This window comes from Centroberyx affinis, unplaced genomic scaffold, assembly GCF_046629955.1.
Source record: "Centroberyx affinis isolate AG114_WGS23_722 - 3 ecotype Tasmania unplaced genomic scaffold, CSIRO-AGI_Caff_v1 ptg001324l_1, whole genome shotgun sequence".
Classification (NCBI taxonomy): domain Eukaryota; kingdom Metazoa; phylum Chordata; class Actinopteri; order Beryciformes; family Berycidae; genus Centroberyx; species Centroberyx affinis.
The window spans coordinates 1-128,698 of record NW_027279825.1 but is presented as its reverse complement, the minus strand read 5'-3'; the positions used below and the strand labels follow the sequence as shown (position 1 = coordinate 128,698).

Genomic DNA, 128,698 nt, shown 5'->3' with positions numbered 1-128,698 from the left:
ATTTCCACTTAATAACCTGTAAACCTACACAAAAGGCATGAAAAATCCCTTAATCCTACTAGTGTCTCTGTGAATCAACCAACCTTACTTTTTTAAAGCTATCTTTAATGGATAATTCATGTTTATGTAATGGAGAAATTAAGGACATTTAAGGGATAAAATTAAGGGGTTTGGTTTCGTCGTTCAAGTGTTTCTCAAAACCTTGTTGCAGTGTTTCCTCCTCCAAAAATCAAATCAAAAATCAGAGTAACACTGAACTTTTCGTTAAGAATGGTAAAGGAATAACCTGAATTACCATATCGTATTCGTTTGAAGAGCAGATACAACAAATAAATAATCATATTTTAAGATGTTCCCATTGTCATCTATAATGTCAACTAATGACCAAACAGTCTTTGCCATCCAGTCTTGTAGAAAAATAGATTTCCGCTAAAACTACAATAAAATAGGTTACATCTATTATTCCAAATCAAAGTGTCGAAGCATGTAGGCCTGATAGTTCTCTTAAAGTGTATTATCAGTGTATTATGTAGCCTATTTATGTAGGCTATTTATTTATTTATTAAACACATTCCCATAGCTCAGTGAAATATTGTATAGGCTATAGGCTACCTAATGGATTCCCTGGTGGGATGCAACAAGTGAGGAAAGGTGGGATGTGATTATTGTCTCATCTATCTTTGCAAGCTAATATGCAGAGTGACTGACTCTCTGTGCATTTCCAGTAGCAGCCAGTAATAAAGTGCAGGGTAACATTTGAGTGAAATTTGTGGAACACCGTTTAATCAAATTTTATTCTCATCTATACTCCTTAATCAATCTGACATTGTAGCCCAATAACTGACTACATCTGTTTATGAGAACAGCAAATACGATCACCCAGTTCAGGAGCCCCCCTAAAGAAGCAAAGTTTGGTCTCTAAAATTAAACAAAATTCTCAGTAATTAGATAAAATGATAAAGGTGAAAAAAACTAACTTTATAAACTCCACCACCCTTCTGGCATTTTTCAAACACTCTTGCTGTGGCTATTTTTAAACGTGTGGAGAAAAAAAATCCCTCCCAGCCCGCAAGATATTGCGCGTGTGATTCACCACTGGCGGAAACCGCACTGTAGCTTCTGACTTCAGTAGCCTACAATTCCGGCTTCAAGGAGCGACGCCTTCCAGAACAAAGACAGTATCTCGGTCATCACATTCGTTGTCCTTGTCAGCCACGGCGGCGGACCTACCCGCCCGCCTACGCCGCCTACGTCAGGTCCGTGCGCCCCGGCGTGAATAAGTGCATCCACAGAGGTGGGATGTAACAAAGTAAAAAAAAAAATAATAATAAATAAACAAGTGCAGCCATTGTAAAGCGCGAAAACTACTGATCAAATAGGAGTAGCCCCCCAGCTAAGGGCTCCAGTCATGGGCCATCTTGGCCGAGGGCCGATAGCCAATGGCAGGAGCCCATTGCAGGCTCCTCCAAGTTATGCCCACTTCAAGTTACGCCCCTCTCTTGCAGTCTGCAGACAAACCCTCCCCGTTTTGTCTGTGTTGGAAATTAGTCCAGGCATTTTACCCAAAAATGTGGGTCAACCTCTCACAAATAGCAACAAAAACAAACTCAGTGGATTTTGTGTACTCAATATCTTCTGAATGAGAGAAAAAAAAGTCTTAAGGAATTGTATGAAGGGAAAGTTTTGAAAATCACCTAAATGATCCTACCAAAACGCCTTTTTAGCCTTTTTATTTTTTTACAATGTAAGTCTATGGGAGGACTGTTCAAACCATGCCTATTTTGAACTCTAACTACTCTTTCATACTTTAAGCTAGAAACAACATTCAAACTTTAAACAGGTTACCACTTTTAGTACTTTATTACTCTTATTCAGCTTTTTATAGCCTACCTTTTGTACTTTTTGAGAAATCGCACTTTAAGTTTTATACTTTTTTCAACCTTTATAATGTCACCTACTGTGCTATTGCCCTTCTCTCAGATCTATGCCGTATGCTGCTGTCATTCCAGTCGCTGTGCTTACCTTCGTCCCTCCTCCACCCCATCACCACCAGTGTCCAGGCTCCAGAGGAACTCCCCAGGGGGACGTCCTAATTCCTACGTCTATCCCGGATGTACTCCTAACTTCACGAATAGGAGGAGTTCCTGCATGGAGCTTACGACAAAGTTTACATCTTGTTTCATGTCATAAATAAAGTTTTTCGTTCGAGCATTCATCCTAGTCTCTCCTGATTGAAGCAGTAGTTGTGACAGCAGCAGTGATAACTTTGATTTTTGTTTCTTTGGTCTGGTGGTCGCAACACCACGGGTCAAATGCATCAACTAGAACTGGTGATGCAGGTTCTCCTCATTTGACAGGAGATGTGGAAATGTTAGAGTTGAGCACCAATGAGAGCGAGCCTCTTGATTCTCCTGGCAGAGTCATTTATGAGATTATTCAAACCTAAACCCGGTTTAAAACTGCAGTCTGCCCAAATCATAAAGTGTGAAGAGCGTTCCATCTGTAGATTCACTCTTTTGCCTTTCTGCTGCCTTTGGAAAAGTTTACATTTTTCTGGCAATGTGAGCAGTCGCCCAGTGCCGCTTTAACTTAGACATTGTGCAATAGGGTCTCAGGTTGTACACCCAGCAGGTGAATGTAAATAAGATATCATCAGGTTATTTGGAACTTTGGTGCCTTATAACATAATTGTGCTGCACTTTTATTGATGAGATTTGATCTGTATTTACCAAGCTGTGACTTGGCAAAGTCAATCTCTGGTGGATTTTAGAGGATAACAAGGTCCTATGGGTGCATTAGTTTCAACTGGAAGTCCCGGCCTGACCTCTGACGTCACTGAGGATGGGGCAAGAGAAAAGAGAACTTCTTAGGGATCAGTACAGTGGCACAGACACATCTGTCGAATACATATGCCTTATGTGTCTTAATGTTATTCTTATTGCTATGTTCGTATTTCTATTCTGTATTTATTTGCTGTGTCCTGCTGTGTTGCTGTGTTGAATGCAACAAAGCTGCTGCTTTTGGTGGGAATGTCTGTGATGAAATGCTGTAAAACATGAAGCTTGCTTTCTGTCAGAAGGCACACAGTCAAGGTGCTACTCTAATCTGTATTTTGCAAAGACAAATGCAGCAGACAAAAGATTCCCACGCAACTCCAATGGATCAGTTTTCAGTCTGCAATCTTTCATCATAGCAATATTATGCGTTTACAGTCAGAATAAGCAATTGATTAACTGACTGACAAATCTAGATTTTTCAAAAACTTAAGATAAAGAGAGAGCAAGGGTGACATTTCAGCAAGACATATTATGGAGGGAGATTAATACAAAAAATTTCGATAAAAAAATTGACAGGGATGAGACAGGGGGTAAAGAAACAAGAGAAGACAATATACAAAAATGATATGAAAACATATTGGCAGATATATACAGCATGTAACAGAACGTATAAGAATGAAAAAGGACACAGTTTCACAATTACATGTTTCTACAATTACATGTGTTTCTAAAGTAACTCACTTTGTTAGAATACATTTTGGAATTACATTGAGGAATCAGACAGTCTGGCAGGCCAGTGCTACTTTTTAGAATGTTGAGTGTGTTCTCACGTAGTTTGTGACACAACAATAACTATTTTTTAAGAAGAAATTATTTAAATTATCTGCACTTTAACTTTAGCTGCTAGCTTAGTTAGCTAGCTAACTTCAACTCACACATGCCTTCAAAACAACTTTATTACTTCAACTTTATTTCCTTATCAACTGTATGTAAATTTGTTTTGGCCTGACCCTTAGTAAAATCTAGGCTAAAAACAAAAAATTATGAGATGGGTTCATAAATCAGCTTTGTTTTCAGTACATTAGCCCTTTAAAGCCTCATTTTATTTTATATTTTAGACTATATATCCAACTGTACAGAGTAGATTGGTCAACAGGTCATCACTCTTAAAATTTTGATGCATCATCCTCCTTGGGTTAGGGTTAGCAGATATATTGTCTAAAGTATTTGCTACATTGACGTGTACGGCTAAGGCTTCAGTAGAAAATAATAAATACATTTAGAATTAGTATACAAGAATAACAAAGAGACATTAAAATAAAAAAAAAAGAGATAACAAAGAGACATTAAAATATTTCCCCCTAAAAATATAGCACCACTTAATTTAATCCAACATTGTTATTGATATATTATTAGTATTATTTAATATTGTTAGTGTACACAAATCAGAAGACATAATAAATGTGGCAACTAATGATTGTTATTATCGGTGAGACACAAATTAGAAGACAAAATTAGACAACAGAAGCAAAATGCCCATGGAAAAGATACACAACAAAAATGTGATTCGTGCATATGATGAGATGATGAAGACTGCAGGAGGAGGGGGAGATGCATCCTGAAAGTAGTTAGTAGTAGTTAGTCTGCAGCTAGACTGCAGCAGCAGAAGCAGTGAAGATGTGAGGAGCAGCTACAGCTACAGCACCAAGACACCAGATGAAGGTAGGCAGACAAATAAAATGAGGGTTTTTCTTCTCACCCAAACCTACCCTCTCCATTGTTAAGTTACCAGTCTTTGTCTATTGAATATTGCAATAAAAAAAGGTTCAAGTTAATACAGTACATGGCTGAATACAATCACAATGTCATATCAGTCAGTCAGACGTTGAAGACTTCTAAATGTACTTACACTGTTCAACTTCTGTAGCCACCTGGACCAGCTCAGAGTCAGACAGCTCTGGAGCTGGTGGAGAGGAAGACACCCCTGCATCACACACAGAAAGAGTGTCAGACATGGTGCATGGGTAGCAGAGGCTGACTGTGGAAGAAAATGTAACATGTATGAACTGTAACCCTTGTGCCATAACTTTCTGTGACTGAGGTCTTGTTATCAGAGTGGGTCCTGCATGTCCCCGAGATGTCTGTGGAAGCCCTAACTTATCTGCTCTAATGTCAGCACACCCTGTACATCCTTGGAAGATACGGTGCATAAAAGACTGGTCTTTCTATTCCTCTTGGAAGAAGTGTATGTAGCCTCTGAGCTGTGTGCATCTCTTCCTCTCATGAGACCCCTATTAATAAATATATATTCAAATTAGACGAACCTCTGACTCAAGAACTTTTTCCTCAACAAATTGTCGTTGTCGGCAGGATCCCAACAAAGCAAACACGGTAAGTACGAATTTTTATTCGTCTTGCCCGGGCACTGCTTGACGGGATCCAAAGGAACTGGGTACTAGAGTGAACACCTATGTGGGGGCGCCCCTCGACATTCTAGGAACTCGACCAGAGCAGGGAGCTCGGTGGGCCAGAATGATAGATGTTAGCCTTGTCTAGTATCGGTCCATTGGAGGACAGCAGCTTTGACCAAAAACTCAGATTACATCTGCTGGGAGCAGTGAGATTTGATATGAATATCTGATCAAGAAAAATCGTGTTTAAGGGGAAGAGTCGATTTAGGCAGGAGGAGAAGGAAATACACATATGGGTTCACTCACAAAGTGCAATTGGAAATAAGAAAATAAGAGTCAAAGAAAAGAGGTCTCGCATTGAATATATACACCCCCCCTTTGCATGCTAATAAAGTATGAACTTAATGCATGAAAAATGACATAACTTATCCTATGTGAAAAGCACTGTTAACGTTTTCTGTTTTAAGCTCTTACACCTTTCAGATTGAAAAGAGGGAGAGGAGAGTGGGGTTATCAGTAAGTGAACAACCACAGCTGCGAATTGTAAGTCTCATCTTTTGATTGTTTTCTTTTAATTGGAATAAGAACAATAAGACCATTCTCTCACTGCCCTGGGCTGGAACGGTGCCTGGCAGGGAGTGAGAGTTTCCTTGACATTTTCTTAAAGATAAAGACAAAACTTTCTGAGAAGGCATTTCATAGTGCACAGGAGTTTGTATGTGAGAATATACTTGATACATGTGCGGTGTTCATCTTGTTGAATAATTCTGTTGAGGACTGACGAGTGAGTTTTTAATGATGTCTTGATGCAATAATGTTTTCACTTTTCCTAAAAGACGCAATGTTTTAATGCTGTATTCAATGCAATGTTTTGATGCTGGATTTGATACAATGTTTAGTGCTGTATTTACTGCTTGCTTTTGGCGCTGTGTTATGTGGCGGAGTTCCAAGCTATGATTTATTCTGGGGGTTTAGTGTGAAGTTTTCAAAACTAGATTTAAATTAAGGTAATAAGGAATCTTTAAACTGTGTTCTACTGTTGAGTTCTTGAGACCAGTCGATAAAATTCTTTTGATTGACATAGGCTGATAGTTGGTGTGTCGGTATAGTCTCAACATGGGAAAGAGACAGTCAAAGTTAAAGCAGGATTTGCAGTTGGAATTGAAAATCCGGGTAAACAGTATTTTATTATTGCGTATTTGGGCGCAGAAACAGAATAAAGCAACCCCTGAAAGCCTTTTGAGACATTTGAGAAATGGTGGAATAAATTGTGACTGGTTCTCCGAGAGGCCAACAGTAGAAGTAAGCAGTGTCAATCTATTTCCCCAGAAATGCGTAGAAACACCAGTAGTGTCTGATGATCTTATAGACATACTTGCATACACTGAAGCTGTGAGGCAGAACAATCAGCGAAGGTCAGCCCAGGCAAACAGACAGAGTCAAAGTGATAGCGGGGAAGACAGGCCAGCTGGGGACATTGCTGGGGGCGGAGCAACAGAGTCGATTAGACCAACCTAAAATCAGAGTGGCAGGGCCTAGCCGCACACAACACACACAACAAAAACATGAGGAAGCGCTTGTAATGCAAACTCCTAAATTAATGGTAGAAGACACTCCAATTCTAAAACTATGGACTCCAATGGAGTTACGCCAAATGCTAAATGATGCTCCAAATCCACTGACTAGGCCAACAGCATTTCATGGTTGGTTATACCAGACAGCCGAACTCTGTAATGCCCTGATCCCTGATGTACGTCAACTGTTGTCCTTGGCTTACAAACTAGAATGGAGAACTGTGAGGGAAATGTTGTTTTTCCTCTTGGGATAGGTAATGGGGATTGGGTGCAAGCGTCAGATGGAGATAACCTCACCAGGGAAGAATGGATAGCAGGGCCATGCCTAGTTTCTTTAAAAGACAGTGCTAGGAATGTTGGAGATTTTAGCAAAGTCACAACTTGCATACAGGGAAAACAGGAAGATACCATACAGTTTTTGCAGAGATTTGGGACAGTGTGGGAAAACAGTGCATGTATAAGCCTAACAGAAAACAGCCTATTAGCAAAAAAACACTGCTGCACTGTTTGCGTTCTGACCCACTGAGCAATTTTACGTTGATTAGACGTTTAAAACACGTCTAAATGGCCATAGCCGTCTAGGCTAAATGAAGTTTAAATGGGGTTGAAAAGTGAAAGTTTAGTAGATGTCTATACATAGACAATATTATCCTGGACTATATGAGAGCTACGCATAGACGCAATGTTGAAATTACTTCTTGTGCTCAGATAATTATCTTGTAGGCTAGTCTACAGGACTTCTCTGGTGCATATTTTTGGTATTTACAGATGTTTATTCATTGTAATAATGTATTTACTGCTTGGTCTAAAATAGGTCTATACATAGCCGTAATGATCCTGGGCTATATGAGAGCTAAAGCATAGACACGATGTTGAAATCACGTCTTTTGCTCAGTGGGGAAGTAGCGGCCGCCTATAAATTATCACATAAAACGTGGCAAAACGAAGACTTCAACACAACAATAACCTACATTGCCAACATGTGTAGGGATGGCATTTTTGACAGTGGAAGTAAACCTGGGGTATTACAGACCATGGTTCAGCAACCATGGGCTGCTGCGAATCAAAACACCAGACATAACACACCGAACAGATCGTTCCAAAAGAATAAGAGAAAAGACAAGTGCAGGGCGTGTGGTAAGTGTGGGCACTGGGTGAGGGACTGTAGGTCTAAAAATAGACAGCAGCAACAGCAGTTCACTCATTTCCGGCCTTGCCTCTTTCCCCCTCAGAATCAAATTGTCAAATTCCCCACAAGAAGATCCTACATTACCGGTACAAATATCAGGAAAAAGAGTTAGTATGCTGGTTGATAGTGGCGCTACAATTTCTACAGTAAAACAAAAAGAAAATGTGTGTACTCCAAGGGGGGAACACATGGCAACTGTAGGGGTATCTGGTGTACCTTTAGTTGAACCCATGTCACTATCCACTGTGGCTGGTGTGGGAACAGCTCATTATGTTGAACAGGAATTTTTTTATTTCATCCAATTCACCTGTAAATTTATTGGGACAAGATGCTTTGTGTGAACTCAATGCTGTCATTTATTGTAGAGTCTGAAGCTGACAGCATTTTAATAACAGACTCAGCTGAAACAGGAAGTTTAATATCACACAGATAAAACAGAAGGGGTTTGTCACACAGAGAGGGACTGTGTGGCCGCCATCTTGGCTCCACTTAGCAACTTTCTGTATTTGGAACCAACGGTTGAAGTGGCTTTTGCTGCCTTTATAATGCGATTTTGTTTATGGAAAAAAATTGTGTACAAGACAGCTGTGACTGTCAAAAATGGAACCAAACATGAGGTGTTTTAAGATAACATTAGCTAAACTATGTGAGATTATTATGATTTCAATCGGACAGATTATCTTCTGGAGGTAGCCTATTTTATGATGCATTTATTTTCAGAAACTATGACTTTTATTAATTCTGGGATTTCTTTGGTATTCTGAGTGGTTGTATTACATCAAACTCAGCTGCCTGTTCTCCCGGATCAGGACCAGAAACAGATCAGGTTTAGAGTCTGTCTGTAGAGACTCTTTGTTGAACAGACTGCCTGTCTCATGATAGTTGAGGATCAACACTGCCAAGTCTCATCCAACTAAAGTCTGACCCAGAGTCTGTTTGACTTTACACAGCCAGGTGGATTTAACAAGGATTCAGCCAAACCTGAATCCTGAGTCCAGATCCAGTCTCTTAGTATTTATAATTGAAGGAGATCAAAGGACAGGAAAAAAAAGAACTACTTCTTAGCCTTTTCTACTTAGGTACTAATAATAAACTTTATTTATACAGCATGTGTGTATGTGTGTGATTATAGCACCACCTGCTGGACATTGTGTGTAGTTGTATCCAAGTTGTTCTCTACTGTGTGTTTATTAGAGTTTACTAGAATCTGGAATAAAAACCTGACTACAGTAAACAGGAGAATCAATATGGAATACAATCTCATTTCTATTCATGCAAAAGCTTCAAAGCACAAAAGTCATGAAAACAGAAAGGATTGTGATAACTTTATTAATAAAATACAGGTTTCATGTGTTCAGGTCATTTTCCTCAGAGGTTTCCTGGTGGAAACATACTGAAAAATACATTACATCATGATAGAAATATACTGTAAAAATATATACATACATAGACTAAATATACTTTAGATTAATAGGCTTATTGTCTGTCCATAAAATAAACCACAAGACAGAAAAAGGTAATAAATGATAAAGTTTTGATTGATCCTGGAGGAGGCAGATTGATTTGATCATAACTCATGTAGTCAAGCTGTTCTGGTTGAATCACAGCAGTTAAAATCACTCCGCAGCGACAGATCACCAGTGTTTTATTTCTCATTCATTTTAACGGAGCGGTCAGTCTGAGTTCATCTCATGACGTCACGCCGCCCTCTGCTGGAGAAAACACGAAATGGATTTTCAGGCTCACTGGGCCACATGCAGCACACAATATGACATTTTAACAGCTAATAATTTACAGGTTTTACACATTTGGAGAACATTTACATTCAGAAGCTTTTCCTGATGGGCAAACAAAACTGATCAAAATGTTTAAAAGAAATGTGTCCTGCACTACACAGTGCACACACAAACACACACACACACACACACACACACAGGCTGAACATCAGAGGAATGAAACAAGAAACACGTCAACTTGATTCAATCACCACGTGAAATAATGCGGGTGAGTGAATGAGTGAGTGTATATTTTTTATTTTATTTTATTTTTTATTTCTTCACTTGTAATAATTTATTTTATTGCCATTAACAATGTTATTGCTATTGTTATTAACATTTTCTTTCTAGCCTATTTTCTCCTCTATGCTTTGGCAACACAAGCGTGTTTACATGTCAATAATTTAAATTGTGGGAGGTTGTGTGTGTGTGTGTGTGTGAAAGAGAGAGAGAGAGAGTGAGTGAGAGAGCGAGAGAGAGAGAGAGAGAGAGAGATGTCAGTTATCTTAACGTTATCTCCCGCTAAAACTACACGCTCCGCCCAACAATACAAACTTCATCTGCACCGTCCATCCATAGTTTTCAGTCAGTTTGCCGCTCCGCTCACAGCCTGTCTGTATGATCTCTGCTCCTTCTCTTTCTGTACGGACTGCAGGAGAAATCTTGTCTCTCTGGATGTTTGTCACTGGAAATACAGACAGTGTTCACCTGAAGGTAAGAGACTCTTTCCTGGTCTCACTTCCCAGCTAATCCACTACTTACTCACTCGGTAAACTCTGATAACACTTTATAAAACCATCAAAAAGAAACGGGAATGGAAGCAAAGGTGAGTAACGCAGCCATAATTAGCAGCCTTATTTCCAAGGAGGTTCTATATTAATTTATTTCCCGCTCTCTCTGCAACTCGCATTCTTCCGCTGACGTCACAACATAAACAACTGGTTGCTAGGGCAGTCTTAAAGCGATCTACCGTCATTTACATATAGGTTAAAACTTTACCTGTTCACTGTGCGTTTTGGTTTGTTTCCATTGTACGCCATGTTAACAGACACCGCTGTAAAAGAGACCTAGGTCTCAAAAATGCGCGCAGAAGCGAGCATATGTCCCGCCAGTTTAATAACACTTCCGGTCTGATTTTTTCAGAATAAAAGTTCAGGAAGTGGTATCTTTTCACGGCATGAAAAGACGCGACTTTGCATGTATTAAGAGGAGAATGAATGTAAATGTAAGGTCATTTTAAGGGATTACTGGTTCGTAGAGTCACTGTTCAGTATTTATCATAAGATATTCATATTGGATGTGGTTAATTAAAACTTGGCAGGCAGACAGACCCGAGGAGTTCTGCTCTTTTGGAGGGAACGTGTCGCCAAACTCCATTTAGAGGTCTGTACTAAGAACTAATTAAACTGACTAAAGAACTAACTCTAGCATGGATGCTAGCTACAGATGTTTCTGTGGTTACAGTCCACATTTTTCTGGGCAGAAGCTTGTAAATTAAACATGTGTTTGGTAAGTATCAGTGTAATAATCAGGATAAAGTACAGGGAGCCGGTAATTCTTCCACTCTCAGCTCTAGCAGGTGAATCAGACCCAGACTTCATATCTCACATGGCTCAGTGTCTGCTGACGGTCCACAGGACGGCTGGAGGTGTGAAGGGATCTGAGAGGCTCTACTGCCTGAGATGACTTAGGTTTCATCACATGTTCATGACTCCTCCCCCTCTGTCCTCTGCTCTCACAGGGAGAAGATGATCTGGATCCTGCTGCTGCTCTTCCTCACATCCTGTGTCTGCGGTCAGCTTCCACCTTCAATTCATTATCCAGAAATATAAAGATATTTTCAGCCTCACTAACAGATTTTCTCACTTCATTACCCTCACAGCCTCTTTGTCTTTCTCTCTGCCAATAGCAATACAGTCAGAATCGTTTTTAGCAAGTAGAAACTCCTTATTAGGATTACGAAGACATAATTAGATTATTTGATTTTATTGTATTTTATTTGTATCATGTATTACCATTTTATCCATATTTTAGTACTGTTTAAGATTTTGTTCACCAACCTACACCTCAATTCTTTGTTGCTGTAATGACACAATTTTCCCTTCATGATCAAATAAGCATTCGGGGTCAATGCTTATCGTGTCTCTCTACATCAGGACATAGACAACATGTGAAATCAGCTGCTGTAGGGTTGGAATGAAAACCTGCAGACTGTTGGTTCTTACAGACACGTAATTGCCTGTCCCAGCTCCAGACAGATATGTAGATAGATGGAGACAACATGATGACACCACAAGGTGGCACTAGAGACAGTGATACTAGACTGTAGATTGTGAACCACACTCGGTGGTGGAAAAGCCTCTGAAACAGCATTTAGACCACCATGGACACTAAAACTCTCCAACAAAACCTATATAGACAGAGTGTTTCCTTAATCAGGTTAATATCAGAGTATTGGTGAGCATGTAAACACTCAGTCTCTCTGTTCCTCACTTTCCTCTCTCTCTCCCACAGAAACATTCATTGTGAATGTGAAGGAGATCTCCTATCAGGCAGAGGAGAACGGGAACGTGACGATGGAATGGATCTTCCCACCCAAACCCGACATGTCTCTCTCCTCACTCGACATCCATTGTTCACTGGTGTCTCCTACTGAAGAAAAGACTTTATATCTTCTACGAAACGGTGTTGAAGAACCAGAATCTCAACATGAGCAGTTTGCAGGACGAGTGCGATGTCACGAACACAGACTCAGAGAAGGAACCATCAGGTTTCACCTGTCCAGACTCAGGACTAATGACTCAGGAACGTACCTGTGTGAAGTGTTCACTGATTATGGAGGGAACTTCCGTGACTGTTCCCTCACTGTCACTGGTGAGTTGACTCAGTAGAACTCAGTAGAACTTTCCTCACTAAGTTCATTTCAGCAGCTTATTTGGTTTAAAAGAAAACAGTGATGTTCTACCATGGCTACCTCTATAGCACTACTGTTACCATGGATACCATTGTAGTACTACTGTTACCATGGTTCCCACTGTAGTACTGCAGGCCAGGTGGGGTATATAGTCTGTTTTGTTGTTTTACTTGTAAGTGAAGAGAGGCTCGCTCCCTTGTCTGATCTGCTGTGGTTCTTCTGTTCTCTTGTTAGATTGTTACAGTAAAATGTTTCCTCTTCACATTAATGACTCAGTATTTGTCTGATCTCTGAACAGCAGCCAGGCTTCAGTCCGCAGCTGAGAAAACCAAGCCACTGAGCCGGGGAGTGACCGCTCTCTTCGCTGGATTGGTGTTTTTGTTGCCGCACTTTTCCTCATAATGCGCTCCACTCTGCATGAAGAGACAGCTGCTAAGATGAAATCTCCACCTTTTGGAAAAAAAAATCAGCCATGATTTCAATGGGATGCTATAGCACAGGACTTTCCCTTCAGATGGACGACTTCTCCCATTAAATATCTTGGCATTCAAATCCCCTCTAACTTAGATCACCTATTCAGGCTTAATCACCTTCTACTTCTGCAGACTATCAAGGAAGACTTGTTTCTTCAGGAGTTATTTCTTTAGTGACTGAGGCCTGGTCCAAAGTTAACATGCACCATGTCCCCTATCTGGCATAACCCATATTTCAGAATTAATGGCAAAACCTTGTTTTTCAAGCCCTGGTATGAAAAAGGAATTACTCATCTCAAATCATAATTGCTCCATTTCCATTTGACTAACTTCAACATCAGTTTTCTCTCCACTAACCAATATTTTCAATATTTAATAAAGTAGTTGGATTCCTCTGGACTCACCGCTCTCACTGTAGGTAAGGACAAGTAATTCATCCTAAACAACCACCAACACAAGCAGGCCTACATTGAATACTACATTAAATATTATAATGCTAATATTTGTGAACCTGTAGAAAACACTGAATAATGTCTGTATTTCCAATGATGAACATCCACAGAACACAACATTTTTCCTGCTGTAGTCTGTATTGACAGTGCTAGGAAAAATGTGCAGAGATTATACAGTCCTGCTGTGAGCGGAGCAACAAAAACAAACTTTACCAGGTTTCATTGCAGGCGACAAACCGTTTTAAGAATGGAGTGACGCTCTGTGATTTACCATTTCGCTCAAAAACGGCGGAGAAAACAAAGGAAACGCTGACCAATCAGAATTGAGCAAAGCAGTTTCCGTAGCCTGTTAGCAGACATGCTAACACATCTAACTGCGTTAGCACTGTGTGTAAGACCAACACTGTGGAAGAAAATTGAACATACATGTATTAACAGCTGAACTGGGGTCCCCCTCTGGGAAGGCACTGTTTCATGATGAATGGTCACCTCACGGTAACCCTTGTGCCATAACTTACTGTGCCCGAGGTCTTGTTATCAGAGTGGCTCCTGGATGTTCCCAAGATGTCTGTGGAAGCCCTAACTTATTTGTTCTAATGTCAGCACACCCTGTACATCCTTGGAAGACATGGTACATAAAAGACCTGTTCAAATCTTTCCTCTTCGAAGAAGTGTATATGTCATCCTGCTGTGTGCATCTCTTCCTCTCATGAGACTCCTTTTTAATAAATATATATTCAAATAAGACAAACCTCTGACACAAGAACTTTTTCCTGAGCAAACACTGAAACACACCTAACAGGCCAGTGTTGGTACTCCGTGTAAAGGCTTCATCTGTGTATTATGACGTCTAAACCTGACCTGACCTGATCTGCATTTTAACAACAAATTCAGCTGGACTGTTGTTCTCTATTTAATTAGCCTACTTTTGAGTATTTTGCAATTTGTATTGAACTTGTGTAGAAAATATTTTTGTATTTGTATTGTATGTAAACTTTTTAACAATACAACACTAACAAGACTTAAGTTCCAATATTTGGATTTCCATAAGTTTTGAGATGCAGTCCTGTTTTGTCTGTTCCTATGGACATGTGTCACGTAACAATAGATAAACTATGTGAGATAATCATGTTTTCCATCATAAAAATGATCTTCTGGATTATTTTATGATGCATTTATTTTAGAAACTGTGAATCCTTTTTTCAAGAAGACTTAAAATTGATTTGGTATTCTGAGCGGTTGTATAATAAATACAATGATTTTTTAATGTAGTGCTCTCTGAAATGATGTGTTGTTGTGGCAGTCGACAGACTGTATCACCAACACTGAAACACCTAACAGGCCAATGCTGATACTCAGCTTCTTATCAAGAGATTATAATATGTCACTAAAAAGTCTGCAGAGTTTCAGCTGAGACTCATAACAGAGTGGAAAGTCTCTGTAGATCTTCAGTGTCTGGGATAGAGTTAATCTGAGGTTAATGTCAGAAACAGATCAGGTTTAGTGTCTCAGTCTGTAGAGACTCTTTGTTGAACAGACTGTCTGTCTCTTGATAGTTGAGGATCAACACTGGACGATCCAAATAAAGTCTGACCCAGAGTCCAGCAGGTTTTCATCAGGATCACTGACAAAAAGACAGTAAGAGACGGATGGATGAAATGAATCTGTTTCAACAACTTGTGCATCCTGACATGAACCCAATAATGTCTCAGCTCTGCTTTTATCCAGCATGGGGCAGCAGAGGTTCAGAGGGGAATATCAGGACAGACTGCAGGTGTTTGAGGAGTTTTATTTTCCCCAGAAGGAGGAGTCCTGTAATAAACTGTTGTATTCATGTTGCTCACTGAGTTAAAGTGGATGCAGGCCAGCTGAACTTTATTTGAGACTCATTTTGCTTTATTTACTTTAGATGCTGTTATTTGGATTTTTATTTGTCTTGTTTAAAACTCTCCTTACAGTTTCTATAAGCTGAACCCGAATTTTATAATTTTGGTCAAATCTCTTGTAATTGATCATGATAAATTATTTTTTAAGTAATTGAAGCCTACTGCAGTACTGTTTTTGAAGTTGTCATCTTTTTAATAATTAGAGATAATATCGTGTACTGAGATAGTTGTACTATGTAATCTTCATATCAGCACAGTCCTGGACCAGACTGAGTGTCAGTGCGTCACAGTCTGACGTCAATAACAGATCAGATCAGATCACATTCAGTCAACAGCTGCTCAAGGTCTTCCTGTAGAGTTTTTCACTCCAGCTGTGAACTTCTTCCAATTAATTATAGATAATAAAGTAATAATTAACTCCATCTAATGATAATCGCTCTGTAGCTCTGTGCTGGAACCACACAGCAAATTAACTGAGACCTGGTTCTGATGCAGGTAGTCTGGAGGCTGTGAAGAGTCAGAGTTACTAAATCCTTCACAACAGATAAGACAGTATGTTTGCCTGTTTTATTGATCTATACTTTAGTCTAATCGGCTTATTGAGGCTGCACTCCATCACCATAAACTAATCCACAAGGTAACAGACAGAAAAAGGTAATAAATGATAAAGTATTGATTGATCCTGGAGGAGGCAGATTGATTTGATCATAACTCATGTAGTCAAGCTGTTCTGGTTGAATCACAGCAGTTAAAATCACTCTGCAGCGACAGATCACCAGTGTTTTATTTCTCATTCATTTTAACGGAGCGGTCAGTCCGAGTTCATCTCATGACATCACGCCGCCCTCTGCTGGAGAAATCACGAAATGGATGCTCAGGCTTACTGGACCATGCAGCACACAATATTACATTTTACAGTTTTTTCTGATTGCTTAGGCACTATCTTTGAAACTATAGGCTATTTTTGCAAAACTCTACACACTAACCACAAAACCTTACACCAAACCAGCAAAACATTATACATCTCTTGCAAAAGCAAACAATTCTTGTAAAACTCTTAAAACTATTTTAAAAAATTGTGTTTTTGCGTCAATACAGTACACACAAACCATCATTTGAATAAGCACCAACTACACACTGATAGTATAAAAGAAAAACACTTGTGGCTTTTGCTTTTTCTGTGTGCAGGGCATAGCAGTTTGCAATAAAGTTTTGTCATACATGTAGTACAGTAAGACTACCAGGTCTTACAAACCTGATCAGGAGACTTTAGTGAACATGGTGCTGGTAAACATGAGAGACTGAAGGAAATCCAGAATCAAATCACTGCAGATCATGCCCAGTTTCACAATACTGACAGAGTGAGCTTGTCATTGGACTGTCCTACAGGTTTGCTGAAATGCAGTATTTTGTTTCTTTTCTTCTGTTTTTCTTTTTTTGTATTTCTGTATTTGGCAACAATTCTGTGTTTGGTGACATCACTCTTGAGAAGATATGACATGGTTTTGAATGTAGTATTTCCTTTTGCAAGAGATTGTAGTTTGTATATTTTTGTTTTGTGTTTGGACTTACTGTAAGAAAATGAGGCAGTGTTTTAGAAAAGTATATTTTGGCACTGGAACAGTGCAAACATGTAATATAACAAAAATAACTTGATATTGCACTTTTCAAAACAAAGCTACAAAGTGTTACAAAGTCAATAAGAACAAAATTTGTGATGAGCCTTGTCATTTTTGACCATTCACAGCCCATTCACACTTGGAGCAGCTTGGAGACAGCTTCTTCATTATGTTGCTGGACTGGAAGGAGATCAGTGGCAGTGTTTTCCTCTTGATCTGTACATGAGACAATAACGGGTGAGGAACGAGCATGGCACACTGGCACGCACACACGCACACAAATTATATTAAGAAAATGTAAAAAATGTTAAAAATTAGGAAAAGCAAACATACCTACTTGTACTTTTTGGCAATAGCGTTGACAAAGGAGTTTTGCCAGAACTACTAGAGCAAACAGAGCTACTACAGCTACTACTGCGCCAACTCTGGTGAAAATATCTTCTGTTGACTCTGGATCTTCTGGTAGATGTTCTGCAGCTGCATGGAGACACCAGAGTTTGTACATAGTATATACTGTACGTATATCCACTCAGCAGTGGTGAATCACCACAGTAAGAACATTTACACCAATTCTAGAGAAAATGTTCACTCAATGTCACTTACCAGTGACATTGAGTGAACATTCATTATTGCCCCTGCCATAACCAGTGCCTGAGTCATCAGTCCTGAGTCTGGACAGATGAAGCCTGATATGTCCTTCTCTGAGAGCTTCTTCTTCACATCGCATTCGTCCTGCAAACTGCTCATTTTGAGGTTCTGGGTACCGAACACTGCGTCGTCGATGATATAAAGTCTTAGGAAGAGATAACCAAGAGCACAAAAGATGTTCAGGTTGGTGAGGGACGTGTTGGTTTTGGCTGGAAAGATCCATTCATTCGTCACGTTACCATTCTGCTCTGCCTGATAGAAGGTCTTTGTCACACTCACAAGTAATGTTCCTGTGTGGGAGAGAGTGAGGAGCAGAAAGACTGAACATGTACGTGCACACCAAATATTAACCTGATTAAGGCAATACTCTGCTTACCTTGCGGCTGTCATCTCCATCTATCTGTCTATCTGTCTAGAGCTGGGACAGGCAATTATGTGTCAGGGAGAGCCGACAGTCTACAGGTTTTCATTCCAACCAAACACTACAGCAGCTGATTTCACTCACTAACACACCAGAGAAGAAAAACTAAACAGTGAAATCAGTTGCTGTAAAAAATCTGCAGACTGTTGGCCCTTCATGGCACATTGTTGCCTATCTTTGATCTAGAGAGACACGATTAACAGATTAACTTAATTGATCCCTAAGGGAAAATTGGGTTGTTACAGAAACAAAGAATACAGGTGCAGGTTGGGGAACAAAGAATAAAACAGTGCTAAATTATTTGAATAAAAAGGTAATACATCACACATATAAATAATACAAATATAGCCACAAGCAGACATGAAAGGGGTTTCAAACCTTTACTGACTGGTAATAAAATAGAAAAGATTTGTTAGTAGTTCTGAGGCAAAATTGTAGAGCAAATATAGCTGGATATGTGTAGCAAGTTTTGTGTTAATTGGAAATACAGTGTAGGAGTTATGGCCTTTCAAAGTTGGACATTTTGATCATCAGTTATAGCGCCCCCATCAGGCCAATTTGGGTAATATTTACTCTGCAGCATTTGCACAAACTTTATATTATTGGGAAAAATGTCATGTCTGGATCACTTGCCACCTCCCAGGAATTTGTGAAAATTTATGCCAGGCTGTCGCACTTTTCTGGCAGTCGTGGCGGCGCCTACTGGTCAATTTTAGAATAATTTTATGGTTCAGCATGGTTCAACCAAGCAGCCAAAACCACGGGTGACGTTTGAAAGCCAGTACAGAAATGGTGGCAACGGCAGTTCTTCTAACATCCGCTAGAAATCGCCTGTCCAGTGATCGACAGGTCGACGATTACGGGCCAATAGCAGGTGGCGTTGTAACTCTGTGCCCCCGCCCCATTTTGAAATGTAACTACAGCACCCCCTACAGGCTAAATTGCATAAAATTTGGTACGCATGTTTGAAATGCCTTTCTAGACTAGGTGACAGGTTGTGAAGATTGGACATTATCTTGTCTGTCTCTTGTGTGGAATGTTATGGGTTCAAATCCTGGCTTGTTCTTTCTGAAGTCATTAGTTGTCAAGAACAAGCGGAATTAGAGTAAACGGGACACTTTCTGAAGTATTTAAACTAACAGGAGGGACAAGACAACTTTGTCACCACAGATATTTGCGATATGTATGGAGTAGGGTTTGGTGTTATTGCATTGCAAATAAAAGTTCTGGGTCAAAGCTGAGTGATAGAGACTCATGTATATATGGAATGTGGCTTATTTATTTTCTAAACCCAAGCAGAATGGTGACAGTGGGTTTGCTGAAACTATCATGAAGCCTTTTGTAAACATGATAAATAATCTGGTAGTTATTACATAGTAAACATGAAAATGGTCCAATTTGACCAAAACATCACAGAAAAGTTGAAGGCACAGCTGATATTCAGGAATCATTTTATTTAAAGAAATAAAGCTCTGAAGTGAAGAAGTATAATAAAAAATCAGAATTGTCATATCACCTTGATGTTAAGGTGGGAGTATATTCACTGAGAATGTTCACTATTACAATCTTGTGAACAATTACACAAATATACAATAATAAAATATTACAAGATTAAAACACAATGTACTGATATATCACCAGCAATCAGCAGAATCAGCAAATCAGGCTTATTCTGAATGTTGGTCAAAAAAAGTCATCTATCAAAATTCACAAAACAGCCATCCAACTGGTGATATGGTGATATGCCACAGCCAAGCACTATATGGAGGCAAATCATGGCTCCTCATCCTGTGAGGTTTCTCAGTTGGTCAGAGAGAGATGTTTGGGATATAACGATACAATACAATAATAAAACAGTCCAATGTGTGTGTGTGTCTGTCTATGTCCTCTTGCGCCTGAAGAGGCCACAGAGCCAAGAGACCCACTTTTTCTTCTTCTTCTTCTCCTTCAGCTCTGTTGTCACTGGAGCAACCTGTCGAGTAAAACAAAATGTCAGATCTTATTTGTACCTGGACGGTCTGTTGGTCTGTTCTTCTCTGAAACTATATGAAAAGCTAAAACTGATGTTTCCTTTTGCATTGTTTCTGAGCATCATGTTCATGCCATAGCAGTAGCAAATGGCCTGTGTTTCAGGAAAGTTACAGTTTACACAGTACCATGGTTAAGGAGTTTTTGCTTTGCAGTAAAACTGGACTGAATGTAGGAAATATTAGGGACATCTTCCTGATATTGAGTTGCAGCCTCACAGTCCACATGTCAGTTTGTGCTTGCTTTAATAGCTTTAATGAGGGAAATCTATAAGGGATAATGGCCTTTACCTGGATTCCCCTCATCAGCGTACTTCATGAAAAGAGCAAGTGTCCCTAATATTTTGTCCATTCAGTGTATGCCTTAGGTTTAACACTAACCGTGTGCTGCAGACTGTGACTTTGAAAACATGTTGCTTTGAATGGCGGCTCACCTCCAGCTCTGTGCTCCAGAACTCCTCCCTGCTCTCCTTGCGCTCCTTCTGCAGACGCAGCTCCAGCAGGGTCTGGTCTCTCTCTGTCTCCTCCTTCTCTCGCCGGACTGGGATGTTGACACTGAACGGGGTTTCATCTCCGCTCTTGGTGCCTTCAGCGAAGCTCACAGAGGGCTTGAGGTGGTTGAGGATCTCTGTGGCTATGAAGCTGCAGGCCAGCAAGGCAAACTGAGGATCCTCCATCAGCCCTTGTCTGCTCAGCCAGACATTAGGAATGGCCTGACACAGAGCGACTTTGAGGGGCCAGGACAGATCCAGGCTCAGTTTGATCTGCGAGAGGAGAAAGTGGGTGAGTTTATATACTGAATTTATACACTGAATGTACAAAATATTGGGGACATCTTCCTGATATTGAGTTGTGTTATGTCAGTGAAGTGAGTTTGAAATGAATTCATGTTCCTTTTAAAATGTGATGTTTTTGTTTTAACCCCAAATTAAATCAAAACAAACCTCCTGCTCGGGGTCGGTGAGGCGTTTGAGGTTTCGGAGGAAGACTCTGTTGCGTTGGTACTTGGCCGCATCCTTCTGCAGCAGGAAGTGGATGTGCTGCACCATCTCCTCCTCAAAGGTGTGGTTCTGCGGCCGGTACAGAGTCTCATCTCTGCCTCGGAAAAGTTCCACCAGGATGCATCTGATGGTAGACTCCTGCACCACAGCTATTTCCTGTGTTAGAACATAAGATTTTGGTTGGCTCACTTGAACCCAGTGCAGATGGAGCTTAGGTAGTTAGGGGTTTGTAATCCTTGACCTGGACTAATATAAATTTGCTGGTACTGTTGGCATGTGAGGAGCCAGTAGAAACAGGCCTGTAATTTAAGGGTTCAAGTTTGGGGTCCCAACCTATAGTTTCACAAACACTTTCTTACACACTGTTTTATTTAGCTGAAGTAAACCTACTGTAGTCAGAAGTGGTTGGACGGGAGCAGAGTCACCAGCCCGTGGTTGGGGAGGAGAAGACTGGAGAGCTCTGAAGCCATACACAAACCCCTGGCCTCCTCTCCTTCCTGCAGTTCCTGGGACACTGAGCAAAGACCGACTGTCTAGCCCGTCAGTGACAGGCTTGGTCTCTGCAAACAGTTCTGTCTCCGGGAACTGCTTCATGAAGGCAGCCAGGCTGCAGTCGAGGGCCAGAGGGTTCTTGGCTAGCGAGCTGTCCGTCGGCGTCTTCACCTCCTCGTAGTCGTCACCAACAAAGAAAGTGCCGTCCACCCACACCACATCTCTGTTGGACGAGCGGGGCTTGGTGACTCTGCTCCGGTATTCCAGGACGTCCTGGTCAGTGATCCGGCGCAGAGCCTTCTGGAAGACCTTGGTGCGCCGGATCCAAGTTCCATACTGCTGGAACATTTTCTCCCGCAGAGACTCAGGGAGAAGCTGAGAGAACAGCCTGGTCTCCATCTCATCTCTCTCCCTGGGTGCTAAGAGCAGAAAAGAAGGATCAGTCAGGCAGTGTCATAACACTGGGAGCAGAGAACAAGGAGGGGTGAAGTAGTGTCATAGTGGAGAGTATTTCTAAAGTTAAAAAAAATCGTGGGACTGACCAGACCTCCGTTCCTCCCCACAACATGAATCTGGTTGTGTCGAGAACACCTATTGCATGAAGTGCAAGGTATTGTGGGATGTATAGCAATAAATGACCATAGCTTCTTCCATTTGATCACCTTGGTTGGAAGCACCTGACAGCTCGGCCTGCCTGCCTGGCTGGTACATAGTCAGGACGGCCTCGATGATGACACGCGGGATTGAGCAGAGGAGAGCAGGGTCTCTCTTCGCCAGCAGTTTCTTCACCTACAGCAACAGACCAGGCATTTTTGTGAGAGGCAGTCCAGAAAGATTTGGACCAAGGACAATTTTTAGGAGTATTTTGTCAAGATAGGGCGTTAGGGGTTCAACTCACACTGGGACAATCCATTCAGAAAATGCATGTGCTCACACTATTGCATGAAAAACATATCCAACAAATGGGATGCGATTGTCACTGATATCCAGTTGTACCTGAATAGATGAACCAAAGCTCTTCATGAGGCGGCTCTGGAGCAACACAGCGGCTCTCCTGGTGTTACACCATGGAGGAGGGAGAGTGGTATCCACGGCAACGCCTGGAACTCTCCGCAGGGTCTCCAGAGTCACAGCACTCATCTGGACAAGGAGAGGAGATGGTGATCACAACGAAGAAGAGAAGAGAAGAACAGAGTTAGATAGTAGTAGTTGTAGTAAGGGTAGTAGTAGCAATAGCAGCAGCAGTATTAGTAGTAGTAGTAATAATAGTAGTATTAGTAGTACACCTACATGGAGGCACAAGGCCAGAAGTTGCTGCTGATCCAGCCGTCTGGTACCAAAGCCGTTCAGTGGGTGGAGCTTCAGCATCAGCTGGATGAGCAGATCCTCCACTAGCTCACTGCTGACAGTGAGTGTAGCAGGGAGAGGGAGGCAGTCTGCTGCCGACAGACTCTGTCAAATCACAAGCTGGTAAGTGTTTGCATTTACTTCATCAGCTTTTATGTTAGAACTAACTGACTTCAAAATCTTTTCAACTTTTCTCCTCAGCTTGTATTTCTCTGATTTCTTTTCATAGTTTTCCTCCCTCTTCTCTGTCTTAGATCATCATTCTAAGATCACGGGAATAGTTTGATAGCCATTGTCAGGACACCATGGCTCTGACCTTTGAACTCTCACTATTGGTTGCTTGTTGGTGATGTAGGAATTTAAGCTTATGTTAGGCTACTGTTGCAAACACTAAGTTTTGAAAATGTCTAAAAATGTAAATGTTTATTTGACTACAGACATAGTGCTTCCACTGCAAAACTGTCACTCTGAAAACAATTCTGAATCATTTTTTATTTTTTATTATTTTATTCATGTCATGCATTTTAAAATGTGTCAGCTGAACACAATTTAAATAGAATACAATAAAAACATAAACAAAACTAGACAGGATTAAGTTTAATTGAAAGTAAGTTTAACTCATCTCACTCACCAGTCTGTCCTGGTTGGGTGACAGCTGATCTGGGACCAGCTGGGCTATGTTCAGAGCCACCAGGTGAGCAACATACTGCTGGAGGATGGGTGAAGAGACCAACAGAGCTTTCTCCAGCACGGCTCTGGGCCCTAAAACCTCCTCCAAGCTGCCCAGGACGCACTTGGCCACCTGCAAATATACACCTTAGATATAATATGATGGCAACATATAGGCCTACTGTTGATCTTACACTGCAATGCATTTTATTTTTTTCATTCAGTGTATTTTGACATCATATTTTCAACACATTAAAGTGCCTCCTGCACTTGCAGCATTTGAACATGTCAGCAGTACAGTATCACCTGGTAGTGCGCAGTGGGCTGGAGCAGACAGTTGGCCTCCTGCTTCTCCTCCGTCACCTGGACCCAGGGGAAGGAGGGAGAGAGGAGGCGCTGTGTGTTCAGAAGGCCATGGGCCTGCAGACAATCCACAGGCTCAGGGGCACAAGGGCTGATCTGGAGAGCACAGAAGACCAACATGAGACAACTTGAGTTTCAACCATGAAGATTTAATGAAAGGGAAGCATGCATGTACAGTATAACTCACCAAGGGAGGGAGAAAAAACATAAGGTGAGATTTGATCAACTATACATGTAATATAAGTCAATAAGTTTAACAGTTGGAGCATAACGTAATAAAATAGTTCAGCAGAAGCCTGAACTGTAACTATTGGAGCATCTTGTGATTATCTTTGGATTCAAAGGTTCTCAGTTCATATCACATTGAACACACATCCATGATAATGTACCTGAACTGCCAGCTGGGAGATGACTTGTTTGAGGGAGTAGCTGTGGACCAGCTCCGTCCAGGTCTGGATCCTGGTGTGGGGCTGGGCCTCAGCTTTCTCCACCTCAGAGGGACTGTAGTCCATGATCTCGACAAGGCAACCTGAACACCATGGAAAATAACATAAAGCATGGTATGATACAGCATTTATTCAAGTTATTCATTTATAGTACAATATTACTTCAGAGAAAGACACCAATAGCTCAGTGAAATGTTTGAGGCCTCAAAGAAATGCAGCAGGAGCCTTGACAGCAGACAGACTCATATTAAAGCCGTAACTCCCCCATGTGAGGCTGATCAGGGCCTGGTTTCCCAAAAGCATTTTAGTATTAACCAAGAGCATCTTGCTGCTAGGATGCTTTTGGGGTCCTGATCCCAATACATTGCTATCTACACAGAGAATTATCCGATTTTTCCCTCTCAAAACATCAAATTTGTGTTACAAGAGGGAAAAGTGTCAAATTTGAGCTTTACAGTGTAAGTCTAGCTATAATATTTCATTTGGTGACAATATAACCAACTGTAACATGTAACATTTCACTGACACTTAGGATGCTACAGGTACAAGCAGTGAAATTGGTAAGTGAGTGAAGAAAATCCTACCTTTGCAGGGTCTTGGAGAAGGTGGTTACTGATAAGTCAGTGGTGAATGCACGCTCAAAGCAACAGCAGACAACAAGGTGAAAACACAGTCAAACGCAGTCTTGAAGACGTGGTGTGTACGCAGAGGGAATCCGTGTAAACTGACACACAAGGCGCATCTTGGACCTGAAACTCTGATTCCATAGATTCTAAACTCCACAACTCTCCATTGTGCCCTGTGACATCATAGTTCAATGTTGAAGAGATGCTGCTAAAATGGAAATGCTCTATTTTTATTGCTCAGTGTATTTATTTTATTGTATTTTATTTTATTTCTGGGCCAGTCCATGCTGGCAGCTTGGAGGAACAGGGAAAACAATAGGTGGGGTCAGTGGAGGCAGAGGATTTGCCTTGATGCCGCTCCATTAAAAACAAAGACAGAGACACAGATGACAATTTAGTACATGAGATAACAGTCATACAGCATACCATGCATACAAAAACACATGTGCCAAATCCACACCTACACAACCACAACTACTGAGTAAAATAAGAGTGCCCACCCTTTAATAAAGTGACCTAATGCCTTACAAAGGCCCTTCATTTACCTGACTTCTACTGCTTCCATTAAAAATCACCTAGCCTGCACATTCAGGTGACAAACAGTCTCTGTGTAGGTGCCATATGGAGGCGTGAGGTTGGACAGCTAATGCTCTGGTACCTCTTCCATAGAAGGAAGGGGTTTGAAGAAAGAACTGGCAGGGTGTGAAGGGTTGGTGGACAGTTTCTCCCTGTGAATACAGGTGGCATATGGAGCTCAGTGATCTTAGATGATGAGCTTGTAACTCTCTCCAGCTGCTTCCTCTCTTGAGCTGTTGTATTGACATACCATGTTGTGATGGAGAGGGTTAGCACAGTCTCAGTGAGCAGCCCTGTAGAAGTGAACCATAGCTTCCAGGGTCACAGCAAATTTACTGAGCTGACGCAGGAAGAAAGGTCAGTGATGGGCCTTGCTGATTATAAAGCTGGTGTTGGCCTCCTGCTTCAGTGTATGGGAGTTGGCAGTCCCAAGAAACTTCATGCTTTTATGATTATATGCGTGCACAAGAGAGAATGAAGACATACAAGGAACAAACTATCTTTTATTATTATTTATTAAGTATTTATTTCTGCTCAAAACCTTCTGGAAGAGATTTAATAATAATAATAATAATAATACATTTTATTTGCAGCGCCTTTCAAAACACTCAAGGTCACTTTACAAATTGATAAAAACACAATAAAATAGATAAAACAACAAACAAAGAACACAACATTAAAATAAAATAAAGATTATAAACTGTATGCAGTTTTAAACAGATGAGTTTTGAGCCTGGATTTAAACTGGGGCAAAGAATCAATGCAGCGGATGTCAGGTGGGAGTGAGTTCCAGAGTTGGGGAGCAGAGCGGCTGAAAGCTCTGCTCCCCATGGTGGTGAGACGGGCGGAAGGTACAGAAAGGTGGAGGGAGGAGGAGGACCTGAGGGAGCGAGAGGGGGTGGCAATATGGATCAAATCAGACAGATAGGGGGGGGAGAGGTTGTGGATGGCTTTGAAAGTATGGAGGAGGATTTTAAAGGTGGTTTGGAATTTTACCGGAAGCCAGTGGAGCAGCTGGAGGACGGGGGTGATGTGGTGAAAGGAGGGGGTTCTGGTGATAATGCGGGCTGCTGAGTTCTGAACCAGTTGAAGTTTATGGAGGGATTTATGGGGGACACCAAAAAGAAGTGAGTTACAGTAATCGAGACGGGAGGTGATGAGGCTGTGAACCAGGATGGCAGTGATGTGAGGGGTGAGAGAAGGGCGGAGGCGATTAATGTTTCGTAAATGGAAATATGCAGACCGGGTTATGTTATTGATGTGAGATTGAAACGATAGTGTACTGTCGAGGATGACACCCAGACTCTTTACCTGAGGGGAGGGGGAAACTGTGGCGCTATCAATGGTAAGGGAAAAACTGTCAGTTTTGGAAAGGGTGGCTTTAGTGCCGATAAGAAGGAGTTCTGTTTTATTGCCATTAAGTTTGAGGAAGTTTGAGGTGAACCAGGATTTGATTTCTGAAAGGCAGTGGGTGAGGGAGGAGGGTGGGAGAGTGGAGTTTGGCTTACTAGAAAGGTAGAGCTGGGTGTCATCCGCAAAGCAGTGAAACTGGATACTATATTTACGGAAGATATTGCCAAGTGGTAGGAGGTATATAATGAAGAGGAGGGGTCCCAGGACAGAACCCTGGGGCACACCTGAAGTGACGGGGGAGGACTGTGAGGTGAAGGATTTCAGCTGGATGAACTGAGTGCGGCCAGTGAGGTAAGAGTGAAACCAGTGAAGGGGGGTGTGAGTAATACAGAGAGAGGAGAGTCTATCAAGGAGAATGGAGTGAGAGATAGTGTCGAAGGCCGCACTCAGATCGAGGAGGATGAGGATGGAAATCAAACCAGAATCAGCAGCCATAAGGAGGTCATTAGTGATTTTAATGAGGGCTGTTTCAGTGCTATGGCGGGGACGGAAACCGGACTGGAATTGTTCGTACAGGTTGTTATGGGTGAGATGGGAGTGGAGCTGAGAGGCAACGGTTTTTTCTAAAATTTTGGATATGAAGGGAAGGTGGGAAATGGGGCGGAGGTTATTGAAACCATTTGGGTCTGAACCAGGTTTCTTCAATATGGGGCTGACGGCTGCAGACTTGAAGAGAGCAGGAACAATTCCAGTGGATAATGAGGAGTGGATGATGGCTGAAATGAGGGGAAGCAGAGAGGGGAGACAGGATTTAACCAAGACTGTGGGGAGAGGATCCAGCGTGCAAGTAGATGGCTTGGACTTGGTGATGAGATCGGAGATAACTGAGGGACGAGGGAGTTCAAAGGTGGAGAAAGGTTGACAGGGTGGGAGAAGTTCAGAGGAAGGGAGGGGAGAGGTAGTGGAGCCTAGGTGCTGGTGGATTTTATGAACCTTTTCATCGAAAAACAGGAGGAGAGAATTGCAGGTGTCTGAGGAGTACAAGTGGGCAGGTAGGAAGTCAGGGGGTTGGATGATGTTGTTAAATATGGAAAAGAGTGTCTTGGTGTTGCCTGCATTAGAGCAGATAAGTCCAGAGTAGTATTGAGATTTAGCGTGAGAGATGGAGTCCTTATACAGAGATAGGTGAGCAATATACATGTCTTTATGAATGGTGAGTCCAGACTTATATAGATTTCCGGCAGTTATCTCCCCAAACTTTCCTTTTTTATTTTTAATAGCCTATTGATTGATTGATTTTTTCACCTCTCCTCCACTTCCCTTAGCTCCTTTGTAAATAGGCCTATATATATATAAATTCTTAAACAAGGCAAGTTCAATTATGAGGGCAGGCCAGGGTTTGGTGGGAAAATGTTTTGTTTTGCTAATTCTACCATTTAGGGGCCGGCTGCTGCCCATGCTTGACAATTGTGTTCGACCAGCATTACGGCTCCTCAAGGTGCAAGCTTACCTTTTTTTCAGCTCTGTGCATGGCCTCCTTTCATCCCAGGAAATAAATACAAATATAGCAAGATAAAACACAATGTATGAATCACAACGCATAGGCTATATATGGTTAATATGCTCTTCTGAGAGCAAACTGCAGTTCATTTAGTTTGTCCTTCCATGTTTTGAGGCAAGTAAAATCAAAACAAACTGTTCTCACATTGTTCTCTGTAGTTACAGTGTGAGTTATATATATGCTGTGGTAGTTTTCCCCTAGTTACCTTATGTACTTACAGGGTAACTACAGGGTGTGTGGGCTGTAATCTTAAGTGTACATTGTACGCCTTTTATCCGCCTTGTATTAAAAACCAAATCTTATATCCTTAACTTAAAAACTTTATTTAACATACTTCTTATTTCAAAATATATTATAAACCTTTGAGGAACAAATAGCATTGAATTCTTTATTTCTTTGTTTTCCTTTCATTGCTTCCTCATTTTGTTCTTCTTTTTCATCTTCCTTTCCACTTCTGATGAAGATGACAGGGTTGAGGTTGAGATGAGGGGAAAGAAGCTGGTGCACCTTGGCCATATGTTGACCCTATAAAGAAAAACTGTTAGTGTCAGTCTCTTGACCGTAATTTATAGTCTGTGATGTCTGGATTTCTGACAGCTGTGATGTCTCCCACTTGGTGAGAAGCCATAAGAATCAAACTGTTGGCCACACAGGTGCAAAGCCATCATCGCTGGCATTCTAGATGTGAATAAATACAATGTTAATGGGCTATACGTAAGGCTATACAAGAAATACTGTATAGCTAACTAAAATCAGCATCTTGATTCTAGTTTGTCAACAAACCATTACAAATATGTGGGACAATAATAATGGAAAAGTTGAGGTTAATTTCCAATTATCTGGTGGGACAAGCTTGCAACAACAGTAGTCATCTAGCAGTAAGGCATGAAGTCAGAAGCATGTTCGATTTTCCCTTTTATTTTATTTTACTGACAAGGCCTAAATGCAGAATAGGACATGTTTGATATGTTGCTAATTGGCAGCAAAGTAATCACAAGTTAATATAAGTTCCAATGAGGATGTGTTGAAAGTTTAGCCAGGGCAGTAACGACACGACAGTAGCAGATTAGCTTAGTGTAGGTTCCTATGTGAATAAAATCACCTGAACATGTTTCAGCTTCTGCAGAGTAGGTGTTTCTGGCACAACTTCACCTACTTCCAAGGTGCATGGAGAAGGGAAAAAGGTCTAAAAAGGTCAAAACTCCAGCAACACTTGTAGTATATAGAACAACTTTATTGTTAGACCAACGCGTTTCGTTACTTGTGGCCTTCATCAGGGTCATCATGAAACACATTACGAACAACATTTGAATAGGGTAACAGAAAAAATATAAAAAGGTAAAAAATATATAAAAGGCAACCAATCATATACATCCACACACATATCAGCCAATGGGGTACCTGTGTGGAGCCTGCATAAATTGCTAATATACCAAAAACCTTAAGTAACCACCCTGCCAATGGAAAGACCATTAACATTAAGGACTTTATTACTTGTAAAACAAAATATGTTGTTTATATGATACAGTGTCCCTGTGGTAAAATATATATAGTTGAGACATCTCGTTCCCTTAAAGAGTGTATCATTGAACATAGGAGCTCCATTAAGAGGAATGATGTAACCAGTCCTGTTGCAAGACATTTCAATTTAAAGCAACATCACATTTCATCTCTATTTTTTATAGGCATAGAAGTGATTAAGTCCAGCCAAAGAGGTGGTAATGTCAATTTTCTCAGGAAAAAGAGAGAAGCATTTTGGATTTTCTATTTCAAAAGTTTATTTCCAGGGGGCATGAATGAAGACTTTTGTAGTGGGTTTTTTTCATTGGCTGATAGGCTAGGTTTGTGGATGTATATGATTGGTTGTCTTTTATATATTTTTTTTTACCTCCAACAACACCTTTCATTTGTTCAGTTAACATTACATTTGACCTGAGCCACACACCAGACAGCTCTGTGCCAATAAATATATTCTGATTATTACCCACCATAAGTCGGTTAGCAGGGAACAGATCGGGTATGTTCCTTCATCTCACCGGCGTACGCCTGAAGGGTGGGGCGAGTGAGAGCCTTTTCTATTTCTTTATAGAAAACACTCCATCGCCCCCTGCTGTGATCCGATCTGATATGAATGAATCGTACCCATTCAACTTCGATGAACTTTGATGACGCTGATGCGAAAGGTTATAGGTCACAATTGTAATATAAAAATAACATAGTACATCCATCAGTACTCTTGCATTATTATTGTCTTTATGGCATTGCTTTTGTTTTTCCTATGCAAATCTTTGTCACTTATTTGATTTATAGCCTACTTTTCAGTCATATCTATATTTGTTTTCATATGAGGTGTATACGTATTTTATCTCCCCTTGGCATTATGTTCCCACGTTCTAATTTATAAGTACATATAATTTAATGATTATCATTATTAAATTACATTCATGCTAATAACCAAAAAGTTATTCAAGTATGTGGAAATTTATGTTATGGTCATAATGTACCCTGAAATAATAGAATAGGTACCCGGTAGTTTAAAAAAAAAAACTACAGTATAAGTTCTTTGTAAGTTCCCGAATTGTTACCCCCTTATTCCATAACTTCACATCTTGTTCCTCTGTACCTATATATGTATTGGTACGCACTGTACTGGTACACCGTTAGTGCAAAAGATTACACCGCGTTACCAATAACTCTTTACTAAAGGATAAACATTTTAAAGATAAAATTCGGCAGGCTATGGGACAATATTTTCAGAATAATGACAATGGACAGGCTACACACATTACTTTGTGGGAAGCTGCTAAAGCCACAGTATGTGGGGAAATAATAGAATAGAAAAACAAGTAAGAAGACTGCAAAACATACATGAAAAAATAGGAGATAAAAATATTTCGCAAGACAAACGTATTTCGATAGCAGTCCAAAAGCATTAAAGCATTAAGGTTCTTGGCATTTAAGATAAAAAAAAAAAAAACTGGAGGGAATTATAATTTATAAAATTAAGGATGAAAACTCCCAATCTGAAAAAGCAACACTTTTTCTGAAATATTACCAACATCTTTATTAAGGAACAGATAGGAATGATAAGGGACTGAAGTTACATTTGAATTCTTTAGATTTAACCAAAGTGTCAGAGGAGCAAAAGACTGTCAACTAATTGGACATTCGCGGTGGTCTCTTCTGTATAAAGTTAAGCGGCTATTTCATGTTACCAGTTCATTTTAACATGAAATGGCCATGAATAATAAAGGCTTTTTAACTTTATACAGAGGAGATTGCCTTGTTTTTTTCCCTTCTTTTTCCCTCTACAGACAGAGGGAAGACTCTGGACTCTGGACTGGGGTGTGAAGAGAGAAATGTCAGGACAGGGGGGGGGGGGGATTTGGATTTGGATTAATCTGACTTCCTCTAGATGATGATGATGAAGGCTGTATAGGTTATTGGCTTGTATTGAAAGTTATAGTCATGCTTTACTTGCATAATTTGTACCATAGGCTACTTACACACAAACACTTACCATGTATTTTTACATAGCAAGTCTCATAATGTTTTCTCACAGCTAAAACCAATACTGCACGTTGAGCAGATACCATAACTTTATTATTAGTCTATTATATATTTTTTTGTTTTTATCCTTTTGACCAAGTAATGGCCCACACCGAGGAAATCCGATGCTCCTTTTTTCAGCCTATCCTGTAACACATCCCCCTTTTGAGAATCAGATAAAAACTTTTATTTTTAGCAACATTAATTCATTAAAGACTTTTGTATTAATCTCCCTCCATAATATGTCTTGCTGAAATGTCGCACCCTTGCTCTCTCTTTATCTTTAGTTTTTGAAAAATCTAGGTTGTTGAGTTGCGTGGGAATGTTTTATTGTCTGCTGCGTTTATCTTTGCAAAATACAGATTAGAGTAGCACCTTGACTGTGTGCCTTCTGACAGAAAGCAAGCTTCATGTTTTACAGCATTTCATCACAGACATTCCCACCAATAGCATGCAGCTTTGTTGCATTCAAATCCACCATGTTGTTGTAAACATCATATATGGGCAGTGTGCTTACATTGTGAGAGCGGCTTAATGGATTGTTATATATACTTATTTTATTGTATATTCATTTTATCACCATGTACTTGGAAACCATGTAGATTGTTTTTGTGGTATTACAGGTAGGCTATTCTATCAAAGTATAAAAGTGATAATATTTAATTTGAGCTAAATCCACTAGTTTTCCTCCCACTATCTGATAAAGTTTAGTGTAAATCTTGACATTTGTTGCATAATGAATCAATAAACTTGGCACAGGAGCATTTAGGAAGATTACAGTTGAATGATTCCCATGAGGAAATTGGGTCATTGCAGCAGCAAAAGAGCAAAAGGATACAGCAAATAAATACAGAAAATAAATAACATAGCAATAAGAATAGCATTAAGACACATAAGGCATATGTATTCAACACATGTCTGTACCACTGTATTGATCCCCATGTTACACCCGCTACAAGTCATTAGCAAAATGAATGACAATCATGGAGGTAAAGAGTAAACTTTTTTTTTTTTTATTGACAAAAGTGCAGGCTTTACAAATTAAGTTCGCCCACCTTAACCTCCTCGCTGTTATTCCCAGCTATCGCTAACAGGGCAGGGGCTGAGTTCCACCACATCACACCAGTGCACACTGTAGGCAATAAGTCTTGCACGCTAGGTTAGTTAACACACTCCAGGGTTTACACACGTGATTCATTTCACGGCAAACGATTAATAACCACGCCACCTCTTAAGCCTGCCCTGACGGTCTGGCTGGAAGTCAAGCTAGTACAGTTGTTGGTGGGGGGAGTAAACAGATGAACAAAACAAAACATACAAACGAAAACAAAAAAAAAGGAAAAGAAAACTAGTCCACCCCAAGGGCAATACCCACATATTTTTGCCCGCTACCAGCACACTTGCCAGGGCGGACTAGACAGGAAAAGAAACCCCAAAAACAAAGTGGAAACGAACGAAAAAGTCCAACGGCAAGAGCAGCTAGTGGACCACTGATGCTCTGCAGGAAACAAAAAATGACAATCTTAGACACTTTAAAATACATACCAATTAAATGTTAAAAAACTACATAACTACTTTAAAATACCTGGTATGTCGATCTATATCCTACAGACTACCAGCCGCCTTCAACCGAACAAAGGGAAGCAGGTCTGAAATACATGAAAACCCTTCATGTCACACACACATTCAACCTGACAGTAAAAACAATACACAGAAAACAGCCTTAGGCCTACCCGTTGTTCCTGCACTCCTGTCTTCCCTACAGGTCAGCATGGAATGAGGTGTGCACCTGCCTCACTCCCCCGGCCTGAACCAACCGTTGCAACCTGCGTTCCTCCTGCAGGTAGCCCTATATCTACCCCCTGCTAATTGGTGCACCTCCCCTTTTCTACTCAGTGCCACCTGCCACACCTAGAAGGAAGTTCTCTTTTCCCCTGCACCATCCTCAGGGAGGTCAGAGGTCAAGACAGAAGGGCTTGAACCTTGGACAGTTTCAACTGGACATCCAGTTGAAACTAAAGCACCACAGGCTTAATTATCTTCTAAAATCTAGCCTACATCTAGCACTTATATAGGCCTAGCTACAGGACAAATCTCATCAATAAACATGCAGCACAATTATGTTATAAGGCACAGACTTTCCAAATAACCTGATGATAGCTTATCTACATTCATCTGCTGGATGTTCAACCTGGTAACTTATTGCACAACGTCTCTAAGTTAAAGCTGAGCTGCCAGCTCCAAATGGCAGTGAGAGGCAGCCTAATTTGAACTTCTCCAAAGACAGCAGGAAGGCACACGAGTGAATCTACAGCTCTAGTTAGGGGGGGATGGGACGCTCTTTTCTATCTCAGCCCCACTTCATGATTTGGGATGGTAAGAATGGTGATTCTTTTTAATAAAACTCTTACCTAGTGCAGCTTTAAACCGGGTTCAGGTTTAAATAATCTCATAAATGCCCATTTGAGCAGACCCTGGGAGGTCCTCCATTGACTGCAGCAGAATCAAGAGGCTCGCTCTCTCTGCGGCTCAAATCTGACATTTCCTCTCCTGTCAAATGAGGAGAACCTGCACCTCTGGTTGAGGCGTTTGACCTGCGGGATTTCATCTTCCAGCCCAACAACACACCCAAAGGAACTAAAGTCAAAGCTGTTACAACTACTGCTATGATGCCTGCAGCCAGAGTCCCCGTGGTCGGCGGGTTGACAGTCAGCCTCACAGCAGGCGGGTTTCCTCTCTCTCTCTTCGTGTCTTTGCCGTGGAAGCAGCGGTAAACTCCTTGGTCCTCCTGCTGAACCTCCGTCAGTCTCAGAGACAGATCTCCTTGTCTGTAGCCGTCAGCTGAGACAGAAGCTCTTCCTTCAAATCCTGGACCATATCTGACAGTCCCAGAGGTAACATTCAGTTCAAACACAGTCTTCCCGTCCCTTTCCCACCTTATAAACTTATTAAGGTCCTTCTCTTCACCCGTGGTAACGGAGTGGCACCTATTTCCAAACGGACATCGGTTAAAATACGGTCGCCGCACCTGTATTCATAGACGCCCTTGTCGTTGTAGATTGTCCGGTTGAAGACGAGAGAAGCATTTCCATCAGTTCTCGGTTTAATCCGGTCTTCGTACCCCTCGGTCGGCTTCAAAACCTCCTGCTCATAATGTGCCACTAGCCGCGTCTTGTTATCACCCAGCTGCTGAATCCAGGTGACTTTGTCTTTCTGACAGTGGCCGCCGGCCGGGAATGTAACGGCATCTCCGAAAATCACCGTCAGATCGATTAGATTTCCAAAACCGTGTTTGGAACAGGAGAGGAGAAGGAATCCAAAGACCAAGAGAAGTCGTGTCATTGTCTTTCTTCTGTAACGTAGCTCCTGGAAGTTACAAAGAGCCTCTAGGTCCGGTGTCGGCACAGCAAGTGTTTCTGCAAGCTGCGCTGTGACTCACATTTATACCGTTTTCTCCGCGCTGTTGTTATTCTCAGAAAAAGGAAATAGCCTACGTTTTCTCTTTCTCCGTCTTTCTTTTTTATATGCCAATAGGCTGTAGGCTAAATGTCGGAACAAGGCTCCAGCGAATTGCATTTGAGCTTGCTCGCCTTTCTCCTCCTTCTTTTTTTTCTATACAAATAGCCTGCTATTTGTAGCCTCCCTGTGGCCGACACAGCGCAGCTTGCAGAAACACTTGCTGTGCCGACACCAAACTACAGAGGCTCTTTATAACTTCCAGGAGCTACGTTACAGAAGAAAGACAATGGCACGACTTCTCTTGGTCTTTGGATTCCTTCTCCTCTCCTGTTCCAAACATGGTTTTGGAAATCTAATCGATCTGACGGTGATTTCCGGAGATGCCGTTACATTCCCGGCCGGCGGCCACTGTCAGAAAGGCGAAGTCACCTGGATTCAGCAGCTGGGTGATGACAAGACGCGGCTAGTGGCACATTATGAGCAGGAGGTTTTGAAGCCGGCCGAGGGGTACGAAGACCGGATTAAACCGAGAACTGATGGAAATGCTTCTCTCGTCTTCAAGCGGACAATCTACAACGACAAGGGCGTCTATGAGTACAAGTGCGGCGACCGTATTTTAACCGATGTCCGTTTGGAAATCCTGATTCCCTTCGAAGAATCGGTGATCGAAGGACAAAATGCCACCTTTAGGTGCCACTCCGTTACCACGAGTGAAGAGAAGGACCTTAGTGAGTTTATAAGGTGGGAAAGGGACGGAAAGACTGTGTTTGAACTGGATGTTACCTCTGGGACTGTCAGATATGGTCCAGGATTTGAAGGAAGAGCTTCTGTCTCAGCTGACGGCTACAGACAAGGAGATCTGTCTCTGAGACTGACGGAGGTTCAGCAGGAGGACCAAGGGGTTTACCGCTGCTTCCACGGCAAAGACAAGGAGAGAGAGAGAGGAAACCCGCCTGCTGTGAGGCTGACTGTCAACCCGCCGACCATGGGGACTCTGGCTGCAGGCATCATAGCAGTAGTTGTAACAGCTTTGACTTTAGTTCCTTTGGGCGTGTTGTTGGGCTGGAAGATGAAATCCCGCAGGTCAAACGCCTCAACCAGAGGTGCAGGTTCTCCTCATTTGACAGATGTGAAAATGTCAGATTTGAGCCGCAGAGAGAGCGAGCCTCTTGATTCTGCTGCAGTCAATGGAGGACCTCCCAGGGTCTGCTCAAATGGGCATTTACGAGATTATTTAAACCTAAACCCGGTTTAAAGCTGCACTAGGTAAGAGTTTTATTAAAACGAATCACCATTCTTACCATCCCAAATCATGAAGTGGGGCTGAGATAGAAAAGAGCGTCCCATCCCCCCCTAACTAGAGCTGTAGATTCACTCGTGTGCCTTCCTGCTGTCTTTGGAGAAGTTCAAATTAGGCTGCCTCTCACTGCCATTTGGAGCTGGCAGTGTGAGCAGTCGCCCAGCTCAGCTTTAACTTAGAGACGTTGTGCAATAAGTTACCAGGTTGAACATCCAGCAGATGAATGTAGATAAGCTATCACCAGGTCTGTGCCTTATAACATAATTGTGCTGCACGTTTATTGATGAGATTTGTCCTGTATATAAGTGCTAGATGTAGATTTTAGAAGATAATTAAGCCTGTGGTGCTTTAGTTTCAACTGGATGTCCCGGTTCAAGCCCTTCTGTCTGGCTTCAGAGGTGCTGCACTGTAGCTGAGCCTGACCTCTGACCTCCCTGAGGATGGTGAAGGGGAAAAGAGAACTTCCTTTTAGGGATCAATACAGTGGTACAGATACATGTGTTGAATACATATGCCTTATGTGTCTTAATGCTATTCTTATTTATATTCTGTATTTATTTGCTGTATCCTTTTGCTGCTGCAATGACCCAATTTCCTCATGGGAATCATTCAACTGTAATCTTCCTAAATGCTCCTGTGCCAAGTTTATTGATTCATTATGCAACAAATGTCAAGATTTACACTTAACTGTATCAGATAGTGGGAGAAAAACTAGTGGATTTAGCTCAAATGAAATAATATTATCACCTTTATATACATTTTTCACTTTGATAGAATACTTGTATGGTAAATTTTGCATCATAATAAAGTGTTAAAAAAGTGAAGGTCTATGCAAACTTGTGAGCACGTGTGTGTTGGTTTAATGCATTTTTACTTTTATACTACCTTCAGTCACTTTCTATAAATATGGAAACTCAGGTGATTCTTCCACCAGTATGTATTCTGTTCTGTCCTTTCCTGTTGAGACAAAAATGCTTAATAAAATTCATATTTCACCACTGGTTTGTATTTAATACACACCCTTCTTTTCTCTGCTGGTGCATTCAAACAACACAAGATAAAACAGACGTACAGGTTTTCCTCTTGTAGATTAGAATCATACACAGACAAGTTTTTATTCATTTTCCACATTCAATTATGGATTCACCTCAAATCTGTTATTCTACCTACACAAAACTTAGAATGGAGAAGCTACAACACAAAAACAATCTACATGGTTTACAAGTACATGGTGATAAAATGAATATACAATAAAATAAGTATATATATAACAATCCATTAAGCCGCTCTCACAATGTAAGCACACTGCCCATATATGATGTTTACAACAACATGGTGGATTTGAATGCAACAAAGCTGCATGCTTTTGGTGGGAATGTCTGTGATGAAATGCTGTAAAACATGAAGCTTGCTTTCTGTCAGAAGGCACACAGTCAAGGTGCTACTCTAATCTGTATTTTGCAAAGACAAACGCAGCAGACAATAAAACATTCCCACGCAACTCCAATGGATCAGTTTTCAGTCGGCAATCTTTCATCATAGCAACATTATTGATTAATTAACTGACTGACAAACCTAGATTTTTCAAAAACGTAAGATAGAGAGAGAGCAAGGGTGCGACATTTCAGCAAGACATATTATGGAGGGAGATTAATACAAAAGATTTTGATAAATAAATTGACAGAGGTCAGACAGGGGTAAAGAAACAAGAGAAAACAATATACAAAAATGATATGAAAACATATTGGCAAATATACAGCGTGTAACAGAACGTATCAGAATGAAAAAGGACACAGTATGACACGAGGAAACACTTTCAACTGACACATCCTGCTTCAGAGAAAACAGCACAAGGAGAATTTAATATGTAATGAAATTACTAACAAGACCCAAGTCAAATAAGTAGAAAATACTGTTCCAAGGTTTGTTTTAGCCTATTTGCTGTTATTTTTTTTAATGTTATTTTGCCGATGTGGTAAACCCAACACACCTGACACTCCACTCTCATTAAAAGCCATAGAGTAAATCCCATTGTTTTATTCAACCCAGGTCTTTAATGAATTAATGTTGCCAAAAATTAAAGTTTTTATCTGATTCTCAAAAGGGGGATGTGTTACAGGATAGGCTGAAAAAGGGAGCATCGTATTTCCTCAGTTTGGGCCATTACTTGGTCAAAAGGATAAAAAAAAAAATATAATAATAATAATAATAATAAAGTTATGGTATCTGCTCAACGTGCAGTATTGGTTTTAGCTGTGAGAAAACATTTCTCTCTTCACACCCCAGTCCAGAGTCCAGAGTCTTCCCTCTGTCTGTAGAGGAAAGAAGAGCTAATATTTATTAAGTCAAAGGAGAGTTTGACTGAGAAATGAATCAAGACAAAATGTTTAGATAAACAGGAATACAGCAAAATACTTAAGATGTTATATTAGGCCTACTTATCCATGATACAATGACTGCGTTTACATGGACTTGAGTATCCCGGTTATGATCGGGTTTTTGAAGTATCCCGTTTTTATGTTTCCGCATGTGTCATATCCCGACTTCAGTAACACCGCTAGCTGGCTGCTAGCTGGAGTACTCCGATTGAAACCGGGATACTGTTGCATGTAGGCTGTACATCTTATCCCGGTTTCTGGTCGCTGCGACCACCTACGCAGGCTCGGCTTCAGCCAAGTGACGTAACAAAAAAACACAAACAACGGCGGCGACGAGAGCGTCTCACTTCTGGAGCGACGAGGAAACAGAGTTTTGTCTTTCGGTGATGAACGAATGAAACATAGGCTACTTCGCAGTTTAGATGGGAGAAAGTGTCGAAATGCTGACCTATTCAAGTCTGTCGTATACAGACTACAGGACGCCGGTTTCCCAACACGTACAGTGGAGCAAGTCAGGTCACGGTGGAAAATAGCCTACTAAAGAAACATTACTACGAGCCAAACATTAAAACAAAAGAAATGGCTCTGATCCAGCAACTTTCAAGTTTTACAGAATTTTGGACGAGATGCTTGGTCACCGTCCGCTGGCCACAGCTGCCTATCTTCCACTGCTCTCTTGTCCTACGCGGTGGCAGTGACAGCCTGACACCGGTCAAAGTGGAGGACATGTTTCATATTTCCTGTCGCTCTCTTCTCCCATTGCTGGGGAACGTGACGCGATGTTGGCATTTAATAGTGCTAAGCCCGCTATAAGCCAAAGTGGTCTCATTTTAAATAGCCACAGTCAAATTAAAGTAAGGTTAGCAGTTACAGAGGAATATCAGATTAACTAGCCTATTTCAGAATTGTGTTCTTGTGGTGTGACAGCTTGTGTTCACATCACAGGCGCCTGTCAAATAGCATGCAGTAATCAGCCAAACTTAGTATTTAGGCTATCATGTAGCCTATACGGGATATGAATAACCAGATTTCTCTGTGTTGTATGTAAACGCCATATCCCGAATATGATCACAACCGGGATAAGCCTCATAACCGGGATACTCAAGTAAACGCAGTAGCCTAACTGATATGTGATTGCTTTGAGAAAACATCATGAGTACATCATTTGTTTAATTACTTTGAGATTACAGTTTTAAGGTCTAACCTGTAGCCTAATTCTACTGCTAACCGGCAAAAATGCCGGGGAAAAAAGTGCCGGTATACGACACCGAAAAAAAAGTGCCGTATAAGACACCGAAAAAAAAGTGCCGGTAGCCTATAAGACACCGAAAAAAAGTGCCGGTATAAGACACCGAAAAAAAAGAGCCCGAGAAAGTGCCGGAAATGAGTGTCGGGGATAAATGGTATAAATGCATGGCAGGTTAAAAACACTTGCTGTGCCGACACCGGACCTAGAGGCTCTTTGTAACTTCCAGGAGCTACGTTACAGAAGAAAGACAATGACACGACTTCTCTTGGTCTTTGGATTCCTTCTCCTCTCCTGTTCCAAACACGTTTTTGGAAATCTAATCGATCTGACGGTGATTTCCGGAGATGCCGTTACATTCCCGGCCGGCGGCCACTGTGAGAAAGACAAAGTCACCTGGATTCAGCAGCTGGGTGATAACAAGACGCGGCTAGTGGCACATTATGAGCAGGAGGTTTTGAAGCCGGCCGAGGGGTACGAAGACCGGATTAAACCGAGAACTGATGGAAATGCTTCTCTCGTCTTCAAGCGGACAATCTACAACGACAAGGGCGTCTATGAGTACAAGTGCGGCGACCGTATTTTAACCGATGTCCTTTTGAAAATCCTGATTCCCTTCGAAGAATCGGTGATCGAAGGACAAAATGCCACCTTTAGGTGCCACTCCGTTACCACCGGTGAAGAGAAGGACCTTAGTAAGTTTATACGGTGGGAAAGGGACGGAAAGACTGTGTTTGAACTGAATGTTACCTCTGGGACTGTCACATATGGTCCAGGATTTGAAGGAAGAGCTTCTGTCTCAGCTGACGGCTACAGACAAGGAGATCTGTCTCTGAGACTGACGGAGGTTCAGCAGGAGGACCAAGGGGTTTACCGCTGCTTCCACGGCAAAGACACGAAGAGAGAGAGAGGAAACCCGCCTGCTGTGAGGCTGACTGTCAACCCGCCGACCATGGGGACTCTGGCTGCAGGCATCATAGCAGTAGTTGTAACAGCTTTGACTTTAGTTCCTTTGGGTGTGTTGTTGGGCTGGAAGATGAAATCCCGCAGGTCAAACGCCTCAACCAGAGGTGCAGGTTCTCCTCATTTGACAGGAGAGGAAATGTCAGATTTGAGCCGCAGAGAGAACGAGCCTCTTGATTCTGCTGCAGTCAATGGAGGACCTCCCAGGGTCTGCTCAAATGGGCATTTATGAGATTATTTAAACCTAAACCCGGTTTAAAGCTGCACTAGGTAAGAGTTTTATTAAAACGAATCACCATTCTTATCAGCCCAAATCATGAAGTGGGGCTGAGATAGAAAAGAGCGTCCCACCCCCCCCTAACTAGAGCTGTAGATTCACTCGTGTGCCTTCCTGCTGTCTTTGGAGAAGTTCAAATTAGGCTGCCTCTCACTGCCATTTGGAGCTGGCAGTGTGAGCAGTCGCCCAGCTCAGCTTTAACTTAGAGACGTTGTGCAATAAGTTACCAGGTTGAACATCCAGCAGATGAATGTAGATAAGCTATCACCAGGTCTGTGCCTTATAACATAATTGTGCTGCACGTTTATTGATGAGATTTGTCCTGTATATAAGTGCTAGATGTAGATTTTAGAAGATAATTAAGCCTGTGGTGCTTTAGTTTCAACTGGATGTCCCGGTTCAAGCCCTTCTGTCTGGCTTCAGAGGTGCTGCACTGTAGCTGAGCCTGACCTCTGACCTCCCTGAGGATGGTGCAGGGGAAAAGAGAACTTCCTTTTAGGGATCAATACAGTGGTACAGATACATGTGTTGAATACATATGTCTTATGTGTCTTAATGCTATTCTTATTTATATTCTGTATTTATTTGCTGTATCCTTTTGCTCTTTTGCTGCTGCAATGACCCAATTTCCTCATGGGAATCATTCAACTGTAATCTTTCTAAATGCCCCTGTGCCAAGTTTATTGATTCATTATGCAACAAATGTCAAGATTTACACTTAACTGTATCAGATAGTGGGAGAAAAACTAGTGGATTTAGCTCAAATGAAATAATATTATCACCTTTATATACATTTTTCACTTTGATAGAATACTTGTATGGTAAATTTTGCATCATAATAAAGTGTTAAAAAAGTGAAGGTCTATGCAAACTTGTGAGCACGTGTGTGTTGGTTTAATGCATTTTTACTTTTATACAACCTTCAGTCACTTTCTATAAATATGGACACTCAGGTGATTCTTCCACCAGTATTTATTCTGTACTTAATAAAATTCTTTCCTGTTGGGACAAAAATGCTTAATAAAATTCATATTTCACCACTGGTTTGTATTTAATACACACCCTTCTTTTCTCTGCTGGTGCATTCAAACAACACAAGGTAAAACAGACGTACAGGTTTTCCTCTTGTAGATTAGAATCATACACAGACAGGTTTTTATTCATTTTCCACATTAAATTATGGATTCACCTCAAATATTTTATTCTACATACACAAAAATTAGAATGGAGAAGCTACAACAAAAAACAATCTACACAGTTTACAAGTACATGGTGATAAAATGAATATACAATAAAATAAGTATATATAACAAACATGAAGCTTGCTTTCTGTCAGAAGGCACACAGTCAAGGTGCTACTCTAATCTGTATTTTGCAAAGACAAACGCAGCAGACAATAAAACATTCCCACGCAACTCCAATGGATCAGTTTTCAGTCGGCAATCTTTCATCATAGCAATATTATTGATTAATTAACTGACTGACAAACCTAGATTTTTCAAAAACGTAAGATAGAGAGAGAGCAAGGGTGCAACATTTCAGCAAGACATATTATGGAGGGAGATTAATGCAAAAGATTTTGATAAATAAATTGACAGATCAGACAGGGGTAAAGAAACAAGAGAAAACAATATACAAAAATGATATGAAAAATATAGGCTAAAAACAAACATTTATGAGATGAGTTCATGAATCAGCTTTGTTTTCAGTACATTAACCCTTTAAAGGCTATATCCAACTGTATAGAGCAGATTGTACAAGTCACTTTTGACGCATCATCCTACTTGGGTTATGTTTGGCACATATATTTGCTTTAAATACAGAATAAACTCACTCTGAAGTGTATAAGGCCTGGATGTGTTATAGAAATAACAGAAGAACAGTTATAAGGTGTAAAGTCTGCTGTGTGGATTCTCAAGTTATTTGCTGCAGTTATTATTTTCTACCGCTAGATGTCATGCTGTCTCTGCTGCAGGAGTCCTCGACAGCAACAGCTGAGCCACTGAAGTAATGGTCAGCACATACAGTGGATGAGGTTTTTACATGACACTGACTGGGAAGACGCGTCCCTCTATCCTTCACCGTGGACCACAGGAGGGACAGCTGTCACCTTGGAGGGTAAAAGTGGGATCTGAATAAACTAAATTTTCAACCAAAAATGCCAGACCAGTAAATTATTCCAGTAACTCACTGCTCCTGAATGTCATCAAAACAGATTCTTGTTCTAACCCAGAATTCAATTTATAAAGCTGGTGGATGCTGCATGCTGGCCATTCCTTGGACTTGAAGCTTTGGAGGCTTAAATTAACAAGTCCTTCATTTCCCCAAGGAGATCAATAAAGTGTTATCTTATGTTACCTAATTTACAGATGTGCCTCCCAGCCTACCCGCACCCATCAGTCTTGATGGTGATATTAGATTTCTGTATGAAAGTAGTTTCTATAACCAAGTTTACATTATGCTCACAGGAATAAAAATCCACATAGGACTCTTTTCTGTTAGTGGGCCAGTGTTATGTGTATGACAACAACACGATAATAGTCCTGCTTAGAGGAAGTCAACCCGAAGCCATCATTCAACATTTAAAACCATAAGATCTTTTGACTTCCCGATGTTAAATAGCTACAGACAGGTTTCAAAACAATATCAATATCATCCTATTATTTCAAGCACAGTGAACATATAAAATTACCACAAGTCAGGACATCGATAGCAATACACAAACACGCTATTTCACGTGGTCTTCAGGAAATAAACCGGGGGGGGGAGGGGGGATGTAAAGAGAAAAGAGGTGTCTATTTGGTCGTAACAAGTGACGTTCCTCTACAGTAAGCCCGCTGATTCGCCAGAGTGACTCGCCCTCTTCAACACATTTACAATTCTACAATTCGCCATACTTGGAAAAAGTGACCAGATTAGTCGCTTGTCGGTTTTGAGAAATAAAGTCGCCAGGGGTCTGAAAAGTCGCCAAATCTAGTGACAATGTCGCCAAATTGGAACCTGTGCAGCCAACAGCTACTTTCCTTGGAGAGGAGCCGACAACACTGCTCCTCCATCCAGGATTAATTTGCGATGTCTTGCGGCAGAAAGACACGGCTTCTTGCAGTCTTCGTTCTCCTATATTCCAGTCGCGTTTTTGGAAATCGAAGAATCTATCTGACGGTGATGGTGGGAGATCCCGTCACATTACCGTCCGGTGGACACTGCGAGGAAGGCGAAGAAGTCTCCTGGGTTCAACGGCAGCATGACGACGAGGAACGGCTAGTAGCAGCCCGTTACAATGGGGTTTTGGTGAGGGGCTTGGGGTATGAAACCAGGATTAAACCGGTAGGCCTACCTGATGGAAACCTTTCTCTCATCTTAAACCAAACAATTAACAGCGACAAGGGCGACTATGAGTACAGATGCGGCGACCGTGTTTCAACTGTTGTCCGCTTGGAAATTCTGAGTCCCTTCGAAGAATCGGTGATCAAGGGACAAGATGTCACCCTTAGGTGCCACTCCGTTACCACGAGCAAAGACCTTAGTAAGTTTATAAGGTGGGAAAGGGACGGAAAGACTGTGTTTGAACTGAATGTTGCCTCAGGGACTGTCAGATATGGTCCAGGATTTGAAGGAAGAGCTTCTGTCTCAGCTGATGGCTACAGACAAGGAGATCTGTCTCTGAGACTGACGCGGGTTCAGCAGGAGGACCAAGGAGTTTTCCTCTGTTACCACGGCGAAGACACGGAAAGAGAAAGAGGAGACCCGCCTGCTGTGAGGCTGACTGTCCGTCCACCTGCTGTCAGTAGAGGAGAGGATGAGACGGGCACTCTGGCTGCAGTCATCATAGCAGTAGTTGTAACAGCTTTGACTTAAGTTCCTTTGGGTCAAACGCCTCAACCAGAGGTGCAGGTTCTCCTCATTTGACAGATGTGAAAATGTCAGATTTGAGCCGCAGAGAGAGCGAGCCTCTTGATTCTGCTGCAGTCAATGGAGGACCTCCCAGGGTCTGCTCAAATGGGCATTTATGAGATTATTTAAACCTGAACCCGGTTTAAAGCTGCACTAGGTAAGAGTTTTATTAAAAAGAATCACCATTCTTACCATCCCAAATCATGAAGTGGGGCTGAGATAGAAAAGAGCGTCCCATCCCCCCCTAACTAGAGCTGTAGATTCACTCGTGTGCCTTCCTGCTGTCTTTGGAGAAGTTCAAATTAGGCTGCCTCTCACTGCCATTTGGAGGTGGCAGCTCAGCTTTAACTTAGAGACGTTGCGCAATAAGTTACCAGGTTGAACATCCAGCAGATGAATGTAGATAAACTATAATCAGGTTAATTGGAACGTCTGTGCCTTATAACATAATTGTGCTGCACGTTTATTGATGAGATTTGTCCTGTATATAAGTGCTAGATGTAGATTTTAGAAGATAATTAAGCCTGTGGTGTTTTAGTTTCAACTGGATGTCCCGGTTCAAGCCCTTCTGTCTGGCTTCAGAGGTGCTGCACTGTAGCTGAGCCTGACCTCTGACCTCCCTGAGGATGGTGCAGGGCCTAGTGTTGTAGTACTCGAGATCGGTCTTGGTCTCGAGACCGGTCTTAAGACCACATTTTGCTGGTCTCGGTCTCGTCTCGGACTCGACTGCATTTTTACTCGGTCTTGACTCGGTCTCGGACAAAGAGGACTCGGAATTTTATTTCAAGACCAGTCGAGACCACAAGTGCAGTACCATCATTACCTGCCGGTACATTGTCTGATTTATTTATGTTTTACCGTGATTGGATATAAAACTTTCCCCTTCAAATTGCAACCGATAACTTGGCTTATTTTAAGTTTGAAAGTTTATTAACCATTAAACGCTGCCACCCTCACCCCCCTCTGAGCTGTGCCAAGAAAGAGAACGCAGGATACAGGAGGAGAGAGCACCATGTGTGGCTGAGGAGGAGAGAATAAGATACAATTTGCCTACAGAAATCACAGAGAGTTTTGCAAAACAGTTCTAAGAACAAGCACCGATTCCATACAGGCACATGGCGCGTTCAATTCAACGCGGTGCATTAAAGCATTGCGACACAGTTATCGGTTAAATTATAATTTCACTAATGTTAGGCTTAAATTCCACATGGTAATAACGTTACCGTTAAAGTCTGTAGTGCAGCAGACGTGTTATCAGGTTACTGTTTATACCGTTACTAACACAGGCGAGTAAATTGTGGAATTTTAAGTTTCACTTTTGTCTGCACAGCGGGGCTCTGGCAGGCTGAGTAGGGGAGAGCAGGGCAAGTTGTCACATTGGTCAAAGTCAAAACACTATAACATAAAAACAATTTGTAGCCTATACATGACAGTAAGTTTATGTTTCTTCTCATTTCAGAAATCAAAATAATTATACATTGTGACATAAAAGCAAGGGTCAGCTATAACCTCATAATAATTTTGTTTTAGTGAAGCTATCTGCTCAGGGTGTTTTAACACTTCTGTTTCATTCTGCCCACTGTCTTGAGCCTTTCCAAAGGTCAGTGAAATCGAATTGCAATGTTTCAAAGGATTGCCTTCTGTCACTGAGTACATACTGTACATCCATTTGTATTTTACTTAAATTCCTAAATAATGCTTTCTTTCTTTTTGAATTTTAGCAGAGAAATGGTGTAAATGTTGAGCCATCACTCTGATTACATGGTCTTGAAAATGGACTCGCATTGGTCTGGTCTCGGTCTTGACTCGGTCTCGCCCCCCTTCGGTCTTGGTCTTGACTCGGTCTCGCCCCCTAAAAGTCTTGGTCTTGACTCGGACTTGATACGCTCTGCACTGAAAAAAATAAAACATTGGATCAACTTAAAAAAATTGAAGTAATCGATCACACGAAATATTTGACATTGACTCAATGTAAATAATTTATTCAGTTTAACCTGAATTTTTTAACTCCATGCAAACTATTTTCTGAAGGTGGAGCAAACCAATTATTTCAAGTTGTCCTAAGTTAAAAAAAATAGTTGTCTTTATTGACTTAATGTAAATAATCCATTCAGTTTAACCTAAAATGTTTAACTCCATGCAAACCATTTTTTGAAGGTTGGAGCAAACTGATTATTTTAAGTTGTCTCAAATAAAAAATAACAGTTGTCATTATTTGAAATGTATAGTAAATTGAATAAAAAAAAAAATGCTTTAAATACATTTTGATCAAGGACTACTCAGAACACATTCCTTTAGAACACATTCATATTTATTGTTCCATAAACTGATAACATTGTACATCTGTTTCAAATGTATAAAGATGAACAGTCTCCTTCAGCTGAACACAAGAGACAAGACTATTGATGATTGACAAATCCTGGAGCTGCTCCATAGACAGTGAATAGTGGAACAACTCCTAAGACATCATGCAGTACCCATGGCGATTTTATAGGATATGGGTACATTTTCTGATTCAGAGGTGTGAGCCCTACGATCAACTAAACACATGGTCCATTTGCTGCCCTAGCAGTTGATATTTTCACCCTGCTGCACACACTGCCCCACCCCAATCTGTGATGTGTCTTTGGAGGTACTAACAAAGTCTGTCTATGGAAAAAAAGGTACTCCGACATCACACATCATCACTGTGGAATTGGGGTCTAATTGGACAACTTTGATAATTGTAAGATCCTTAATTACAGTTGTAGAGGTCAGATTCACAAATATGTTCCCAAAATCAGTGTCCTTGTACTGCAGCCTTATGTATCCTCCTAATCCACATGCATTCTTGACCTCCTCGATGAGCTCTTCCAGTGAGTTGGGAATCCCATTGTGTAGCTCCATTCTTACACTGTTGTCGTCGTTCAGGATGACCAGCAATCGAGTGAGGGAAAGACAGGGAGAGAGACAGAAAGAGGGAGTGAGAGAGGGGGAGACAGACAGAGTGAGTGAGAGGTTAGGACAATATCTGCTCAGGTAGACTAATGTTTATCATATTGGACAGCAGGGGAACAGTAGTGTGATTAATTTCCAACTAACACTCATACTTGAAAGACTACCTAGAAATCTGACGCAATAGTTGCTTTTTAGCATTAATTTTAAAAATAGTATCCTATCAAAAAGATTTTTTTTAAAAAGCTATACACAGATACACAACATGATAAAATATTTCACAGTCCTACATTAGACATAAGTTTCACAACATTGTTTTTATAGTCATAGTAAATTCACACAATCTACAATCACTCTACAATCAATGGTAACACCACCCATATTAAGAATTCAAATGTGTTATTTCCATTGTCTAGAAAAGTTTTGATTGATGTGAACGTGAGCTCCTCTCTCCCAAAGCCAGAAACCACAAAAATAAGACTCAAACTTGTGACGTCATCGTGTATAAAGTCTGAAGCTGCTCCAGAATGACAGACTTTGTGGACTCATCGAATGTTTGAGACCCATTTCGCAGCAGCCATTTTGACTGGTCATAGATGGGTAAAGAAAGGTGTAACCATAGATGCAGAATATTCATTATTCTATATGGTTACACCTTTGATTACCCATCTATGACAAGTAAAAATGGCTGTTGTGAAAAGGGTCTCATAGTGTTCTATATAGTGTTCAGTTCTTAAAACCTGTTAAGCCCGACAGACCCGGTTCCGGGGTCAACACCCCCCCCCCCAGTTATGAAAAATCGCGATGGAAGATGGTCTATTAATAGAAGAAATGAATGTTACACTGTTTTGAAAACATGGGGTCTTCAGCTTTCAGAATCTGTAAACCAATTGTATGTTGTCCAAAATATGTCTTATTACTAAGTATTTTAACAAGTCTTACAAATATAAACTTCGTAAATATAAGAGCAAGTTGTGATTAAAAGATCGGGAATAATTTTCTCGTCAGTCTACAATAACAATAATGCTTGGTATCGCTGGAAACTAGAAATTCCGAGCTTTCCAATGACAGTAAACGCACCTCGAAATTGGAACGATACATGTCCGCCATTTCCGGAGAAAAGTAGCAGTCAACCTTCACATTTTAGTCATACTGCCAAAAATCTATGTTCTTGCCAAAATATTTCACCAAGGCTTATGTTATTTTCGCCAAAAACGGGAGATGCATGTTATTTGTAACATGGCTATATGGAAATGAATAGTGTTTTGAATTAAAACTCCCAGTAAACAGTCAGCATGTAAACAGTAAACACAGCCAAAACCTGGAGACCGCCCGAGTATATTTTTTAGAAATTGTATCATAAATGTTGTACTTTAGTGTATTTCCATCAAATTTACAGTTACAGTTGTAGTCAAAGACTAGGGGAAGACATTCAGTTGCATCATTATCCATGGGATCTTGGTTATAATAGTGATACTGCCTTAAAATTTAGAATTATATACTAAGCAAGGATGGGATAGAGATACCTTTAGTTTACTGAGCAGACCACATCTTAAGTTTTAAATTTACATTTAGTTTACTTAGTAGACCTGGTAGACAGTTGCCCAGCTCAACTTGTCAGAATCGATTAGATTAGATATTTTTTCCCCAGCCCAATTAGGAGGGTGGCTTAATTATCATAAATGCCCTCATGATATTGTAAACCGAACTTACCACAAGCAATGACCATTGACAGGAGCTTCCAAATAGGTTGCACAGCAGAACACAACTGATTGGCGGCTGCTTCCCTGAAGTTGAAAGAGAAAACATTATTTAGTTTTTAATTAGCCATCAAAGTGCGTTAGCTACTAACGTCATGCACAAATTAAGAATACCCAACATTAAACATAAATTGATTACCCTTAGGCCTATACTTTATTTTATGATTTTAGGGCAGCTGGCTAACATTTTGGTACATTTCTACCACATGTAATTGCTGTCAGTGAAAAAAACACTCAGCAGAGCAAATGCATTTTAACGCATGCATGCTAACATAACATTACATGCTAACATAACATTAGCTGTATCATTACTTTTGGTAGCTAACGTCAATTCCCCCAACAAAATAATTTTAGAAATGATAGCTTGCATTTCTTAGTTAACTAAGCTAGCGAACTGTGATAGCATTACCCATCAATGACCTCAAGACAGCTACGTTAGTTAACGTTAACGTAACGTTATTTGAATGATGAATGCTAACATTAGCGCTAGCTAAGGCGCTAGCAGGCTATCAAGCGTGAGTGCTGAAATTATGGCCAGAGTCAAGGGCAGCTATGCTTGGACTAACGTTACCGGTATCATAATACATCCATGACCGGTATGCAAACTTTATTCATTTTTCCTTACCAGTATCAACTTTGCTCGTTCTTCCAAGTGTCGCAGGCTCGCTCGAGGCGGAGAAAGTCTGCTGGTTAGCGGAGTGTACCGCCAGATTCTTCTGTGACGTTTTCAAGAATGCGCATGCGCAAATCATGCTTAATCTAACAAAAAAGCCTTGATCAAATGAATAATTCCAGTTTGATGTCCGGCTGCCAGTTTATATTGTATCCAAATAAAAAAAAATAGGTTCAACCATAAACATAAATTAGAAAGTTTAGTTTAAATGATCAAACTAATAATTTTCAGCTATTGGAGTGAGAAAAAACACATTGAACGAACAACAGCTTTGTTTTACTTTTTTCAGTGTGGTCTTGGTCTTGACTCGGTCTCGGTTTAGGTGGTCTTGACTACAACACTAGCTGAGCCTGACCTCCCTGAGGATGGTGCAGGGGAAAAGAGAACTTCCTTTTAGGGATCAATACAGTGGTACAGATACATGTGTTGAATACATATGCCTTATGTGTCTTAATGCTATTCTTATTTATATTCTGTATTTATTTGCTGTATCCTTTTGCTCTTTTGCTGCTGCAATGACCCAATTTCCTCATGGGAATCATTCAACTGTAATCTTCCTAAATGCCCCTGTGCCAAGTTTATTGATTCATTATGCAACAAATGTCAAGATTTACACTTAACTGTATCAGATAGTGGGAGAAAAACTAGTGGATTTAGCTCAAATGAAATAATATTATCACCTTTATATACATTTTTCACTTTGATAGAATACTTGTATGGTAAATTTTGCATCATAATAAAGTGTTAAAAACGTGAAGGTCTATGCAAACTTGTGAGCATGTGTGTGTTGGTTTAATGCATTTTTACTTTTATACAACCTTCAGTCACTTTCTATAAATATGGACACTCAGGTGATTCTTCCACCAGTATGTATTCTGTACTTTCCTTTCCTGTTGGGACAAAAATGCTTAATAAAATTCATATTTCACCACTGGTTTGTATTTAATACACACCCTTCTTTTCTCTGCTGGTGCATTCAAACAACACAAGGTAAAACAGACGTACAGGTTTTCCTCTTGTAGATTAGAATCATACACAGACAAGTTTTTATTCATTTTCCACATTCAATTATGGATTCACCTCAAATCTGTTATTCTACCTACACAAAACTTAGAATGGAGAAGCTACAACACAAAAACAATCTACATGGTTTACAAGTACATGGTGATAAAATGAATACACAATAAAATAAGTATATATATAACAATCCATTAAGCCGCTCTCACAATGTAAGCACACTGCCCATATATGATGTTTACAACAACATGGTGGATTTGAATGCAACAAAGCTGCTGCTATTGGTGGGAATGTCTGTGATGAAATGCTGTAAAACATGAAGCTTGCTTTCTGTCAGAAGGCACACAGTCAAGGTGCTACTCTAATCTGTATTTTGCAAAGACAAACGCAGCAGACAATAAAACATTCCCACACAACTCCAATGGATCAGTTTTCAGTCGGCAATCTTTCATCATAGCAATATTATCGATTAATTAACTGACTGACAAACCTAGATTTTTCAAAAACGTAAGATAGAGAGAGAGCAAGGGTGCGACATTTCAGCAAGACATATTATGGAGGGAGATTAATACAAAAGATTTTGATAAATAAATTGACAGAGGTCAGACAGGGGGTAAAGAAACAAGAGAAAACAATATACAAAAATGATATGAAAAATATAGGCTAAAAACAAACATTTATGAGATGAGTTCATAAATCAGCTTTGTTTTCAGTACATTAACCCTTTAAAGGCTATATCCAACTGTATAGAGCAGATTGTACAAGTCACTTTTGACGCATCATCCTACTTGGGTTATGTTTGGCACATATATTTGCTTTAAATACAGAATAAACTCACTCTGAAGTGTATAAGGCCTGGATGTGTTATAGAAATAATAGAAGAACAGTTATAAGGTGTAAAGTCTGCTGTGTGGATTCTCAAGTTATTTGCTGCAGTTCTTTGTTTCTACCGCTAGATGTCATGGTGTCTCTGCTGCAGGAGTCCTCGACAGCAACAGCTGAGCCACTGAAGTAATGGTCAGCACATACAGTGGATGAGGTTTTTACATGACACTGACTGGGAAGACGCGTCCCTCTATCCTTCACCGTGGACCACAGGAGGGACAGCTGTCACCTTGGAGGGTAAAAGTGGGATCTGAATAAACTAAGAAAATACCAGACCAGTAAATTATTCCAGTGTTGTTATAGTAACTCACTGCTCCTGAATGTCACCAAAACAGACTCTTGTTGTAACCCAGGATGAACTTTGAAAGCTGGGTGCTACAGACACTTTGGAGGAGATGTTGGCTATTCCTTGGACTTGAAGCTTTGGAGACTTGAGTGAAGAAGTCCTGCAGATAAAATCAGCTGTCCTCGGTCTTTCATTAAAACTGTTGTTCTGAGGGGACATGAGCAATTGCATGTTAATTTCCAGATGTGCCTCTCAGCCCACCCACACCCATCAGTCTTGATGGTAATATTAGATTTCTGTATGAAAGTAGTTTCTACTCCACTGTAGGCTAAATTTATAGGGTGGCAATGAAACTGTCTTCCAGACAATAAGACTGAACAAGGTCAGTAGCAATATTCTGATTTTTTAAATACAGGAATAAAAATCTTAATATTTAGGACCCTTTTCTGTTAGTGGACCAGTGTTATGTGTATGACAACAACACAATAATATGTAGACCTGCTTCTAGAGGAAGTCAACCTGAGACCATCGTTAAACATTTAAAACCATAAGATCTTTTGACTTCCCGATGTGAAATATAGCCTACAGACAGATTTCAAAACAGTGTCAATATCATTATCGTTATTTCAAGCACACTGAACACACAAAAACACTACATTAACAGTCAAGACATCGACAGCAGTACAGAAACTTCAGCCAGCAAAATTGGTCTGACCCAGATCTGGCCTTGAATTACGGCGCGAGTCTGGTCCGAGTGATGTGGCCGGAGTCCGGCCAGCCGGATCCACGCCACACGTGCCGCCTCCATACCGGATTGTTAGGCTTGACCCGATTAGCGGCTGGATTCACAGCAAAAAGGCGGTGGTACGGTGCAACCAACAGGTGTTTATTCACCCACAAAAAAAAGACAGAAACAAAACTGGTTCAACATGGCGTAGCTGTGAGCAGCTCTCCAGGGTCCTACCAACAGCAGAGTCAGATATACACTGGCAGCCTTATATACTCTGCCACAGGTAATTAACCTGAATGCTACCAGCAACAGGGGACACTTAAACAATGGCATTCAACAATACAATATACTTCCCCTTTAAAATATTATTCTACATATCCATCGAGTACATACTATACAGTTAAACCAAACAGATGTTGCTCTCAAACAATAAATACTGCAACATATAAACAATATGCATTTAGGCCAAACAAACACACAAAAACATTCCCCTCTGCTATCCTATCACATGGTCCCTCCCGGAAATATATATAGTAAGTAAGTAAGTAAACTTTATTTATAAAGCGCCTTTCAAAACCAGAGTTCAAGGTGCTGTACAATGAAAACATTAAAAAACAGAAAATAAAAAGAAAGGTAGAAACAGAAAAGCAGAAAATAACTAAATAAAAACATTAAAAACTGCACAGAAGGCAAACACACATTACAAAACAAAGTGCTTACGAAACAAGTGAGTTTTTAAAAGCTTCTTAAAACTATCCACTGACTCTGCGTTTTTTATGGCTAAAGGAAGACGGTTCCAGAGAGTGGGAGCTACAACTGAAAAAGCTCGGTCACCCTTAGTTTTAAGCCTGGTTTTTGGGACAGCCAGAAGGCCTTGGTCAGAAGAGCTGAGAGATCTCTGTGATCTCACTGTGGCCAAGGGACACAATAATTCCCATATATAAAGTGGGGCCAGCCCATGTAGTGCTTTGTAGGTGATTAAAAGAATTTTAATATCAATTCTGCAGTCGATGAGTAACCAATGTAGAGTGGCCAACACTGGTGTAATGTGTGACCTATGACGTGTATTGGTTAAAAGTCTGGCGGCCGCATTTTGAACCACCTGGAGCCGAGACACAGAGGAGCGACTCAGGGTGGTGAACAGTGAATTACAATAATCAAGACGGGAGGAGACAAAAACATGAATGATTTTTCCAGATCTTGAAACGATAATACAGATTTGATTTTTGCAGTTTCTTAGTTGAAAGAAACAGGATTGGACCACTTTCTTTACATGCAACTCAAAGTTCACATGTTGGTCAAAGTAGACTCCTAGGTTTTTTGAGGCTTGCTTGACATTTGCTGCTAGACGATATAGGTGCTCGGACACCCCGGGGAACTCTTTTGACCGAACACCCTGGAACAGACACGACAGCACAGGTAAGTGATCGCATAAACCAAACCATTAAAACCCTTACATTGCACCACTAGTATTGCACTTAGATATATATATTTCACTGAAGTTATATTGCACTAAGAAGTATTGTACTTAGAAGTATTGCACTTGCCCATACCAAATCATGGCATTTAACCAAACAGTGAGGACCCATTTCATGTCAGGTTAACTTCTTAACATTTGTTTGTTTCCTTCTACAGGTGGAGCTTTAATCCTTGCCCATGCTGAGTAACAGCTTCAGCAAGACAAGACAAAATCACTCACACAAACAAACTTAAAATGTTTAGTAAAATATATATGAAATCATGACTGGTTGTGCAATTATTAATACTGTGCAAATTAGGCTGTGCAAACTATTCAATAAACCAGGTGTACAATATAAATGTGCAAATAGTGCAAAGTATTGAGTAACAAAGTGCGCCTTCGTTACACAGATTTGGGCCAAACTGGCCGGAGTGGCTTATTTTACCCCCAGCCCCAGCCCAGCTCGCCTGAAACAAATAACAAGTCTGCATACATGTAAAAACAAAAAATTGTTCTTTAATATAAATTAGAATCCATAACAATGTTAGGGATAATAAATGCAGTATGCTGCAATTGCTCCAACATCAATAAAATAAACTTTCACAGCATGTGAACAATTGAAAGAGTGACAGAAATGCTTGCTAAATTTATAAACAATGGGCCGTCAATAACACGTGTAAATGGTTGAAAGATGATTAAACCCTTGTGATAAAAGTTATTGAAAACTCAGAATATGCATGACAGTCGTGATGAGTCTTTACAATCAAAGCTAAAGTTGAAAAGTGGCCGAGTATTTACTAAATATATAAAACATAAATATATCTAAATATATGTTTGACCTCACATAGGAACAGTAGTAGTAAGTATTAGACGTTTATCTTATGTTTTCTGGTGCTGTTCCACATAGTGATCTAATTAATAGAACAGAAGTTACACAAACAGAATGTTATTATTGCAATTTTGACTGTTTGTATAGCTCTGCATCAACTTTCTGGAATAAAGGTCAACTGTAGTGAGCAAGTTCTGCAGACTGAATATGCAACAAAAGCACTCAGGCTATAAGCCGGGACATGTTGGAGGTGACGGCCTTGCTGTCTGATGTCTTGAGGGTGGTGAGGAGGAGGTGAGTGTCTGAGAGACCTCTGTGGAACTACTCCAATTTACAGTTTAGGCATTCAGCAGATGCTCTTATCCAGAATGACTTAGAATTAGTGCAACAGTACAATAAGTGACCATTCCTAGCATCAACAGGGTAAGTAGCCAGATAATTTAGTGCCATGAATACAAAAAAGTACCACAACATTAAACATGAAAAGTAAAAACATCACTCCTATCAGCAGTTAAGTCACCAAGCAAGTGCAAGTATAATAATCTATTAACATAACAACTAAGTGCCTAACTAGTGTGTGTGTATGTGTGTGTTTGGGGATATAAATCCTGGCTCAGGTAAAGGGAAACGTTGAGGGAGGCAGAATAGGAACCCTGGTTCAGGTTAGGGGTTAAGGTTGAGGTTATTCCACCACTGGGGAACAGGAGCAAGAGGTGGGACCACTAGGAGCCAGGAGGGAGAAGAGTCGGACCAGGCAGAGTGACGGAAGGGAGGGACAGTCGACCAGTAGTGGCTGAGCCCAGGGCATGGCTGGAGTGTAGGGTTGAATGTTGACAAGAAGAGCAGCTCAGTCTTGTCTAGACTGAGCTTGAGATGGTGGGAGGACATCCATCTGGAGATGTCAGCCAGGCATGCAGAGATGCGGTCTTTATCTGATATATCAGCAGATTTGCAAAGAGGAAAAGATGAATATAAAGAGATAATTATTAACAGTGTAATACTATATATACATAGGCTATATATCTATATACCTATATATATATATATATTTATATACATACATACACACAGAAACATTTACATCAAAGACAAAATGTTTAGATAAACAAGAATAGAGCAAAATACTTAAGATGTTACATGACTTATCCATGATACAAGGATATGTGATTGCTTTGAGAAAACATCATGAGTAGCCTACATTTGTTTAATTACTTTGAGATTTACTTTACACTTTAAGGTCCAAGCTGTAATTCTACTGCTAACAAATGGGCAACCCCACCACCAAAATAAAATGGCAATGTAGACATATTTTCATTCTCTAACGTTAACCGTTAGTTGATTTCCTGAGCTTTTGATACAAATTCTAACACTAGATAAAAGGGTAAATACAGGTACTGTACAACAAAAAGCGTATTCACTGACAAATGTATTGGCAAGTAGCCAACTAAACAGCTACAACATTGTTTGTAAATGTGTGTAACTTCATCATACATTCTATTTGAAAGCTTGTCAGTTTCAAGTTCCCCGGCAGTGGGTGGGTGTTAGCCTATTTGTCTGACAGCTAGCTACATAGCTTTGAGCTTACCATCTTTCCTAACATGTTAAATGCTTAATGCAGTTGGAAATTAAGCCTCGTAGCTGCAATACATTCCCCCAAATGCTCACAAACAAGTTTGGATAGGAGTGGCGGTGTTTACTGAAGCCCAAATCAAACTGTTAAAGTATAGCAGCTTAGCTAGCGGCGCTAGCTAACGATTAGCTTGTGTAGTGAGATTTCAGTAGAAATCAAACAGCTGGCTATCCCATTCCCTTCGTGCTTCTAACATCTTGTTCTTGCGGTTGAAGCTAACGTTAGCTAATATTTATTAAGTCAAAGGAGAGTTTGACTGAGAAATGAATCAAGACAAAATGTTTAGATAAACAGGAATAGAGCAAAATACTTAAGATGTTACATTACTTATCCATGATACAATGACTGCGTTTACATGGACTTGAGTATCCCGGTTATGATCGGGTTTTTGAAGTATCCCGTTTTTATGTTTCCGCATGTGTCATATCCCGACTTCAGTAACACCGAGAGAAACCCGGTTATGCTAGCTGGAGTACTCCGATTGAAACCGGGATACTGTTGCATGTAGGCTGTACATCTTATCCCGGTTTCTGGCCGCTGCGACCACCTACGCAGGCTCGGCTTCAGCCAAGTGACGTAACAGAAAAACTCAAACAACGGCGGCAACGAGAGCGTCTCACTTCTGGAGCGATGAGGAAACAGAGTTTTGTCTTTCGGTGATGAACGAATGAAACATACTTCGCAGTTTAGATGGGAGAAAGTGTCGAAATGCTGACCTATTCAAGTCTGTAGTATACAGACTACAGGACGCCGGTTTCCCAACACGTACAGTGGAGCAAGTCAGGTCACTGTGGAAAATAGCCTACTAAAGAAACATTACTACGAGCCAAACATTAAAACAAAAGAAATGGCTCTGATCCAGCAACTTTCAAGTTTTACAGAATTTTGGACGAGATGCTTGGTCACCGTCCGCTGGCCACAGCTGCCTATCTTCCACTGCTCTCTTGTCCTACGCGGTGGCAGTGACAGCCTGACACCGGTCAAAGTGGAGGACATGTTTCATATTTCCTGTCGCTCTCTTCTCCCATTGCTGGGGAACGTGACGCGATGTTGGCATTTAATAGTGCTAAGCCCGCTATAAGCCAAAGTGGTCTCATTTTAAATAGCCACAGTCAAATTAAAGTAAGGTTAGCAGTTACAGAGGAATATCAGATTAACTATTTCAGAATTGTGTTCTTGTGTTGTGACAGCTTGTGTTCACATCACAGGCGCCTGTCAAATAGCATGCAGTAATCAGCCAAACTTAGTATTTAGGCTATCATGTAGCCTATACGGGATATGAATAACCAGATTTCTCTGTGTTGTATGTAAACGCCAAATCCCGAATATGATCACAACCGGGATAAGCCTCATAACCGGGATACTCAAGTAAACGCAGTAGCTATATGTGATTGCTTTGAGAAAACATCATGAGTACATCATTTGTTTAATTACTTTGAGATTACAGTTTTAAGGTCCAACCTGTAATTCTACTGCTAACCGGCAAAAAATGCCGGGGGAAAAAGTGCCGGTATAAGACACCGAAAAAAAAGTGCCGTAGCCTATAAGACACCGAAAAAAAGTGCCGGTAGCCTATAAGACACCGAAAAAAAAGTGCCGGTATAAGACACCGAAAAAAGTGCCGGTATAAGACACCGAAAAAAAAAGTGCCGGTATAAGACACCGAAAAAAAAGAGCCCGAGAAAGTGCCGGAAATGAGTGTCGGGGATAAATGGTATAAATGCATGGCAGGTTAAACACTTGCTGTGCCGACACCGGACTCAAGAGGCTCTTTGTAACTTCCAGGAGCTACGTTACAGAAGAAAGACAATGACACGACTTCTCTTGGTCTTTGGATTCCTTCTCCTCTCCTGTTCCAAACACGTTTTTGGAAATCTAATCGATCTGACGGTGATTTTCGGAGATGCCGTTACATTCCCGGCCGGCGGCCACTGTCAGAAAGACAAAGTCACCTGGATTCAGCAGCTGGGTGATAACAAGACGCGGCTAGTGGCACATTATGAGAAGGAGGTTTTGAAGCCGGCCGAGGGATACGAAGACCGGATTAAACCGAGAACTGATGGAAATGCTTCTCTCGTCTTCAAGCGGACAATCTACAACGACAAGGGCATCTATGAGTACAAGTGCGGCGACCGTATTTTAACCGATGTCCGTTTGAAAATCCTGATTCCCTTCGAAGAATCGGTGATCGAAGGACAAAATGCCACCTTTAGGTGCCACTCCGTTACCACGGGTGAAGAGAAGGATCTTAGTAAGTTTATACGGTGGGAAAGGGACGGAAAGACTGTGTTTGAACTGAATGTTACCACAGGGACTGTCAGATATGGTCCAGGATTTGAAGGAAGAGCTTCTGTCTCAGCTGACGGCTACAGACAAGGAGATCTGTCTCTGAGACTGACGGAGGTTCAGCAGGAGGACCAAGGGGTTTACCGCTGCTTCCACGGCAAAGACACGAAGAGAGAGAGAGGAAACCCGCCTGCTGTGAGGCTGACTGTCAACCCGCCGACCATGGGCACTCTGGCTGCAGGCATCATAGCAGTAGTTGTAACAGCTTTGACTTTAGTTCCTTTGGGCGTGTTGTTGGGCTGGAAGATGAAATCCCGCAGGTCAAACGCCTCAACCAGAGGTGCAGGTTCTCCTCATTTGACAGATGTGAAAATGTCAGATTTGAGCCGCAGAGAGAGCGAGCCTCTTGATTCTGCTGCAGTCAATGGAGGACCTCCCAGGGTCTGCTCAAATGGGCATTTACGAGATTATTTAAACCTAAACCCGGTTTAAAGCTGCACTAGGTAAGAGTTTTATTAAAACGAATCACCATTCTTACCAGCCCAAATCATGAAGTGGGGCTGCGATAGAAAAGAGCGTCCCATCCCCCCCTAACTAGAGCTGTAGATTCACTCGTCTGCCTTCCTGCTGTCTTTGGAGAAGTTCAAATTAGGCTGCCTCTCACTGCCATTTGGAGCTGGCAGCTCAGCTTTAACTTAGAGACGTTGCGCAATAAGTTACCAGGTTGAACATCCAGCAGATGAATGTAGATAAACTATAATCAGGTTAATTGGAACGTCTGTGCCTTATAACATAATTGTGCTGCACGTTTATTGATGAGATTTCTCCTGTATATAAGTGCTAGATGTAGATTTTAGAAGATAATTAAGCCTGTGGTGTTTTAGTTTCAACTGGATGTCCCGGTTCAAGCCCTTCTGTCTGGCTTCAGAGGTGCTGCACTGTAGCTGAGCCTGACCTCTGACCTCCCTGAGGATGGTGAAGGGGAAAAGAGAACTTCCTTTTAGGGATCAATACAGTGGTACAGATACATGTGTTGAATACATATGCCTTATGTGTCTTAATGCTATTCTTATTTATATTCTGTATTTATTTGCTGTATCCTTTTGCTCTTTTGCTGCTGCAATGACCCAATTTCCTCATGGGAATCATTCAATTGTAATCTTTCTAAATGCTCCTGTGCCAAGTTTATTGATTCATTATGCAACAAATGTCAAGATTTACACTTAACTGTATCAGATAGTGGGAGAAAAACTAGTGGATTTAGCTCAAATGAAATAATATTATCACCTTTATATACATTTTTCACTTTGATAGAATACTTGTATGGTAAATTTTGCATCATAATAAAGTGTTAAAAAAGTGAAGGTCTATGCAAACTTGTGAGCATGTGTGTGTTGGTTTAATGCATTTTTACTTTTATACTACCTTCAGTCACTTTCTATAAATATGGACACTCAGGTGATTCTTCCACCAGTATGTATTCTGTACTTTCCTTTCCTGTTGAGACAAAAATGCTTAATAAAATTCATATTTCACCACTGGTTTGTATTTAATACACACCCTTCTTTTCTCTGCTGGTGCATTCAAACAACACAAGGTAAAACAGACGTACAGGTTTTCCTCTTGTAGATTAGAATCATACACGGACAAGTTTTTATTCATTTTCCACATTAAATTATGGATTCACCTCAAATCTGTTATTCTACCTACACAAAACTTAGAATGGAGAAGCTACAACACAAAAACAATCTACATGGTTTACAAGTACATGGTGATAAAATGAATATACAATAAAATAAGTATATATAACAATCCATTAAGCCGCTCTCACAATGTAAGCACACTGCCCATATATGATGTTTACAACAACATGGTGGATTTGAATGCAACAAAGCTGCTGCTTTTGGTGGGAATGTCTGTGATGAAATGCTGTAAAACATGAAGCTTGCTTTCTGTCAGAAGGCACACAGTCAAGGTGCTACTCTAATCTGTATTTTGCAAAGACAAACGCAGCAGACAATAAAACATTCCCACACAACTCCAATGGATCAGTTTTCAGTCGGCAATCTTTCATCATAGCAATATTATCGATTAATTAACTGACTGACAAACCTAGATTTTTCAAAAACGTAAGATAGAGAGAGAGCAAGGGTGCGACATTTCAGCAAGACATATTATGGAGGGAGATTAATACAAAAGATTTTGATAAATAAATTGACAGAGGTCAGACAGGGGGTAAAGAAACAAGAGAAAACAATATACAAAAATGATATGAAAACATATTGGCAAATATACAGCGTGTAACAGAACGTATCAGAATGAAAAAGGACACAGTATGACACGAGGAAACACTTTCAACTGACACATCCTGCTTCAGAGAAAACAGCACAAGGAGAATTTAATATGCAATGAAATTACTAACAAGACCCAAGTCAAATAAGTAGAAAATACTGTTCCAAGGTTTGTTTTATTTGCTGTTATTTTTTTTATGTTATTTTGCCGATGTGGTAAACCCAACACACCTGACACTCCACTCTCATTAAAACAAACATGAAGGGTAAATCCCAATTTTTTATTCAACCCAGGTCTTTAACTAATTCATGTCGCCAGAAATAAAAGTTTTTATCTGATTCTCAAAAGGGGGATGTGTTACAGGATAGGTTGAAAAAAGGAGCATCGTATTTCCTCAGTTTGGGCCATTACTTGGTCAAAAGGATACAAAATAATAATAATAATAAAGTTATGGTATCTGCTCAATGTGCAGTATTGGTTTTAGTTGTGAGAAAACATTAGGAGACTTGCAATGTAAAAATACATGGTAAGTGTTTGTGTGCAAGTATGGTACGCGTTTACAAATTATGTAAAGCATGACTATAGCTTTCAATACAAGCCAATAACCTATACAGCCATCATCATCATCATCATCATCATCATCATCATGTAGAGGAAGTCAGATTAGGTTTAACATTATAAGGATTTGGAACGGTGCAGAAAATCGCGCTATTTTGAGGAAAATTATATTTTTCCGTAAAATGTTACCTTGGGGATTCTGATGGTTGCTAATTAGATTAGATTGATGAAACTTTAATATTATCCTCGTGGGGGAAATTGGGCAAATGGGTGCACTCTGAATTCACCATAGCAACCCAGTACCATGGCTATAACCCCACTTCATCCATTGAGGAAAAAAAAAAGAAGCAACTGGCGAGCAACTTCAATCATGATGATGACATCTGATCGCGTCACACGACTGCGTTCCCACTTGATACGTGGCGTGGGGTTATGGGAAATATCCATATATCCAAATCACCCCCCCCTCCCCCCGTCCTGACATTTCTCTCTTCACACCCCAGTCCAGAGTCCAGAGTCTTCCCTCTGTCTGGAGAGGAAAAAAGAAGGAAAAAAAACAATCTCCTCTGTATAAAGTTAAAAAGCCTTTATTATTCTTGGCCATTTCGTGTTAAAATGAAATGTTAACATGAAATAGCCGCTTAACTTTATACAGAAGAGAGTACCGTGGATATTTTCTTCTTTTTTCCTCTACATATGGACTTCCCATATTTCCGGTGAGCAGCTCCAGCCTGTGCGGCGTTCCTCTTCTGATCAACTCTTTCCCCCGTCTCTCTGAACCACCCACAGCTCCGATCGTCTCTCTGAACCATCCACAGCTCCGATCGTCTCCCGGTGGTCTAAACAGACACCGACAACAACCGAATCGCTACAAGGACAGAGGGAAGAAGCGCCGCTCAGGCTCTGACATGAACAGACAGGCGCTCTCTGGAGGGACAGGTCGATTCAAACTGGAACTAGAAAACTTTGGATCCTTCACTTGCTAGTAAAAAAATGAATTCTATAAAGGATCAAATAGTCTGAGGAAGACCCGAACGTGTTGTTCATTTTTAATTGTTTACAGCCCATGTAATAAAGGCTTTTTCAAAATCTTTTTTCACTTGAGAAAGACTGCCTTGGTTTTCTTTTTGGATCACTGTGCTTTTAGAATTACATTTTTGACTAGCAGTGGAATCTGACGTTTCCCTGTTTACACAGAATGAAGAATAACGAAACTGCTCGCTCAACTCCAAACTCTTCTTGATGCCTTCAAGGTGCATACAGATTTTACAGGAGGGAAGTCCACACTACCAAATAAATTACAAATGTTTATTAAACGCGTTTGTTTTTGTCTGTTGCTGTGCGTTATACAGAGGTGTGACCAAGTCAACTTTGCTCGAGTCCCAAGTCAGTCTCAAGTCTTGAGGCACAAGCCTCAAGTCAAGTCCCAAGTCTAAATGTAGATTACCAAGTCAAGTCCAAGTCAAGTCCATGTCATTAATATCAAGTCTCAAGTCTAAATGTAGAACAGCAAGTCAAGTCAGAACAAATCAAGAGTCCAGTATCAATTTAATATCTTAAAGAAAACTAAATATCTAGGACTTTTCAATGCAATATGGTTTTAATAGGATAAAAACTTGGTAAGAGCATCATGAGTTTGATTTCTATAATCAGTTTCAACTTCAATAAATTCAATCATTCCATACAAATTCAGAAAACAGAACGTAAATTCAGTCGTCTGCTGGAACAAATCTCATCACTTTCAATCTGAGTCATTTACACAAACACAAGATCTCAAGTCAAGACTTTAGAAACCTTTTCAAGTCATCAGAGTACAAGCCAGAGTCGAGTCCCAAGTCACCAGAACCCAAGTCAAGTCAAGTCTCAAGTCTTCTCTTCATGCATCAAGTCAAGTCTCAAGCAGTTAAAACTGTGGCTCGAGTCCAACAAGTCATGTGACTTGAGTCCCCACCTCTGGCATTATAATAAACATTTGTCATTTATTTGGTAGTGTAGAATTCCCTCCTTTTTTGTCCCTGTTTAGACAACCACGAGAAGACAAGAGTTAAAAATCAGATTTTCTATTCCGGTATAGACCGTCACTTGTCCCATCTACTAACCCCCCCTTTCCCTTCCCCCACTCTCATCCCTCTATCCCCCCTGCCTCAGTGCACTAGCTCCAGCTGGCTGGCGGAGAAAGGCAGGACCCCGCTGACGTAGTAGGCGATGCCCAGGGAGAGGAGAGCGATGACCACCAGCAGCAGCAGGACCCTCCAGAAGCCCAGGTCCTCCACAAACTCCTGCCAGGTGGTCCTGAAGCTGGACAGGACGCCCTCGCTGCTCTGCAGGTTGGGGTTCAGCAGCGAGTGGCTCTCCATTGCACTGTGACAGAGACAGTTGGAAGAAGAAAAGATGTTTATTCAAAATGGCATGGCATGCAATGGCATGGCATTAAACAATCCATTTGGCATGAGGCAAAATCTTGAAGTTTATTAATCATGCTCAAAAAATCTAAAAAAGACAAACTCAAGAAAAAATAATGCATTAGACACACCATTTGGTTTGAGGTGTTAATTTGATTTTGAGGATACTTCAATTCTTAATCAAATTCAACGTTGTGGGATGTCAAGAAATAATGAACTAGAAAAGGTTCCATTTACTGGAGAAACTTTGTGTGCTTGCTTCAGTTTGAAAATTTAGTAAGAATTCATTTAAACAAAAAAATGGTGAGCAGTGGTGAGTACATGTTTGAAGTACAGCAGACATAGCTATAGGACTGTAGCAGTGGTGAGTACATGTTGTTTGAAGTACAGTAGACATAGCTATAGGACTGTAGCAGTGGTGAGTACATGTTTGAAGTACAGTAGACATAGCTATAGGACTGTAGCAGTGGTGAGTACATGTTGTTTGAAGTACAGTAGACATTGCTATAGGACTGTAGCAGTGGTGGGTACATGTTGTTTGAAGTACAGTAGACATAGCTATAGGACTGTAGCAGTGGTGAGTACATGTTTGAAGTACAGTAGACATTGCTATAGGACTGTAGCAGTGGTGAGTACATGTTTGAAGTACAGTAGACATTGCTATAGGACTGTAGCAGTGGTGAGTACATGTTTGAAGTACAGTAGACATAGCTATAGGACTGTAGCAGTGGTGAGTACATGTTTGAAGTACAGTAAACATAGCTATAGGACTGTAGCAGTGGTGAGTACATGTTTGAAGTACAGTAGACATAGCTATAGGACCCCAGTTTCTCCCGGGAAAAATGAATGACTGAATGAATGAATAAGAGCTGGAGAGTATTTTCCTTTTGTGCAATAGAAGTGATAGTGCCTCAAGAATCAAAGTCCTCAACCTTTTGCAGCACAAAACTGATCCACAGTGAGATGTTTGGTATTACATCAAAATTGGTTAGCCAGACTAGCGGCTAACCAATGTGGGATGGAATATCACTCAGAATGAGTGCTGTTAAAACAGATCGCTGGCATGTATTTCCTCTGGTAAAAGTGTGTCAAACAACTAACTTTTGCTGCTGACAGTGAAGAACGCGTTAGCTAACTGTGTATTACAGCAAGTTAACCTGGCCAAAATCTGCAGCAAGCCTCGGTGTCAAAACAAAGATACCCAGGGACAGGGAATAACAGCATGGAGTGGAGCTCCCCTCTTGGATTAAATGGGCTGGGTACTGGTGATGGTGGCTGGCGGTTTCCATATAGTTTCCCTGGCTGTTTATCAGTGAAACGAAGTGAACGAAAGCTGACACATCCAGGATGATTGTATAACTTTCTGCAGCGGACATTCAGAGAGACACTATTTTTTTCCCTAGATCTTTATTAAGCTGCTGAAGACTTGCAAGCCATTAAACTGGCTTAAACTTGATTAAGTCTGTAGGCCTACTGGACTGCTTTCTTTGTTTTTCTTCTGAGGAAGTCACAGCTATGCAGGAAGCATACTGCATTTTATATACCGCACTACTATTACTTCAACTACAAAGCCATGTGACTCATAATGTACCGATAATGCGGCCTTATTTGAGTTCCTCGCATAACCATCTAAAACTAAAATGATGCTTAGTCTAGTTTTTGCAGTGATGGAAAACTTAGAGTGCGCATTCTTCATACTATTATTCATTTGCCGTGACTTTTGTTTCAAGTCAATTTAAAGTCTATTTTTATGCTTTAGAGATGGTGATTTTGTTGTCGATGATGCTGTGAGATGTGGTGTTTCATCTTCGCTCCTGTTTTCTTATTTCTAGGATCCCCTTCTACTCCCCTTCAATGCTGCTGGAAGAGCAATGGAATGTCTATAGCAATGTCTATAGCGATGGAAGAGCTCTGAGCTCGAAACGTGTTGCAGATTCTTAATGTTTATAGCCAATATATGTTCACCTGCTCATTATGCGCTGTTGTTTACTGATGCACTTCTGAGGCTTTAATAAATTGTTGACATTGCACATGTAAGATGCTTCCAATCCCTCTATTTTGAAAGAATTCATTAGAAATTAGAAAAAGTTATTAATTAGAAAAAGTTCAAATATATTTGGAGTTTGATTACTTAGAGCTAAAGCAATTAATTTCTTAGCCAGAAGTCCTTTAGTTATCAATACATTGTAGAATCGGTAATAATATTTTCATGGTAGTGGTAGCAAGATTTTATTTATGGTCGAAACACGTTGGCTCTAAGCCATGACAATAAAGGCTTTTTAAATTTCAAGCTTTCACTCTCTTCCCTCCTCACTGGATTTAGAGAGTCTTGGACTGTGTATACGGCTCAAGAGTTTACTTTTTTCTCACTGGAGGTTTTCAATCTTAGAGTTAGTATGTCAGTTTTCTACAGATTTGATTCCTGTTCTCAGTGAGCAGCTATAAAATTATGGACTACTTTTTCTTAATCCACAAGAACACCAAGTGTTACTTTTGCCTGCCTTCAGTGCAGTTGTTTGTTCGCCTTTTAATGCATTTATGTCTGCTGTGGGAAAAACATCTTTTCAAGTGAAACACAACACTATCCTCTTCCCTAAGACTCCCCTCCTTCAGTCATCTGCACTGTTTCCAGTTTCAATACTTCTTTTGTAGCAGTGGTGGTTGAGGGTAAGCTTGGTTTTGGCTCTCCATGTGTCCCTGTTTTGGTCCAGGATTTGATTCCTGCTGAGGCTGCAGGAATAAAACTATTCTGTATTTGTATACTTGATGATGACACTTGTGCTCCTGAGAGTCAAGGTGAGGGTGCGGAGAGAGAAAGAGGGGATGCTGAATCCCTTCTTTCCCCTTCTTCTATCTGCCCTAGGGAATATGAGTCAAGGGGAGAGGCGGAGAGAGAAAGAGGGGATTCAGCGTCCCTTCTTTCCCCTTCTTCTATCCGCCCTAGGGAATATGAGTCAAGGGGAGGGGCGGAGAGGGCAGATAGAAGTCTATTCTTCTTCTGTTCTTCTATCCGCCCTCTCCTGCCCTCCCCTTGACTGTTATTCCCCTTTCCTCTCCTTCAGCCCATCCGTTCCTCCTTACCTCTCGCTCTCGGCCATCTGCATGGTCTCCAGTTTGGAGTGCGGTCCTCTGTTGAAGCCCTTCACCTCCTGCTCCTCCAGTCCCTCCAGCAGGCGGATGGCGTCCTTGTTCACCCCGCGTCTCTTCGCCAGCACCAGCGGAGTCGATCCGTTGTGGTTGCTGTTGTGTAGGAAGACCAACAGACGGCACCGTTAGGCTCAAGCGTCATTAACTCTCGTTACTTTAACAAGAAACCTCATTTTAAAACCTTATTTAACCACCCAAGTTGACCAAGAACACATAGACCAACAACAGTAGTTAGGAGGCTGGGAGTAAGGAGTAACTAAATAATAATAACATTGTCTCATCCATATTAGGTCCATATTGTCTGCTGCATATATCATGCGTTTCAGGTAGAGACACTGAATGAAAATTGCTGCTAAATGATCAACTACCAATGAAAAAGTAATTTTCTGTGTAAACTGAAAAAGTGGAAATGGCGGTGGCTCAGTCAGAAGAGAAGCCGGCTCATCTGGCAGTACCACCTCCTTTTCAACTTTTTCTTTTAGCTGCGATAGAAAATGTATACATGTACACATTCCTCTACAGCAGCCATTTTAAACACTATTCATATGTCAGTGCTCCAGATAGTCCAGGAGCCAATACTGATATTTTCTCAAATTGGTACCACCCAAGGTGACCAAACAATTTTGGTATTTTTGTCTTCCTACATGTCTCTAGTTTATATTTTGGTATGATAACCCTGCCTATCTTGTAGCTTTATGATAGTTATCACTCGGCGGAGGTGTTTGGAGTGCAATCCCAGTGTACCACATCCAGTGGATCATGGATGGAAGATTCATGATGGGGATCTGTCCATTGAGTGGATGCGAGGTACGCCTGCAGCAGAGGCTGTGTTGGACCTGCTATCCTGTTCATGTTATTTATTTATGTGTACGATCATGCAAATTACCAGACTGCCCACGCCTTGGAAATGGTCTGAAATGCACAGACATGTGCTTACAGCTGAATGATAGTGATGTGGACGATTGTGACACAGAGTAAGTTTGTCCCAATGACATTTTTCATTTTTATTTTTTTTTATGCATCAAAGAAGGGGCCAAAGGCAATAGTGCCCGCAGACTTTGCCCCCTCCAAGTGAAAATAAGAGTAAGCCAAACCAGAGTCCATTTTAGTTCCAACTGAGATGCCTAGACATGTTGCACTTGAAAAATTTGAGATCATAGTCAGGAGGAAAGACGGAGAATGGAAGATTGTTCCAGAGTGTACCAGTAGTGTATATAAAGGATTGGAAATACCGGTTAACTCTTGCATTAGAGTTGGACAGAAAAGGGGTGTGATTGTGTAGCAAGCCTCGTGTTTCGCACCCTCCTTAAAGGAGGAGGCATACTATGTGAGAGTCCAGAAGAACAGTGTCCATTGTAATAACGATAGAATAGGGAAAGTGAGGCAACATTGCGGCGCAGAGAGAAAGATTGAAGAGTCAGTTAAAGGAGGAGAGTTGATGAGATGAATAGCCGTTGTGTTGTATGGGGAAGAAACTGCTTGTAGCCTATTCTGTTAATTGTTTTATCTGCTTATGCTCTTATAACTGTGTAACTTTATATCAATGCTTCAGTGTATGTGAAAGATTAAACACATTGGAGACATATTCACTGTTTGTAAGACCATTGGTTTCCAAAAATATTTTCTAGAAGTCATAATAAATGATAGATACAGAAATCAGGGTTTTGTCATTTTATATGGGGGTTGGTTTGTTTACAGAGTGATAACTATTATTAAACTACAAGATAGGCTAGGCTAATTTTGAATTTTCCTTTACAAAAGTCAGTATGCTACAAGGCTGGAGAGGTTATCATATATTCATGTTTTCATATTGACCCTATTAACATTCTGGTACCACTAATGTTTGGCCACCTTAGGTGGTACCCAAATCTGGATTTCCCCCTGGACTAAGATAAAACAACACTTCCATGCTCCAGACTGGTGGCTTAGCTCCCCCTTGTGGCATGCAGGCTGTAGAAACCTGCTGGATGTGTGTGTGCTGTGTAAGCAGACAGCTTGCTTACGTAGGTCGAGAACTTAGTGTATGCATCCTGTGTGTGGAGTCTGTAACGGGCCTTAGACTCTATATATCTCAGTGAGTAGAACATGGTGCCATCAGTGCCAGGGTTGGGCTTTGATTCCAACTGGGGCTCCCCATGCTAAAAATGCACTGATTGGTAATGTGAGGCACTTTGGATAAAATCCGCCATAAAATGTCACTGCACCATCATTTTTAAAAAAAATATTTTTTGGGGGGGATTTTTGCCTGTATTAGATCATTCAAAGTTTAGAGAGATAGGAAAGACTCTGAGTGAGAGAGAGAGAGAGAGAGAGAGAGAGAGAGATGGATGACGCACGATAAAGGTCCCAGGATTCGATCCCAGGATGATGTGTTGGTACGCATCTTAAGTCCACCAAGCCACCAGGATGCCCTCTGGCAATTCTTATTAATTTGCAAAATCTCAAACCGGTCAATCGTTGATAACAGTGCTCCAGCAGCACCACTTTATTATATTTATTTTACAACACTCTGGGGAGAACCGTGTCCTCCATTTATAATTGTATCCCCTTGTCTATATGTAGCCTTATCTAAACCACTTGTCTTCTGCTCTCTCTGTCTGTCTGGATAAAATTATAGACCATATACATCAGTAGCTACTTGTTCACAGCAGGGCAAAACTTATGGAGTCATCCCATAAATGCTGAAAAATATTACCTGAAAAAAAAAGGTTCATGAGGGCTAAAATGTCGACTCTAAAAAAGTTACTTTCCTACTATGACCTATCATCGATGGAGCAACCATGGCGGATGCCATTTGGAGGTCCTTTAGAGAATTGGCTATGTGCAAATAATAGCTAAATATCTCAACAGCTGGATTAGAAAATGAGACATCGGAAAAAGATGCAAGTCGGTGATGTGGCTATAAATGAATAAGGTGGATTTGTTTCCAAATGTAGGTTACTGTAACACAGTAAACTACCTTGTCTTTAGCCCTAGTCTCTACTCCAAAACACTGAGTTGTAGCTTGAGAAGAGTCAGCTCAGTTAACCTGAACAAACTGTTATAGTCAGCTGTTCTCAGCCATGGTTGCCCGAGAGCTGTGGACCTCCAACATGGCTGACAGAAGGCGCATTATATCACCTGAAAGCCTTCTCTTCCATCTCTTACCAGATGTCAATTTTCAGGCCGTTGGACACCAGGAACTGTATCGTGTCCACGTGTCCGCACAGATGCAGCGCTGTGTTCCCTTGGTAATCCGTCGCCAACAGGTCCGCCCCGAACTTGTGCAAGAAGCGGCATATGTCCACGTTCCCCCGGGCGGCGGCTAGGTGCAGGCCGGTGCGGCCCCGGTTGTCGCGGATGTTGGGGTCGCATCCGGTCTCCAGGAGCCGCTTGGCGAAGGGCAGGTCGCCGTCGATGCAGGCCTGCAGCAAAGGCACGCTGGTCTGCGACGAGTCGTTGATGAAGACATAGGACATGTCCGAGTGGGTATCAGAAAATTCCAGCGTACCTGGAGGGAGGAAACGGGTTTCATTATCACAAATAATCTTACATTTTATTGATCATTTAAAGCCACTGTAATAATAAGCACAGAAGATTGGATATTTCTGAGTGGGTGTTGCGTGCCCCCTTGTGGTGTTTACTGTCTTGTTCTGCTTTCTCTCCTCCCACAGGTAATTCCTGATGAGCAATGTGCTGCACCTTTTGGTTTGGGGATGGAGGTTTGGGTAGTCCCTATTCTCGGTTTGATCTTTTTAGTTTAGCTTTGGATCATGTTTTGGTTAGTCTAGGGGGGAAACACTGGCTTCGACGGCCCATTGCGTGGCTGGCCCAGTGTCTTCTCCATCCTTTTGTTAAGTTTGGCCCAACCTCCATTCTCCTTTTGTTTCTTATGTGGTCTTCTTGGTCTTTATGTTTAAATAAAACATTTGAACTTTGTTTCTTGAATCCTATGGTGGCGTCTCTTTTATGTTATAGTCTCTCAACGAGTCTGTTCAGGGTTGAGATCGTAACAGTGGGTGTCAGAAAAGTGGAGGGAGGAAATGGGTTGAAAGAGGAAGGAATTTTCACAAATAATCTAAATTTTACTGATAATTTAAAGCCACCGTAATAATAAGCACAGAAGACTGGATATTTCTGAGTGGGTGTCAGAAAAGTCCAGTGTACCTGGAGGGGGAGGAGGGTATGAAAGGGGGGAAGCAGGAGTTAAATAAGTTAAACAGTCACATATAATCTAAAAATAACCATAACGGTAGTCACTGATGATTGCCTATGTCTTTGTGAGTGTGGGAAATTTGCAGCAAACCAATGGGAAGAACAGAATGAGACCAGAGAGAACAGGATAAGATGCTAAATAGCCATGACATTTACAACGGATGAAATGAAATCTGGATGGAAAGAAAGTCTGCACTCTAAAAGCTCAAAACGAGGTGCTACCTTGAATATGCAAACCTGACTGAGTGAATTAGGAGATTGAGAGCAAGATGATTTTTTAAATTTGAAAACAACACAAATTCTGGGCTCTAATAAAATGCCAGCAGGGTGGTGTAGTGAGTAGAGAGACCAATCAATGAAGGTTTTTTTTAACAGTTTTTGGACAGTCTAGAAATAGCCACAATACACCAACAACGTCAGTTAGTTTTTTGCTCATCCTGCCCCTGTCCATTGCCCCCTTGCTGCCCGCTCCATCACTATAGCCATTGATAGAAAGAAGCTGATGCTCTGATCTATCCAACAAGGACAAGTATGGTTAGTCTAGAGCAGTGATTCTCAACCTTATTCATATCAAGGACCCCTAATTTAGTCCACATTAGGGCCACAGACCCCCATTTGATGAGACTTTGTATCTCTGCCCCAAATCTGAGAATATTTTTATTGCTAGATATGATTTTGTCCAGAATTCCATGACTATCTGTATTGTAGGTAGAGATAAAAGTGAAACTACGATCAAAACAGTCATTTTTCTACATTCCCTATTTGTTTTCACTTATTGTAAATGAAATAATGGTGAAGTTTAATAATTCATCAATCTGCTGGGGAATCCCTGGAACCCCCTCAAGGACCCCTGGTGGTCCCCGGACCCCACGTTGAGAACCACTGGTCTAGAGAGAGACCAGCCTTCAACTGAACGCCCGGTCTAAGCCCCCATTGCAGCAAATATTAGAATATTTGATCTAGGCCTATTCCAGAGAAAAATAATTAACTTGGGCGGCAGAGAAGTGAAAAGAGAAAGTATTCCCATGTCACATGCATTTCCTACCAGTATGGTGCTTTACCACACACACACACACACACACACACACACACACACACAGCTCATTGGCTGTGGCTGTCATTTGATCATTATCAGCTGTTAATTTATTACAATCACCTGTTATTGTCCTACCAAGATGGTGTGTGTGTTGATGTAGCAGAATATACTATGAATACAGTATCCGAAATAATACAATACATTCTAACTAGGATTGACTGTCAGAATGTGAATCCCGGGAGGCAATACCCTGGAGGATCTGCTTATTTACTGAAAAAGTGATAAAAAAAAATCTCTCAAACATCGTGTGTGTGTGTGTGTATGTGCTGGGAAAGGATAGGATACAGTATGTGCTGGCTAGCTAACGTTAGCTGCGATGATTAGGTGTAACATTAACTAGCCAGCAATGAGGCAGCAACATCAAATCATAAAGTAACGTAACTTCATCAGCTAGCCGACTCCTCACATATAGCGTTACGGCGATTACACCTACTGTGCCAGAATGCGACGTTAGTAACGGTAATGTTAGCCAAAAGAAGCTAGCTGGGCTAACTAGCAAGCTAACGGTTTCTGTCTTCACACACGTAGCTACGACAGTCTAAACCGCAATTTAACAGTCGTTGAAACATGCACATGAGGTAAAGTATATATTTAAACTCTATACTTGCTGTATGTTACACTCCTCACCTGTTAATGTGTTCCAACTCAGCCGAAAAATGTTTTACACTGCGCTTTCCTTCGAGCTAGCTAGCTGTGTTGTTGTTGTGATGGTTGCAGGTGTCTGTCTGGCGACTTGCGTTTTACGACATGCGCCAACCGCTTGACGACAGCTCCCGATTCTGATCTACAAATGATCTTACTCCGCGAGATAAACGGACTTCAACCCATCGGTGTACGCTCCAGATTAGCTGAACTGTGAGCGCATCATGCTGACGCTTGTGACTGACCCCAACATCTGTTCACTATCAGCTGATGTCTATAAAATCACCAACACTGTTACTATAGGTTACATTATAATCAAAGGGACGTCAAACTGAATTTCGGGTTGCATAATCGTTTAAATTGTGCTATTTTTCTTTGACATAACATTAAATAATTTTGCTACGCTTGATCATCATCAGCAGTGTCAATCAAAGTAATCTCAAGGCCGAAAACACATCTGCATTATGGTCACTAGTACACTTTATTTTCCCATATCTCTAATTACCTCGTTATCACGGAAAAACGGCGTAAATAAAATGTATACATATGTCCTCAATGGGCTTCCGTAATAGGCTGCTCACCCCCTCCAACCTAGATAATTTCTTTAAAATGACTTATAGCTTCAAAGTGACATTACACTAATCTTTGCAGTCTTGGGAGTTTCAACTAATGTTCACCTGTAAGTAGCAGCCATTCATTATTTTCTATAATTGGATCATCTAGAAAATTATGTAAAGATTTGGTTGAACCTTTTGATATAAGGTGCATTAATCATATTCATCCTATGATAGTTGCTTGGCTCTCCCAACAGTAAAATCAAAATCATCAATCAGCGTGAAGCTACAACAGTCTAGGTGTTAATGTGTTTTTTAATTTTCTTTTGCCAAGCACACAGCAATATCTAAGGTCTATACCAGTCATGTCAAACATTATCTTAATACTAACTACAGCACAACAAAACAATATCATGTTTAATATTATCTGTAGAGGTCACATAGATGCAAACATTAGGAACACCTTCCATAAAATACACTGACCACTGACTTTACCTTTTAATCCACTTAAGTCATGAAGGGAGAAATAAGTTAAAGGTGTTCCTAATATTTTGTACACTGTCTATTATATTCTCATTCTCATATTCTCATTGTCAATCACTCTGCAATAGAAATCCTCAGTTAGTTTCGATACTTTATTTCATAGTGTGTGAGCACAAAAAAATACACATTACAGTATCAGACATGTTGTCACCGATTTGTTTTTGCTATAGATCCTCTTTGAGGAAAATTGCATTTCTTTTCTGTCATTGCAGGCACTTACAGCATATTGCTGGCATGTAGAATAGGGATCGTTGCATAAAAGGTCTCAACTCTCCATTTTGTCAATTTGTGCTAATATGGTGGCATCGAAAACACAGGACAAAAGTCAAAACAGACAAATAAAAGCTGTTGTTATGTTATTCAAATAATCACTGGTGAATATATTTTCCATATAAAACATAATCCTAAAAGCAATTTTTTCATTTTTATTACTGAATGTACAGATCATTATCATCCCATTCCCTCCCATCTCAGTAAATAAACCTATAAAACCAGGGGATAGTATCATGACTTGCGTAAAATAATTACAATCTAGATTACAAAACGACAAATGCAGACAAATGAGGAAAAAAAAAAAAATGTGTACATAGTAATAAAGTCGGGGCTACCGGCAGAGAGACAGAGCTATGTGCTAGACACAGTGGTCATAGTGGTTACAAGTCACCCAGTAGCTTTCACTGTCCAAGGATAATGTAAATAGGAGACAGGCGATTGCTTTTATCCACAGATATCATGGATCAGTTAAGCCTCTGCACTCTCAAACTCAGCCTGGGCCGTTGAGGTGCAGACTCTTATTTTGAAACTAAAGTAAATGTAAAATATCACTTGTTTCTTCACGTAATGACACTTTACTGCCGAGTATTCAAGGACACGTCTGCAAAATCTACAGTTAAAGGCATGAAATGTATTTGATAATCCAGCGAAAAGAGTAACTTCTACCTCTCCCTTATCCGAAGACAATGAAATAAACACAGGGACTGGAAAAAACAACAACAACAACAACAACAGGGAACTAAACAGCATTGTAGACTTTTTCTCTAACGTACTTGCTGTGTAATAAGCATGACAATAAGCACTATGTACAACAATAATTAACAAATCCTAGCAGAGAGTGTGTGTCCTATGTTTATGTTGAGTGAGATTCCTTCCTGATGCGTTTTATGATCATGTTGGTGTGAATGAAGGGATTCACTGTCATGCAAACCCGGTTTTTGGTCACAATATAAGGAGCAAAGGCTGTGAGGTGTGTGTGTGTGTGTTCGGGACCAAAACCAATGGAGATGAACAGGCAGCTAGAACACTTGAAATTAAAAGATTTGGTCATTTTACTTTTCCATTTGCCACCGATTGCACAGATATGTCACTGTTTTGTGGACAAACTATGTAAATGCAAAATGCGAAATTTGAAAGTTTACACGGTTGTTTCAGTGTTGACTTTCATGACATTTGGGCAGAGGTGGGGACTCGAGTCACATGACTTGGACTCGAGTCAGACTCAAGTTACCATTTGAATTGCTTGACGCTTGATGCATGAAGAGAAGACTTGAGACTTGACTCTGACTTGTACTTTGATGACTTGAAAAGGTTTCTAAAGTCTTGACTTGAGATCTTGTGTTTGTGTAAATGGCTCAGATTGAAAGTGATGAGATTTGTTCCAGCAGACGACTGAATTTAAATTCTGTTTTCTGAATTTGTATGGAATGATTGAATTTATTGAAGTTGAAACTGATTATATAAATCAAACTCATGATGCTCTTACCTTATCTACCTTATCTTACCTTACCTTACTTATGTTTTTATCCTATTAAAACCATATTGCATTGAAAAGTCCTAGATATTTAGTTTTCTTTAAGATATTAAATTGATACTGGACTCTTGATTTGTTCTGACTTGACTTGCTGTTCTACATTTAGACTTGAGACTTGACATTAATGACATGGACTTGACTTGGACTTGACTTGGTAATCTACATTTAGACTTGAGACTTGACTCGAGACTTGTGCCTAAAGACTTGAGACCGACTTGGGACTCGAGCGAAGTTGTCTTGGTCACACCTCTGCATTTGGGTCACTGAAACCTGTTAAAACCCCATTGTAACATTTTAAAGATAAATGGTTGGCATTGGGGAAAGAAACATTCTTTTCCTCATTAAAACATTTTTTTTTGCAGATACATGTCGTTTGTCCAACAACAGCAATATTCCAGTACGACAAACAGGAAGATGTTGACTTAATTGTGTTGAAGCTGAATCCATCACCTGAACCTCTGTTGATGTAGCGAGCTGTAACAACAAATATGCCTCTTATCTCGACTTGTTCATTGTTATAACCCATTGTAGCGATTCGCATCAGTGCAATATTTTCACAATACATATGAATGGGTTGGTTTTCTTTATAGCGTGGCCTTATTCAAGTCATTATTGGTGTTAGCTGTTGCGTAATTCCGTTGTAGCGATTCTGAGAAAGTGCTGGTTTTCCTTTTTTTTTTGCATGCGGTCTAACAAAAAGTACCAAACTGCTGCTTTTCAAGTTGACTATCAGGGTATTTTAGCACCAAAGAGTCACGTCATGAAATCTACAGGGGTCACGAGAATCTGTGTATCTCTGAAATAACCCAAAACATTATGAAGCATCAAAATGGCGTTGTAGAGTTAAAGACAAAAACAGGTAGAGCTACCGAGGGTGTAGCCATGGCGACAGCTGTTATAGCAACATAAGCTGAAAGCAATATTCCACTTGGTTTTAACATGGGGGTTATTCGGCACTTGCCTGCTTGACTGCTTGAACCACAGCGGTTATAGCTAGCAGTGAAAAAAACTGATGCTGCAGGTTTTATGGTGTTTCATTTCATTAAAACGTGTGTATGATCGGGAGAGGTTAAAGATCTGCTTCGATTAGGTCAGTTCAGAGGAGAATGCGTGCTCCTGTCAACTCTCTGAACTGACCCAACCGAAACCGACGCCCAGCCCCCCTTTATGTGTGAGCGGTGCAGTGCCGTCCGAAAGGGGGCGGCACTCTCCGAGGTAGCCGAGAATGATTCTCTCGCAAAAAAAAAAAAAAACGTTAACGAGAAAACAGACATAAAATCAAAAACACACAAAGAACATAAACAATAGCACCACTGTCAATGATAATCTAGAGAAGAGCAATCACACCAGGACCCCTCTCCTTTCCCTTCCCTCCCTCTCTCCTTATTCTTTCTCTTTCTCGCCGATTAGCCTTTTCGCTCCTAAAGGGCATCAAAAACTCAAAAAAAAAAAAAAAAAAATGGCCCATGTTGCTCGGCCCACTTCTGAGTCAGGAGAGGGGCTCGTTTTCAGTCAGTCAATTGTGTCCTCTTGTTTTTTTTCTTGTTCTAATATATTCTTTATAAATCACCTCATCCTCCATCATCATCATCACCTCTCTTTTTTTCTTTTCCTTTAAGGCATGAATGCATCCTGATGGTTCAGTCTCACTCCCTCCTCTCCTCCTCCTCTCCTCCATCCTCCGCCTCGCTTCGTACTACAAGATCTTGCTGCAGACTTGGCAGCGGCTGACTCTGGAGTGCTGCTGGCCGCCCTTCAGCGTCTCCTGCGGCGGGGAGTGGACGAACTCCCGGCCGGCGTCCACGGTGGTCAGCCAGAAGCTGTACTTGTTGGCGAAGTAGTGGCAGGTGCCCTTGGCGCCGTTGCACTCGATGAAGGGCGTGGCGCGGAAGTCCTCCAGGCAGGAGCCGGGCGACACCAGGGACTGGCCGCCGCCCTCGGCGCCCGCCGCCGTGTGCTGGGTGGGGAAAGAGACGGGACGTCAGGGTGACTAATGCCTTATTCAGTTTGGAGGTTTTCACTTCAAAACACCATCCATTAACGATACACTGCAAAAAAAAACACCCGTCTTAACGAGTCATTTAGTCTCATATTCAGCCTTCGAACCTTATTTTTCTTAAACCAAGAGAAAAATTCTGCCAGGGAAGAGAGATAACTCCACTTGTTTCCAATGCAGCTTCACTTGTGATTGAAATAATTAGTGATGAGTGTCAGTACCGTATTTCCTCTAATATTGGCCCTTTATTTACCTCAACTGCAGAGGCTACCAGGCCTTTATTGGAAGCAGGCTTATATTAGAAACAGGTCTTTATTTCTAATTCCCTCTGTTTGATAAGTATATTTGCTCATATTTTAGTACGAAGCCTCCTTGTTTTCTGATCTGCTTCTGTTGGGGTTCGTTAGGTAGCCGTTTTTTTGTTACTGCAACGCATTACCGATAATTACGGTAATCGACGACGGCACACTCCAGAGACTTCCGCCGGCCGAGCCGTCTTGTGGCATACTGCCATCTTGTGGCACTTGTACGTTACTACAAACTACAGTTACATTATATAACAGGCACCAGGAGTTTGCCAGTATCCACCGCTGTTTTTTCCTTTGTTTTTTTCCCCGGCCTTTATTTGTTCGTGTCGACCACGGGCCCAGCCATTATCGGAGACCCGGCTTTTAATTGACTACCAGCCACTATTAGAGGAAATACGGTATGTTGAAACAAGTCAGAATAAGGCAGATCGCTGCACTGCTGTCAAGAAAATGACACTTTATTCTACAAAATTCTTGAAACAAGTTGATTTGCATTGGAAACACGTGAAATTATCAAACCCCGCTGGCAGATTCTTTCACTTATTTTAAGAAAATTACAATTGTAGGACTCAATAAGAGACTAAATGACTCAAGACGGAGATATTTTGCAAAGTACCAATTAAAAATATCCTGTCCAATAATACAGACCAATATAAATGATCATTGCTCAGTATTTCAAAATTACAGATGATCCCATTCTCTCAAATGTCACTATTTTGTAAGTAAGGGAATGAAGATAGCTAATAACTTAACCGCTCATTGTTGTGGTGTTTCTGCACCGCACTTCCCACAGATCACCTGTCAATCAAACAGTGTGGGCGGAGCTTGGATTTTCTGTTGACGCAGTTTGAGTTTCTCTTTTCTTTGTCTGTTCAGCCATGGTGGCTATCGCTGTGGTTTATCTGTGGTATAGAGGGTGTAGTTGATGACCTACCATGAGGAAGGAGTATCCTATCCACAGGCTCCTCCAGCCTGCGGGGCAGGTGGGGATGGTGCTGTCCTGACTGTGGACTGCCACCGCCTGAGAGGGAGCCTCACACACCGAACACCTGCAGGGTTCATTCAACAGGGTTAGAAGTCAGGTAAATTTTAAACCTCAAAATGTACATTTTAAGCGTACGTTTTAGTTTGTGAACTACCTTCTTACAACAAATAGTAAATACCAGATATGGGTCAAATAGTAGTCAGTGCATAGAGTTTTATATTTTCCACATAAATAAAATTCAGATAAAGACAGAAAAGTAGACTAAACTGATTTTAAACTGATTTTTCAGTCATTTATTTTCCTGTAATTTAACTTTCTGGTGCTCATTACATTATCTACTCATCTGGGGCCATGCATAAGAAAAAACAATTCCTAACAACTATTTGCAAGTACCATTAAACCCAGGTCAGATAAACACAGCTTTTTAAGATCCGACAGGACAGATGACATGAGCTGGATGTGAACTCATGTCAGTGTCCGCATATTGAACATGAATTAGCATACTGAGCAACCAGACAACCCAGACCAAACAGCAATTTAGTTGTTTACTACAAAGCATTAACTCCCTTTTAAGAGTATAGAATAAAAATAGATAATTTATTGACCCCAGAGGGGAAATTTGTAAATACAGTAAACACAGTATGCATTTGTTTAAAAGAAAATCCACTTTCTGAATTGACTGAACTTGAAGTGAATTTAACCCAAAATTTGCACGTTTTTTTTACAGTGTACTGAAGCAACCCAGCTGACCTGCTGATGTAGGGCGGTATCTGCTCCTCGGTCACGGGCATCATGGGTATGGGTGCGGTGGTGGAGAGCCAGTAGGATTTGTCGTTGCGGCTGGCGTAGTAACAAACCTCGTTGGGGGAGCAGTAGAGGAAGGGGATGGTGCTGAACCGGGGGAGGCAGGAGCCTGCTAGACCTGCAGAGAGAGAGGTTACACACATGATAAAGATCAACTAATACATTTCTAATATTGATGTCATATTTCCATCTATGCTACAATTTGTGGTTTATTGTTCTGACTGTTGTTATATTCTGCTTTAAGAAAGAGGTTTTGGATAGGAGAATACAGCTCACAAAGACATAGTTTCAATTTTAAAAATTGCTGTTACCACGAAAAGTCAGGCTGTTGTAGTTATTACCAAATCAAATTCAAATGGGAACAAATTCTTGATTATGCCGGGGACTATTTTCGGTGCTACGGAACTATTGTGGATAAAGACCTCTAGTGTCAATAAAGTCTTCTATTGTGGATAAAGACCTCTGTTGTGGATAAAGACCTCTATTGTGGATAAAGACCTCTAGTGTCGATAAAGACCTCTACTGTCGATAAAGACTTCTAGTGTAGCTAAAGACCTCTAGTGTCGATAAATACCTCTAGTGTCGATAAATACCTCTATTGTGGATAAAGACCTCTATTGTCGATAAAGACCTCTAGTGTAGCTAAAGACCTCTAGTGTCGATAAATACCTCTAGTGTCGATAAAGACCTCTATTGTGGATAAAGACCTCTAGTGTGGATAAAGACCTCTATTGTGGATAAAGACCTCTATTGTGGATAAAGACCTCTAGTGTGGATAAAGACCTCTATTGTGGATAAAGACCTCTATTGTGGATAAAGACCTCTACTGTGGATAAAGACTTCTATTGTGGATAAAGACCTCTAGTGTCGATAAAGACCTCTATTGTGGATAAAGACCTCTAGTGTGGATAAAGACCTCTAGTGTCAATAAAGACCTCTAGTGTCGATAAAGACCTCTATTGTAGATAAAGACCTCTGTTGTGGATAAAGACCTCTATTATGGATAAAGACCTCTAGTGTCGATAAAGACCTCTAGTGTCGATAAAGACCTCTAGTGTCGATAAAGACCTCTAGTGTCGATAAAGACCTCTATTGTAGATAAAGACCTCTGTTGTGGATAAAGACCTCTATTATGGATAAAGACCTCTAGTGTCGATAAAGACCTCTATTTTCGATAAAGACCTCTATTTTCGATAAAGACCTCTAGTGTAGCTAAAGACCTCTGTTGTGGATAAAGACCTCTATTATGGATAAAGACCTCTAGTGTCGATAAAGACCTCTATTTTCGATAAAGACCTCTATTTTCGATAAAGACCTCTAGTGTAGCTAAAGACCTCTAGTGTCGATAAATACCTCTAGTGTCGATAAAGACCTCTATTGTGGATAAAGACCTCTATTGTGGATAAAGACCTCTATTATGGATAAAGACCTCTAGTGTCGATAAAGACCTCTATTTTCGATAAAGACCTCTAGTGTAGCTAAAGACCTCTAGTGTCGATAAATACCTCTAGTGTCGATAAATACCTCTATTGTGGATAAAGACCTCTATTGTGGATAAAGACCTCTAGTGTGGATAAAGACCTCTATTGTGGATAAAGACCTTTACTGTGGATAAAGACCTCTATTGTGGATAAAAACCTCTATTGTGGATAAAGACCTCTGTTCATGTCATCTACTGCAGACCAGGTGTGTTTGCGTACCCAGGTCCTGGTTGTGCGCCTTCTCCTGCCCCTCCACAAACAGCAGGCTGTACCCGTCCCACAGCTTGGCCATGCCCTGCGGACACATGGGCACCTGGGCGTTCTGGCTGTGCTTCACCAGAGTGTAGCCGATGCTGCTGCTGCGGCCCACGCCGCCGGGCGAGCCGGGCAGGCCGGGCGAGCCGGGGCGACCTGAGGAGGAGAGGAAACACCACAGAGGAAGAGAGGAGGACAGGAGAGAGGGTTTAGAGTGGGGAAGGACGAGTTGGAAGGCATTGAGAATGGGAAAGAGTGTGTTTCAGCAAGTTGTGTGAGGGTGTTAGTGGGGTGGAGAGAGTTTTTTTTTGGAGTGATTACTGTCATATTTGACATGATAATAGGTCAGGTGGTTGAATGGGAACTAATATAGCATTTTTTTACATTTTTATTAGTTAATTATATTGTTGTGTCATGTTGTTTATTGTGTCTCGAGTGTGTGATGCTGCATTGACAAGTAAATTTCCTTCTGGGATAAATAAAATGCCTTCCTTCCTTCCTTCCTTCCTTCCTTTCTTTCTTTCTTTCTTTCTTTCTTTCTTCATTCCTTCCTTCCTTTAGACAATTTAACAAAACCTGTTCCTGGTAATGTACATTACATTATTACATTTCCCTGAACCATATTTTTAATTGATGTTATATGATGATAATAATATTGGCTCACAGTGTGATAACTCAAAAGAAAAAGAAGAATGTAATAACCTAAGTTGCATTCATTACCTATCATTATTATTGCTACATCATAAAATAAAAATGTAAGGCCGTTTCTAAACTAATAGTCGCAGGTTTTTGCTCTGAGGCAAAAAGGTTGGGAATCTTAATTTTAAATCACTTTCTTTAACTGAATAAAATTGAGAGTGACTTGAGAGAGACAGACAGACAGAGAGAAAGAGAGGCAGACAGACAGACAGAGAGAAAGAGAGAGAGACAGACAGACAGAGAGGTACTGACCTTGTTCTCCGGTGGGTCCAGGGAACCCGGGGGGTCCGGAGTCTCCGATTGGTCCGGGCAGACCAGAAGCGCCTATCCTGCCCAGCTTACCCACAGGACCGGGACGACCCTTAGGACCTGGATTAGAGAACATGGCATTAGAGTTTCCCCTTAAATTAACGGACTAATGTGTTACTACTGTTATTATTGCATCTTTATTTTCTCATGTTTTTCTTCTAGATTATTTTTATGTAATGTTGTATTGTGTTACATGCAACTCTCTGTATGCCGCCTTTCTTGGCAGGACCCACTTGAAAAGGAGATACAAATCCTGGTTAAGTAAAGGATAAATTAAACAAAATTCAAAATTAGAAAAAAAACATTTTGTCCATTTTTTACGACAACGTCACAGACATATTCTGTATCTGCTCGTTCCAACACTTCATTGAAGCTTTAGCTGCTTATATTGAGTGAAATATTAAAACCCAAGAGGCCATTTTTTTAATGGCTGCACTACTCTATCAAATGGGAAAAAAACTAGATGTCTTGTGCATCATTTTCTCCACATTTCTCTGTAACTCAGCCTGACATGTTTGGTGTCTTTGGAAACCTTGGGATCTGGACTAGAATATAAAATAAAGTTCTGTGGGTTGGAACAAAGGTGAAGATCCTCTGGCGTCCAGCACCAAGCCGCGACTCACCTGATCGTCCGGGTATTCCAGGCTGACCGGGCTCTCCGGGGCCGCCGGGGGTCCCGATGCTCCCGGGCAGTCCCATGTCCCCGTAGGGCCGACGGATGTCCACAGGCGAGACAGTGATGCCGGGCAGACCTTTACGACCAGGAGGGCCTGGAGAGGGAGGGGTGGAGGGAGGGAAGGAGGAGGAAGGGAAGGAGAGAGGAATGGAAAGAGTAAGATAGGAGGGAAGGAGGTGAGAGGTGATTGTGTGAGGGAAGGAAGGAGAGAAGGATGGAAGGAAAGAGGAGTGGAGAGGGGACGAGGAGAATAAGGCAGACATAAGGGAGATGGAAGGCGATTGCGCGAGTAAAAGGAGGAGAGAGGAAGGAGAGAAGGATGTAGGGATAGAGAGAGAGAAGTGTGGAGGTGAGGGATGAAAGGATGAAGGGATGAGAGTGAGAGGAGCAGGGGAGATGCAGGGAAGGAGAGGGGGGGGGGGGGTGGAGGTTAAGGAGGTGGGAGGTGGAAAAAAGTAAAGTGGAAGAGGCCAAAGTGAAAGATGATTGTGCGAGGAAAGAGGGAGCAAGGGGAGGAGGAGAGGGAGGAGGTGTGATAGGAGAGAGAAGGAGAGGGAGAGAAGTGTTTAGGTGTAATACATACATTCATCCATCTAATCAATTTCAATTCAACTGAGGAATTTGAATTTGAAAAAAACCAACAGGAAACAGAATTGGAACTGAATTGGAATTTCAGGAACTTGTTTTTTTGTTTTTTCTTCGGACATATCTGAGATTCCACATAATGTTATATATTATCAATACTGAATATCATAAAATGTTAAAGGGTATTTGATGCAGAACATGTAATCGCAATCCATACATTATGATTGAATGTGTTTGAATTGTTGAACTGTCTTTTATTTGATTCATAATGTTTAGCGAGTCGAGACACACAACTCTCTTAGAAGTGGAGTTTACTGGAATTTACTGGAATTCGGTTCTGTCTCCTGTCATTCACATTCAATTCACATTCTGCTTCCTTACAGCTGGGAGACCTGACCCTGGATAATACCATCAAACCGTATGTAATGCTACCTGTGGAACGGCTGAAGTCCTCCTACCCAGTGGTGGAAGAAGTATTCAGATCTTTGACTTAAGTAAAAGTAGCAATACCACAGTGTAAAAATACTTTGTTACAAGTAAAAGTCCTGCATTCAAAATCTTACTTAAGTCAAAGTACAAAAGTATTAACATCAAAATATACTTAGAGTAGCAAAGGAAAAGTAGTCATTATGCAGAATGGCCCATTTCAGAATCATATATATCATGTTATTGGACTATAATTACTAAAACTATAATTGATGCATTATGTGTTCATCACTTTAATGTTGCAGCTGGTAAAGGTGGAGCTAATTTTAATTACTTTATATACTGCTGGGTAGCTCAACCTATAAAAATATATCATAATTTATTTGTTGATTTATAATTTGTATTAATAATCTAAATCTGCAAAGTAACTAGTAACTAAAGCTGTCAAATAAATGTAGTGGAGTAGAAGTACAAAGTAGCATGAAATGGAAATACTCAAGTAAAGTACAAGTACCTCTAAATTGTACTTAAGCACAGTACTTGAGTAAACGCACTTAGTTACATTCCACCTCTGCTCCTACCTTGGAAGCCCTTGGGTCCTTTGCCTCCATAGTAACCGTTGTCGCCGGGGAAACCCTTCACACCAGGAGTTCCACTGAAGCCGGTCTCGCCTCTCTCTCCTGGGGGGCAAAAATCACCATTTTTGATTTCATTTTTAGAGTCGTCTTTTCAAAGAGAAAGAGGCACAAGAGGCACTTGAGCTGCCTGTAACGTCCCACCATGTTTCCTTTATTAATATTCACATTTCTGCAGCAAGGTGCTCCAAAATCTAATCAGATCATAGGTGGTATCTGTGCTGTAAATTTGAATTTTTTGAACTTTGGATTTACTCAAAAGAATTGTGTATATTGGTTCCATATAATTGACATATGTTTTCTTTGGATTGAATTAACTGTAATCGATTGCTTAGTGTAAAGAGTAGAAACAAAACTTCTTTGAGTAAATAACACATATTATGATTTTGTAAAACTGACAACCAATCTTTCCCTGTTTTTTCAGTGACCATGTGTTGTTATTGTGTGTAGAAATGATAGTTTGGGTGAAAAAAAACACGTGAGTTATAAAAACAGGTCACTTCAAAAGAAACAAAAACATAAATAAAAACATAAAAATCAAACTTGACAATTGAAAACACAACTGATATGACACTAATCAACACTGAAATGCATAACTAAACTTCAAAACCCAACAAGGAAGACAACAAAAATAACACAAAAACAACAATATATAATTTATAATATTTTCTCCGCCTCACCTTTGAACCCTGGACTGCCAGAGAGTCCGGAGCCTCCTGAGCCTCCTGACTCTCCCTTCCTGCCAGGGGAGCCGGGGAAACCTGGGAGCCCAGAGTCGCCTCTGTCTCCCTGGTCTGTTCCTGGACCAGCAGGACCTGGAGGACCTGGAGGACCACGAAGACCTGAGGAGAGACGAGAGGAGGTGAGGAGAGGAGGAGAGAGAGGAGGAGAGGTGAGGAAAGGTAAGGGAGAGGAGAGAGGAGGAGGGGAGGAGAAGAGGAGGTGAGGAGATGAGGAGGAAGAGAGGAGAGGAGAGGAGGACAGAGGAGGAGTGGAGGAGAGGAGGAGAGAGAAGAGGAGAGGAGAGGAGAGAGGGAGAGAGGGGAGGAGAGGAGAGGAGAGGAGGTGAGAGGAGGAGAGGAGAGGAGAGGAGAGAGGAGAGGAGAGGGAGAGGAGAGAGGGGAGGAGAGGAGAGAGGGGAAGGGAGGAGAGGAGAGGAGAGAGGGGAGGAGAGGAGAGGAGAGGAGAGAGGGGAAGAGAGGAGGGGAGGAGGAGAGAGGAGGTGAGAGAGGAGGAGGGGAGGTAGGAGAGGAGAGAGGAGAGAGGAGGGAGAGGAGAGGAGAGAGAGAGAGGGGAGGAGAGGAGAGAGGGGAGGAGGAGAGAGGGAGGAGAGAGGAGGAGAGGAGAGGAGAGGAGGGAGAGAGAGAGAGGAGGAGAGAGGGAGATGAGAGATTTTCGATTGGAAAAAGGAAATCAAAAATGAAAGGAGATAAGAAAGAAAGAAAGAAAGAAAGAAAGAAAGAAAGAAAGAACAAAAGAACGAAGATTTGAGGAAAGATATTACCCCACTCTCCCTCCAGTCCGGGGAGTCCTGGGTCTCCCAGAGGTCCTGGGAATATCTGATCCCACCGTCTCTCCCCGAGGTCCAGGCAGGCCAGGGAACCCGGTGTGTCCAGGACCGCCTGACACACACACACACACACACACACACACACACACACACACACACACACACACACACTCGTTATTTTGATATTTTACAGTGTCCCAGTGACGCTCTCCTCTCTTCTGTCTTTGAAGGACCAGCTCCGTTTCATCATCTCTTACCCTGTTGTCCTCTCTCTCCCTTCGCTCCTGGGTAGCCCGGTCCTCCTGAGTAGGAGACACCTCTCTCTCCCTTCAGCCCCGGTACACCGGGCGTCCCGGGTTGACCCCCCGCACTCTGACCTGGACACAAACACACACACAACGTTAGACACCCGAAAAGCTCTATTCAAAAAACTAAAAACACATTACCTGAACTTCATCAGTCAGTGTCTCTGTGTGTAAAACAACTTGACTTCTCAACCTACCATGATTCGTTTTAAAGGCGCTAGGTATAGCATTTGTGTTTCTCAAAATTAAGACTACATTTCCCATCAACCCCACTGCTTCTTGTTGCTCAGAGGATGTTGCGACTTGCCCCTCCTCCCTGCTATTATATCAGTGCCAATATCCATCAAAGGGCTTTTCCTCAGGATGTGCTTATTGATGAATTTGTGTGCTCGTATTTAATGAAAAATCAAGTTCTTTCAAGGCTAAACACTCACTTTCAAAACCTTTTAAAGTCTCCATGAAATTAACTCCCTTTGCTTTTACTTCCTGGAAAACAGGGGCGCGTTCAATCGCCCCAAACGTAGCGAACAGGAGCTTTAAAAGGAAACTTTAATGGTGACCTCATGCTGCATCAGGAGGCGTAAATATCAGATTTTTTTTATAATCCTGCCCCTCCTCACCCCTCCCTCCCTTTGTCTTCCTGACTCATACTCCATATTCCAGACTTCTGAATGATCCCTCCCTGCATTATGTCCCGCCCCAACATCCTGTTTCAACAGGAAATACATCAAATCCAAGAAGTAAAGATGGCGTTTCACGGGGTGTTTAAGGCCGTATTTTATTATTTTTTCTCAAATCTACACACCCCCAAGGATTTTCAAGACCAATGGGGAGGTACTCACCATAGTGAGTATCGTCTTACCAACAGAAGCAAAGCTCACTAACCACTATTCAGCCAGTTACTAGGTGCTGCTGTAATTTTCCTAGTTCTAATTGAATAGGTACGAGTGACTAATTTTGTTTTTACTAGACTCAGTTTAATTAACACTAGTACTTATAGTGTACTAGAGACAAATTTCACTTTCACTAGTCACTTCTCTGTTCATACTAGTCAAAATTAAACAGTCTTTTGAATTGAATCCTATGGGGCTACACACTGAAGATATCAACTTTACAGGTCTCACTAGTCTATTTTAATTAGAACTAGTTACTCCAGGTCTACCAGTTATCGTGCATTAGTTACTAGTTACTATGAAATCACACATTGCATACCAAATACAAAACTGTATGCAGTACAAATTGACTAAAATATCAACCGATACTACAGCACCTTTGATTAAAAACAGTGTTCTGTAATTTGCAAGTTTCTATCCTGGCATTTTCCTGGTATTACATGTAAACCTATAATTGTTTCAAACTAATACATTCAAAGTGATTACTGTGTCAAAGTTAGAATTACAACATCAGAATCTGGTGTGTAATGAGGTTTATTACCCGGTGTTCCAGGCAGGCCTTTAGGTCCGCCAAGGCCGTTGAGTCCATCCAGACCAGGAGATCCAGACAAACCTGCAGCAAAAACACAACGTTTTTAACAAATGTGTGTGTGTGTGTGTGTGTGTGTGTTTGTCTGTTCCTTTCCTTCCTTGCGGTGTGACCTTCTCTCATTTGTAGACAGCGAGTGTGTGTGTGTGTGTGTGTGTGTGTGTTAACAGTATTTCTCTCACCTTTGGCTCCAGGCCCTCCAGGCCCACCTGGCTGACCAGGTGACCCGTCCAGACCCCTCCCTCCCGGGTAGCCGGGCTGACCCTTCACGCCGGGGAAACCAGGGGAGCCTGCAGAGGGGAAAAGACCAATATACAGCATGTTTTTTTTTTTTTTTTCTTTATACTTTATTTTTATTATTCTAACAGGGTTATAAACAAAAGTCGGTAACGTGAAAAAAACAACAACCACCCCCCAACGAAAAAAGAGAGAAATTTCAGAGGGGAGTAGATTTGCCAGGAATTACATTTTCTTTTTCCCTTTTTTAAAATATAAATATAGAGTATGTTATGGCATTCAAAGACCTTCCTCTGAATGTGAGTCTATAAGAGGAGTCATTTCCTCAGTCAAGGCTGAATAGTGAAACGCTGTGAAAAAGAGGGTCCACTATGGTTTCAAGTTTAAAGTTTCTGTTAAAGGACCCTGCTGACATCCTGCGTCTTTAAATCAAAAAGTCAATTCTACCAACAAATGCTGGAGAAACTGTGGTATGGTTGTGGTCGGATATATACTCATATATTTTGGGACTACCCATACAGACATATTGAAAAAAGGTCAAAGAAGAAATTGAGAAAATTCTGGAAACGGACATTCCCCTGGACCCGTTATTGATTTTATTGGAAGTATCACCTGAACTCCTGTTTACCACAGTGTTATATACTGCATATTTTGTTGATGGTTGCAAGAAAAATAATTACTATTAATTGGATGAAGCCTAACCCTCCCACGATTATTCAATGGCTACAAAAAGTCAAACATGTTTACATGATGGAACTCATGACTGCCCAGCTACAACTAAAACTGCCTATTGTTATAAGAAAATGGTCATCAGTTATTGACTACCTTAGTTAGGAATCTTGTACTTTATTGTTTAGATGTATAATTTTTGTAGGTATATGTATAGGTAGATGTGTTGTGTGTTCTGCTTCTGTACGGTGTCATTTCATCTAGATGTGTATGTATGTCAAGTGAAGCCCAATCTCAAGGTGATTTTGTTTTGTAATGTTAATTGCCTGTTAATGTGTGTTAATAGCGATAAAGTAAAAAAAAAAAAAAAAAATTCTGTTAAAATATATCCGTCTGTCTTTCTGTATCTGTGGATGATATTCCTGGCGTCCCTGGCTCTCTCACCCATCAGTCCGGGTCTCCCTGCCTCTCCAGGGCCTCCCTTGGTTCCGGGGAAACCTGAACTTCCTGGATAGCCGTTGTCTCCGGGGGCGCCGTCGCTGCCGCGGCCACCTGGAGGGAGACGAGCAGGTCTGAGGTCAGTGTGTTACAGACTGATGGACGCATGAAGGAAGGAGTTCTATCACCCTTTATGATCAGATTATAATATTCAACCAAAGTGTATGCAATACTTTGAAAATATTAGTTAGTTGCAGCTCTAGTCTACATTTCACATTTTCGATGAATCAATTAATCATTTTGTCTATAAAATGTATAAAAATTGATGACAAATGCCCATCTGAAGTGATTGTTAAAATTTTTACTTAGTCTGACCAGCAGCCAAAAAAACTCAAAGTATTCATTATATAATGATATGAAACAGAAAAAAAAACAGTAAATTTTAGCATTTGTGAAGCTGCAACCAGCCAATGTTTGGTGTTATTACTTGATAAATTACAAAAACGATTAATCGAATATCAAAATTTTATTAAAAAACAATTGTCTCCAGTGTTGAAGGAGTGTCTCCAAAATTTGTTTAAAAAAAATATGCAAGTGATGTATTGAGTGCTTATAAAATCTGGTAAAATAGAAACTGAAAACCGAAATTTATTGTCACATAACTAAAAGGTGAAAATGTAGCTAACAGTCTGTGGGTTTTAACGACCTTTTCCCAAATTAAGAGTAGTGCAATGGAACTTGTGTTGGTCGGTCTGGAGGAAACAGAGAACCGGACGGGAGTAAGGGGCGGTTGGTCGTATCACAACCCAACATGGTGAGTCTTACCTGGGAAGCCTGAGTCTCCCAGCAGGCCTTTAGCTCCTGGACTCCCAGGATAGGCGTAACCTTCTCCTGTTATACCTGAGGAGCAGAGTGAGGGAACACATGAGTGGAGTGATGCATGCACATATGTTTTCATAAATGAATGGATGGATAGATTTTATGGATGAAAGAATGGATGAAAGAATGGATGGATGGATGGATGGATGGATGGATGGATGGATGGATGGATGGATGGATGGATGGATGGATAAACTCACCTTTGGCACCGGGCCGACCAGATTCTCCAGGGCTGCCAGGGAAACCAGGTGAACCGTCATCACCCTGCAGGAAGCCATCAGGATATGAAACTTGTTGTGTTCACATTGTGTGTGTGTGTGTGTGTGTGTGTGTGTGTGTGTATGTTTTCCTGTACTTCCATCTTTGTGAGAACCAATATGAGTTTTAAACCTTCAGACTGAGGACATTTCGGTGAAGTGAGGTCATTTTTGGGCGGTCCTCACTTCTTCGAGGGTCTGTTTTAGGGTTAGGACTAGGATTAGGATTAGGTTAAGGTTAGAATTAGGATTAGGTTTACATTTAGGGATAGGGAATGAATGTAATCAATGGATGGTCCTCATGAGGACAGAAGTACAAGGATGTGTGTGTGTCCTCACCCTCGGTCCAGACATGCCCGGGAATCCCATGATTCCAGCTTCTCCCTTGGGTCCGGGGTACCCCGGGGATCCCGGTTGCCCGGGGAAACCGGGCTGTCCCGGCTGTCCTTTGCTCTGCTCAGCAAAACCGGGAAGCCCAGGCAGACCCTGACGACCGGGAGAGCCCGGGAAACCTTTGTCACCTGGGAAACCGGACACAAAATGGCGGTTATGGGCGTAATATGGTTGGCTGGTGTGTATCTGCATGTGAAGCGTGTCTGTGGGTCAGCGGTTTTACCTCTGGGCCCAGGGAAGCCAGGCAGTCCGCTGCCTCCGGGGTATCCAGGGTCTCCTTTCTCCAGGAACAACGATGGAGGAGGGGGGGAGGGCAAGCCGGGGAGACCGGGGTATCCTCTCTCACCTACACACACACACACACACACACACACACACACACACACACACACACAAATTGATGTCACAGGCTGTACATCACACAAAAAACAGATATTTCATCAACAATCTTTAGCTGTCCGTCCAAGGCTGCGTTCACACTGCAGCTGGAAGAGTCCCAATTCTGATTTATTCCCTCTCATGTGACACAGATCTGATGTTTTCTACTCAGTGTGAACAACAAAAAGCTGCATGGAGTCAATTCTGATCTGGCCTACATGGCTATGTGCTACAAAATCAGTTCCTGAGGCATGATGCGACATACATGTGATTTTTCTTATTTCTTATGTCATGTGTTGAATGTCTCCTGTCTCTTTATACTTAATTATTGAAAGGTATTGTGTTGTACTACGCTCACGTCTTTATAGTCTCATTGTTGAAATGTAGTGTGTGGTTTGTATTGTATTGTATTCTTCTTGCTCACATGGATTTAAATATGGATGCCTTCGGCCAAACGAATTTCCCTTGCGGGACTTTTGAACTCTCCAAAATTGGAATTTGTCAATATTGCCACGACAATCAAATAAATCTTATGTCCTCCACCTGAGACAATTGTCATGATTTAGGTAGCTTGGCTGGATCAGCGTTAGCATGGAGGACAAAAAGACAATGGAAAGAAAGTGAAGAGCTGACTTGATTGGCCTCAACTCAGTCGAAGTTCAATGGGACCAAATGTAACCAAAATGTGTTCGAAAAAAACGAACAAACAAAGAATCACAGGTACAAAAATGAACATCTTGTTACTCTGCACACACACATCTTTTCAACCTCACTGTCCTGGTGTCAGATATGAGTCACATCCTCGAATACAACTCAACAGTCATCCAAACACGTCAGTTTATCAGCAGCAATTCAGAACCGAGCATGAAGGCCTGCGGTGTGAACGCAGCCTTGTTCCGGCTCTGGAGCCCGTACCTTTCTGTCCGGGGTATCCGGGACCCCCGGGCACTCCGTCTCTTCCGGACCCTCCAGGCAGCCCCTTCCCTCCCGACCGTCCCGGGCCACCGGGGCTACCTGGTCGTCCAGGGAAACCCACCAGTCCTGCGAACCCTCTCTCTCCTGATAGGAGGGAAAACACACAAAACATTTTTTATTATGTCACATTATTTCTATTTCTACGAACTTTTTGAAAAATAGGGTGAATCCACACCGTCTCAATTAGTCGGGATGGGACTGATTACATGAACCGAATATTAAGTTACTCTGCATCTTTATCATTTCTCTATTCTCTATCGTTTGAATGTGTGATTTATTTTGAGAATCAGTATATTCACCTTGCCTTTTCTAGCTGGCACTTCATTAAATATCTAAAACCAAGGGTGGAAGTAACTAATTAAATTTACTCACATTTCTGTAATTGATTAGCTTTTTGGTGTACTTTTTTGTTTTGACTGAAGTATTGTACTTATTTTTTGTACCTATTTTAAATCACATTACAAAGAACAGATTTTGTGTCTCTCCATAAGCAACAGAAACTGGATCAATGTAAATTGACAAATTGTGGATCCATTCACAGTGAGAAGAGGAAGCTGGCTTTACTTTATTTGTGCACTTTATTTTGTAATTTCCAATTTTTCCAATTACAAGAATCTAGTTTGAACTCTGTCCTCTCTCCTTTTAGAATCACATGGAAAAGATCACAACTAACAACTTTCTCTTTTCTAAAAAGTAACTCTAACTTTAATGAGCTACTTTTTACTTTTACTTCAGTAGATTTCTACACCAGCACTTTTACTTCTACTTAAGTAAAACATCAGCAAACTAACAGTGCGTCTACTTGAATAGGACATTCTAGGACTCTTTCCACCACTGTCTAAAACCTGGATTCTTAAAATATGGGTTATGACCAGGTAGAAAATGATTACCAGCCACCTGCCAAATGCTGGTAGATTTTGAGCATGGGTGGAATCCATCAACTATCATGACTGGTAGACCAAATACGTAAGCAGCTCCACCCTACCCTTTCTTCCTGGTATTCCGGGGATTCCATCTCTGGTTCCTGGTCCCGGAGGTCCGGGGGGTCCTCTTGGCCCCGATGACCCGGGGATACCGGGCTCTCCTGGGGTTCCCTTCATCCCGGCAGGCCCTGGGAAACCCGAGTCTCCTTTGGCTCCCCTCCGACCGGGGAAACCTACAGGGGTAGACGGATGGAAGGATGGACGGATGGAGGGATGGACAGAAAGAAAGGGTGAGAGAGATTTAGTCAGACGCTGTCAGATGCTTACTCCACATTTTGAACGGGGATGTGTGGAACTCTGGGAAAAACCTTATATAATATATTTTCTAAGAGTGTCTGCTTCTGCAAACTTGTTTGTCAGTGTATCAGACTTATCAAGCTTATTTTAAGATTTTTTTTTGTGAAATCATCTTATTGCACTGGCAGATAATTTGACCGGTTTCAACAAATTTGACTGTTTTTTCCAGGAGAATGTAACTTGTTTCAGGACATTTACTTGGTAAATGTGAAATTGTTTCTTGTTTCCAGATTTTCGTCATTGTTTTATGATGATTTCTTGAAAGAAGTCATATTGGCATGAATCTCAAGTGAAATTTACAGAAACCAGCAAGATTATCTGCCAGTGCAGTGAGATAATTTGAATTTTGAAAATATCACAAAATAAGCTTCATAGGTCTGGAAACGAGATAAAATCACTGGACAGCTTGTCATTTTTTGTAATGTTTCTATGGCTCAAAGACGCAATGCTTGTTTTTACATTTTACCTATGGGTGAGTGAACACAGTTATCTAGTTATGCTTATTGTTCCATAAACAACTGTGAGGAACATTAATGTAGCACACAGGAGCAGGCTACCCAGTAACAAACAAATCTAAACATGGAACAAAACTTACCTTCTTTTTGATTTTACTGTAATTGCAACTTACCTTTAACACAATATTTTTTATCAACAAATGACAAACTGCACAAAATTATAAAAAGCAATGAATCATGTCTATTCTGAATACACACACACACACACACACACACACACAATTTGGCAAAGAAGTAGACAACAATGTAAACACTCATGTCCCATTACATTGTTTCATTGCCTCGGTTAGGCTGCAATTGCACTTCGCAGTGTGATGAGAAATGTCTTTCGGAGATGAATGGAGAAAAATTACATGTTTAAATATTGGCTGGATCAAATCTGTAACACCCTAAAAGAGAGGCTGAATTTGCTTTCATTCAAACCTGGATATTTCATCACAATATTATATCGTTTTGTTTCATGAAAAAAAAAAAAAAAAATATTGGGAACTCGAGTGCAATTCCAGAATGAATTAGCTCAACTGTAAATACCTAGAAAGCCTACGGTTTGTTTTTCCTACAGGGTGCTGACATAAGCGTTTACACTCTTAAAAATACATCATTTTCAACACATCTATGCCTATAATTTGTGTTACTTGTGTCAAATTCAGGCGTTGAAAATGACTCATCCTTTTTAAGAGTGCAGCATAGGCGTCTATAGACTTGTTAAGTTAAGGAGCGCTGGGGGTCACACAAGCCTACTGGAATTATTGCAGTAAACACATCTAGCAAACATATAAATGAGCAGCTAGGGTTAGTGCCGACCGCAGAACAAAACCAAAACAATCAGCAATCACGTTTGTTTGGAGAACTTTCTCTGTTTCTGAATCTCTCTCTGTGAAAATGTCCATCTTGAGCCGAGTTTTAAAACGATATATATTTTTCTTAAAACAACCGAATAAGCTTCCGGCGGGGTGAGATAATTTCATTTGTCTCCAATGTTTTTGTAGAAGTTCCTAAAAAAACAACTTTCTTTTGGCAGAAGAGCCAAAATAAAATTACGTAAAAGCCCAAAGCCTGTATCTTTGTTTAACGTTTGATTCTATTATAGTAAAAAATGTTGTACATATAATATAAAAACAATAACATACGAGAGGGAGTGCATGAAACCATAACTCTTAACATCAATTGCAAGCCATTCCATACACTTCCATAGCTGTTTAGTAACAGTAAGATTGCATAATATAACTGTCTCAAAGCACTTGAATGGGCTTTTGACAGCAGTGGTTTCATACCTCATTGACTTGCACTAGCATTGCTAACAAATGCTAACAGGAGCCTGGAGCTGATTTCTCAGCGGTTAGTGACCAATAGGATAAACCTCTAAAATCACTGGAGTGACATTGGAGGGAAAAAAAGAACTTAAGTCACCACATTGGTCGCTTTTCTAAACTTGTTTTGAGAAAAGTCTTTTAAAAAATCAAAATGAATTGTGAAGATGGACATTTTCTTTTTGGCGTGTACAGATGTGAGATGGAGAACAGGCAGGCAGTTTAGGAAGAAGGGTGGAGGATGGCGGTTAAGGCGTTTGGTCTAATGTGTGGATAAGGGGAGGATGGAGGGAAGGAAGCGGAGGGAAGGAAGCGAAGGATGGAGCGGATGGGAGAGTGTGGGGGGTGGGGGGGGGGGGTGGAGGGGGTGATGGGGGAAGTATCTCACCTTGGCAGCCTAGCGAGTGACCCAACACCAAGAAGAAAAGGATGGAGGGATGAGAGGATGGATGGAGACGGAGATGGAGGTGGAGATGATGGTGGCGGTGTGTAGGAAGGAGGGAGGAAAGGAGAAGGAAACACAGGACAAGGAGAAATGGAAGGGGAGAAGAAGAGATGCAGAGCTTGAATGAACAAACAGAAAAAAACAGGCAACTGTCGTGTTTCTGATTCGTAAAATGAAGGAATGTGGAGGAGGAATATTGTGGAAAAAGGAAGGGATGAACCAACATGGATAACAGTGGAGGGAAGGGGGGTGAAAGTCACAGCCGAGATCAAAGAAAGTCATATTTTTTCTTCCCACTGGGTGTTTGCCTTCACACCTTGAAAACATGACAGTTACATCTATCCACGGATCTCTCCAATTCATATACAAGTTCTTTCAAATACAGAACAGGAGCTGGTGGATTAAGATCTAAAATTTCAGAATTCTGACTAAATTAAACGGATCTCACAGCAAGTCCCCTTGCTGTAAAACTTGGGACACCGCCGCTGAATCTTTTCGCTCACCTGGCGATCCGTTCAGTCCCTTGTTACCGGGAGCGCCCCGCGGACCGGGAACGCCGCCGATCGTACCGCTGGGAAGGCCGGGAAGGCCGGGGATGCCAGGCAGACCGTCCACACCGCGCTCTCCCTTCAGACCAGGAACACCGGAACGCCCATCGAAACCTGGAGGAGAGAGAGGTGAGGGGGGAACTGTTTAGAAATACTGCTGCTAATGACTAGTACACAGCTTTTCACACCAGTGTTACTGCTACTACTACTACTACTACTACTGTTGCTGCAGCTGCTGCTACTACTACTACTACTACTGCTACTACTACTGCTACTACTGCTACTACTACTACTGCTACTACTACTACTGCTGCTGCTACTACTACTACTACTGCTACTACTACTACTGCTACTACTACTGCTGCTGCTGCTACTACTACTACTACTGCTACTACTACTACTGCTACTACTACTGCTGCTGCTGCTACTACTGCTACTACTGCTACTACTACTACTGCTACTACTACTGCTGCTGCTGCTACTACTGCTACTACTGCTACTACTACTACTGCTGCTGCTACTACTACTACTACTGCTACTACTACTACTGCTACTACTACTACTACTACTACTGCTACTACTGCTACTACTACTACTGCTACTACTGCTACTACTACCATTACTACTAGTACCACTACTATTACTACTGCAAACACCAACACCACCTAATACACCCTAGCAACCACCTAGAACACCCTAGCAACTACTACTACAGCAACTACTACCACTACTAATAACAATTATTTTGCCTATATATTTGTATATATATTTCTCTAGATATACTGCTGCTACTGCTACTACTACTACTACTACTACTACTACTACTACAATCTCGGAACCCATCGTCTATCCGTCTGAAGACGATTAGACTCTGGGGGCAAAGCATAGATTCAAACATGAATGAGATAGAAATAAAGTAAAATAAAATGAAATAAACTGCATATTAAATATATAGATTCACCACAGAATATTTCTGGACAGTAACAACAATAATAGTGATGATTACAAAAAAAGCAAAGTTAAAGAAGAGTTTACAGAGTTGATGTGTTTCTTAGATTATGGCATGACATCTTCTCTCTCTCTCTCTCTCTCCACCCACCAGGTGATCCAGGCCCTCCTGAGGTCCCCGGCTGGCCCTTGTCTCCGGGGAGTCCTGGTAAACCGTTCTGTCCCGGGGCCCCAGGCGTGGCTCCCAGCACCTCTCCAGGCTGGCCCTTGGCTCCTGGCAGCCCGGGGAGACCGTCCTTCCCCCTGGCTCCGTCGTAGCCCTGTCCTGGGATACCTGGAGCTCCGGGGTCCCCCCTGGGCCCGGGGAAACCTGCAGGGAGGAGGGGAGTTTAAGGGGGGAGCACAATACAAATCACTACACAGTATTTGCCAAGTGCAATGCATGTACAGGAATTTGTCTTGACGTTGGTGCAGGGACATGTCAACAATAAACATAACACTAGCATAAGTACAATGGAGTTTATTGTCTCAGTCAGGATTCTGTATTAGTTTTGTGTTTATTTTTCTATTGTTACAAATGCCTGTACACAGTAGACACACAGTTATATTACCATCCTCAAAGTCAGCTTTTGATTAATTTCCAAATTTAGATGGATTACCCTTACTTACCTATTTTTTTTTATCCTCCTTTATTTTTTTCTTTATTTTTTTAATGTCATTTTACTAGACAAATTCTATTTTGCTTTTGCTCGTAGTTTTTGATTTTGCTTGAAAATTTTTGCTTTTGTTTGTACAGCTTTACCTTGTGGTCCGGGCTGTCCTCCGAAGCCGGGGTCTCCTCGCTCTCCCTTGGCACCGTCGAAACCCGGGCGCCCGGGGCTTCCCGGGAAACCGGACTGACCCTTCGGACCTGACGGGAGCAGAGAGGTGCGGCTCTAATTAGGACCGAGAATTCACTTTGACTGTTATTCTACTATTATGGTATGGTATTGTTTTGTGATCTTTTGTGGTAACACTTTACTTTAAAGTAATAATCCGTGACATTTTCATATAAGACAAAGAAAAGAGAAACTCAAACTGCAGCAACAGAAAGCAATGACCACTTATCACCACGAAAAACAAAAAAAACTAAATGAGAATCTCAAGGATTACCACTTTAAAGAGGCTTTAGTGTTATTATGTACTTACAACAGGCTACTTTTCCATAGGTTTATACAAATGTTAGTAAACTGAAAACTGAAATGCAAAGTGTTACCTTATTTTAAAGACATTTTCTCATTTTTTAACGCACTCACATAAATAAAACATTAAAAATCACACCCTTCAGCCATTCTTCCATGCACCCACCCAAAGGAAAATGAACAATTCTGATCATAAAGATGCAACTTGCACACCGACTAAAGGACAATGTATATTATGTAAAATATGTAAAAGAAAAGGAAAAAAACCTGTGTATTTAGAACAAAAAAAGTACCTGATCCTCCAGGTATACCGGGGTATCCAGGGTCTCCATCTTCGCCAGGTATGCGGCAAGGAAGCGTTTGGCCTGGTAGCAGTCATATATAGGTTAGCAGTCACATACACTTTAACACACACACACACACACACACACACACGGACACACAATCCTAATACTAACTACTTCTTATATACTAGATAATTATGAACTTTTACTTGCTAGATCACACCAGACCTGGGCCAAATATTTTATCTATATGTGTATATTGTATATTTATACATACGTTTATGGTTTGTTTTATCTTAGGTGTCTGAAGGATGGGATTTGCCACACAGGACATTAAAAAAAAAAAAGTATTTGAAAGCCAAATTACTGAGGGTCTGAGAGAGGGAGGGAGGGATGGATTGAGAGAGTGAGGTAGAGGAAGAGAAAAGAGGGAAAGAGAGAGAGAGAGAGAGAGGGAGACAAAGGGAGAGGTTGACAGAGAGAGAGAGAAGGAGAGAGGGAGACAAAGGGAGGAAGGGCGAGGTTGACATAGAGAGAGTGAGTGAGAGAGAGAGAGGGAGACACAACTGCCAATATGACAATCAACACCCACAGCGTCCTGTCAGAGCGTCCTTCAGCAAAACACTGACTGCCAAAACAACTAGGAAATGTAAATGTTGATAGAGAGAGAGAGAGAGAGAGAGAGAGAGGGATGGATGGATGGATGAGGGCAGAGAAAGGAGGGATTGGCAGGTTTGGCAGCCAGCATCGGCAATGTATTCTTATGGGAATCTAGCTTTTAGAATCTCCTTGTGCAACGCTGCCTTCAAGTCCCATGGGAAAAAACGGCAGCTAGGAGCTTCCGACTTGAAAATACTAGATCGAGAGCGGCAGCATACAAAGCCATTCAGGGTCGTTTGCGTACGCCAATCAAGCCATATTAAAAAAAATATTTCATCATACAGATATCAGCGAATCAGCAATCAGTTCCATTCCATTATCAAGTCTAAAAAAAACGATTTGAAAGACATATTAGTGTTTTTTACTCTTCTGCAGTTGACAACTTACCTGACATGATTTGAATTGTCCTGACAGGGTAAACCCCAGCCATCACACAGACAGAGCATGGTAAATGATAGGTGTGTAAAAAAAAAAAACATACTATTTGGCCCAGGTCTGAATCACACACATAGTAAATACATACAATAACATGAGTTGGTGGAGAAATACTATATCTATGCCAATACTCTCTAGTCTCCACTATTCTTAGCTATTGAAATACACTGCTAGCTAACAAAATACCAAATTATACTATGTATCAGATACAGTGCCTGCTATGACATCATTTTGAAACAATGAATACATATTGTGAATGTCTTTCGCAACGTTGATTGTCTGTCGCCTCCAGTCATGCTGTTTCTGCTCGGTGTCTGCATTCATTTCGGTTAATTTCAGTTTGATCATGGGATTGTTATTGTGTGTTGTTGGTTTGATGTAGTTAGTAGTAAATTCATCACAGTTAAGGGCAGTTAGCCACGGTTCGAACAGTAGAATTATAAGATTATGAATAGAATATAAATTAGGACATTATATATGCAACTTGGGCAGGAATTTTTGTGTCTGGAGATTGGTTCTACCATTTCCATTAGCCCCTCCCCCCAAACCCTCATTGGTTAAAGCACTTAGCAGAGGCAGGGCTGTAATAAAAAAAACATGCGGCAGGTTTCAGCAGCTTTGATTGGAGGAGGAGGAGGAGGGTGAAAACACTCGCATCTGTCCAATGATTGGATGGAACACCTCACGTGTGTCGCTCAAACGTATCAAAACATCCGAAGGAATCCTGAAACTCCACATCAGAAAGTCCGTCGACTGTCAATCATCAACTGACTCCGCCCAAATGGAATCCCAGGGACGCAGCAGGGAACGAGACGCTTCCATTGGCTCCGTCATGAACAAATGATTGACAGCGAGGTGACGGTCGTTCTGGCTTGCTGAGAACTCCAAGGACAATCTCGGAACCCATCGTCTATCGGTCTGATGACGATTAGACTCTGGGGGCTACGGCAATATTTCGGGGTTTCCGGTGTAGCCAGGGGACATCCGGGCCAAGACTTCCTCTTCTGTGCGCCGGTCATTGCTTACAGTCCGATTAGCAACTTGAGACGCGAGAATGGAGTCGGAGTTGCGAGAGGACGTCTCATATGCAGATATCTGTTTATAGAGATTAGCCGAAATGTCATCTGGACCTAAAAAACTTGTGAAACAATCCGGTTGTAGACGTCGTCTCTCAACTCCAACTCCATTCTCGCGTCTCAAGTTGCTAATCGGTCTGTAAAACAATGACCGGCGCACGGAAGAGGAAGTCTTGGCCCGGATGTCCACTGGCTACACCGGAAACCCCGAAATATTGGCGGTCGCCCCCAGAGTCTAATCGTCGTCAGACCGATAGACGATGGGTTCCGAGATTGCTCCAAGGACTACATTACCCAGCATCACTAGCTGTGAGGAAGTCCATCCAACATTGGGCGCTACCACTCTGCTGAGCCACTACAGGTTTGACCCACTGTTCGCTCCAACTGTCCACCATCTTGGCTACAAATGTTAGGAGAAGACCATCCTTCCTTTCTAGATCCTCAGTTGAATCCTAACTGTGTGTTCACACTGCGAGCAACATGTCAACAAGTCACTGGAAGTCCATTTATTTCCTATAGAGCTGAGTGACCAGGGAAACTAGTCTCATGTATGACGACAGTCAACAACCTTGTAGGACGAGAAAAAACGGCCACAGCTGAACTCTTTGCAGTCATTGGCCATCAACAGCCAATCAGTTTTCCGTGCTTCCTTGATTCCCTACCGATTTAGTTCCATGAACATCAGTTCTGCCTGGCAAGAGCAACATGGTCAAGAAATTAATTGCAGCCATTCAAAGCTTCCCAGTTCTCTACAACTTTTATTTGAACCCTAAGATAAGAGAACGGATGCATCCATCGTTGGGGTCAATCTGGGGTAAAATCTGAAGTCATTTCAGATCTCTGAAGTTTTTTGTTCATTTTCAATGAACGCCACCTAACTTGTGCTTTCTAGCCAGCTATGTCAACTCATCAAGACCATGTAACTTCACGAAGGACAATACCAAAGCAGCGAAAAATATATGATTTGATTATTCAAAACTTTTTAGCTGCACCCAGACCGCTACATAGATGAAATTTGATCCTCCAGTCGGTCAGGACAGAGCAACCCATCAACCAAGTTGCTCACAGTGTGAACACACCACAAGTGTCTTGGAAATAATATGTGCTGATATCTAATTTGTTGGAATTATGAATAATAAATAAAGTTGGCCAAACTATGGTTCTAAAGTAGCTCCCTTCCAGCGCAGGAGATTAGCACATAAATATTTGTATATTTGTCCTCTAGTTGGTACAGTTTTCTAAGTTCTCAATCTTTGCCTGTTGGATATTGGATAGTTGAATCCATCAGTTCCTGTGCTGCCTGCAACTCATGTTAGATTCTGTCCTGCGGCTGGATTTTCAGGGTGCTGTGTCCCACAGAAAGACACTCTGGCTGGTGGACGAAAAAGTGAGTTACCCACCCGTTCCCTCTCCGAAAGAGGCGTCATTAACCCCTCCACAGCTGTTTTCACCTGGACAGATACACATGCACAAGGAGGGGGTCAGAGAGATGGAGGGATGGAGGGAGGGATGGACGGAGTGAGAGAGAGAGAGAGAGAGAGAGAGAGATGGAGAAAGGAGGGAGAGAGAGAGAGAGGGATGGATGGATTGAGAGAGTGAGGTAGAGAAAGAGGAGAGAGAGAGAGAGAGAGAGGATGGCAGCATACAAAGCCATTCAGGGTCATTTGCATACGCCAATCAAGCAATTAAAAAAAAATACTTCATCATACAGATATCAGCGAATCAGCAATCAGTTCCATTCAATTATCAAGGCTCATTCAAGTTAAGGCAAAAGCAAATTAAAAATGTTTGCTTCAATGTAAAAAAAAAAAGGGCTTGAAAACAGGTTATTCCCTTCAACAGGAGGAGAGAGAGAGAGAGAAGAGAGAGACTTTGGCAAATGCTTAGCAAAAATTTGGTCAAATTACAGCTAAAAGAGAAGCAGATCAAACTCTCTCTCCTCGTTCTCTCTCAGTTTCTGTGAGTGAGAATAACCTTCGTATTAAGAGCAAAATGAATCAGTCATTTCAGCATTATTATTATTATTATTATTATTATTATTAGCCGTTACGGTATGAGAGCACACATTCATACTGGAGATGAGCTGCTGAGGCTTTTCTGTGTTGTTCAGTCTCAGAGAGGAGGAGCTGGATAATGTTTTTAAAGGAGAACACCGGTGTCATTTAGAGTCACAGCCCATTTAGTTTTGCACATCGTCACATGCAGTTTTACTCTTTTACCTCTAATCTTATGTATGTTTTTAACCCTTATGTCTGTTTACTGTTTTTATGTACGTATGTCATGCCTGTGATAGACAATAAAGCTTTCTGAAGCTGAATCTGAATACTTCTGGCTACATCTACTGTAGTTTACATTTCCACCAATCATTTTGCAATGCATGCCGTATGAAATAATATTTTTTTTAACGTTTACTTGTTTTTTTGTGGCTTTTTCAATATAAACTTTTTGGTGTGAAACCTAAATGAACTGCTGTCCCGACTAACAAAGACGCCCTAAATAAAAAAAGACATGGATGTGACAGTAAAGTGTTTCCGAGCGGAACGTAACACTTCGCTGATATGAAAAACACTCAATGAAATAAGGAGAAAACAGAAAGTTTGGCTTCATGTTTCCTGTGTCATCATACTGGACAAGAATGAATGGCAGCAAATGGCTTCTTCTGATTGGAGGAAAACAACTATGCTGACTGTGTGCAGAACAACAGAAAGGATTGGCCCAAACTTAAAAAAAAAAAACACCTGTATTCTCCTTTAAAAGAACAACCAACTGCAATATATTACAACGATTCCCTGCTGTCTGATCCCACTGTGACTCTTTTTGTCAAATATAATCAGTATTTTCTCTCCTCTGAGACTAAAGAAGCACAGCAGTTGTTGCGCAATGAGCAGTTAAAAAAAAAACTTGTCAATCAATCATTGTGCATCGATCAGTCAACTAATCAAGCAGTTTATGGATTATTGATTATTGGCTGTAGAAGACAGTGTATAAGCACATTAATGGAGACCATTAATCATGTAGTTAAAAAATATGCTGCTGCAGCCAAGGGATGAAGGGGGAGAAGCCGCTTCAGCAGAGAAAACCGGACAGGAACGGTTTTGTTCCGTCGGGTCCTGGAGAGCTTGGCTGCTTCAGCGGGGAGACGCACTTGGAACTATTTGTCCCCAAAAGTGTGTTGTAATGGTTTAGGGTGTTAGGATGAGGTCGCTATGGTAACTAGATGGAGGTTGAGTGTGATGTGATGGATAAATGGACGGGGTGATGCTGCCATGACGCCCTGCAGGGGAATATATGGCATGACATTCATGCACGTATGCACGCACACACACACACACACACTGTCTCTCTCTCTCTCTCTTACTTTCCTCTCTTTCTTTCTCTCTCTCAAACACACACACACACTCACACTCACACACACACACTCACACACACACCAATCCCACCCCGTACCTCCTTTCCTTCTCCTCCTTTCTGCCTGGCATCACTTACCTCTCGGTCCGGGTAAACCTGGTTGCCCCGGCAACCCGGGGATACCGGGCTCTCCAGCCAATCCGCGCAGGCCGGGCGCTCCGGCGTAGCCGATACCGGGCTCACCGGGCCCACCGGGGCGACCCTTAGACCCAGAGAACCCTGGGAAACCTTTCTCTCCGATGGTGCCGAAGCCAGCATCACCCTGGAGAGGAGAGGAGAGGAGAGGAGAGGAGAGGAGAGGAAAAGAGAGGAGGAGGGGAAGGGAAGGAAGAGTGAGTTTAACCCACTTTCTTATTTCTTATATCTCCTCATTATGTATTTTACTATTCTAGGTTTGTATGTCTCTTTGTAAAGCACTTTGTAAACTCTGCTTTTACAGTTGCTACATAAATATAGTTTATTATTATTATTGTGATTATTATTATTACTACTGCCATTATTATTATTATAGTGTGTGTAAGCACTCACAGGGGGTCCCGGGGCTCCAGGGAAGCCGGGCAGTCCGTCTCTCCCAGGTTGTCCGGTTTCTCCCGGTGGTCCTCTGGGCCCCTGGCTCCCCAGCTCCCCCTTGCCCCCCAGGCCCAGGTTGGGGTAGTAGGACGCCCCCTTCTCTCCCTTACGGCCGAAGAAGCCCCTCTCGCCCGCACGACCCTGAGGGGTGAGAGAGGGGTGTCAAAAAGTCTGTTTTTTCCATTCCAACAGTTCCATTATAAAAATGAATGTCACATTGCACATATGACAAATAGACAACAGTTAGAGAAATATTAACAAGTCCACAATCCAAGACCTAAACAAATCCATCAATTGCAAGATTCACATATGGTTTTTGGGGGATTTTTTCCTTTAGTATGAAAATCAGAAAATCTTTATAGCTAAATTATAACATTGGAGTCAATAACAAGTATGTGACTGAAGCTACATAGAGGACAGGACAGTAGACTTTACTTACCGGAGCTCCCTGAGTGCCTCCATAGCCGGGCGACCCGGAGTCGCCGGGCTCACCCTTCCGTCCAAAGGGGCCGGGGCTACCGTTGGCTCCGGGGGGTCCCGGTAACCCCTGCCCCCCTCTGGAGCCTCCGCCCAGACAGGCACAGTCACCAAGGTCTCCTGCAGGAGGGAGGAAGGGAGGGAGGAAAGGAAGAAGGAAGGGAGAGGGGTTGAAGGGACAGAGGAAGAGGGGAGAGAGGAAGAAAGGGGAGGAGAGGAGAGGATGGAGAGGAGAGAAAGGAGAGAAGAGGAGACAAGAGGAGAGAAAGGAGAGGGAGAGGAGAGAAGAGAAGAGGAGAGAAAGGAGAGGAGAGGAGAGAAAGGAGAGGGAGAGGAGAGGGGAGGAAGGAAAAGAGAGAGAAGAGGAGGGGATGAGAAGAGTGAGTTTAACCCACCTTCTTATTTCTCCTCATAATGTATTTTACTATTCTTGTTTTGTATGCTTCTCTGTAAAGCACTTTGTAAACTCTGCTTTTGCAATATTAAATATAACAGTATTATTATTATTATTTTATTATTGAATATAGTGTGAAATTTCTTATGGTCATTCAGTGTTTCCTGTATATTTGTTTGTGTTTTTCTGTGTCAGTGTGTCACTGTGTGTGGAATTTGGGATATTTTGGTTCTGAGAGCTCGTTTGCTCCTGGACTCTTTCCAGAATCAGTTCCTATAGGCGTTGCAGTGTAAGAATAGCTCTTATTTGTATATTTGTATTGTGATGTGTCGACAGGTGTGCTGTCATTGTAAGCTGTGGGGCAATTTTTTCAAGCTGTAAGGGGGTCACTGCAGCTACATTAATACCTTTATTAATACCATACCATACCACATAAATAACATTGTATGATGTCAAAAACACTTTCTGAAAAACCTTTCTTTTTTGTCTGTGTCATAAATCCTGAAAAACCTGCACTCTGAGAACCTGGCATACATACAGTATAGGTGTGCGGACTGCTTCGTAAACAATGTGTGTGTATGTCAGTGTGTGAGTGTGTGTACCTTTAAAGCCTTTGTATCCTGTGGCACCAGGTGGTCCTCTGGGGCCAGGCTGCCCCGGCTGTGCAGGGTAATCAACAGGGAAGCCTGTGGAGAGACCTACACACACGCGCACACACACACACACACACACACACACACACACACACACACACACAGACACAGATAGAGTTAGAATATTCTTAGGTTGAAATATTAAATTAAAAGTAGACCACCCAACAATATTCTGGGATTTTTCAGGTTTCACAATTTGTTCATAAACTGAATTGCACCGGCCTGGTTAGGAATTGATGAGGTCAGTGATGTCATGGTAAACAAGAAGGTAAATGGTAAACTATGAGCTCCAGTTGGTGAACACCATAAGATAAGTGGGTGTACCTGCCACTACATCCCTGCATGTAATGTAAACAGGAATAATTCAGACCTAGTGCAGCTCAGTGTCACAGTGTGAATGGAAGGTTAGTTTACACTTTCATCAACGATTGACACAAAACACAGTTTTGCTTCTGTCACTGTTACAGGATTTTCTAGCAATGAGACAGGCTGGAAAATCAGTGATAAAAAAAAGCTGTTATCACATTGAAAGTATAATATAGCATTGTACTGCAGTGTTAACTCCTGTGAAAGCAGCACCCCCTTTTCTGAAGACAAGGCTGAAAATGACATACCCAAAATAAAATGGTTACTGTTCTTGAACCCCTGTGACTGCAGGCATAATCTTGGTCTTTGCTGAAAGGTAAGCCTTGGCAGTTTCTTCTCCAAGTGTCAGAATTACTCCAAGTATTACTGACACAGAGTACCAGAAGTACCAGTGGAAATTGAATTGTTTTAAAAAAAACAAAAACATTTATGGATGTAAACAGCTGCCTAGAAACTCAATGGAGCAGACACAGGCCTGACCAAAACCAAAGTTGATAACAATACCACCAAAAACGAGAATTTGGCTTTTCTAGGATAATGTTTAGGCAGATTTCCAAAGGGCCATTTGGAGACACAAACCAAATTATATTATGGGTCTTCAGGGCTGTATAAGATTACATATTTTTGTATATTTCAATAAAACCACATGAAATACTCACAAAAATATGTTTTTTTTAATACATCTTAGAACGAGTTTCTTGTTACCGCTCCTAACTTTCATAGCAAGTTGTTTTGGCGACACCTAGTGGCCAAATGTGAGAAAAGCAGCTTGGAGTAGAGATTTCCTCCCATCCAAGTGAAGTTTGAAGCATATTATAGTAAGCTGCACTCTTCTCAGCTATACTTACCAGCACTCTTGCAAAGAGTACAGCGTAAAAGAGTGTCATGTGACAGTTAGATACTGCCAGTTGGTTTGTTTTAGCTCAAATATTGCCATGGCGATCATAGCAATATGGCCGCCTTGAGGATACCTGCATTTGACTGGCCTTTGGGCCTGGTGAATGACCCCCTGTTGATGATGATGCAGGGGTCAGAGGTCAAGCCTTCACCGTCAGGAAGAGGACAGTAAAGTCAGTCAGTCACGTTCCTGAACAGCCTATCTCCATCTTGTCTTCTACTTTTACCAAGAAACTGGCTTTTTTTCGTATTTATTTCACACTGCAAATCCATTTTCATTTTATAAACTGCAATTTCTGTTATCCTGTAAATCAGTAATAGCCAACATAGTGAGAATTCTTCAAGGACAAATTTGTCTTCTTCAAGCCAAGGAAAACTCTGTATGAGAATGCTGAAGATGCTGTATACTTATTTTCCATATATCCTAATTGTTGTATTATGTTTTATTTGTACTATTCGTTGCATTGTTATCTACTGTATATCCTTTTCTTTTTCTACTCTATGGCTCAATTTTTCGATCTCATCTCCTCTCATCCCTCAATTCCAATCAACTTTGTTGTCATGGCAATAACATACTAAATCATGGAATTGTGAATCATCAAATATGACTGGATATTGTATCATCAACATGTTTTCTGTTGGTTTGGTTTATCTATTGACCCAGCCACGATCATAATCATCACCACCTATTTGTCTGTTGGTTCTGTGTGAACATACCAGGAGCTCCTACTGGTCCTGGAAGGCCGGGGGGTCCGGGGAGTCCAGGGGACCCTGGAAGTCCCTCGGGACCGTAGCTCTGTCTGCCTGGGTTACCTCTCTCTCCCTTTGGGCCTGGGGTCCCGGGAAAACCTGGGGAGCCAGGGCGACCTGCAGACGGCAGGAGGACAGAGGAGATGATTGGTTGATTGTTAGATTGATTGAATTGATCTGTTGAAACTGAACTAGAGTTTTCTGTCAAAATACACACGACTTATCAGCCAAAATCACAAAGTGGGACTGCAAAATATGGATAGATAGCTACATAGCTAGATAGTGCGTATGTGTGTGTGTGTGTGTGTGTGTGTGTGTGTGTGTGTGTGTATTACCTGTGCCGGAACCATGTGCTGGTATGCCTGGCGGTCCCTGGAACCCTGGAGGTCCCTGGTCACCAGGGGCGCCGGGGAGGCCATCGCTGCCTGGGTCACCTTGTTGTCCTGCAGCCAATCAGAGAAGAGATGATCGACACAAGAAACTCATATTGTGACTCACATTGACTCCATATTGTGAATGGTATGTCTGTCTGTTCGTATGACTGTGTGTGTGTGTTACCTTGAACAGAAGTACCCAAATTGTTGGTGTAAACAGGTGGTCCTGGGGGGCCTTGGTCTCCCTGGTCTCCCTAATAGACACACACAGTTCAAAACACATTACCACAGAAGAAGAAGATAAAGGTGTTATGAAGCTATCGGAATTTGCCTTGACCCAAACTCTTCATGCTTACTGTTCAGCCAAGTTCACTGTTTGTGTTTTTGTTGTCCTGTAAAGCATCTTGTGACAAACTTATGGCAAGCTCACAGAATTGGATTTGATTTCTTTGTTGTTTTGCAAATTTGCATATACCTAGACCAATCCAAATTAATCCAAATTCCTCCCACAAAAACTTGTGTTTTGAGTTGTTATCTTAATATTATCATTCTAAATCCCTAACAGTGATATCAATTCAGCATCGTAAAGTTTCTTTTTTTTAGCACATTAGCACCATCTGCTGGTGAGATACGAGTATTGTAGGTAAACACAAACTGCAACACGAGTGAGCTGCCTGCCTAGCAATCTGTGTGAACCAGTCACTCTACAGAACAAAGGTTTGCCCCTCTTTACCTTGGGTCCTCTGTATCCTGGTTGCCCATGGTAACCTGGATTCCCTCTGTATCCCTGTATGAGAGAGAATTCAAGTTATTCTTGATTTGAATTGTGTAAAACAAAAGTGTATACTGCACTTTCTTATAATGCATTGTACCATTACACCACTGCACTGCACTGCAGGAGATCCCAAAAGATTCAATGAGAAACAGTATAGAAGACTATATAAATGGGTCATGATAATGGCTCTGACGTAGATGTCTCTTGCATGCAGTATTGCAAAGCCTACCTGTTGTCCTGAAGCGCCAGGAGGCCCATTAAAACCAGGAGGACCCTGTCAGGTGGAAGCACAGACAATATGAACCACAGAAGAAGAGGAGAAGCAATAGTGAGGAACATATATAAGAAGAGGCAAAGCAATGGTGAGGAAAGGCAATGCCGCCAAAATATATGACCAGAGAAGACGAGGGAAAGCAATGACAACAAGATATATGACCACAGAGGAAGAACAGAAGCAATGGTAAGGAACATACAGTATATGACCACAGAAGAGGGAAAGCAATGATGATGAATGTATATATGCCTCTCGAAAAAGTGTGAAAGCAATGGTGATGAGATAAATAACCATAGAGTAAGAGGGAAAGCAATGGTCAAGATAATATGGACGCATAAGAAAATGGAGAATTGTACAGACAACAGTTGCAAGTGATGAGGCGGGGTTTAGAAAGGATTTATGCAACAAAGAATGGACAAAGTGCACATTTCTGCTCTTTAAAGAGAGGAGCGCAGAACTCTCCTGACGTTCATTCTTTCACTTTGTAAATAAATAGAAACAGTAAGTCAGAGATCTTACCCGTGCACCTGGGTATCCAGGAATGCCCTTCTCTCCAAATTCACCAGGATAGGCAAAAGGTCCCTGGAAATAACAATTGAAATACAGTAAATAAATAAATATGACTCCGGTGGGGAATGGCTGCTCCCTTTGTTGTCTGTTCTAACGCATAGTTTAAAGTTTCTATGATTCTGATTGTCAAGCAATCAGAAACGTGCTTGGTATAACTTAGTCATGATCTTCTCAGCAAACATGTCACTGTAGGTGCCATTACTGCTTTTACAGACATCTCATTGAAGCTTCATACACACAACACTTAATTTTATGCAAATGCTTTACAGTACAAATAAATGAAGATTGTGATTTTAGCCTTATAATACAGATGATCGTGTGAAAAAAACAACACACTTACACGTGGGCCAGGTCTGCCAGGGTATCCACGAACTCCCTTATAGCCAGTTTCGCCCTAAGAGAGAGAGAGACAGAGAGAGACAGACAGACAGACGGAGAGAGAGAGAGAGAGGGAGAGAAAGAGAGCGAGACAGAGAGAGAGAGAGGGGGAACAAAGGTGAGCCAGAGGACAGCATCTAATCTAATCTGTATAGTGCACAATATTCAGAGAATATCCGACAAACAGTTCATATCTGGATTATTAGATTTCACAGTTTCCTTAAATTTAATTCACAGTCAAACTTACCACTGTAAGTGTATGCCAACAGTGAAAACTCATGCAAAAGAACAAAGAAAACAACACAAACTGGCTAACATAGGAACGAGTTCTTTTAGGGGAAATATGACGATGATGACATGGATACAGGGACAAGCGGACAGGTTGGGGGCCTCAATGAGGAGCAAACCCATCTCAGCCCGGAGGAGGGTGTTTCACCCATCCCACCATCCCAGCCACGGCTCGGCTCGAGCCCCAGAGAGGGCTCACTTTGTTGGGCTTGGAACGGTGAGGAATCAGCCTCTCTGGATGGATGGATGGATGGATGATCCAGATGGTTCAAGTCCCAACGGTTACTACAGTGGTTCTCAATCATGGTCCTCGGGACTCAGAGCACTGCTGGTTTTCTATACTACCAGCTAGTTAATTGCATTCACCTTGTATCCCAGATGTAAATCAGTCCCTAATTAGATAGAATGAAAACCAGCAGGAGGATCGGGATTGAAGGCCACTGGTACTAACAAGGGGATACACTGCTGCCAGAGAGCCTATCATGTTCACTCTGGGCATTTCCACACTGCCAAACCGTACTAATTTCAACTGCACTGGCCTGGTTACCCCATCCACATGTTTCTAATGTGAACCTTAAGTTACCAGGGTCACCAGGGCCAGTTAATGGACACTCACATTTCCCATATACCAACATATTGTCGTACAAACTTATCTAGAAGTTGACACTGGCTGACATGAATAAGTGATTGAGAACTCTCCTGAGCTACATCAGTTTCAAAGACGTAGGGTGTGTATCTTTTGCATTACATTATTTTTTTAGGCAATTAGCTGACACTTTCAATGAATGACTTTCAATAATGATCAGGTAGCCTACGGTGTCTTGCTACAGGACACTTCGACAGGACATGTAGCTGTGGATGGACACACTCTGGCTGTGGATGGACACACTCTGGCAGGGATCAAACCTGTACCCTTTACATTATGGGACAGTTTCTCAGTTTCTCAAGGCCACCTTTCCTGCCGTGAGAAGAGGTGTGTTTTCCAACAAACCTGCATTCCTTTGTCTCCTTTGGGAAAACCCACAAACTCCACAACGCCATTGATCATTGGCTGGCCGGGGTCGCCGGGCAAGCCCACGTCGCCCTGGATACCGTAACCAAGGAAGAGAGAGCTGTTTACACTGAACACCACGGCAACGAGTGGAGGGCGGAGCAAGGAGGGGAAGGGAGAGGGTGGCGGACAACGACGGCTGGAGTTTTTGGACGCGTAGGGAGTGAGAAGGGGAACTGTTGATCGGAGGACAGACTCTGTGTGTGACTGTGTGTGTGTGAGTGTGTGTAACCCTTGGAGGGACTGTGGTGTGCAGTGAGGCGAGGAGCGAGTGGAGTTGGGACAGGTAGGGCGACTATGAGAGGTTGGTCCTCAAAGCCAGTATGCAGTATGGTGTTTTGACACAAAAGCCAGCAGATTGGAGCCTTAGTTATATACATCTCTCAGAGGCAGAGCTGCTCTGGAGGCAGAAATAATGTTAGTGGTTGAACCTCAATGGGCGGAGCCAAAGAACCACAGTTTTTCAGAGCTAGCTAACTAGCAAACACGAATGGCAACGAAGGAACTCAAAAATATCAATAAAAATATAAATGTCAAACTTTTCTTTTCATTCTTTCATGACCATGGTATTCATGATGAAGATCAGCAGCTAGCTAACTAGCTTACCTAGATAGCTACAGGCTAGTATGGCTAGTTTGAATTTGGAAGGTCAGCTAGCTAACTAGCTAACCTAGATCAGTGGTTCTCAACGTGGGGTCCAGGGACCACCAGGGGTCCTTGGGGGGGTTCCAGGGGGTCCCCAGCAAATTGATGAATCATTAAACTTCAGCATTATTTCATTTATAAGAAGTTGACACAATTAGAGAATGTAGAAGAATGACTGTTTTGATCATAGCTTCACTGTTATCTCTCTACCTACAATACAGATAGTCATGGAATTCTAGACAAAATCATATCTGACAATAAAAATATTCTCAGATTTGGGTCCGAGAGACAAAATCTCATCAAATGGGGGTCCGTGGCCTTAATGTGAACTAAATTAGGGGTCCTTGATATGAAAAAGGTTGAGAATCACTGACCTAGATAACTTAGTATGGATAGATTGTATTTTTTTAGTAGCAAGAGTGATAGGCTTCATATTACCTCCTCTCTTACCCCGTGCCTTTTTTCGCTCGGCTTCAGCCAAACATTACTCAGCCAGAAAAAGTCAGCCAGGTTGTTTGGCTCTGCCCATTAAGGTTTGACTCAACCAATGAGATTATTTCTCCCCCCAGAGCAGCTCTACTAAAAAAAATGAACAATGAAAGGAAAAGTTGCTGAGCTTAAACCAACCTCTCCCCCCTCTCCCCCTGCCTCCTCCTCGACTCCTCCCTCCCTGTACCGACACCTCCACCCCTCCATCTGTGTACAGTTTGCTGCAATCACTGCTCCTCTTCCCCTGTTACCTTGTTGTCTTTGTGGTTTGCGACAACGGACAACCTCCTCTCTGCACCTGTGTGTGTGTGTGTGTGTGTGTGTGTGTGTGTGTGTGTTGTAGGGGTTCTGCAACCTCTGCTCCTTGCCTTCCCTGCTGTGTTACCTTATCTCCTTTGTAGATAGTGAGAATTGACCCGCCTATTAGCGACCCGTCGCCGGGGGTGCCGCTGGGTCCGGGAAGACCCACGTCGCCCTGGAGTCCAGAATACACACAACACACCGTTAGCCAATAAGGAAGGAGGCAGGGAGAAACAGGGAGAGGAAAGAAGGAAGAGGTAGGAAGTGAGTGGAGGAAGGAAAGAAGAGGAGGAGAGAGAGAAAATAAAGAGGAAAAACAAGGAAGAGGCAGCAGAAAAGACAAAAGAAACAGAAGAGCAAGAGATAGTATCAAAGGAAAAGAAAGAAAAAAAGGAAAAATCCACAAAATGGGGAAACAATGAACGCGTCAAAAGATGAAAGGAGCAGGGAGAGAGAGAGAAAGAGAAAAAATGTATTAAAAACGAGGAAATGGAAGTTGAGAAGGGAATGAGCAAAGAGCAGGATAATCACAAGACAGATAGATAGAGAGAGAGGGATGAGTAACTGAGAGACGAAAAGAAAGGGGTGAATAGGGAGAATGATGAGAGAGAGCAGGAAGATTGGCATGGTTGAAAGAGTGAGTGATATATAGCTGGAGAAAAAAGAGAAAGGAAGAGCATGAGGATAGATAAAGGAAGGTGATGCAGCGAGAGAAAGAGAGAGATGATGGGCGAGAGAGGTGAGAGCAAGAGAGAGAGAGAGGGGGAGAGAGAGAGAGAGAGAGAGAGAGAGAGAGAGCGAGCTCTGGGCTACTTTATCTTGAGTTCCTTTATAATCAGTTACAATTTAGAGACCCAATTTTCTCCAGCCAAAACAGAAAAAATGTCGCAGATTTGACAGAAATGTCACTTTAATTTGGTCTTAAATTTATTCCAACAGGCTAAATAGTAAATCCAGCTGTTTCCGCATTCAGTACAACCCCAAATTTGTTTTGAGTATAGTGTTTGAGGGTTTGGTTGAGCATAACATGCATGCAATGTGAGGAAGATGGCGGTTCAATTGATTGTTAGTAGTCTCATCTGATTGGTCAAATAGAATGGAATGGGTGGGTGTGGGTAAGAAGGGAGGGGTGACGGGCTAATGAACTACAACTCCCAAAGTTCACCACCAGACGTCCCAATGTTGGTCAAGGGGGAAATAAGAGCAACACAGGAAGTAGGAGCAAGTGATTCCAGCACCCAATCACAGTCCACAGAATGCCTCCGAATACACAGCTCAGAGATTTGAGGAGAAACTTTAGAATTTTTTAAGGAAGATTTTGATATCTAACAACATTGAATGCCGTATGGTCCGGCCATGGTTGGTACTTTTTCCCAGATTTCTGCCACATTTTGGATGTGTTTTATTCCAAAATGACAAATTTGATGTACTTCCATTCTGGAAGAATACAACAACATTATGTAAAATCTCTGAACTGTCATTCAACAGTAAAGGAAACAGGTGTGTAATGCCACTGGCCAACTCACCAATCAGATTTGAACTAAATTCTGGAATTGGGAAACTCAGAGTCCCAAAATCTTATCAACTGAATCAAATTTGAACGGGAATTAGGGATCAAACTGAGCTGCTTGCACAGTCTTCCCCAATTGGAATTTGAATTGGGAGTCAAGTGCAGGTAAACACACAATTGTGCCAATTGGAGTATTTACTAGATTTAGAATTTGAATTTGTAGTCGTCCTGAATGAAAATTTAAATCCAAATTGGTATCTGAAGTAAAACTGATCCCTTATCAGTCAGTCAGTGAGTTTTTGACTGGTCTCAGTGGCAGAACAGTTCATTAAAAGAACAAACCAGACTGAATCAAGACTCAGTGGGGGTATATGTGATTCTTTTTATCATACAGAAAATGGATGCAACAAACAGTTTGGTGCGTTGAGGTAGTTGTGTCAATCTGGGGGGGGGTGGGGGTGGGGGTGGGGGGGGGAGTGATGAAGGGTGGATGGAGGGACGCAGGTAGAGGGGAGGAGTTAAGGAGAGAGGGAAGGAAGGAGGGAGGGTAAAGGAGGAGTAAACAAAGGAGGTGGGGGGGGGGGGGGGATTTGGACGGAAGAGGTGCAGGTTGGGTCAAGCCACCACCGAGATTTGAACATGCACAGTATTATGTCCAACCAATACATTTTAGAAGCACACATGCACACATACACTCTCAGGCACACACACACACACACACACACACACACACACACGAGCGCCACACACACATACACACTCCCAGGACCCAGCTAGAGTACAATAAGCCTGCTGTTTTGATGGGCTAGTCTGTCGTCGATGGGTATGGAGATGAAATGAGAGAAAGCGTAGAATCTGTGACATTATACTGCAAAACACTTATTTATTTAATACAAACAGTCTCTTTATGACTGGATGGAAGCCCATTAAGGCAGAAACATTGTCTTATTTATTGTATCAAATTAATGTTTTGTTTTTTTTAAGAATAGCGTTGTCGATTCTACGCTTGCACTTGTATTGGAATCCATCTCAAACCAGCAACTGAGATGATGCTATGGAGATAAAGTATCCTCAGTCTCACACACAGGTTGATTTCATACAGAAACAGTATATGTGTATGTACAGTGTATATGTGTGTGTCACCATGTCATTTCTCATGTGGGAAATTAACACAAACCACCAACCAGATTTTGGTATATTTTGACTGTGGCTGGTACTTCAATCAGTTTGGCAGGTAAAGAATCATTTTAGATATTCTCAGAATTAGTTTGGCTGGTGCAATAGTGAAAGCGGCTGGATAACTGTGGCTGAAAGTTAATTTCCCACCCTGGTTATAATGTCTATGCAGTCATGCTGTGTTTATTCTACTGTTTATCGAGTAAGAGAACAAAAAACTGAGTGACTGACTGGGCAAACCAGTGAGTGAGTGTTTGAATAAGTCAATTAAATTTCAATAATGTGTGCATTATAAAATACATAGTGAATGAATAAATGAATATCTACATGAATATCTAACATTAAATCAGTTGAGATGATCATTGGCCTTTATAGTCAGTCCTAAACATCCTACATACACAAGCCTATGGTCGTGTTTACACTGGTTCAAAGTGTGGCTTTGGGATTTCGATTTAGATGCACATATCCACAGGGAGCCGGGTATCGTTGACAATTTTTAATTTAATAATTCAAATTCAATATCAGTTCTAAAACTATACTTTTTATGATACAGTACCTTCCTTTGCTGAATGAAAGCACATTTCATTATGCAACACAGTAAGTTTAACAGTTTTACATGCTGTTATTATGAGTTCTCATGGTAAGTGTCCAACGTTTGGAACATTTTCAATACTTTTTGATACCTTTAAATCAGTATTGATAAGTACATACTCGTAGATATTGCTTTTCGATACCCGGTCCTACCTCCATGACTAGCAGGCCAAATACATATTAAAAGCAATTTCCTGACAAAAACACTCATTTTAGATCAGAAGTCTCTTTGATCTCGATTCACAAAGGCACACTTACAACCAGAGTCAACAGGCCGTACATGTGTGTGTGAGTGTGTGTGTGTGTGTGAAATAAACTCTACAGACAAATGGGTCTGTGTGTGTTTCTTCAGTAACGATGCGTACCTTGTCTCCTCTCTCTCCTTGATATCCGTCACTACGGCTCCCCTAAAGACAAGAGCGGTTAACAAATTGCATTTGGAGGAAGATAGACAAGAACAAGAACAAGAATGATATTCCTTCATCTGTACTGAAAATGATGAGACTGAGGCAGCGCTCCATTCTGACCACAGTCCAGCCTGAACCTTCCACTGCCACCATACAGTAGAGTAGTTTCTACTATATTATAAATTTTACTGTACTTACCATTGGCCCTGGGGGGCCGGGAGGACCAGGCGGGCCCTGAGGACAGAGGGCAGATTTAGATAACGGAATCAAAACAAAATCAGAACCAAAATCTGAATCAAAATTGCAATCATAATCCAAAAAAACAACTTTAATGTTCATGTTACGTTGATATATTTCAACAATTTTCACAGATACTTCAAATGAAAGAAAAAAAAATATAAGGACTTAAAATCTACGTGCATGAAACCATCCCTAAACTCCTTATGATGAAAATGAGAGTGGAAAATGTATTTTAGTATTGAGAGATATATAGATTAATCCCTGTAGAACTGCTAATGCAATAACTGACATATAATGTAATAACTCTAATGGGTCATACATGCAATAAAACCTGCTTATGTAATTAATCACATTATATTCTTACATTAGCCAGCAATTAGCACTTCAAAAGGGGTGTAAATATATTTTTAAATTATGATGTAATAATAACATTGAGTAATAATGGAATGACTCGTTACATGTTATTGTTACATCATCAATTCAAATAATATGTCACCAATTAAAAAAACCTTATGAAGTAACAAACACTGCTTAATGTAGTAATGTAAGGTCCAGCAATTTATCACATTAACAGGTTTTAATACATTTTCAACTAATTTAAAGGGACATTTTATTACCTTATTACATATTCAGTTGCTACATTCCCTAAAATCATTCCCTGGAGTGTCATTAGGAGCATAAGAAACTACAACTCATAAAAGAAAAAAGTATAAAAAGCAATAAACAAAACTTCAAAAGCCATTGAATACTATACCAAGACATTAAGATAAGATAAGATAAGATAAGATAAGATAGCACTTTATTAATCCCCTTGGGGAAATTCAGGAAAAGGAGCATTAAGAGTATTAAAAGTGTACGTACAGGATACCCTTCAGGACCCCTGGGACCTGTGAAACCAACTGGACCATCGGGACCTCTGGGACCCTGCAAGAACCAAGAAGAACCAGGTCAGAACCATAGAGAACACACCGTTGTTGTCATGGTTACGATGCATTTTCCTTTCTACAACTGAAGCTGAGTGACTTTCATTCTTAAATAATAAAATATCCACTGCTTGAAAAATGGGACCCCCTCTCTTAATCATCTCAAAATGACTGCTGGCCTGAAAGTAAGGCACACCATGGGTTACTGTTAAAATTAGGAGCAATTTTGTTTACAAAATAGTTACATTTTTAAGGGGAATCATCTGTGTTTTTGAAATATGATTCACAGGTGGCAAAACCCTTCAATTCTCCACACTGCACAGATTTAAACTTTCAGACCAGACAGATGTATCACTGATTATTTTACACTGTTGACTGGTGAGTTTCCAGACTTTGCCAAAACTTTCTCATTAATTTGTGGTTTTCCATACTTTCAAAGACCTGGAAATCAACATCATTATCCATATTTGTCTGTATTTTCCGAACCCCCAATGCCCAATATACAGTGGAAACAAAATAAAGTAAAATTGCATAGCAAATTCAATACATTTTCGATTTAAAACACCTTATCGTATCCAAATCTGTTTGGTTATGAGTGTGTTTTATATCAAAACATGTTGAAATAATCAGAATATTACTACTCAATAAGTAGGAGAGATGAGGTAAAAAGCTTACAGGCTGGCCGTCCAGTCCTGGTAAACCTGGTAAACCCTGGAAGAGAGAAACGAAAAGAGGAAAGTTATTTTTACTTCTTATCTAGATGATAGTGCACTTTGTTGATGGACCCTTAAAGAATGGCTTTCAAAGGCTGAGAAAAGAGATTAAAGACACTCTTTGTGAATAAAGTTACAAAGCCTTAAATCCATTGGCTTGATTTGCAGACAGGATGAAAATTTTGAAAAACTCCAACATGTTCCAGCCTCAAACTTGGAGTAGAAACATTATTTTGCTTCCAAAAGTTGGTGTCACCCATTGGGCCAACTCACTTAATAAAAGTTTAAAAGCATGTCACTAGCAGTTTTATTCTTTACTGAGGCCATCAATGCTAATATGATGCTAATATAATATATGCTAAGATAAATGACTGTGGATCAAAGCATCCACCGAATGGCATATGTAAAGTCAAAGGGGTACTGTGACATTTTGGATTAATTTCCTCCTTTTTGTAAATAAAAGTCAACATTTGTTCCCCCAGTTTCCCTATAAGGACATGCTAGCATTGTTAGCCTTAGCTAGCCACAGCTTCCAGCTAGCTGCTGCACTTAGCTTCAATCAGGAATGCTAACGATGCTAACAAGCCGTTTCAGGAGAAAATGAAGGACACATGTAGAATCTTTTCACCCAATATGTCCAGAAAATAAGAATAAACAATTCATGTTAAAAGTGTCTGCCTTTAGCATGGGTCAGTCTGACCTATGTGTGTTTGAGATTGGATGTGGCAACAACAGCACTGTCCCTAGATACACTGCTTCCAAACAAATGAGTTGGGGAATGTAGAAGGAGGGATGGAGGGAAGAGGGGAAAAAGTGGGTTTGAAAGAAGGAATTAAGGGAAGGAATAAAGGAGGGAAGGTGGAAAGAAGGGATGGAGGAAGGGAAAGAGGAGGGAGGGCAGACAGGAGGGACTGAAGGAGGAAAGGAAGGAAGAAGGGAATGAGGGCAGGGAGTATGGAAGGAAGGAAGGAAGGAGAGGGGAGGAAATGATAGGGAGGATGAAGGGAGGGAAGGAAGGAGGGATGGAGAGAGAAGGTTAGAAGAATCAAATCGAACAAGAAATGCTCTTTAGGGAATCTCAGAGTGTTGTGCATCGTGTGTGTGGACTTACATTTCTGCATTTCTGTGACTTGTGAGCAGTGTTTTGAGCTTGGGAACAAATGCACGAAATAAGGAGTGTGTGTGTGTGTGTGTGTGTGTGCGTGCGTGTGTGTGTGTGTGCGTGTGTGTGTGTGTGTGTGCGCGACATATTACCGTGATGCCATCTGAGATGAACAGTGGCTCTCCTTTCTGACCCTTCAGACCGGGCAGCCCCTGATCCAGGAAGAGAGAGAGATTGTGTAATTGTTATTACTTAGCTAATCCCTCTTTTACACATATATATATATATATGTATATATATACATATATATGCTGTACGTATATATATATATATATATATATTTATTTTTTTTCATTTTCCATCATATACACAACATTTATAATCATACATACACAATACATGACAATAAAGACAAATACAAGACAAAATACAAGACAATAAAGACAAAAAAAACAAAAAACAAAACCCTGGTCCTTTATGAGCTTTTATGAAAATAGTTTTTCCATATCACTGTTGTTTCTTTATCATAATCTGACCTTCTAGTTAACATAATTTCATATGCAGTTGTTTTAACCAATAAATCCAACTATTCTGTAAAAAGGGGTGCTACTACTTTTCCAATATTTAAGGGCCTCTATTAATTCCCTTAACTTCGGATTTGTTGCTAATCCCTTGTCTTATCCTGTGTCTCTGTGTATTGTCATATTTATTGCAAGAAATGACAATAATCGAGCAACTATATTCCTTAAATAGAGTGATTCATAAGATCCATAATATACAGAGAGAAGCTGTTCTGATATAAATTCGTCCTCACAGAGCGTCCGGGGGCTCCGGGGCCTCCTGTCCCGAAGCCGGGGGATCCGGGTTCCCCTCTGGTCCCGTTACAGCCGTCCGCTCCTGGTAATCCTCTGCCTCCGTCCTGACCAGGATGACCCTGGGAGAGAGAGAGAGAGAGAGCAGGGTCAACTCAGCTTCTCAAGAGGGACCTCACTTCACCTCCAGAGATGCTGTGGCAAATAAAAGCTACTTTCAGGATTTATTTTGTCTTTTTTTCCCCTTAAAAGACCCAATCCTCATGTAACTTACATCAGTTTGATGCTACTTACTATGTTGTATATGGTGAATTTCTGTCATAAACATTAATGTCAGACTAAAAAGGTGAGAAAACTGACTTTTGTGGGTTAACCCTCCAGTTCGTACATGATCACCACTACTCTCTCTAATTACTTATCTAATTATTAGTTATGGAGAGAGTTATAGGAAGTTCAGGGGTATTTACTATAAACTTTATTGGATCAGGTAGGTCACTTAAGAAGAGGTTAGAGGATGGGATAAAAAACATTATGACGTTATATTTTTATGTCTTATATAATATCATATTTTATAATCTAATATTATTACGTAAAAAAATAACCACAAAGTAGCAGTAGTAGTAGTAGTTGTAGAAAGGACATATTTAATCAAGGAAAAAAGGGAAAACGAGAGATTGTGAGAGGGATAAAATGGGAAAGAGTGTGTGTGTGTGTGTGTGTGTGTGTGTGTGTGTGTGTGTGTGTGTGTGTTTCTGGTTTACTCACAGGTACTCCATCAGTTCCTGGGAACCCTGGCACGCCCATGGGTCCCTGCAGAGGACAAAATACATATTTATCAGATTCACTAGCGACACCTGGTGGCATAAAGGCGTTACTGCTTGGTTACTGCAGACAGACCTGCTGAACTAGTGCTTTTGGTGGAACTTTTTAAGTTACTTTAGCCTGTAATAAAATCATTTTAAATCAATATTTTATATCAAATTATTCATGTCTTTGGTAAGTGCCATGTAATGCCATGTAATAAGCGGGATAATGTACAGCAAGCAGGTCATTATTGCAAAATAAGCCACTTCTGCATCTTGTCAGGGTCTTATTTTACGATAATCACTGTCTCACCGTACATTCTCCCTTACGTATTCCCTTTGCCCATGACATAAACAATATTTCAGCCAAGTCAGGATCTTTAACACCCACCTTGTCTCCTTTCGGGCCGGACGGTCCCTTCACTCCGAGGTGGCCCTTCTCTCCTTTGGGCCCTGAAGGCCCCGAGCCCCCGGTGAACCCCTCCGGCCCGCTTGGACCGGCTGGACCGAGAGGCCCCGGACGACCCTGAGAGAAAGGAACAAGAACACACGGTCAGAAGTCACGCAACCTTCTAGGCACGTTCTGGACCGAGCGGTACACCTTCAACCAGAATCCTGTTAAGTCTGCGCACTGTAAGGCTTCTGTTGTAGCGGTTTATTAGCATTAAGCCAAGTAAGGCTTCATTTCAGAGGCCATCTGAGGACACTATGCTCCACAACACACTTTACTTAATACAAAATGACACTGTCTCTGCCCTCAGGGGATTTGACCAGGTCTCCAAATGAGGAGCGTTGTCATTTTGTATTAAGTAAAAGGTTCTGCTGGAGCACAGCGCTGTCAGTTCTTCAAAGGACATAATTATGTTGATTTTTTTTTTTTTACCAGAATCCATCCGACGAAGCCAAAATAAAACGGTAGGATAACCAGCACCTCTAACACAAAGACAAAATACGGCCTGTGAAAAGCGGTGTTGGTAACAGAGACAGAAGGATATGGATGAATGTCTTCAAAAGAGGCCTGAGTAAAAGGCTGAGTACTGCTTTCGAAAAGGTTGTAGATACACAAAAGTCGACCTGAACAGCATTATTCCTTGTCAGGTGTGTTGACTACATGATCTCATGACTTTCGTAGTCTTTGATGCCAACAACAAAAAGATCACAGGATTAAGAAATGGAAAGACGAAGAGAAAAGTCGAAAAAATCCCCTCCGGCTGTAACACATTTCGTGTTGAGCGGTAGTGCTGCATGCGGGCCAACTTCTGAATACCTTCAACTAGACTCAGCATCAGTGAGAAAGGTGGGAGCCTTTCTGAAAAGCTGGACATGACTGACTAACTTGGCTACACAATGATAATAATGTGACTTGTGATTCGGGTGGGGGAAACTCTCTTTTTGGCTTTCCTCCACCGTGAAGTCAGAGTCCCGGGTCGGAAGAAGATCAGACTCATTAAAGATTTGCACAGGAAGAAAAAAATGACCATAATGACCAAATCAGATTGCTATACTCTTCACTAGCCATGTGCAACGAGTGGAAAGTATGCCTAACATCCCTGGTACAAAATAAAGATATACTGAAATGCTGTTGAAGTTTTCCACTCCCTTTATTCTGATTGTATTCCGTGCTATTTTGGAAGACCTATTCGTCCCACTGTTTTTTTGATGTGGATATATGTAAATGATATGCAAATCTTATTACTGTATTTTGTCTACATAATGTGAGGCCATACACGTCGAGACTGCGCCCAATTCACTAACACTTCACCGAGTCACCGAAATTCTTCTAGCAAATATAGGATCTTTGGAAAGGTGGTGTGAAGACTTTTAGACATTATCTCTGCTATAATTGCTGCTAGACTGATTTTCTTGTGTTTTACATACATGGGCCAGAGAGAGAGGGGGGGGGGGGGGAGAGAGAGAGAGAGAGAGAGAGAGAGAGAGAGAGAGAGAGAGATAGAGAGACACAGAGAGACAGAGAGAGAGAGAGACAGGCCGTACTCAGGCCGGGAGACTCTGTAAACTCTTCTTTAACTTTGCTTTTTTTGTAATCATCACTGTTATTGTTGTTGTTGTTGTTGTTGTGTACTGTCCAGAAATATTCTATGTGATGAATCTATATATGTAATATGCAGTTTATTTCATTTTATTTTACTTTATTTCTATCTCATTTATGTTTGAATCTATGCTTTGGCAACATGTGCACATGTACGTCATGCGTCAGAGAGAGAGACAGAGAGACAGAGAGAGAGAGAGAGAGAGACAGAGACACAGAGAGAGAGAGAGAGAGAGAGAGAGACACAACACAGTCTCAGTGAATCTGCACCTCAGTGTCTTGCAGCAGGATGGATTCTTGCCGCCACAGAGGCTTGAACCTGTCTAACGACTCTTTGCCTTTGATTTGAAGTGATTCCCAGTCTCTTATCACTGCACATGTGATCATCAACATGCAGCTGAACCCTCTGAGCTGTGCGGCCCATCTTCAACTTTATTTCATCTTTGACTAAAACAAGCAAACGCCTTCATCGCAGTCTCTTTTCACACACACCCCCCCCCCCCCCCCCCTCCATGGGCCTACATCCTTTCATCAAGATCTTCAATTACACTCTATCATCTTCATGATGAGGGAGTTTACGCGCCAGGGAAACACTTGCTAACAAATTGCTAGGGAGGCCATTTTGTGTGTTTTTTTTTTGTGTGTGTTACGGACTCAATGGCGTGTTTAGATGAAGAAAAAACAAGTCGGGGCAGAGAACCCAACTGTAGGTTTTCTCACGGACGGATGTTACACAGGATCGTGCTTCACAATCGCAAATCTGTGGGGCGAAGTAAAGTGGTTTATGTGGGCATGTAACGGCATGTGGTCTTACATGGTGGTCCTGTTTGTTAAAGCCTAGATTACTGTAAAGTTTTGTAAATCCACAAGAAAAAGGACGTTTCTGGAATTAGATAAATGAATGATAAATTATATGTTTCAGTGGATAATCCCTTTTTTTGGGTATTTAGGGATAAATAACTGTGTTTTAACTATATTAGAGTCCAAAATCCATTATAAAGGCTTTATCCATATGGTGTGATTGCTGTGCCACAGGCGATCCCAGACTGCACTGCCCAATTTCAACCACAGGGTGGCGATAAAAAAAATAGGGAAACAACTAACCAGGTGAGGTTTTGAATAGTTTCTCTCTCTCTCTCTCTCTCTCTCTCTCTCTCTCTCTCTCCCTCTCGACAGTTGAGGTGATTTAGAGCCGGATGACTGAACAGGCCAAAGGAATCCCTCTCTTATGAGGCTGGGCTCGTTAGGACAAATGAACACACTGCACTCACACTACACACACTACTACACACACTACACATACTACGGTTTCAACGGCTGACAACCTGCCATTAGCTCACAAGAGAGGGATGGAGGGAGGAGATGGGGGGTGGAGGGCGGGAGAGAGGGACAGATGTCTGTGTTCGGGTCAAAAGAAAGTCAGAGAGTTTGATTGTATAGCTGCAAACTTCACTGCTATATAGGGAGATAAAACAGAAGGCTAGCTCTTTAGCTAAATCTTAGATAAATAAGTGGTATTCATGCCAACGCAGAATCCCATTAATGCTAGATTTAAGACTTGGTATAAGCAGACAGCATACAATATCTAATGTCAAAACTCAAATGAGAGTCTATGAGCTTTTGCATTCATTATTATAGACGTCACACAATAAAAATTAACTGGGAGCGTCAAACAGTGGCACAGATGTACATTTCCCATTTATGAGGGATTTATGGAGAGTGAGACACAGAGGATGCATACCCTTCATTGCACACAAGCCAAGAGTTCACACACCCTCTATTAGTGCCTATAGGACACACACACACACACACACACACACACACACACAAGGAAGGTAATTTTCTGCACCACACCTGGTCCCATTCATAGCTAACCACTCCGCCTGCAGAAACAAACCCATTCAGCTAACCCAGAGTAGGTTAAGTGGTAACTTCGAACATACACATCTAACACGGGGCTGCATCGGGGACAAGGTCAAATACGAGCTGCCGACAATTCAGAGCGTTTGTTTTAACGTGCAGGGAGTGCCAGATGGGTGGGGTGACGGGTTTATTGCATCCGGACAATTGAGATAAAGTCCAGTAACAATCACATACTGGCTTTCAAATATCTATATGGCAAGGCCCAACAGTTTGGTAACTAAGTGAAAATAAAACAAAGTCTTTGAAAATATTACCTTCAACACAAACTATAGACATGAAGGTAAGCGCTCATAATGTTTTCTCTAAGAATTTTCTCCAAGAGGTTCTTAAACGTGACGTGAGCAAAAACATTTAGTCTCTTATTGTGGGCACACACACATAAAAACATGCTACTACTCTCAAAAAACAAACTGCATTAAGTCAGTTAACCAGTCAGTTGATTATAAATCTTTTACCTCCAAATGATGAAAAATGATGAAGAAGCCCATGGGTACATGCTATATTATTTTTTGAATTATGCATATGATTGGTAACACTTTACAATAAGGGTACATTAATTAAGGGTTAGTTAATGCTTAATAAGCATTAACTAACCCTTAATTAACAGTTAACTAATGTGTCTGGTAATCATTTACTAATGGTGTTCATGTTAACTAAGGTATTAATTTATACAATATTTAATAGTCATCTTTATAAACTATTAAATAATGTATAAATACCTTAATTAACATGAACACCATTAGTAAATTACACATTAGTTAACTGTTAATTAACTTATTACGCATTAACTAACCCTTATTAAGCATTAACTAACCCTTAACTTAGTGTACCCTTATTGTAAAGTGTTACCATATGATTTATATAACTTTACATTGATGTGTGTGTATTCTTTTTTCAATGACTGATATGCAATGCAATTATATAATGCAATATACATGCTTATTGTGTGTTAATGTGTCTAATGTAGTGTGCAATGGAATGGAATGGAATGACAGCTACTTTTCTTATGGTCCATGAGACAAATTTCTCTACGGA

The 128,698-nt window shown here is 41.3% G+C and overlaps 2 protein-coding genes and 1 long non-coding RNA gene across 3 annotated transcripts; all 3 read right to left on the bottom strand.

Annotated features, from left to right (window-relative positions):
• Positions 1-55,900: 55,900 nt before the first annotated feature.
• Positions 55,901-58,382, bottom strand: LOC139649313 (uncharacterized). Its single transcript, XR_011695604.1, has 2 exons — positions 58,197-58,382; positions 55,901-57,171 (listed from the first exon to the last, which is right to left on the bottom strand). It is a non-coding gene; the product is annotated as an uncharacterized lncRNA (long non-coding RNA).
• Positions 58,383-65,149: 6,767 nt separating this feature from the next.
• ankrd46b (ankyrin repeat domain 46b) lies at positions 65,150-74,562 on the bottom strand. Its single transcript, XM_071525675.1, has 4 exons — positions 74,472-74,562; positions 71,702-72,044; positions 68,489-68,647; positions 65,150-65,366 (listed from the first exon to the last, which is right to left on the bottom strand). Exons 2-4 carry the CDS (start codon positions 72,010-72,012, stop codon positions 65,150-65,152), a joined length of 687 nt encoding a protein of 228 aa, XP_071381776.1. The 5' UTR covers positions 72,013-72,044; positions 74,472-74,562.
• Positions 74,563-75,660: 1,098 nt separating this feature from the next.
• On the bottom strand, positions 75,661-124,150 carry LOC139649311 (collagen alpha-6(IV) chain-like). Its single transcript, XM_071525673.1, is given in 45 exon segments — positions 75,661-79,347; positions 80,629-80,743; positions 81,430-81,601; positions 83,184-83,375; positions 84,171-84,287; positions 84,851-84,997; positions 86,496-86,594; positions 87,230-87,391; positions 88,054-88,102; positions 88,104-88,171; positions 88,317-88,436; positions 89,799-89,870; positions 90,029-90,136; positions 91,197-91,304; positions 92,016-92,090; positions 92,270-92,333; positions 92,666-92,847; positions 92,943-93,065; positions 94,013-94,156; positions 95,058-95,228; positions 98,126-98,284; positions 99,270-99,488; positions 99,921-100,028; positions 100,593-100,664; positions 104,155-104,205; positions 106,241-106,424; positions 106,691-106,873; positions 107,172-107,329; positions 108,206-108,301; positions 110,237-110,386; positions 110,605-110,712; positions 110,828-110,897; positions 111,377-111,430; positions 111,648-111,692; positions 112,212-112,274; positions 112,603-112,656; positions 115,499-115,588; positions 119,056-119,097; positions 119,296-119,331; positions 120,199-120,261; positions 120,936-120,971; positions 122,228-122,287; positions 122,890-123,009; positions 123,653-123,697; positions 124,082-124,150. Coding segments are annotated over 44 exon segments (4,809 nt in total). The 5' UTR covers positions 123,692-123,697; positions 124,082-124,150; the 3' UTR covers positions 75,661-79,086.
• Between the last annotated feature and the right edge of the window lie 4,548 nt (positions 124,151-128,698).

Coding starts and splice junctions, on each gene's coding strand:
- ankrd46b (XM_071525675.1), bottom strand. CDS start 72,012: ATGTCCTATGTCTTCATCAACGACTCGTCGCAGACCAGCGTGCCTTTG. Junction 68,648..71,701: donor GGCCTGAAAATTGACATCTG/GTAAGAGATGGA, acceptor CCTACACAACAG/CAACCACAACGGATCGACTC. Junction 65,367..68,488: donor CAGATGGCCGAGAGCGAGAG/GTAAGGAGGAAC, acceptor TCTCTGTCACAG/TGCAATGGAGAGCCACTCGC.